The sequence below is a fragment of the Phocoena phocoena genome, chromosome 7 (assembly GCF_963924675.1).
Source record: "Phocoena phocoena chromosome 7, mPhoPho1.1, whole genome shotgun sequence".
NCBI classification, from domain to species: domain Eukaryota; kingdom Metazoa; phylum Chordata; class Mammalia; order Artiodactyla; family Phocoenidae; genus Phocoena; species Phocoena phocoena.
In genome coordinates this window covers 103,443,435-103,587,613 of record NC_089225.1, presented here as the reverse complement: position 1 = coordinate 103,587,613, position 144,179 = coordinate 103,443,435, and the positions used below count along the sequence as shown (strand labels likewise).

Genomic DNA, 144,179 nt, shown 5'->3' with positions numbered 1-144,179 from the left:
TCAATAACGTGAATTATACTTTTAAAACTTAGTATTTAAATATTAAATGTAATAGCAGATGGTCTGGCTTCACACCACTGCACCCTGTTCAATTCACCGGAATGCATCATCTACCTGAGTTGATCAGTAAATGGGGAGCTCTGGGGGTGCAGTATGAAATCTGTGTCAGAGCACCATCATCACTTAGTGACAAGTTGCACATAAATGACAACTTTTTTCTGGCCATTGAAATCTGTTACATGGCTTCATGAGTTACATTAATGATAAAAATCCAAGAGAAGCAGCGTAGGATTCTGTTTTCTTATTTCACATTAAAGGCAGAGAGATACAAAGAAATGAGGTCAATCGAATGAAAACTGACTTCATGAATAAAAAATGAAAACTGGAATCAAATTATATTAAGAAGCTAATGGGAATCTAGTCCTCATGAATATTGTGACACTCAGTAATTACATTCCAGTATCTATTCACGGAAATATCTACAACTTGGACTCTGTTCCAGAAGAAATTGGGAATTGAGAGCACTTCCCCCTTTTGAAGGCTGCTGAGATCTCCATTTATACGATGGTTCTCCAACCTCACAGACGTCATCATCATAACCATATAAGAAATTGTCTTACCCAGCTGGAGACAACCACTAAATTCTCTCTCAAAGACCAATGGGCTAAATCTTTCTGATTTTAAGCCACCAGACCTAGCTTAAACACACAACACCTAGCTTTTAACACACAGGAGCTCCTCCTTCCCTTTTTCCCCTCATATGCCATCTCTCAAAATGAAAACAAATACAAAATTTCCCATACCTTAGTGGAACAATGTCTGACTGTCTTTTACAAGGCTTGTCTTAAGTATCAATGCCATCCACGTGGAAGGCAAAAGACCTGACCTCTAGGGAGTTAGGATTTAACACCACCAAAACAACCTAAGAAGTTAAAGAATGTTCCAGACAAGCAAGCAGCCATCAATAAGGTCACATGTTATGTGGTGACAGAACTAACCAAAGGTCAGACCCTTATCACCTGACACATTTCCCCCAATCTTACTTATATAACACCTGACTTGGTTTGCTTAAAATCCAATCTCATCATGTTATCCCCACCCTCAATCCACCGTGCTTTCTTACCTAGATCAGCCTTCTGTACTTCACCATTGTAAGACTGAATAGTATCACAGTTAACAGAACGGACTTCGAAGCCTAATGGCTTGGGTTCAAATCCTGGCTCAACTGCTTGGAATTGTATGACCTTGGGCAATTTCTTAATCAATGTAAGCTTACCTAAGTTTCCCCACTTATAAAACAGACACTAACAATACTAAGACCCGCCTCATAGAGTTGTTGATGAGTTAGTATATGTAAAACACATAGAAAAATGCCTGAAACATAATAAGGACTTTATAGGTATTAACTGATATAAAATCATCATCTGATCAACTTCAAGCATTTCAGCCTATACTTTAGTCTTGTAATATGTATATACCTTTCCCAATAATAACTAATATTTATACAATTATTTACAGTTTACAAAGTAGTTAAGTATACTTGCTTCATTTCACTTAATTCTCACAATCTGGTGAAGACAAAGTTAGTTCCATGTTACCTACTAGCTGATCTACCCAGCACTTACCAAAAAAATCACTTTACTGTCCTTTTAGCCATTCTGAAGCCTGCTCTGTAGAGCTGTCCAGGTAAGAAGGAGCTCAGTGAAGACTTGAGACTTTCTGGGGATGTTAAATTTCTCTGTCCAAGGTGCTAAATAAGTGTGGCTATCTCCACAGAGGGGCAGTCCCATGGGGCTCTCTCACCACCAGAGGTCACCAAAGTGAATTTCACATGCATCCCATAGCTTTTATTTTAAGCCTGACCATTCCAAACATAAGTGCCCAATTTAATGGAAATCCTTTCAGCAATTTTGGTGTGAAACCGCCAAAGACAGATAGAAATTCCATTTCTTTCTGATATAAAGAACCCAAGGTGACAATATGCTCTTAAACTGGACTATCAGGACTCAAATGCAGCTCTTCCCACCACACGGTGCTGCTTCTCTAGCAAGCCCTTCAGCCTTCTGCCTCTCACAAATGCAAGCCTTGTTGCTACTGTCTATACCTCTTTTTTTTTTTTGCGGTACGTGGGCCTCTCACTATTGTGGCCTCTCCCGTTGCAGAGCACAGGCTCTGGACGCGCAGGCCCAGCGGCCATGGCCCACGGGCTCAGCCGCTCCGCGGCATGTGGGATCTTCCCAGACCGGGGCGCGAACCCGTGTCTCCTGCAACGGCAGGCAGTCTCTCAACCACTGCGCCACCAGGGAAGCCCCTATCTATACCTTTGAGAGGCCTCCATGGCCCTGCCTGTCCATCACTCAAGAAGCAAACGTCCACACTTTCACAGCACATAACAAATTCCTTGATTGTCTATAAGGGGTTAAATAAAAATCTTTTGAAATTCTAGGCTGTGATCTAGAGGCAGACCAGGAAATAGTTCAAACTTCTGCTTCACAGCCAATCCTTTTTAACTCAGTAGAAACCCTTAAACAAGATATCAGCTAGTTTTCTTTCACATAACTGCTTCTTGGTGGGTAAACTCAAGTTTAAGAGAATTTTTTTTAAGTACTAAGAGTAAAACAATGTTTCATTTTTAGTTCAACTTCTACTTATATGGTGTAAAATTTAATTAGAACTATTTTAAGTAATAACATGAGAAAAAAAGTGATTAAAAGGGTGATGATTTCAACACTTTTCATGTAGAAAGGCTTCCTTCTATGAAAAATAAGATCTTACCAAAGAGATAAGGTAGAGCCACACATTTTAAGTTAGGTATTGCTTTGGACAATAATGAGAGCCACTAAAATGCATCAAGTGAGCTATCTCTATGGGAGACAGGCTTAATCTCACTGGGAACTCTAGGAGCTAGCCTAGATATGCCTCAGTATTAACTGCCAAAGGGTTAGGTGTCTGCCTTAACTCCCTGTCACCTGTGACTTGCTACAGCAGGAAAAGTGGGCATCAGGGTATCAGAGAAAACACTCAGGTGAAGAACCGCAGGGGCTGGAGGCTGGGAGTCCACCAGGGCACACTAAGGGCGTGGGGATGCGGGCAGGGTCCTGACAGCACCGCCAGCATCACTCCCTGACCCAAGACACACCCCCTCCTCGTCCTCCCAACCCATTTAGCTTCTCCCCAACCTTCAAAGCCCAGCTCTAGACTTGCATCCTTAATGTCGGGCTCCCTGACCACATTACTGCTCACCGACCTCCACAATGCCTTCCACATGTACTGTCCACCAGTGCCAACAGTCGGTCACCAGAGGCCTTTTATCATCTCTACCAAACTGTGTTCCCCAGGTACCTTGGGGTTTGAGAGCACATACTCTGGAGTCTAAACTGGTCCCAATGACTGGCTTTAGCGTTAAGAGCTGTGTTAACTTGTGCAAGTCACTTAACCTAAGCCTCAGTTTCCTGCTATGAAAATGGAATAGTAATAATAGCTAAATCTGATCCTAGAATTCTTGTAAGGATTAAATGACTGAAAACACCAAGTGAAGGGCTTCCCTGGTGGCACAGTCGTTAGGAATCAACCTGCCAATGTAGGGGACACAGGTTCGAGCCCTGGTCCGGGAAGATCCCACATGCCGTGGAGCAACTAGGCCTGTGCGCCACAACTACTGAGCCTGCGCTCTAGAGCCTGCGAGCCACAGCTACTGAAGCCCGCGTGCCTAGAGCCCGTGCTCCGCAACAAGAGGAGCCACGGCAATGAGAAGTCCATGCACCACAACAAAGAGTAGTCCCTACTCGCTGCAACTAGAGAAAGCCCACACGCAGCAACGAAGACCCAACACAGCCAAAAAATAAATAAATAAATTTAAAACAAACAAACAGAAAACACCAAGTGCTTAGAATAATGCCAAGCTCACAGTAAACATATTAAATCTCAGCTATTGTTTTAATGAAACAGAAATACCCATTTGCTACTGATTTCAAGTTTTCCTCAATACTGGTGAAATAAAAAAGTCAAATAATTGGCTAAAGTTACACACTTATATAGTACTAGATCATCTTTGGTAGTACTGTTCTCAAACTTTACACGTGTGCCATTACCTGACAAAGTGAATTCATATATTGGGACCCACAAAATGAAGGCCGTCCCAGTGGTCCAGCCCATGTCACAAGTCTAACCCTATGTCGGCCTGCCTTTATGGGAACTGCCTCACTGTGCAGGAAACCTAACGCCAATCACCATCCTCCAGCTCAGCTTATCCTGGAAAGGAGGCCCTGCTGGCCTCAAAAGGAAGCCCCCCCACCCCCTAGCCAACCACACCCTGTTTTTTTCGTTGACTTTTCTAACAGTCTATAAAACTCACTCTGGCCCAAAATCCCCTGGGAAGAATGCTCCACTGCTTGTGAAGCGCTCTACTCCCCCAATCTATGGACTGCTTTCCTTTGAATAAAGGATATCAAACTCATTACTAAATCGTTTTAGTTTTGTCATCTGGCATATCCCATTCAACCCTCTGAACTCTATGAGGCAGGTATTATTTCCTCATCTTACAGATGAGTGGGGATTTTAACCAAGATAATCTGGCTCCAGAGTCCTTGTTCTTAAAATGAAGTTGTGAGTCAGGTCTGTCTGCAGAAAAGCTGCGAGTTTTCAACTCTCAAGACAGCCTACACTCACACTCCAGCTGTTTGTCAAAACCACTGTTAAAGGGTTCCAACGAGTTACTGCCGTCAGTGGTTCAGTCCCAGCTAAGCTGTTTGTAGGGTAGCAGAATGTGCAACACCAAATATGCCACTTGGCATAAGGATTACCTTGAGCTGAACGCAATTAAGAAAAAGCAGATACAACTAAAGCTCTCTGCTTCCCCCCATCTGCTTAAAAGCAGGACATGAATTTGTGAAGGTGTTCCCCCCTCCCCCTACCAGGTATGACAAAAGTTAATCACCAGAGAAAACCTTACAACTGGCTCCAAAAAAATCTACACAACAAACTTTACTAACTAGCCCTAATCTTCCATTAGTTCCCCCACCTATTTGCCTTCCTACCATTTGCTGCCCTAGAAACTCAAAGTCCTTTTCCTTTGCCTTGTCACTTCTCTAAAAATGTATTGTTCGGGCTTCCCTGGTGGTGCAGTGGTTAAGAATCTGCCTGCCAATGCAGGGGACACGGGCTCGAGCCCTGGTCCAGGAATATCCCACATGCCGTGGAGCAGCTAAGCCCATGCACCACAGCTACTGAGCCTGCGCGCTAGAGCACGTGCTCTAGAGCCCACAAGCCACAACTACTGAGCCTGTGTGCCACAAATGCTGAAGCCTGTGCGCCTAGGGTCTGTGCTCTGAAACAAGAAGCCACCGCAATGAGAAGCCCGCGCACTGCAATGAAGAGCAGCCCCAGCTCACCACAACTAGAGAAAGCCTGCGTGCAGCAATGAAAACCCAATACAGCCAAAAAAAAAAAAGTATTGTTATTTTGTTAAGATGCTATATAAGCCCAAGTTCTAACCATCTCTTTGAGTTACTCATCACTGGGCACTGCCACTGTGTGCACGGTCTTAGGCTGTGATTCTCAAAATGAGCTTGTATCTCCAGATTTGGGTGTGATAGTTTGCCCTGTGACCTCAATTCTCTGATGGATCTAAGAAAAGTCACTGATTTTCAGTTTGTTCAAGGTTCTTCTTGTTGTGAGGACAGGGATGATGACCTCCAAGCTCTTTACATGTCAGAGGTGAAACAGGAAGTCACTCCTATGGTCTCTTAATAAGAGATATGACACTTCAACCACCAGAAGAATTAGGAAAGACATTATTTGAGCATAAAGAACTGTCTTTCCTAAGAAAGTGCAGTTGGTGATTTCCATTAAACACACCAAAATGTATATGCATTTTGAAATATTTCAAATGTAGAAAATCTCAGAACATAAAACTTTTACTCTACCAAATGTAATTGTTTCTTGATACAACTTAACTTGTAGATCTATATTTAAGAGAGTAGTACAAAGCAATGTTCAAATACCCAGCTTCTTTTGGTAACTGTTATCATGGTCATAGCTTTAAAAACAACAACAAAAATCTGTTTTTAAAATCAAATTAAAAACGAAAAAGTAACAATAATCCAAACGTCACTTTTCTCATTTGGGGATATACTCTATACAAATAGAGAAGCTGAGGAACAGAAGCCCCTGTGCCTTCTCTGACTTTTTCCCCCCAGGACCAGGCATCTGCCTGGCAAGAACTCCGGAAAGAAAGGGATGTGGCGGGAGGATGTGAAGTGTGCCCTGCTTGGCATGCTTTCACCCCCAGGCCCCATCCTGCAAAGTAAGGTTTAATCTGAGAAGGAAGCCACAGAGAGGCAAAAACATCTTTTCTACCTTTTAAGAATTACTGGTATAATGGAACACTTTCCCAACTTTTAGCCCTGTGTTTTGCCAAATCTCCAAATGTTGCATGGTCAGATCACGTCACTTTGCCTTTGAAGAATGACTTTTGCAGAAATGCACCTTCATATTAGGCCTTGACATAGGTCTCACTCACCCAAGGGACTGCCACAGAGTAATCATTTTCACATTGCTGTAAAACACTCTTCCAACTTTACTGTTCCTTGTGCAAAATCCCATCAGTGCTAGAAAAACTTAATTTCACCTAATAAACACGTATGCTTTCTTCTGTTGAGAGCTGCTCAGCCATTTGGTTGCTAATTTTTCCCCCTTTACTACCAACTTCTGTCTTAAGTCATTTCTAGAACCGACATTACCTAGAAATGGGCAAATAATGTACAAATATGTGCCAATATAAAAAATGTTAAGTTAATTCAATTCAGAGAATACCTCAGAGAAGCTTCCTCACCTGCACCAGACTTTGAAAGAAAGTAATTAAGAGGAGGAAACGTATTTTAAAGAGAGGAAATAGCATGCATGTGCTGCTAGCACAGAGACAGGAAATATGTGAAATATGCTTAGGGAAGTTTAAGTTATTAGGCCGGTCAGTTCTGCTATAGTGCTTGTTTTGAAACAAGCAAATTTGTTCAAATGCAATCAATATATATCAAGGAACAACTGGAGCACGATGCAAATTTTGCATCTGATTTTGCACAATTTCATCAGCAACAAGCACCAGGTGAAGGCAGCAAACTGCACCCAGCTAAAGTAAGCTGCATAGAAATTCACCAAATGTACACATTTGCACACCTCAAACACCTACCAGCTACCTCAGTTCGCTGAGTATTTTATGAGTTCCACCCATCCACATCTGCAATTATGACTTGACATCCAATCCAGATAACCCTTCTTCCACCACTTGACAATAATTCACAAGCTGCAGTCCTTCTGACAATCGCTTCTGAAAGCAAAGTTCAGGACTTTTTGAAGGTAAAGTGCCATATTTCTTATGTACTTCTGCATTTCTTAAGCATTTAACAGGTGTAAAACCGTGCTGTCATTTTATTAGGTTCCTATCTTTTTCTTTTGTAATGTGCCACTGACAACCTTTTTGAGTGTTTTGCTCCTAACACCCTTTGCACCATAGCTCTATGGTTTTTATTGCGTGATTTCACATAGTATGGTGGTTTTAGGAATGCCTATGTCACTTCTGGCAGAGCTGACTCTTCCTCTAGTCTAAAGCATGTGGGAGGGAGGACAGTCTGCACCCAGGGACTGCTGCTCATTAGCCATTGTTATCCCACATCCACTTTGTGCTTTATTCCTACCATCCCATTCTTTAACCAAAATCACCCAAGTTAGAAGCTCTCATCACTCAAATATTTAAACACCACATTCTCTGAACTTTCTTGGGTAAATTAGAATAAAAGGGAAAAATTCTCTTTCAACCTAGCAAATATGCCCACTATTTTTCCCTTTATGTCTTCTCTACCAAAAGTTGTTTTACCTTCCTTCACATGGAATTTAAAACCAAGGTTCATTTAATTTTGGCATTTGTTTACTTGACTTTATGTCCTAAATGTGCCAAGGTTTCGTGTCTGATTATAGTTATTCAAGGACACAGACAACATCTGTGTTTGGTCAGATGCTTTTAGTAAGAGATATCAGTACAATATTCAGTTCGAGTGTAACAATTTCAGCAAAGAAGTAAGGGAAGAGTGAAGTAAGAACCCAAGATCAGATGCTCTGACAACACATGAAGCTCAAAAAACCAACTGCATTTACATGCATTGTGCATGTTTCACTTCTAGACAGCATACAAGGTCAAACCGCTGTCAGTTACAATAAGCTTCCAAGCTTCTGGTCAATTACCGGGTTAATAACAAAAGACAAGGCTATGACATCATTACAGTTATAATTAATTTACACAGATCAGCCTCCTGTTAATCAAATACATCTTTAAAAGCATTTAATTATTTTTCACCTAGAAAGCAACACTTAGCTTTGTTAAATGAAAAGCAACCTGGCTGAATTCAACATGAGAGGCTGTCAGACTGCTTTAAGACATAAATGACAAAAGGCTTCACAGGGCACACTGCAATACAGGAGCTATTGCCATACTCACAGCAAACAGAAGCACGAGATGATGGATAACACAACACATTTGAACAGTTTCCAAACATAAAGAAGTTGTCAGGGAACTTGGGGTAAACAGACAGATTCTGGAAAAAGAAACGTCACAGTGCTTTTTGTCAAAATGATACACAGGGCTAGCAATATTAACGTTTGCAGTAGAGGTCAGTAATTAAGGTCATGGACTTTGGTAAGAGCTCCACAATACGCCAGCCATGGGACCTTAGGAAAGTTATTTAACTACTGGTTCCTCACCTGTACAAGGAGATAATGCAGCAATATTCAGTGTTGTGAGGATTAAATGAGATTATATATATAAAATCATAAATTGGGAAATGATACTGTTTTTAATGCATATCAACACATAAAATAAGGCTTAAGATTAAAAATTTTAAATAGCTTTAAAGTGTCTTTATAACTTAGTAACCAATTAGCATTTTTCTGGGCTCTGATCCTACATTTTTAAACTGCATCATGTGATTCAATTACACATACATTTTAAAAAAACAGTATGATGGGGTGTGTGGAAGGCACATGAAAATAGAAACGATTTTTTTTAACTAAGATAAATTTTGTAATAAAATCTCAAATCAGAGTTTTTGTCAACATTATCTTTAAATGACCATTACATTTGAGAATTTAATGAGCCTCCATTCTAGGATTAAAAAAACTCTATATGTCAGATGGCAAAATTTTTTATTTTTCCCTCCTTTTTAAAGGGTTATAGTCTTAACAGAAATGATTAGATTATCTTTATACGTGAAAAATGGAATACTGGATTTTGTATATAATCTTGACTTTTGCTCCACAGTGAGGTGAATTAGTGCCAACTCCAATTCTGATCCATCACCGCTTATGATTTCCAATATCAGTCATAAGCTGGTTCCTTCTCTCACGGGCTACAAGTTTTAGTTTAACGAGGGCTCATTAAAGTTCTCCAACTGACAGCCCTGCAGACGTAGGTCCTTAAACTAGGAGACGTACAGGGAGCAGCAATGCCAGCATCCCACCATCACTCCCTTCAAGAAGATTTAAGTAATTCTATTCTGAGGTTCGCTCCACACCAGATTTCTTTGTTTGTCTACCTAAAGTCAATGAAAAAGTGATAGCCATAACCCCATTTAAACTAACTCATGTAAGAAACGTTAGTGAACTATTTACGTAACTGAAATCCTCCCAACACAAGAACTGGCCAAGAGGGGAGAAGCATGCTAGGCGTCAGAGCTGTGCACGTTCCACAAGCACACAGGATGTCCACTAATTACCAGGTGGTGGGGACGGCTTGGGCTTTGTTTCCTTTCTTTTTCTCTGCCCAGCATTAACACCTCATTCTTTCAGTAACAGGTAAGAGACGCCTCTCACCCCCATTGGATGTGGTCCGGGGCGGGGTGGGGGGGGGACCAGAAATCCAGGATGCCTTTCCTACACTGATTCAAGGGTAACAGTGACCGAGACTGGAATAATAACTCTCTTCCTGGAATCTAACACTTTTGCAGAGACACTAAGACCAACAAATTCTGCATCTGATACTCAGAACATTAACTTAAAGAATTTTCCAGATCTATCAAAGTCTACCCAAGCCTCAAGAGCTCATCTGGCTGCAGTCCTGTGGTTTGGTTTTTCTGTAGATTTTCCGAGCTCATCCATATACTTCCAATAAACCTCTTGTTCTTGAATAAGTTATCTGGATAACTTAGTTAACTTAATTTCTGTTGTTTGTAGTCAAATAATCCCACACAGATACTAGGGAATTTGCCAAGGGCTGGCAGCAGATCCTAGTTTATTTCAAGCATCACCAACTCTCATTTTTCAGAGTACATACAACACTCTAGCTAACAGGAGAACCAAAACATGGAGGGTATACAAACAGCATCTCAAAGGTCTGCCACAGGCTGAACATCTAGAAAGCAAAAAGGTCCCTTATTAATACAAAATTAACATTCCTTGGAAAGAGAAAGAGGAAGCCCTGAATACTTCCATGTGAAGGAACTTCTACTACATGAGCAGCACACACTATTTATTCCTACATCTGTTCAAGCTCAGCATCACAACTGACTCATTAAAATACACATCCTTGAAAATTTCTGGTATCTGTAATATAAAAAACACAGCAAAATTTCTTTAACAGTGTTGCCCAAGGGACTTTCAAGAGAAAAAATTCCAAAATTAGAAGTGGCTGCCAACACACACACACCCTTATATATTATTTATATAAAACTGAAGTCATTGTAATATGTATCTAACTTTCATTCATACTATCCTGATATTGTGACTTTGGATTAAAAATGCATAAGCAAGTGAACACTGTGGAGAAACAGCTGTTGGTGTAATGACAACATTCCTGGATCTGAAGCTAGATATGGGGTCAAGTCTGGATGCCATCACTTACTAGCACGTGGCCTTGGGCAAATCACATAATCAGTCCTGCTGAGCTTCAGTTTCCTTATCCATGGATGATGAAAACTCCACTTACTTCCTGGAGTCATCAGAAGAAGAAATGAAATAGCATATTATGTAAAAGCACACAGCAATCCCCAAAGTTTGTTTTCCATTCTCCCTTCCTCTCCATAAACTAATGAGCCTTTTGTCCCCATGGAACTAGACTTTATTGCTTTATAATTATGATGCTCATGTAACAATGTCCAAGAAACGAGATGGTAAATAATACCAACATGCAAACCTGAATGTACACATTGTTAGTTGGCTACCAGCTAGATTCCAAAGGGCTCTTGCACACTATCTATTGCTTCCCAGAAATTTGATACATTATCTCTTCTGAATACAGCCAGAATTATACACAGGCTTTGAAATATCACCATCATGATATTGCAGAGAGCAGCTGGTTGATTGAAAGTGACTCCCCCTCCCCCATGCTCCAGCTGTCACCAGGAAACCCTCCTCAATGTGTGAAAAAGGACAATGTGATATTACTACTATCGCTATTAAAAACAATTTAGCTAATACTTAGCATTTGAAATTGTTTTTCTTATGAAAGCTCACTATTAACTAAAAATTAACTCTTTAAGAAAAACCCTTTACCATATAAATGCAAACCAGCTGCTTTCATACAACAAAATACTAAAGGACAGTAAACACAAGTAATATTATTTCCATTGACTCCTTGTTTCTTTTTCCTTGAGTCATTTGTAATGCTAAACAACAGCCAGTTAAAATATTAAAGTTTTAACCGTGGTAACAGCTGTCACAGCTTAGAGGGATTTAAAAACAAACAAAAGTGGGCTTCCCTGGTGGTGCAGTGGTTGAGAATCTGCCTGCCAGTGCAGGGGACATGGGTTCGTGCCCTGGTCCAGGAAGATCCCACACGTTGTGGAGCAGCTGGGCCTGTGAGCCATGGCTGCTGAGCCTGCGCGTCCAGAGCCTGTGCTCCACAACAGGAGAGGCCACAACAGTGAGAGGCCGTGTACTGTAAAAACTTAGATGATTTCTCAAAAAATGTGCATAGATTCCTCCCTATTTTTATATAATATGGGTCGGATTGAAGGCTGGATTTTTTTTTCTAAATAATATAATCTCTCACTTCTCTACATGAGAAACTATACATATGTCTGACATTGCTGATAACCCTGGGAGTTGTCTTCAGAACAAGTTTGTGGATCCCACTCAGGAATTCTCAACACCTGACTTTTTAGGTACAGCTCATCTCCTGAGGATTTCTACCCCACAGATGGTTTCACACCCTGTCACACGGACTCCTTGAAGTGTCACTGCAGGAGGCTCCCAGCAGGCAGGTCCTATGCCCTTCAACCCCTCTTCTCTTAAAACCTCTCAGCTCCTGAGCTTTACAGGTAAGATGCTGCTAAAGAGGGTCCCCTGCTAAAAAATCTGAGGCCCCCTGCTTAGATGACTAGAGCTACAGCATAAAAGGCCATCTATCTTTCTAAGGCATTTCTATCTTTGTAATGGTTTTTAAAAAGAATTTTTACATACACATGCATTTACCTAATTTTACTTAAATGTATAGATTATTTGTCCCTACCTCCATATTATAATACATTGCCAAGTAAACGAAATTATGACCTAGTATGACACCTTTCAAGTCGTTTCCATGCTCACATATTCATATGCACTATATACAGAAATATGAGATTTTTTGATCATTTTTTAAAATGGAACATAAAACTCTTCACTTTCCAATCATTAAGCATCCATTTTGAAAAATAATGATTTCAGAGCTATAACAGCATTTTCTCATTCTTTGGTGCATGTCTTCAGTGAAGTCTCATCTCCTGTAACAAAGTGCCCCCTTCTGTGGCTGACTGTCCCCATTAACTAACTGTAGATACTTAAACAGTAATCACCCGCTGACCTTGACCTTCCAGTAAACACTCAAAACAATTTATGAAAGTTGCTCTGTTATGCTGATAGAACTGCAAATGGTGCCTTTCTACCAGGTTTAGAGTTTTAACTTTCTCCGAAGTGCTTGCTTTCTCTCATTCACAATACTGTGAAAGCTCTTCAGCATTTTGCTTAAAAAGAAAAGCAGCACAGTCAAGTAATTAATAAAATTACATTTATAAAAATATTACGAGGAAATGAATGAGATCAAGCTAGGTTTGAGGTAATAACTACCTTTTCTCCCCTGTCCAACATGCACCAGTTACTGAGCCTCTCGGCGTTAACAGACATGCTTTCCACTTGATTTCATTTTATTCACTGTCCTGAGGTGGTCACACACCACGACTCCTACTCTATAGGAAAGGAGATTCAGGCTGGGAGGATGTAACTTGTCTACTGGACACAATCAGTATGTAGTAGAGGTGGGGTTCAAAGCAGGGTGTGTGCCTGACCCAAAACCACCGCTAAAGATCAGCCTCTCTGACACAGTGAACAAGAAAAATGGGGTCTTTGAAAAGTGAATACTTCATGATGGGACAGTGTTAATCTAGCATTAACAAAATTATTTATAGGGTATAAATATCCAAACTGACTCACAGTTATCTGAAAACTCACCCACAATACCCAGGAGCCACGGTGTGGCCTCGGGAGCAGTGGACTCTAATCAAAGTGACCTGCCGTTTCGGCCATGGGGCTACAGACTCTTAACATCACAATGAGTCTAGGCTTTAGGTCAGCTGCTTCAAATCCTGAATATTTCTCTTTATCCCCCCAACACCAACCCCCTGAAAAGGGGAAGGAAAAAGCTGTAACACTGCAGCTGACATTCTGTAAAAACAGCAGATGGAGGGCACATCTAACTTAATTCCTGTGATGCTTCCAGAAAACACAGGTAAGTAGATATGATGAGAACTTCTTTGCTATTGTGGAGCTGTACGACACATGGGGAAAAAAGGACAGAAACATCTTCAGTTTTGTCTCTCGTTTCCAAGTCACTGCTCTATAATACTTCTCAACTCTAAGGCTAAGGCTGATCTCTGATCAGTTATCCACTCTACTTTCTTTACCAAATTCTGGGTCAAAAGAAGGTACAATGAAGCTGAAAAAACCAAAAGGCCAAAGAATTAAAAACTGCTCTTTAACACAATTACTAATGCAGTTCTTAAAAATACTACAGCATTGGTATTAACTGAATATCCTACATTCGACAGCCTCAATCGTATACAATATAATGAGAATCCATAAAAATAAACTGCCCTCTAAGCAGCAAAAGAGGCACAATATCTGTGCACTACAACTCACATCTAAATCAAGGAAGAATCCTTTCAGCACAATCTATGTACTTACTTTAGACAGTTCCAACAAGTTCCTTAATAACATCTCATCTTTGTTTTCCACGTGTGTTAAACTCTTTTCCGGCATTTTTACACTGAATACTTTCAGTCCTATGAAGTAACCTTTAACTAATTTGTCCCAGGTCCTACACCTAAGAAAGGTTTCACCTGGATTCAAATTCCATTCTGTGACTTCACAATGGCTGTTCTTTATCACTATGGCCAGTAATTCTCAAACTTTAGCACACAGGTGCCTTGGGATCAATTCGAAGTCTTGTTAAAATAGATTTCTGATTCACTAAATCTGGGGTAAGACTCCTAAATTTGCATTTCCAACAAGTTCCCCGCTGACGTTGATGCTGGTAGCCCTGGAACAATTTGGGAACCCAATGCACTGCCTTCTTCTAAGATTATTTGCTTTCCTAAGCCCTGCCACACCAGCAGCAAATTAGAAGTTTTTAGATTTAAAGGTTATTAGGACAGCAAAAAGTGGCATATAAATGTGAGACATAAGACAGATTTTTAAGGAGCAATTCCAAAGGGGGAAAAAAAAAAGAGCAAAGTCCAGCTGTCACTGCAAAGAGACTAACCCATCTCGATGACTCAATCATGACTATGCAATAATTTATTTTGACAGTAACACTGAGTTTATGCTCGGTTTGGAAAATCATATAAGCATGTGATCCGTTTTTGTAAAAGTTTTTAAGGCCTGGACAGAAAAGGATTAAATACTTTTAGTGTATTTCCTGTCCCGTATTAGGAGAAATACCACTACTTAGATTAGGATTAGGATTGTTTGCCACACACTTGTTCTGAGAAACAGAGTTACTCTTCCAAGAGAAACTGAAACTACAAACTGTCGCTGATGCAACGTGCCTTTAAACCACACCCCCACACCCCACCCCACCCCCGCCCCGCGCCTGCCAGAGCCAACGCCATCCACCCAGGGCCTGGGCACGTCGTTCCCTGTGCGATCGGCCTCAAGCAAAGACGGGAGTGAAGATGAAGAGACCCCCCGTTACACTCGCTCCGGGAAACTCCCTCCCCGTTCTCGGACCTGTTGAGAGCTCCCACGGAGCGGAGGCTGCGCCTCCAACCCCGCCCCCGCCTGGCCCCAGGGAAGCCCACGGCCTCCCGCAGCGCCGCCGCAGCCGCCGCCGCCGCCGCCAGCGCCCGCGGCCCTGGGAACAGGCGAGAGACGCGGCGCGCAACGGACGACGGCAGCGGCGCCGAACAGACGCGAAAACTCACGCTCTATACGGCCCGCCTGCGTCCCCACGTCTTCGCGACCACGTGCGTCATCACGCACGGGCGCCCGCTCCCGGACGCTCCAGGTCCCAGCGGCCTGAGGGGCGGGGAGAGAGCGTGGTTGATTTCGCGACGCAGCTCCCACGGGCCCCGTGGAGGGTGGGGAGGGCCGTAAAGCGGGGCGGGCGGGCAGCGGCGCATGCTCAGTTGCGCGCGACCGCGCTCTTTTTTTCCCCGCGGGCTGGCACCCAGGACCGCGTGCGGTGGCGGTGGCTTGGAGGAGGCTCGACGGTGAAAGGACCGCGGCCGAGGGCGGCGTGGAGGGCTTGTACTTTCTACTCGTCCTCCAAGCTCCGAGTGACACGTAGATAATAATATTCCTTCTGCCATAAGTAACTATTGGCTGCCCACCGTGGGTAACGCAAGCGAACGGCCTGGCCTACATTCGAGGGACCGGACGCGGGATGGAGATGCGGCGGCTGGGCCGCGTGGCAACTGAGAAACTGCCCTACCGGGCCCCAGCCCTGCCGCAGGCTCAGGACCTGTTGCGTGGAGGAGTCACATACTACCTGTGAAATGGATGGCGGAAGAGACAGAAATCTTAATGAGTTATCAGACGGCTGGAGAGCGGCCCATCACCCATCTCAGGGCGGAACCCGCGGTTACAAAGCAGGCCTGCAAAACAAGGTCGTGGGTGTACATTTCACAACCCAAAGTCTCAGTCTGAGGCTGCATTTCTATGTCTGTCTGTCCGTTTAAGGCTTTAGGTGTTAAGTATTTCTGTGAACGTATCATTTGATGCAATTTTAATTATGGGTCTGTTTCTGCTCTGAAACAGGTTTTATGTTGGGTTGTAGGAGTCAGGTTAAGTCAAATGCTGTATTTCATGCAATATGAGAAAACTATCTTATTTGGTACGGAATTTTCTAACAACTAGGGGGAAGATGCGTCTTTTCCAAGGACGAAACCAAGTGCAGGTGGTTTTATGCTGCTCTGTATTTATTGGAAGTTGTGGCAGCTGTGTTTAGATAGTCTACTTAAACAAAAACTGCCTAAATCAGAAGAGTTTTGACTATCTTTTGTTATTGTGTATTGCAAGAATTTTTCATGGAAATGTTTATTATGGAGTTTGGAATTTAAATGAAGATTTGGCTCACGTGCAGAGTATATAACAGACGTTCAAGTGATAAAGAAGAATCTTAGCAATTTGCAACTATGTTCCTTGAGCCTTACAAGTTATCCGTTTCTTCTGAAAACAATATGCTGATCAGAAAGTTTGGCTGACACTGAGAAACTGCATTTCTGGAAATAGAAATTCAACTGAAGGGTGGAGGTGAATTGCCAATAGAAGTATTTTGTGTATTTCCCTAGAAAAAATAAAAGTAATTTCTCAAAAGGAAAGGATTCCCTTTTATCCTGATCCATGATATTATGCATCAGTTTAATTAATGCTAATCCTTATCTTCCATTCTCTAACACCATTTACACCTTTCTATAATTGCATCATTTTTCTTGTCCTTATATGAATATATCAAATACAGACATGATTTTAAGGGAGCCACAAATCAAGAAGTCTCAATACAGTAATCTCATAAAAATGTCTTTGTATATGGGGATTAAGAGTATACTTAGGCAATTTTATTCAATTTCAGACATCAGTGAAAAATTTCATACCCATTTAAGAGGAAAGAAAAAGTCTAGGTTTTAAAAAATGACCTTTTTTGTCCTATATGATTCATTGATCAGACAAGAATTTTTTAAAGCCTATTGAAATCAACACGTATCATACTCAATCCCCATTTAAACTGACAAACAGATCACTTGGATAATAATTGTATATCTTAAACATTAACATATGTGGCAATCAGCAAGATCCTTTTACTGAGGCAAGGCTTCAAAATACCAAAAAGATCAATGCCTGAAGAAGTCCTTTAACACAAAAGTTATGCAATTATTAAATTACTTTGTAAGATAATGATTCCTAAAGCTCAAAAGTACTCTTGTATCTTTATTGTGAGAAAAAACAGGATTATGCACATGACGTATGATATTTGAGACCTGTGTAATTGTCTGGACAATTTTCTATTTTTATCAAAGTTTTGCAGGAGAGCAAAAATACCTGAGATTAAGCCATCTGATTTAAATGAGTGTTCCTAAAATGTGATTCTTGAGTACAGAGGAGTTGTGGTAAAAAAATCTTTGTACATTTCATAAATCTAGGATTGGAACTGGCAGAAAGGCAGGTGAGTATCATTCGCAGCTTTCAAAACCTGGACTGAAGGTGGGAAAACATGAGTCAACAACACCATGAGCAAATAACACAACTGGATTATTATTTTAAAGAGGAGCTTGTTTGGTATCTAATTCCTTGTAATGGAGCAAGTATTTATTATACCCAACACTATACAGAAAGATATATGAAACTCATCAAAGAATTTATGCTTTATTGTTACGAAAAAGCTTGCAAATTAATAAAAGGACAACTATAAAAGTAAGTACAAAGTTGCGTTATGTATTGTGATGATGAAAAGACTAATAGTACTTAACAGTGATAGACCATGCAAATGGCAAACATAAGAGATTTGTAGTGGCAATAATGATGTCAGACAAAATGGACTTTAAGACATATATTTCTAGAAACAGACATTTTGTAATAAAAAGGTCAGTACATCAAGAAGCTATAATAATTAGAAATGTACACGAACCCAAAACAGTCCTAAATACATGAAGCAAAAATTGTTAGATGTGAATGTAGAAATAGACAATAATTTGATATTTTAATTTCACATTCTCAATAATGGGTAGAACAACTAGACAGAAAACTGCTAAGGCTATAGAAACCTTGAACAACACTATCGACCTAACAGATATGTATAGACCATTGTCCTTAGTGACAGCAGAATTTATATTCTTTTTAAGAAGTACATTCTCCAGGATAGTGTATATGCTAGGCCATAAAACAAGCCTCAGTAAATTTAAGAGTACTGGCACCATGCAAATTATGTCCTCTGTTACAATGGAATTACATTAGGAATAGATAATAGAAAGAAATTTGGGGAATCACCCAAATATTTGCAAATTAAATTACTCATGGTCTGAAGGAGAAGTAACAAAGGAAATCAGAAAATGTTTTGAACTGCATGAAAGTGAAAACACTGGGGCTTCCCTGGTGGCGCAGTGGTGGAGAGTCCGGCTGCCGATGCAGGGGATACGGGTTCGTGCCCCTGTCCGGGAGGATCCCACATGCCATGGAGCGGCTGGGCCCGTGAGCCATGGCCGCTGAGCCTGCGCGTCTGCAGCCTGTGCTCCGCAGCGGGAGAGGCCACAACAGTGAGAGGCCTGCGTACCGCAAAAAGAAAAAAAAAAAAAAAAAAAGAAGAATGTGGAGAAACTGGAATTACTGCTGGAGATGTAAAATGGTGTGGCCACTTTGGAAAATAGGTGGCTTTTTAAAAAAGTTAAACATATGATACAACCCAGCAATTCCACTCTTAGGAATCTACCCAAGAGAAATAAAACACATGTCCATAAAAGACTTGTGTGCCAATTTCAAAGCAGTATTATTTATAATAGCCCCAAACTGCAAACAATCCAAATGCTTATCAAGTGTTGAATAGATAAATCAATAAGAAAGACACAAACTACTGATTAATCCTACGACATGGATGAACCTCAAAAACAGTATGCTAGGGCTTCCCTGGTGGCGCAGTGGTTGAGAGTCCGCCTGCCAGTGCGGGGGACACGGGTTCGTGCCCTGGTCCGGGAGGATCGCACATGCCGCGGAGCGGCTGGGCCCGTGAGCCATGGCCGCTGAGCCTGCGCCTCCGGAGCCTGTGCTCTGCAACGGGAGTGGCCAGAGCAGTGAGAGGCCCGCGTACCGCAAAAAAAAAAAAAAAAAAAACCCAAAGAAAACCAGTATGCTAATTGAGAGAAACCAGACCCAAAAGACTGCATGTTGCATAATTCCAGTCATATGAAGCGTCCAGGAAACGCACATCTATAGAGGCAGAAAACATCAGTGTTTGCTTGGAACTGGGGGTGAAAGCCGAGTTAACTGTAAATGGACATGAGAAAACTTTTGGGGCTGATAGAAATGTTTAAAACTGGTTTGTGAAGATGGTTACCCAGCTCTATAAATTTATAAAGATCACAAAGACACACTATACACAGATATTGGGTGAACTTTATGGTATGTAGATTCTACCTCAAAGTTGTTTATGGATGCCATACTCTAGGAACTTCTAGTCTTGTATTGGAGTGGAGGGATCTACATAAATTTCAGTGAAACCAGATAGAAAGAGCTAACTGCTCTAATGAGTTTTAGTTAAATTAACTTGAGGCTTTAAAGGAAGATAATATTGACTGGAACTGGAGACATGAGTGAATGCTTTGTGGAGTTGAAACTTGAATAGTTTCCTTGAGGTGTAAGTGGGATTGGACCTACTGAAGTGAATGGAAGAGAATTCCAGACCAAAAAAACCAAAAACCAAAAAGATAGTGAAGTGAGAACAGTATTATGAGGAATCAGTCATTAGGGTGATTTATGTTTTGTGTAGCATACGAACAGAGTTATTATTTTGATCAAGAATAAGGAGTGAATGGGCTTCCCTGGTGGCGCAGTGGTTGAGAGTCCGCCTGCCGATGCAGGGGACACGGGTTTGTGCCCCGGTCCAGGAAGATCCCACATGCCGCGGCGCGGCTGGGCCCGTGAGCCATGGCCGCTGAGCCTGCGCGTCCGGAGCCTGTGCTCCGCAACGGGAGAGGCCACAACGGTGAGAGGCCCGCGTACCGCAAAAAAAAAAAAAAAAATGAGTGAAAAGGGTATGCCATTATGTCCAATATTCTTGGTGTATGAGCATTATAATATAGATACTGGACTAAAAGGAATGGGAAAAAGTTTTAGAAGAATAATGGGTAAGCTTAGCTGTAGATTATGGATGTAAAATACAGAGAATACTAAATACCACTTGAAAAAAATTAATAATAAAAATGCAATCAGTGAACATGTTTTAGAAATTCTTACAATGATCTTCTCTTTGAGTCTTTATATGGAAATGGGTGGTTTAAAACTTCAGTGGCTTTTCATTGGTTTAAATGAAGAATATAGAATTAAGAATCTATCATGATTGAGTTCCTTCTACGGCCAATAGAAGTTCTGGAAGTAATAAGGTATTACTAAAACTACAAATAGGAGCAATGCACTTGCAGTAGACCTGTGATGGTTAATTATCCTGACATTATTATGGCCATTACTATAATTGCATATCAATTGTCACTAATCAACTCTCAGTCAATCTAATGGAGCAGAAATATAAGTAGGAAGCTGTCAGTCAAAGGCTCTCTCTTGGGACTTGGATTCTTGGGAGGATCTGGAGAAGGTGAGGCCATAGTCATCTCAGCATCAGAAATGACGGTGCTTCAGTGGGAGAGCTGGAGGCTGAGTACCCCTGAAAGCTCTTATAGAAGGGAAGGGTGTTAGCTTGACCATCTCAGGATTCCCTGAACTTTAACACAACCCTTGACTCTCTACTGCTAAGACCTTCAGATACAGATTTTATTTTCTTACAACTAAGTATCATTTCAGTTTTGGGGGGTTTTGTTTTTTTTGTTTTTTTTTTTTTTGCGGTATGCGGGCCTCTCACTGTTGTGGCCTCTCCCATTGCAGAGCACAGGCTCCGGACACGCAGGCTCAGCGGCCATGGCTCACGGACCCAGCCGCTCCGCAGCATGTGGGATCTTCCTGGACCGGGGCACGAACCCGTGTCCCCTGCATTGGCAGGCGGACTCTCAACCACTGTGCCACCAGGGAAGCCCATTTTAGTAAATTTTAAAATTGTTTTCTCAGTCCTCTAACATCCTGTAAGATCTCACTATTACCACTACTGTGACCTCTACTTGATCAGTAAGGTAATGCATTGAGACCTCTTATCAAAGTGCCTGGCACACAATAAACACTCAATACAAATCAACTGTTTCTATAACTACTGTTAGCCACCATTTGTTGAGTGTCTACTATGTGCCAGGCACTTCACCTCCATTTTGTAAATGAGGAAATGGGGTCAGAGAGTCTAAGTAATTTAGCAAAGCTCACAAAGCTAGTGGACAGAGGGATTAATGGTTCAAACTTTCTAATACACTATTTCTACTTCTTGGTTTTGTTTTGTTTTGTTTTTGGCCTCCCAGCATGTGGGATCCTAGTTCCCCGACCAGGGATCAAACCCTGGCCCCCCTGCATCAGAAGCAGAGTCTCAACAGCTGGACCACCAGGGAAGTCCCCACATTTCTATTCTGAGTATTAAGTGTCTATAGCACTGCTTGGCATTGGATGCATCAGTGTCCACATAAAAGGTAATTTTGTTTTTATTCACGTACATGTTTACATAAAGTTTTCATTGTTTCATTAATTATCTAAACTGTAAAAAGTGAAAATGACAACTTACTATCCATTTCAGAATTATTTTGAATGATTGTGTGTCTTTCAGTTTTCTATTTTAGGAAGTATTTTTTCCCGTTGAGTGTTTTGGATATATCTTCTTATTTTGACTCATCATGATTATTATCTAAAAATTAAATTGGGTTTCCAGATACCCCATTGTTCTTATGTTTACAGGGTAATTGTAGAATATTATGTGAGAGTTCCTTTTTCTTTCAAATGATAAATCCTAAATAAGCAGCTTATTTTAATAATCATCCTTTAACAGCATTTTTCTTTTACACCTGTGACTGCCATTTCTGTTTTCATATCAGCTAAAATTCTGATGCTTCCATGACTACAACAAATAATTTCACTCCAAACTGCCACGTCACATTTTCTATGTGCCGTTTGAGACCTCATAGGAGCCTTCCTAAACCACATCGCCTCAAATCTGGCGGAATACATCATGAAGACTGTATATGTCTTTTATGAAAAAACAATTCAGATCATGAATTCTTAGCAAAGGAATATCTGTGGATGTTCTTGCTAGGAAAAAATATTCAAAAAGGAACTTGCATCAAAATATGGGAAATGAGGCTGTGATGACAGTAGCAGTAGATGATGCAGGCATTCTGGCTATCTCTCCTCTCCGCAAGTGCTCCACGGTGATTTTAAGACTTTCTTTGGGCTCATGGGAGCATATCCACACACACATACACACAGCTGTTTGCTAATAGTTAAAATCTCTTCAAAAATGCCCTTCCATCCACAGTTAGACATAACTTGTTTAAAATGTAGGGCTGTTGAGGGAACACTTAGGAGAGAATGAATTTATTAAAGGTCAATGAATCCACCTGTCTCCCAGCATGTGGCAGTCCTGACTAGAGGGAACCAGAGGCAGAGGGATCTTGAGTGGAGGGAGAGAAACTGAGACAAAAGACACAGCAGAAAAATTTGCAGAATTTTTGCTAAGGTTTTGTCCAGTTTACTACAATAGGACTAGGAAAAATAGAAGCTATGGGCAGAGCAGAAGAGGTGGGAATTTTTGACATCAACTATAATCACAGATAGCTCCACTTGACATAATTTAGATGTTTCTTTTTCTGTTTTAATTTAACACACCTGACTTCTAACACCAGCATCCCTTTCCCAGGGGATTTGTTATTCAAGAGCTAACTATATAAGTAAAGGCTGCCACTTATCCGAGAATGTTAGGTATATGTAAGTGAAAGAGGTTTTTTACAGGTCACTGTTTATTTTTCTTAAGTTATCAGAATGCCAGTCTTAAGTGAATGGCATATCATGTAAGTTTTCATGCTGCCAATTATGTTTTTAATTAATTTTGAAGTAATTGCAGACTTTATAGAAAAGTTGCAAAAATAGTACAGAGAATTTCTGCATATTCACAAAATATCCTAAATGTTAACATTTGTTTCTCTCTCCCTTTCTCTATATATGTATGTTATATTAATATTAATATATTAATTGATATATGTTATATATATACACACACCATTTTTCTGAATCATAATGTTGGCAAACCCAGGTTTGTGTGCCTGACGCACAGTGAGGCCAAACAAACCGAAACATCAGAGTTTGGAGCAGAGAAAAGTTTATTGCAAGGGCCATGCAAAGAGAATAGGTGGCTCATGCTCCAAAGACTCCAACTCCCTGATGATTTTCAGGGAAACGTTTTTATAGGCAAAATTTCAGGGGGAGTGGGGGATGGTCTGTAGGGTGTGTGACCTTCCTCTGATTGGTCAGTGGTGGGGTAAGAGGATGGTGTTAGTACCCAAAAACTGGGGTTGCCTCTTGGTGGGTGTTGAGCTTCAGTATGCATTTCCTAAAAGAACAAAAAAATGTTTTTTAAGAAAAAGGTTATTAACCTTAAATTTTGTCCACCAAAAATTAATCAGTCAATCTAAGAAAGAAATGGAAAATTGTATTCATGCCAAATTGCGGATTATGACCCAGGAATAGCCTCTCAGAAAGCTCCAAGAACTATTCTGCCTGTTAGAGCTCAAAGCGTAGTTACATAGGTTTTTGAGACAGAGAGCTGTACATTAAGTGACATAGACAGTTTGCACAATCCAGATCTGTAAGTACAAAGTGATGGGCCATCGTGACCCCTTACAAAGTCGAGAAGGAATGTTATCTTTTAAAGAGTTGTCTTGGTGCTAGTAGAATGTTGCTCTTTTTGGCTGAGCAGGTATTTCTCCCAATAGGGAAGGTTTGGTTGGCGCATAATGCAGATATATAATACACAGTAGAGGGGAGAGAGGAGGCCAAAGGGCAGAGAAAATTGTTTGTGTTTAAGTTTTTTTGTCTTGCCATAAAATATGAATTTTATTTCACAATTTCCAGGGTAAATCTAGTACACTATTCTACCCATTTTAAGTTGCTGACCTCCAAGTGCCATTGGGCTCAGCTGTGAGAAAATGTTGACATCTATTCAAGACCATACCTCCAAATATTAAGTAGAGCACAAACTTGTTTTAAAAAAATGAAATGCAAATGACCCATTGAGCTGAACGGCTCACTCTTAAATATTTCTCTCTTCATGTGCACCAAAGAACAAGCATCCCAACGAAATTAAGTTCATTTGACTAAATAATAGCCCAGAACCTTAAAATTAATTGATTGAATAAAATAATGTAAGCTATAAAAGAAGAAGATATCAAGGAGGCAAGGTCAGGATGGGAGTATGGGTCTAACAGGCTATGGTAGAAATTATTGTTACACAGAACTTTCAAGCTATTTGCGGAGGCTAAGAGAGGTTTTAGTTTCTAATGATTTTTACTTACAATGAGCAGGAAAGCATAGGAGACTTGGAAAGTGCACAGAATGTGATTTTCAGCTATAGCACTAGCTATGTGGTCTTGAGTAAGTCATTCAAACCCTCCAAAACTTAATTTTCTCAACTGCAAGATGAGAGAATCACATGAAATTATTTCCAAGGTCTCCTTCAGCTTAAGCATTTTAAGATTCCAAGATCTAGAAGAAAAAAATAAATGGCACATTAGAAAAAAAACGAAGACAATAAGATATTAAAATGTGACTAGAAGAGTTGCTGAGCCAAAGGGAAGATAAAGTTTTGAGATGTAAAGAATCACCATAATTTTTAACATTTAAAAATTCACTTAAGTTGAAGTAAAACTTTAATGGTATAGAAAAATGGAGAGAATATACAGTTCTGTTATATTTTGGAATGAAGAAAGTAGAATCAAGAAGTAGTCAATAAACTAAATATAGCTGACAGTTACTTAATAAATATGTCTTGTGCTGTGATGTCCATGAGACGCAATTACAGCTTTTTACAAAGACAATTCCTAAATTATAAAATAATGCATGACTCAAAAAACAACTTAAGTTTAAAACTTTCTATCTACTGAGAGCCAGTAAGTCATAGGAAAAAAACAAAGAAAAAAATATAACTAAACAAAGTCAGCAACTCTGGAACAAACTCAAGCAAAGAATAAGTTGCTTATTTTAAATTTAATAGAAAAAAATATAAATATTAATTCACTACTTTAAAAAAAAAATAGAAAACACTACTAATCATTATTGCATTTATAACTGGCTTGAATTCAGGCAAACCAGGCTTGGGTCCCAGGCCAACCCAGAGACTGTGTGATCTGGCCAACCTCTTAAATGGAGCAATAATTCCTTCCTCTGTGGCTTCTTGTCAGGATTGATTGATATATATACACATAAAATGTATATCTTAGTGAATGACACGTAGTAAGGGTTCAAAAAGATGTTAACTGTCATATCAACCTTTCCATCATTCATATTCGATCTTCTGCTTTGAGGAGGAAAAACAAGAGCTTGAGTAGCAGGGATAAAAGAGAATGGGGGTACCAGAGGTCTAGAGGAAGAGCAGAAAAGGTCTGACTGATGCTCTGGGGGTGCTGCTTGCCCACCTTCCTGGACCAGTTAAGAGGCCCCATTTCTTGAGCGCGATTCTTTGGAAGACCAGCTGACTTTCTGGTAACTCCCTTTTGGATCTGTGTTAATAGCTCTTCTGATCTTATTTTCAAAAATAAAAGTTAATTTTTAAAAGAAACATTTACTTTTCTGTAGACTTTAATTTTTAGAGACTGAGAAAGAGTCTTAGGTAGGAGTGATGACTAGCTATTAGCCTAAACAGTGCTTTGTCATGAGTAACATATTCATTTGCCTTTTCTTTTGTTGGATAAACAAATCTCTTTAAAAGGAAAATTGAAACAAGGGTTTACTACTAACTTTTTCAGGAGTTTTTCTTAGGTCCTATAAAATATTCTTTAGTCAGTTTCAGAAAGAGTCACCCTCACTGATTAAGGCTATCACTTATTGAACCTGTGCCATGTACTTTATTTATCCTCCTAACGAGTCTATGAAGTAGGATTATTATCGCATTTTACAGAAGCAAAATAAGTAGTATTAAGTTCACAGAGACAAAAAATGAGAGACTTGGAACCCAAACCTAAATCACCATGAATTAATCCACAGAGCTTCTGCTGTCCTAGGTAGAAGGGAGACCTGAACTGCAGGAGAGAAATAACATCATGACATGTAGTTTTCAAACTTAAACCCAGGCGATATTTCATTAACAGATTTTTTACCTTGAATTTTCTTGACAGTTATTTTCAGTGAACACAATCAAGGGAGTAAAAATAACGAAGGAAAATGCTTATTTTTCCATTGCCAGGTTATATTTGGTCTTGGGAAAAGGCAACATGTTTGATTTTCAAGGTCCTGCTGAGAAATAATATAAAATATTTTAACTATATTTTTTTATGGAATGAAGGAAACATAGGACATGAATTGCCCATTGAATATTCTTGTGCTATTGATCACATGTGCTTGATTTAAGGTGAGTTTTTAGAGTATTTTTTAAAAACCATTATTTATTTTTATTTTTGGTAAAATACTGTAACCAACTGTGTTTTCTGTAAAACGACAGTCTCTATAGCAGTATCTTTCCTTTTGCTGTAAAAAAAAAAAAAAGGAAAAGAAAACTTACAAAATAAAATATGCACATCAATTAGACATAGCAAATTGTGTAGCCTCTTAGAAAGGCTTGAGTTAGATTGAACCTTCTTTTGATTAATGGGCATTTTTTAAACGAATTAGCCCAGATTCTGCCTAGGAGCATAGTACGGGCATCCCAAGGGGATACAGTCGAACAAGTCTGAACATGGAATATCTGTCTTCATCATCAAATACTGTACAAAAGCAATTGGTTTTGAAGTACCCTTAAAACAGGGTCACAAACTCCAGTGCCTTGAGGAGGTAGGCAGGTGATATAAATGAGTCAAGTGGGCAGGGTCGAAGACAGCATCTGAAATATCGTGGTGACAAATGGCACCTGACACTTGGCCATGGTGTCAGGGAGATGATCTGGAGCCATGGGATTATGGCAGACTGGCCATCAAAAGGGGCAGCTGCTCTTCAGTTTTGGCTGACTGAGGCCATTTAGGAATCGAGGGCCGATGCTCTCAGATCATCTGATTTTTAAAGAGAAATTAGAATTTCCAATTTTGATGTATCATCTTCTAATCTATAATGTTGAAAATTAATTTTAAAAATGCTATTTGGGCCAATTTAAAAAGCTACCTATGGACCACATCTGGCCAGTAGGCTACCAGTTCGCAAATTCGGATTTAAGGAAATAAGACAAATAGTAATAGAAATAATACCTGAAAATGTTATCATGGTTCTGAATTCTTATACCCGTATACTAGACTTGATATACATTAAAAATACACTTAAGTTGTACCTTCCCAAAACAAACGGGAACGATGATATAGACCTAGGGTTCTATGTGAAACCATAAAGTGTATTTCTCAATATGTGAACTATACACCACCTACTTTACAATTAACTAAAGAACTTATTTTAAATGTGCATGCTGGATTTGCATTAATTAGGTCTCAGGTGGCTTCTAGCAGTCCGACTTTGTACAAACACCACGATCCCCAGATGATTCTAATAGTTATTAATGGAGTTCCTCCCTTTGAGAATTTGCAGGCTATGTGGTCATTTTACTGCCAGCCTTAACTTCTGTATCTTCTCTATTCTCCCAGGCAGAGACAGCTGTGATTTAAAGAGGGTTAAGTTTTGGATCCTTTGGATCCCTGCTTGGTTGGGTGATCCAGAGCACATCTGTGCTTTCAGGTCATTCAATCCCATAGTTACAGGTTGATACTTCATAATGACACATGTCTACCCCATTAGCTTGCAGTTTATGGTTGCTCAGTATATGTCTTCATTTAGCTAATGTCTTAGTGGGTTATTTCCTCGTGGCTCCCTACTGAATATCAGTGTAATGTACCTGATCGGTGCCCAGTAAGTAATTTTTGATTGATATTATAATGCATTAATTAGAACATCATCAACTAGGCCTACCAGATCAACTGTCTGTGACTGAACTGAATAATCATTTACTTTAACCCACTAGGCATTTTAGTTAAGCCAATAATTTGACTAATTTTTAGCTCTCAGGAAATTATCTGATGACATTTGACCAAATGAGCCCATTGCCATATGATTAATGTAACTTCTGACCTTGCCTGCTTTTACATTCAGGGGGCAAACATATTATTAGGGGTATATAACTCATTATGCACTCTTACACAGGAGAAAAATAGTATCATAAAAGTGGTATTGTCACACCATTTTAGACACCGAAACATCAGCTGTAGAAAATGCTGATAGACTGACATGTTCAGTGAACTACACCGTGCCTAGGGAAAACCACAATTGAAATGTAAATTGTCATTTTGCTTCAGTGAAAAGTGAACCAAAATGCAAATTTCCTTTTAAAAACATTGAGATCAGGAAAAGGCATTAGACCTGTGTTTTCTATCTTGTGCTCACACCCTGTAAATAACAGCATCTTGGATATGGGGCACAGTTTAAGAGATTATTCATCCCTTAGCCTTGACTATAAGTAGGGATGTTTCTTTATTCCAAGCATTGTTAGACAAAAGAAATGTTTGACCTCTGAGATAACCTTCTCCAGAAGATAAACTGATAATTCCTTGCACAGCTTGTCTCTTTTCATCATTTCCATTCCAGTCTAGTTAATGCAACCAGTTTTGCAGTTCAGAATATTCAAATACGCTACTTGGGTTCTGGACACAGTGATGGGTCTTAAATTCTCCCTCGCAGAGGTGAAGTAACATTAAATTTGTCACTGCCTCGTCTAAGTCAGCAAGGTGGTACTGTATAATATCTTTAGAAATACTAAGTTAAGAAGTCCATGGGGAAGAAGGTGAAAAGAAGGTCAGCTACTGACATAAAATCAAGCTTTAGATGTGATGACCCTGCGTCAGAGGCTTTGTAGCCTGCGAGTCAGCATAATGTTATTGAATCCACGTCCTAGCTGAAGCCAGACACAGTGACAAAGGTGGCCCCACCTGCCCATGGAGAGATGGGCTGTCAGCATCACCTCACAAACCAGGCACACAGAGCAGTTCTTTATATAAAGAAAGAACTTAAAGCTATAAATGGCCTCTTTTATTTTCTACTCCCTTCACCCTAAAGGGTTGACCTTTATTTTAATGTCTGAAGAACCCATGAATGTATTATAACTTAGAGAAAGATAAGAATTAGCCTTTGGTAGCCAGAGTCCTGAAAATTATACTTTGAAGAATTCCTGGAAAACTCAGTCTTCCAATTGGTGAGCAACTGGAATAAAAAAAACAAACAAAGAAACTTTAGTTTTGCTAGAGACAAATATAGTGACAACTCTTCAAATAACCCTTTTCCTCCATAGAACACACCAAAAGTAGCTTAAACTAGAATTAATGAAGTGGAATAGAAATTGCAATTACTAATTTTTACTTTTGCCTCCTGTTATGTAGGTAGAATTCATGGTCTTTTGAATCAATTGACTTTGATATGCTTCAATTAATACAATATAAAAATTCTCCAAAGATTTCTATATTACCTAGAGGATTTAAGCAGTAAAATATTCAATGTATTTTTTTAAATTAATTTTTATTGGCGTATATAGTTGCTTTACACTGTTGTGTTAATTTCTACTGTACAGCAAAGTGAATCAGCTCTATGTATACATATATCCCCTCTTTTTTGGATTTCCTTCCCATTTAGGTCACCACAGAGCACTGAGTAGAGTTCCCTGAGCTATACAGTAGATTCTCATTAGTTATCTATTTTATGCATAGTATCAATAGTGTACATATGTCAATCCCAATCTCCCAATTCATCCCACACCACCCCCCGCTTCCCCCCTTGGTATCCACATGTTTGTTCTCTATGTTTGTGTCTCTATTTCTGCTTTGCAAATAAGATCATCTGTCATTTTTCTAGATCCCACATATACGTGTTAATATACAATATTTGTTTTTCTCTATCTGACTTACTTCACTCTGAATGACAGTCTCTAGGTCCATCCACGTCTCTACAAATGATCTAATTGTGTTCCTTTTTATGGCTGAGTAATATTCCATTGTATATATGTATCACATCTTCTCTATCCTATTCAATGCATTTTTAAAGCTTGGGTGAAATATATAGTAACTGTATTATCTGATGTGCTGATCCTTATTTTATTTTATTTATTTATTTTTTCCTCAAGCAACTGTGGGCGTGGTTTAATTTTTATATTTTTTAACATCTTTATTGGAATATGATTGCTTTACAATGGTGTGTTAGTTTCTGCTTTATAACAAAGTGAATCAACTATACATACACATATATCCCCATATCTCCTCCCTCTTGCATCTCCCTCGCACCCTCCCTATCCCACCCCTGTAGGTGGTCACAAAGCACCAAGCTGATCTCCCTGTGCTATGCAGATGCTTCCCACTAGCTATCTATTTTACATTTGGTAATGTATATATGCCATGCCACTCTCTCACTTCGTCCCAGCTTACCCTTCCCCCTCCCCATGTCCTCAAGTTCATTCTCTACGTCTGTGTCTTTATACCTGTCCTGCCCCTAGGTTCTTCAGAAACATTTTTTTTCAGATTCCGTATATACATCTTAGCATACGGTATTTGTTTTTCTCTTTCTGACTTCACTCTGTATGACAGTTTCTAGGTCCATCCACCTCACTACAAATAATTCATGATCCCTATTTTAGAAACGAATCTCCAAACTAGATGAGAAGAGGGATTCCAAAAGGCAGACTCTAGGGAGTTGTTTATGATGAAATATTATTTTAAAACTTAGAAAAATAATTTCAACTATTCTTATTGCAGAAATTAGCTTATATAATTACTGATGGGAAATTTCATGATGACAATCAATGTCAGTTACCAACAGAGTTAATGAATAAGGATTAAGAGAAGAAAACTTAAAAAGGTTACGTTTGGAGGCTTCCCTGGTGGTGCAGTGGTTGAGAGTCCGCCTGCCGATGCAGGGGACACGGGTTCGTGCCCTGGTCCGGGAAGATCCCACATGCCGCGGAGCGGCTGGGCCCGTGAGCCGTGGCCGCTGAGCCTGCACGTCTGGAGCCTGTGCTCCACAGCGGGGGAGGCCACAACAGTGAGATGCCCACATACCGCAAAAAAAAAAAAAAAAAGGTTACATTTGGGCAAAGAAAAGAAAAAACTTCAAGCCAGTTATACCTAAAATTGACCAGGAAGCAAGAAGAACTACAATCCTGCAACCTGTGGAAGGAAAACCACATTCACAGAAAGACAGAAAAAATGAAAAGGCAGAGGATTATGTACCAGATGAAGGAAAAAATAAAACCCCAGAAAAACAACTAAATGACATGGAGGTAGGCGACCTTCCAGAAAAAGAATTCAGAGTAATGATAGTGAAGATGATCCAGGACCTCAGAAAAAGAATGGAGGCAAAGATTGAGAAGATGCAAGAAGTGTTTAACAAAGACCTAGAAGAATTAAAGAACAAACACCTAGAAGAATTAAAAAACAAACAAGCAGAGATGAACAACACAATAACTGAAATGAAAAATGCACTAGAAGGAATCAAAAGCAGAGTAACTGAGGCAGAAGAACGGATAAGTGACCTGGAAGACAGAATGGTGGAATTCACTGCCATGGAACACAATAAAGAAAAAAGAATGAAAAGAAATGAAGACAGCCTGAAAGACCTCTGGGACAACATTAAGTGCAACAACGTTCACATTATAAGGGTCCCAGAAGGCGAAAACAGAGAGAAAGGACCCAAGAAAATATTTGAAGAGATTATAGTCCAAAACTTGCCTAACATGGGAAAGGAAATAGCCACCCAAGTCCAGGAAGCTGAGAGAGTCCCAGGCAGGATAAACCCAAGGAGAAACACGCTGAGACACATAGTAATCAAATTGACAAAAATTAAAGACAAAGAAAAATTATTAGAAGTAACAAGGGAAAAATGACAAATAACATACAAGGGAACTCTCATAAGGCTAACCACTGATTTCTCAGAAGAAATTCTACATGCCAAAAGGGAGAGGCATTATATATTTAATGCGATGAAAGGGAAGAACCTACAACCAAGATTTTCTACCTAGCAAGGATCTCATTCAGATTTATCGGAGAAATCAAAAGCTTTGCAGACAAGCAAAAGCTAAGAGAATTCAGCACCACCAAACCAGCTCTACAACAAATGCTAAAGGAACTTCTCTAAGTGAGAAACACAAGAGAAGAAAAGGACCTACAGAAACAAACCCATAACAATTAAGAAAGTGGTAATAGGAACATACATATCAATAATTACCTTAAACATGAGTGGATTAAATGCCCCAGCCAAAAGACACAGGCTTGTTGAATGGACACAAAAACAAGACCCACCTATATGCTGTCTACAGGAGACCCACTTGAGACCTAGGGACACATACAGACTGAAAGTGAGGGGATGGAAAAAGATATTCCATGCAAATGGAAATCAAAAGAAAGCTGGAGTAGCAATACTCATATCACATAAAATTGACTTTAAAATAACGTTACAAGAGACAAGAAGGACACTACATAATGATCAAGGGATCAATCCAAGAAGAAGATATAACAATTATAAACATATATGCATCCAACATAGGAGCACCTCAATACATAAGGCAAATGCTAACAGCTATAAAAGAGAAAATCTACAGTAACACAATAATAGTGGGGGACTTTAATATCTCGCTTACACTAATGGACAGATCATCCAGACAGAAAATTAATAAGGAAACACAAGCTTTAAATGACACAATAGATCAGATAGATTTAATTGATATTTATAGGACATTCCATCTGAAAACAGCAGATTACACTTTCTTCTCAAATGCACACGGAACATTCTCCAGGATAGATCACATCTTGGGTCACAAATCAAGCCTCAGTAAATTTAAGAAATTTGAAATCATGTATAATTTCTGACCACAACTCTATGAAATTAGAAATAAATTACAGGGAAAAAAACATAAAAAACACAAACACATGGAGGCTAAACCATATGTTACTAAATAACCAAGAGATCACTGATGAAATCAAAGAGGAAATCAAAAAATACCTAGAGACAAATGACAACCAAAAACCCAACGATCCAAAACCTGTGGGATGCAGCAAAAGCAGTTCTAAGAGGGAAGTTTATAGCAATAAAATCCTACCTCAAGGAACAAGAAAAATCTCAAATAAAAATTCTAACCTTACACCTAAAGGAACCAGAGAAAGAAGAACAAACGAAACCCAAAGTTAGTAGAAGGAAAGAAATCATAAAAATCAGACCATAGATAAATGAAATAGAAACAAAACAATAGCAAAGATCAATAAAACTAAAAGCTGGTTCTTCGAGAAGATAAACAAAATTGATAAACCTTTAGCCAGACTCATCACAAAAAAGAGGGAGAGGACTCAAATCAATAAAACTAGAAATGAAAAAGAAGAAGTTACAACAGACACTGCAGAAATACAAAGCATCATAAGAGACTACTACAAGCAACTCTATGCCAATAAAATGGACAACCTGGAAGAAATGGACAAATTCTTAGAAAGGTATAATCTTCCAAGCCTGAACCAGGAAGAAATAGAAAATATGAACAGACCAATCACAAGTAATGAAATTGAAACTGTGATTAAAAATCTTCCAACAAACAAAATTCCAGGACCAGATGGCTTCACAGGTAAATTCTACCAAACATTTATAGAAAAGCTAACACCCATGCATCTCAAATTCTTCCAAAAAAATTGCAGAGGAAGAAACACTCCAAACTCCTTCTATGAGGCCACCATCACCCTGATACCAAAACCAGACAAAGATACTACAAAAAAAGAAAATTACCAATATTACTGATGAATATAGATGCAAAAATCCTCAACAAAATACTAGCAAATGGAATCCAACAACACATTCAAAGGATCATACACCATGGTCAAGTGGGATTTATGCCAGGGATACAAGGATTCTTCAGTATACACAAATCAATCAATGTGATACACCATATTAACAAACTGAAGAATAAAAACCATGTGATCATCTCAGTAGATGCAGAAAAAGCTTTTGACAAAATTCAACACCCATTTATGATAAAAAACTCTCCAGAAAGTGGCATAGAGGGAACCTACCTCAACATAATAAAGGCCGTGTATGACAAACCCACAGCAAACATCATTCTCAATGGTGAAGAACTGAAAGCATTTCCTCTAAGATCAGGAATAAGACAAGGATGTCCACTCTCACCACTATTATTCAACATTGTTTTGGAAGTTCTAGCCACGGCAATCAGAGAAGGAAAAGAAATAAAAGGAATACAAACTGGAAAAGAAGAAGTAAAACTGTCACTGTTTGCAGCTGACATAATACTATAAACAGAAAATCCTAAAAATGCCACCAGAAAACTACTAGAGCTAATCAATGAATTTGGTAAAGTTGCAGGATACAAAAGTAATGCACAGAAATCTCTTGCATTCCTATACACTAACAAGAAAAGATCAGAAAGAGAAATTAAGGAAACAATCCCATTCACCATTGCAACAAAAAGAATAAAATACCTAGGAATAAACCTACCTAAGGAGGTAAAAGTCCTGTACTCAGAAAACTATAATAAGACACTAATGAAAGAAATCAAAGATGACACAAACAGATGGAGAGATATACCATGTTCTTGGATTAGAAGAATCCATATTGTGAAAATGACTATACTACCCAAAGCAATCTACAGATTGAATGCAATCCCTATCAAATTACCAGTGGCATTTTTTACAGAGCTAGAACAAAAAATCTTCAAATTTCTATGGAGACACAAAAGACCCTGAATAGCCAAAGCAGTACTGAGGGAAGAAAATAGAGCTGGAGGAATCAGACTCCCTGACTTCAGACTATACTACAAAGCTACAGTATTCAAGACAATATGGTACTGGCAGAAAAACAGAAATATAGATCAATGGAACAGGATAGAAAGCCCAGAGATAAACCACACACCTATGGTCAACTAGTCTATGACAGAAGAGGCAAGAATATACAATGGAGAAGAGACAGTCTCTTCAATAAGTGATGCTGGGAAAACTGGACAGCTACATGTAAAAGAATGAAATTACCTACTGGAGAACGGACTTAAGGATATGGGGAGGGGGAAGGGTGAGTTTTGACAGGGCGAGAGAGAGTCATGGACATATACACACTAACAAACGTAGTAAGGTAGATAGCTGGGGGGAAGCAGCCGCAAGGCACAGGGATATTAGCTCGGTGCTTTGTGACAGCCTGGAAGGGTGGGATGGGGAGAGTGGGAGGGAGGGAGACGCAAGAGGGAAGACATATGGGAACATATGTATATGTATAGCTGATTCACTTTGTTGTAAAGCAGAAACTAACACACCATTGTAAAGCAATTATACCCCAATAAAGATGTTTAAAAAAAAAAAAATAATAATGAACAGTATAGTTGCAACATACTATCGTCAGAGAGTCTGAGATGTTTAGCTCATTCTATCTGTTCTTTATGTAAGGATACTTCCCTATGACCTTGATGTAAAGTATCACTTGATAACTTCACTCTAAACTACAGATATAAGGCACACAACAGCTGAAATCTAGTGTACTTAAGTTTCATTTCTGGTTCTACCTGTGATAGATTCAGCTACTTATGTTATTGTCTGATATTTCATTTGATCCATCACTAGATCTGGATTTGGTGCCTTGTTGCAAAAATAAAAAAATCTTGTTTTCAGGAAAAAAAAAAAAAAAAAAAAAAAAGAATGAAATTAAAACACTCCCTAACACTATCCACAAAAATAAGCTGAAAATGGATTAAAGACCTAAATGTAAGACAGGACACTATAAAACTCTTGGAGGAAAACATAGGAAGAACACTCTTTGACATAAATCACAGCAAGATCTTTTTTAGCCTACCTCCTAGAGTAATGGAAATGAAAGCAAAACTAAACAACTGGGACCTAATGAAACCTAAAATCTTTTGCACAGCAAAGGAAACCATAAACAAGACAAAAAGTCTGCCCTCAGAATGGGAGAAAATATTTGCAAATGAATCAATGGACAAAGGATTAATCTCCAAAATACATAAACAGCTCATTAAGCTCAATATTTAAAAAACAAACAATCCAATCCAAAAAATGGGAAGAAGACCTAAAGAGACATTTCTCCAAAGAAGACATACAGATGGCCAAGAGGCACATGAAAAGCTGCTCTACATCACTAATTATTAGAGAAATACAAATCAAAACTACAAGGAAGTATCACTTCACACCAGTTAGAATGGGCATCATCCAAAAATGTACGAACAACAAATGCTGGAGAGGGTGTGGAGAAAAGGAAACCCTCTTGCACTGTTGGTGGGAATGCAAATTGATACAGCCACTATGGAGAACAGTATGGAGGTTCCCTAAAAAACTATAAATAGAACTACCGTATGACCCAGCAATCCCACTACTGGGCATATACCCAGAGAAAACCATAATTCAAAAAGGCACATGCACCCCAGTGTTCACTGCAGCACTGTTTACAATAGTCAGGTCATGGAAGCAACCTAAATGTCCATCGACAGACGAATGGATAAAGAAGATGTGGTACATATCTACAATGGAGTATTACCCAGCCATAAAAAGGAATGCAATTGGGTCATTTATAGAGATGTGGATGGACCTAGAGACTGTCATACAGAGTGAAGTAAGTCAGAAAGAGAATAACAAATATCCTATATTAATGCATATATGTGGAATCTAGAAAAATGGTACAGATGAGCCGATTTGCAAGGCAAAAATAGAGACACAGATGTAGAGAAAAAAACGTATGGACACCAAGGGGGGAAAGCTGGGGGTGAGGGCGGGTGGTGTGATGAATTGGGAGATTGGGATTGACATACATACACTAATACGTATAAAATAACTAGTAAGAACCTGCTGTATAAAAAATAAAATACAATTCAAAAAAATAAAACTAAAATTGATCATATGTGTGCACTTCAAAAAAATGGTGTTGGGAGGGGCAAGGACCTCAGTGGGTCCAAAGCAGTCTAAAATTCTTGCTGAGTGGCCAGCCTGTAGGTGGATCTGTCTTCTGAGGCAGAGCACTCTGTAGCTAGTCATATTGGCAACCAAATAGGTCAAGGTGCACACGGTGTGACTGCCGGTAACTGCCCACGTCCTGGGGGATGGCAAGGATGGAGGGTGGCTTGTTTGCTGCTTTTGAGGCCTGTGGCCCTGAACTCCTCTCCACTCTCTGTGCAAATTCATATCGGCCAACTGTGTCACCCTGGAGGACGTAGGGGGACTGGGAACTGGCACAAACATGCTGACTTCTGACTACTATTTCTGTGCATAATATACTCTTTCATTTCTTGAAAATAAAAAAAAGGTGGTCAGATGTCCCACCATCCTCCCAATTGCTCAGGATTAAAATCCCAGTCATGTTTGACTTCTCTCTTACAATTGTCCCAGTCAATCTGTTTTCAAAGCCCATCATCCCCACCTCTGAATTTTCTCTTACACGTGTTCCTTCCTCCTCATTTCCACCACCACAAACGTAACCCAGACCCTCATTATCTCATTTGGTCTTTTGAAACAGGCTTCTAACTAGCCTGCCCTGCCCAAGATTTCCATTTTATTCTATTTTTCAGATCTGCTCATGTTACTTTTCTTGTTTATCATACCAAGTGCTCCTCATTATTTGCCAAATAATTCCAAGCTCTTTGATCTGCATTCAAAGTCATCTGTGTGGGCCCTCAAGGTTAATGTAATAATATTCAATTCTACAATGGAGTATTGAGTGCCTGCTATGAATGATTCTCAAATGAAGAGGACTCCTCAAAGAATTTGTAGTCTCCACTTCTTATAATGGAACCATGATGGTTACCAGGTGCTTAATGCCTTACATACATGATCTCATTTATAGACAGGCTGTGTGTTCCTTTTCTTCCAGTCCACACAGGATGCCTGCTTTTCTTCAAGACTTTCCCACCATTGTTCAGAGAGTCTCATACCTGGAGTGCTTCTTTCAGCCATCTTTATTTAACACACATTTGTCTGGTGATATATTTAACACATATAACTGGTGATACTTAAGAAAAAATAAAGTAAATTAAGGCGAGAGTCAACCTGGCAAACTCTTGCAACTTCTTTAACAATAAGATTTCTGTGACCTCACCACTACATCGTAGGCCCTATTCTGCATGGGGTGAGGGATTGAAGGTGGGAGGGATGAGGAGTGGTGGGACTAATCCCATTCGAGACACGTGGTTAAAGACAACAACAATAATGATGATGACAATATTTATTGAGCACTGATAACACAAGAACTATCTGTTTAAAATCTCACAATGATCCAGTGAGACTATCATAATTCTCATGTTATTAATACTTGAGACATGAGGTGGGCTAGATAAGTCATCAGCATTTACAGTGACGGTAAAGCAGCAGAGCCCATTGAACCAAGACGATTCAGTTGTAAGGCCTAAATTAGTCACCTTCTATGAATTCATCCACAGGGTATCAGGGTGCTCTGGGGAAAAGATGGAAGGTGAATTCTGGGTAGATGCCCAGTGAATTTCCATGTCGATTACTTCTCTGCCTCCAACCTTCTCTCTTCTAAATCCATCCTGGAAAACTCCAAGACTGATTTATCCAACATAAAAGGCCAACTTTGTCGTTATCCTGATTAAACAATTTAATGGCTCTCACTGCTGGAGAGAGAAACTATTATTATTCATTGCTTGCTGATGAAATTGACAAGGTGATGTGTACCTTAACTGTCAGTTTAAGAAAGCCGCTGCACCAAATCTAAGCACCTGGTACAGAAGGACAAGTTTGTTTTGTTTTGTTAGCCATTATGAAGAGAATCCTTATTGGATGTCGTTGACTGTCTGCAAGGAAATTTAGTTTTTATCCACAGAAATCTGTCCTTGGTGGTATCACAGCGAAGTCAGGAGCAACTCTTGGAGTCAAAAGGGTGGAATGGTTAAAGACAGAAGCTTTGGAGTCAGAGTTGGGAATTAGGACATTGACTCTTTGAGCCTTATTTGCAGCAGCCTTAACTGCAATTTGAGGATAACATCTTTCTCAGGGTTGCTGTGAGGACTGAACGAGAAAATACTGGGTTAGCCAGAAAGTTCGTTCGGTTAGTGAATACATTGTTCAGTAAAGTTCTTCGTGAAAATGAAAAATGTCTTTTATTTTTACTTAAAACCGAACGAACTTTTTGGCCAACCCAGTATATAAAAGGGTTTAAAACAATGGCTACGTAGAAATTCCTAAGCAAGTGATAACTATTACACATCATTAAAGGTTTCATTGTTCTGTACTTGTTATTTATAATTATAGTAGTTTAATTCAAGTAGTAGTACAGGAATGTAGTTGAAAAAACAAACAAGCACTATAACAGAATATGGGAAAAAAGAATCCCTTTCCCAGAGAAAACCATTGCTAAGATTTCTTATTTGCCCTTCTAGATTTTTTTCTATGTATTTAAAAATATACTTGTGCTTTTTTAAAAAAACATAAATGATAGCACTTTTAATACAGTTTTGGACTTTGCCTTTTTTTTCCTGTAAGGATTGTTCCACAGTGACACAAATAAGTTTCCTAAATTATTTTTAATGACCATGCAGGATTTCAACAATATGGAATAACTTATTTAATAAGTTCTCTATTGATGGACATGTATGTTGCTTTCAGTCATTTTCTATTACAAAATAAATTTCAATGAATCTTGTATGATGATTTCCATAAAATTCATTTCTGTAAGTGGAATTACTGGGTCAAATGGCATATGCATTTGAAATTTTTATAGCTCTTGTTCAACTGCCTTCTGAGGAGGCTGAAAGAATTTATATTCCTACTCAGTTGTAGTACAGAGAAGTTATTTAAATCTATTCCTTATAAACCACTCCAATTTTCTTAAGCCAATTTTTTCACTGTCCCAGAAAACCCCAAGTTACACTCCTGCCTCCTTGTCTGTGATCTTGTTTTGCTGCTAGCTTAGGATTACCTTTCTTCGCATTTGTCTATCTAAATCCCACCTATCTGCATTAGTAGGACACACTCAGTTGCAAGTAACAAAACTCAAATGAAACTAGCTTAAGTAAAATTAAAAGTAGAGGGGAGGAAAACTACTGAAAGGATTCTACGTAGTTCACAGAACTGAAAGATGAGCTGCAAGTTCCAGGGCAGTTCTAGAAACCTAGGACTGGAGCCCTCACACACTCCTCTAATTATCCGTTTCCAACTCCGTTTATCTCTGAATGATTTCCATTCTCTTCTATGGTAGACGGGTGGGTCTCATAACTGAAAAAATGTGAAAATTTACATAAAAGGTAGCACATCATAAACTTGAAACTTTAAAAGACGTTTTGCACTGGCAGCTTCTAGCTCTGCCTACTTTTGGTGTCTTCTCATCTGTCATTAGATAGAATTCGATAAAGAAGTTTGGAAAACACTGATGGAACATTTTAATGTTCTGAAAAATAATTCCTCCCAAATATCAGAGAATCAGAATTCCACTGCTATTCCTTAAGTGAAGGTTGTGCAGCAACAATTCCAGGGTCATCTTTTCTCCCACCTGCATGACTAGAATATTTTGGAAGTGCCCCTTTCTCACGCTCTCCGTGGTCCTGAACCACCCGTTGGTGGTCCTGAAGAGTGCTCCCTTTTAGAGTCAGCTGAAATGACATAGGAGGGGAATTAGGGAGTAGAGAAATTGAAGAAGCTGTTAGGGAGAAAGAAAATATTTTTGTTTTGTCAATTGTGTTACTATCAAAGAAACCACAATTAACCTTGGCCAAACTGAAAGACAGTAAGCAAATTTGTGGGAAGTGTTGTCATCTATGCAAATGTCCACATGCATAATAAGCAAGGTCACCTAGGGGAGCAGGCAGATCACCACTGAAAACACTAACACAAATATCTGAGAGGGAATGACTCTTCACACCTGTCAGAAAAATTTGACACTTGTGATTGAAACGAGAGAAACCTCAATGCAGTAATGTCTCAGTTAACTTGACTGACAAACTCCCAATCCTCATCAAAGAATGCAAAAGAAAATGAAAATATAATAATTAAAGAAATCAAGAAAATTTTTAAAAAGTAAAAGCAAGTCTCTTAGATAAGTGTCAGTTATTAGGGACTAATCTAAAAACGTCACCAATCAGTAAAATTTCTGGAATGGAAAAATTAAATAGTGGCATAGAATTTTCACCTTCTCCCTGTCTTTCAACCTTATCCATCTGTTTATTTCATGCTTTATTTAACCAAAACCAACAACTGTTTTGAAATTGTCTTTTGAAAGTATTAGTGTCTTTCTGAAATCCTGTTCCCAAGGTATTTAATTAATTTTCCTGTGTGCCTAAACCAGTGATTCTTAAATTTTAGCGTAAATAACATTCTCTTGTAATACTTCTTAGAATGCATTTGGTGGGGGGTCCAGCGTTCTCTGAGAGATCCTGGTTCAGTAGGATTTGGATATAGCCAGAACTCTGCATTTTTCATCACACTTTGGAAAACACTAACACAAATGTTTGAGAGAGAATAACTCTTCACACTTGTCAAAAAATTTAATACCTGTGATTGAAAAGCGAGAAACCTCAATGCCATAATGTCTCAGTTAAGTAGAGTTTTTATTGCTGTAGTTCTTGGTATGTGTACAATCCTAAAATGTAAGTATCCCCCTTGCCTTTCACAGCACCGAATTACTGTGCCTTTAAACTAATCATTAGTCACCTACAACTGTGCTACTGAAAGGGTGGTGCCCACACCCACCCACCCAGCAGAATCAGCGTCCCCTGGAGCGTGATAAAAATGCAGACCTCAGCCTGCCCTAGACCTTCTAAATCAGAACCTGCATTTTAACAAGATCCTTAGGTTTGAGATGCATTGATCTAGCAGACTCTCCAGCTACATGTGACTTTTCAGCTCACTATTTTAATTTCACTATTTCACATTTTCAATCCAAAAGGATGAAAGAGTTTAATTACAAGAGAAAATAAGGTTATTAAGTAGAGAGACATCTGGAGGGTCCCAAATTGTGTCTGTGATTGATGACTTTTAAATCAGAAGGCAGTTGGTTTTTATGGTATCTGAGATCACAGTGCTCTGAGATCCCAGTACCTTGTAATTGTATTCGTCTCTCATCTTCACAGTAAGCTTCCTGTGGGCAGGATAATGTCTGAGATATTTATATCTTCAGTGGCTAGCCTAATGTCTAACCCAAGGAGGTGCTCCAAAACGCCTGGCTGGGAAAAAATTGCCAGTTGCTTACAAGTTATATCCACTCTTCAAGTTCAAGCTTAAGGCTCCTTTCCTCCAGAAGATTTCTTTGGTTATTTCACCTACCATCCACCTGCTCTAAGTAAATACCACTTATTTGACATTTAACACACACATGACTTTAGTTATCAATTATCTTTATTTTCTCTCTTATTACCCTACAAAAGGTGTAAGAAGCTGCTTCTTTTTATACTTTTCATACTGCCTTGCAGAGTAGCCATTCAAATATTGCTTACTATTGAGAGCTCTCTTAAAATTTTAAAAAGTCACTAAAGTGAGAAAATCTACAAGTTTTGATTTTCCTTCAAGCATCATTCTAAATTGTCAAAATTAATTCTAGAGTTGAAAATATTTAAACAGCTCCTCCAGTTTTGACCTATTTAACTTAAGTAAAACATGTACTTTGATATAAGAAATACTTTCTAATTTTCAAATGGTTGGTTGTCCCTTCAGCCAACTCAATTCTCATTTCTGTTATTTATGCCAGTAACTTATACTTCTCTATGTTGAGCATATATAAAATGTTTAATTTATAACAGATTAATTCATAACTAAAATAAATTTATAGCTAGAGATCACTTTAGGGAAATTATGTAATAATTTATAAAGTTTGTATGATGTCCCTGAGAGTGTCACACACAGACGGATATTTCCATTTTAAAGCTAATTGTAGACATATTGCCCCATAGTGCACCCATGGCATGTAAAGTTTTAACTCCTGGAATCATCACTGCATTTGTCAACATCAACATAGCTGTCCCAGTGTTTTGATGTATTATTATTTCAGCTCTTGTAGTTTTAAAACGCACTTTAGCCTGTTACGTAAATCATCTCTAACTGTCCTATAGATGGCAGCGTTGAGCAATATATTTGGTAAGATTGCTTTTTTGGTTTCTGTGAATTTTCTGTTGGGAGTGAATTTTTCATACAGCATATTTCATTACAGTACACCTCAAGACTAATTTAGCATACGGTGGCAAGGTAATACGTATACCTGCTCCAAGTTACTTCAGTTAGTTTCCACAAAAGCGTCTCTTTCTATTCTGTATATGAACCAGATTTCCAGAGTTATCTCAACCCATTAACAAAAAAGTAGAGAAAATATGAAATTACTGTAGTATAATTATAACTAAATATTCACCACCTTTAACGTTGGTAGTAAAACATCAGCAAGTAGGAAGAAAGGACAAGAACATCCAATGATCAGTGATTATCTACCACGTGAAATCCATCGGTTTGGAACAAAATGTCACAGCAATATGGCTTATTTCATGATTTCTAATGAATATATTAGCCACTGAAGTGTTTTTAAAGCAGAAATCCTTTCCCGCTGAGATTTTTTTTAAAGCTTTTATAATAACAATTTTATATGATCACAATTCTAACCTTTCTGTGAAGGTTATTCTAGAATAGTTGCAAATTAAGTTGATCTTCCAGACGACTCTTTCTTCTAGAAAAGAGTATTTTGTTTTCCATATAGGTGTATTTCTTTTATTTAGCTTATTTTTTTGGGGGGGGATCATTTCAGAAGTAAATGGATTGGGATTGTTTTTCCTACAAAATTTGAAATATTCTCCACCCCGGCCCCGCGCTAAACATCCAACCTTTAAAAAGCCCTTTGGCCTTAGATTACATTGTTACTAGTAAACAACACTTCTACCTTTTTTTTTTACCTCTCCAAGGGTAAAACCCCACAAATACTTTACTACTAACTTCAGACTTCCCTGCTTCACATCTCCCTCCTCTGCTCCCCGTAAAGCACGCTATTCCCCCAGAATCCCGGTCACTGTTATTGCCGCCTTGTTACCAGATTATATCTGCTATTTATAGCTTTGCTGTAGTGGGCACGTGTGCCCACATCACCAAGCTGTCAGAAGGGAGAAGGGCGGGCTTTCAATTCAACAGTGAGTACACAAATAATAGATTAACCAGGTTGAGATGAGGCTGCACGATGGCACGGAATAAGAAGGTGAGGGAAGAAATGAGAAGCTCCCAGGCTTCGGTGGGGAGTAGCCGCCTTGCAGATACCGGCTCCCCCAATTCACGTATCACACGCTGCTGAATGGCGTCTTTGGTTGTTCTTCTTTTTTAACTACGCTTTGCAACCTACCTTGGTACCCTCACCCTCTCTCCCCACCTCCCTCCTGCAATGCAAGGCTTGAAAGACAGGCAGCCCCACCAATCAGCAGGCTTCCCCAAGAAACTCCCCCCACCCCTCAGCCCGGTATTAGGCCCAGGCGCGCTCCTCTGCTTCCCAGCGGGTCCCGTCACTGAGCATGCCCGGCGCCTCCACTGCTGCGTTTCCCGGCGAGCGTCTTGCAGTGCTTGAGAGCTGGCGACCCCAAAACGGGCCAGCAATGGGGTGGGAAAATAAGATAGCGTTAAAAAGAGTGACAAGCGTCATTTTATTAAGGGTACTTAATGCCACCTGGACCAGCAGGGGACAAACTGCTTGTTTACAGGTCAGTTTAACAAACAAACAAAAACTTTGGGGAGCATTTGCTTGTGGTGACACTGAGACAGCAAGCTAACAGTGTAAGAGTCTCTGCAAGTAGACCCAAGTTGCTGACCTGTTCTACTCATGAAGTGGAGCCTTTTTCTGTACAGTTGAGCTGGCACCATCCTGTTTTCTCCCGATTATCCTTGTGGTCAAGGGTAAAAATTGTACGGGGTGGTTCAATGGGTGTGGAAGCTGTGTGTGAAACAAACACTTCAGCCAATATTTACACAGTAGAGTTCTGGCCCTATGAACCCTCTGTAGGTCCCTAACATCTTTTAAAAATCACAAATAGATTTCAGAATATGATAAGGGCCGGGAGTCTCATTTTCTCCCCAAGCCTTCATCCCAAGGTGTGAATCCCCGCCCTCTCTCTAGGATGGGGCGGGGTGGGGGGGGAGAAGCAGTGATATTGACATTTTCTCCCTCAGTTCCTCAGCAGCTAACCCCACCGCGCCAGACATACGACGCTTCCCAGGGATCCCTCTTCTTGTTTTGGAGTGACCATAACCCCCCCCAATCACTGCCCTTGGGCGTCCCTCTGCTTTTTCGTGGTACTTCATTGCAGCAAATGCGGGGGTTCCAAGGTGGAAGGCTGGCCCAGAAGTCCTTTAGAAAACCTCACACGAAATACAGATCTCACCATGGCCTATCACCCTGAAACTGAAATGCAGCCTTTATATTTCCAGGGAGAAAAAGCCTTGACTAGAAACCTCCTTCCGGAGGGGTTGATCTTACCTGTTAGGTAAGATCCAGCCCAGCTCTCGCGCCCCCTCCTCCCCGGGCCCTCCTACGCTGGGCTCTGAAGCCGCAGTGCCCCCCCGTCGCCCCCCACCCTCGCTCCTGCGTCTTCCTGAGTTCGCCCCCCCCCCCCGCGTTTTCCCAGACTCCCCTCGTGCTTTCTGGTAGCCACCCAAACACCCCCGCCCGCGCCCGCGGCGGGGATTCCTGCGGGCCGGGGGCGCCCTGGGTGGCGCGCGAGGAGGAAGGCTCCGCGCCAGGGCGGGCGGCCGCGTAGGGGCGCTGCCCGAGCGCTGCGCAGAGGCCGGGCGCGGGCCCGGCTGCGGCACGGCCGCGGGGCGGAGAGGGGCGGGCGCGGGGCGGGCTCGGCCGGGAATGTAGAGACCCGGGCGGGAGCCTCCCGGCGGCGGCGGCGGCGGCCAGGCTGCGGAGCGCAGAGGCTCCGTCACGTGTTTTTCTCCTCCGAGTGAGACGGCGGCGCGGTCGGAGGGGGCCGGCGCGCAGAGCCAGACGCCGCCGCTTGTTTTGGTTGGGGCTCTCGGCAACTCTCCGAGGAGGAGGGAGGAGGGGAGAAGTAACTGCAGCGGCAGCGCCTCCCGGGGAAGAGACGTCTTCCCCGACTCCTTCCCCAGCCTCCCCCCGTTTCGTCTCCTGCCCTAGTCCTCCCCCCCCTCCTCCCCTGCCGACTGGAGCGAGGGGCAGGGATGAGCCTGTCCCTCTGGCGCGTCCCCAGCTCCCCAGGCTGCCTAGTAGTGTTTCGCGTGGAAAAGCCACTTTCTCCGCCTGCCGAGATGGGCCCGAACGGGGGCTGCAGAGGACGCGTCCGCGGGCAGCGGCAGCAGCAGCAGCAGCAGCAACGGCCGCAGCGCCGCGGTCTCTGCGATTGAGCTGGTATTTGGGCGGCTGGTGGCGGCGGGGACGGTGGGGGGGGGGGGTGGGAGGAGGCGGAGGAAGAGGCGAAGGAGGAGGAGGAGGGAGAACCCCGTGCAACGTTGGGACTTGGCAGCTCGCCTCCCCCTGCCCAAGGATATTTAATTTGCCTCGGGAATCGTTACTTCCAGAGGGGAACTCAGGAGGGAAGGCGCGCGCGTCTGGAGGGGCAACGCCAGGACCCCCGGCCGCCGCCTGCCTGAGCCGGACTCTGGCCCCGGCGGCGAGAGATGCTTCTTCCCGGCCGCGGCGGCTGAGAGGAGACTTGGCTCTCGGGTTATCCGGGCTGCACTCGCGCCGGACGCGCAACCTCCCTGCAGGGCATGAAACGCCAGTAAACTCCGGTCGGGGCTATTGCCTTGGCGCAGCTGCTGCGTCCTCCTCTACTGCCCCTCCCCGGCGCGGAGGGCGGCGTGGATTTCGGAGTCAGGGTTTCTGCCGCCTCCAGCCCTGTTTGCATGTGCGGGGCCGCGGCGAGGAGCCTCCGCCCCCCGCCCGGTTGTTTTTCGGCGCCTCCCTCCGCGCGGTGGCGGCGGCGGCGGCGGCGGCGGCAGCGGCGGCAGCATGGCGAGCCCTCCCGAGACCGACGGCTTCTCCGACGTGCGCAAGGTGGGCTACCTGCGCAAGCCCAAGAGCATGCACAAGCGATTCTTCGTGCTGCGGGCGGCCAGCGAGGCTGGGGGCCCGGCGCGCCTCGAGTACTACGAGAACGAGAAGAAGTGGCGGCACAAGTCGAGCGCCCCCAAACGCTCGATCCCCCTCGAGAGCTGCTTCAACATCAACAAGCGGGCCGACTCCAAGAACAAGCACCTGGTGGCCCTCTATACCCGGGACGAGCACTTTGCCATCGCGGCGGACAGCGAGGCCGAGCAGGACAGCTGGTACCAGGCCCTCCTGCAGCTGCACAACCGTGCCAAGGGCCACCACGACGGGGCCGCGGCCCCCGGGGCGGGAGGCGGCGGGGGCAGCTGCAGTGGCAGCTCCGGCCTTGGCGAGGCTGGGGAGGACTTGAGCTACGGGGACGTGCCCCCAGGACCCGCCTTCAAGGAAGTCTGGCAGGTGATCCTGAAACCCAAGGGCCTGGGTCAGACAAAGAACCTGATTGGCATCTACCGCCTCTGCCTGACCAGCAAGACCATCAGCTTCGTGAAGCTGAACTCGGAGGCTGCCGCGGTGGTGCTGCAGCTGATGAACATCAGGCGCTGTGGCCACTCAGAGAACTTCTTCTTCATCGAAGTGGGCCGTTCCGCAGTGACGGGACCCGGGGAGTTCTGGATGCAGGTGGATGACTCTGTGGTGGCCCAGAACATGCACGAGACGATCCTGGAAGCCATGCGGGCCATGAGCGATGAGTTCCGCCCTCGAAGCAAGAGCCAGTCCTCCTCCAACTGCTCCAACCCCATCAGTGTCCCCCTGCGCAGGCATCACCTCAACAACCCTCCACCCAGCCAGGTGGGGCTGACCCGCCGCTCGCGCACAGAGAGCATCACTGCCACCTCCCCGGCCAGCTTGGTGGGCGGGAAGCAGGGCTCCTTCCGGGTCCGCGCCTCTAGTGATGGCGAAGGCACCATGTCTCGCCCTGCCTCTGTGGACGGCAGTCCTGTGAGTCCCAGCACCAACAGGACCCATGCCCACCGGCATCGGGGCAGTTCCCGGCTGCACCCGCCTCTCAACCACAGCCGCTCCATCCCCATGCCTTCTTCTCGCTGCTCGCCTTCCGCCACCAGCCCGGTCAGTCTATCGTCCAGTAGCACCAGTGGCCACGGCTCCACCTCGGACTGTCTCTTCCCGCGGCGGTCTAGTGCTTCCGTGTCCGGTTCCCCCAGTGATGGCGGTTTCATCTCCTCTGATGAGTATGGCTCCAGTCCCTGCGACTTCCGAAGTTCCTTCCGCAGTGTCACCCCGGATTCCCTGGGCCACACCCCGCCGGCCCGCGGTGAGGAGGAACTGAGCAACTACATCTGCATGGGAGGCAAGGGGGCCTCCACCCTCACGGCCCCCAATGGTCACTACATTTTGCCTCGGAGTGGCAACGGTCCCCGCTACATCCCGGCAGCCGGCTTGGGCACGAGCCCAGCCCTGACAGGGGATGAAGCAGCCAGTGCTGCAGATCTGGACAATCGGTTCCGAAAGCGGACTCACTCTGCTGGCACGTCACCTACCATTTCCCACCAGAAGACCCCATCCCAGTCCTCTGTGGCCTCCATTGAGGAATATACCGAGATGATGCCTGCCTACCCACCAGGAGGTGGCAGTGGAGGCCGAGTGCCCAGCTACCGGCACTCCGCCTTCGTGCCCACCCACTCCTACCCAGAGGAGGGTCTGGAAATGCACCCCTTGGAGCGGCGTGTGGGCCACCACCGCCCAGACACCTCCAACCTCCACACCGATGATGGCTACATGCCCATGTCCCCAGGGGTGGCCCCAGTGCCCGGGAGCCGAAAGGGCAGTGGGGACTACATGCCCATGAGCCCCAAGAGCGTGTCTGCCCCTCAGCAGATCATCAACCCCATCAGACGCCATCCCCAGAGAGTGGACCCCAATGGCTACATGATGATGTCCCCAAGCGGCAGCTGCTCTCCTGACATTGGAGGCGGGCCCAGCAGCGGCGGCAGCAGCGGTGCCGCCCCTTCTGGGAGCAGCTATGGCAAGCTCTGGACGAATGGGGTAGGGGGCCACCACTCTCACGCCCTGCCACACCCCAAACTCCCTGTGGAGAGCAGTAGCAGCAAGCTGTTGTCTTGTACGGGTGACTACATGAACATGTCGCCAGTGGGAGACTCCAACACCAGCAGCCCTTCCGACTGCTACTATGGCCCTGAGGACCCCCAGCACAAGCCAGTCCTCTCCTACTACTCATTGCCAAGGTCCTTTAAGCACACCCAGCGTCCCGGGGAGCTGGAGGAGGGCGCCCGGCACCAGCACCACCGCCTTTCCTCCAGCTCGGGTCGACTCCTCTATGCTGCGGCGGCGGAAGATTCCTCCTCGTCCACCAGCAGCGACAGCCTGGGCGGGGGATACTGCGCGGCTAGGCCCGAGCCCGGCCTCCCGCATCTCCACCATCAGGTCCTGCAGCCCCATCTGCCTCGAAAGGTGGACACAGCTGCCCAGACCAACAGCCGCCTGGCCCGGCCCACGAGGCTGTCCCTGGGGGATCCCAAGGCCAGCACCTTACCCCGGGCCCGAGAGCAGCCGCAGCCCCAGCCGCAGCCGCCACCGCCCCTGCTGCCCCCTCCGGAGCCCAAGAGCCCGGGGGAATATGTGAATATTGAATTTGGGAGCGATCAGCCGGGCTACTTATCAGGCCCGGGGGCTTCCCACAGCTCGCCTTCTGTCCGGTGTCCATCCCAGCTCCAGCCGGCTCCCAGAGAGGAGGAGACGGGCGCGGAAGAGTACATGAACATGGACCTGGGGCCGGGCCGGAGGGCCGCCTGGCGGGAGAGCCCCGGGGTCCAGCCGGGCAGCATGGGCCCGGCACCCCCTGGAGCTGCTAGCGTGTGCAGGCCCACCAGGGCAGTGCCCAGCAGCCGGGGTGACTACATGACCATGCAGATGGGCTGTCCCCGGCAGAGCTACGTGGACACCTCGCCAGTCGCCCCCATCAGCTATGCGGACATGCGGACCGGCAGCGGCGGCGGCCTCGTGGAGGAGGCCAGCCTGCCTGGGGCCGCCGCGGCCACGCCCTCCTCATCCTCGAAGGCCTCTGCTTCCCCCGCCGCGCCTCAAGGAGCAGAGGAGCTGGCGGCCCGCTCTTCCCTGCTGGGGGGCCCGCAGGGACCCGGGGGCTCGAGTGCCTTCACGCGGGTGAACCTCAGTCCCAACCGCAACCAGAGTGCCAAAGTGATCCGTGCCGACCCGCAAGGGTGCAGGAGGCGGCACAGCTCCGAGACCTTCTCCTCGACGCCCAGTGCCACCCGGGCAGGCAACACGGTGCCCTTCGGAGGGGGGGCTGCAGCCGGGGGCGGCGGTGGTGGCAGCAGCAGCACGGAGGACGTGAAACGCCACAGCTCTGCTTCCTTTGAGAACGTGTGGCTGCGGCCTGGGGAGCTCGGGGGAGCCCCCAAGGAGCTGGCCCAAGTGTGCGGGGCCGCCGGGGGTTTGGAGAATGGGCTTAACTACATAGACCTGGATTTGGTCAAGGACTTCAACCAGAGCCCTCAAGAGCGTCCCGCTCCGCCGCAGCCTTCTCCTCCCCCACCTCCTCATCAGCCTCTGGGACGCAGCGAGAGCGGCTCCACCAGCCGCTCCAGCGAGGATTTAAGCGCCTATGCCAGCATCAGTTTCCAGAAGCCGCCAGAGGACCTCCAGTAGCTCAACTGGACATCACAGCAGGTGCGTTTCATGGTGACAAAAGTCAGAAGACAAAATTGCTTTTAACCTTGCTCTCGAATTCTGTTCCCCTGCCCCCGCGCCTTCTTCCCTCTCCTCCCCACGGCTTCTCTAGGGAGTGCACTCCTAGGAGGGAGGGGTCAGGGCACAGGAGATGACACCTGGCTGATGGCCCGATAAATCTGTAGGAGCAGCCACAGGAGGGCTTTTTCCTTTGAGGTTCCCAAGTGAAGTACTTTGGTATTTCCGAGACATATATCCTACCATACCAGTTCTGAGGTTTGTGAAGTTCATGTATAAGAACCTTGATCTCTTTATCGAAGTTTTCTTTTGACTATACAATTAGGTCAGTCTCTGGAAGGGACAGTTCTATAAAAATATTTATTAATACAGGGGCTAAGCCCTTCATGTAAAGGTAATTTCTCAGAGCTCTTAAGGGTGATTTTATCAAGTTGCTCTGTGTACTTTGGTTCTGTGATTTCACAATAACAAGGCAACATAAATAGCAGTGGGAAGCATCAATTTTTATTCCTGTTGCCCTAAAAAGATTCAGAAGTAAGAGCTTGCTTAGGCTTACGTATTTAAAGAAATACCTGTCTGTGACTCTCTTTAGAACATAATTATTGGCGACATTTTTTTTTGTTCCTTCCTGCATGAAGATTTATGAAATATTACTCACACACTGACCCACAACCTCACAGGCACGGCTGCTTTTATACAGTGAAGTCTGCGTGCGTCTGGGACCCATTACTGAGTTAAGAGTTATGAAAATTCATCTCAGCTTGTGTGCCTTACAATTGTCTTTTCTTGCAAAGGCCCGCACAGAGACACCACACAGGTCATATTGGGGCTACTGTACATCTCCTGTAAAATTACTTAACATTTTTACATTGAAAAGAAGGAATATTAAGTCAGGGAAATGGAAGAGTCTGGTTTTCATCTGCGCTGAATGTAAGGGCTAACCCTTGTACTCTTCGTTTGTAGGATATTTATTGTTTGCCTTTTAAGTTCAAGAGTAGATGCCTCAGTAAATGTTGAAAGTTGGCTTCAGGTGGTCTGTGGCTAAGGCTGTATTGAAAACGAGAAACATTTGTAATAGGAAATTAGCCTGCCCTTGGTTCTGTTGAGACTGTTTTCTGGTGGTCATGATTGTGGGAGGAGGAGAGGAGTATAGTTTGCAAATAATGAGATGAGTTGGCAATGTAGAAATTTCCAGCATTTGCAAACACTTTATTCTGACAAACTGATTATCTTGTGATAGTCTTTTTATATATGCTTCACCGAATGAGCTTTTAAAAGCATTTTTTCTTCTTAATGTGTGTCCATTCATAAGAAATTCATGTGTGTATTGGGTTCCTATTGAAAGGTATTTTTTTATTATGTGGTCACAGTCTCCTTGATTCTAACAGTTTCTAATATTTGACCCATATCATTTTCTGTTTTGTAGAACAAGGTACAGGTATACAGACATTCAAACTAAGATTTTAGGTGATGTGATATATTACACAAAGCATTTATTTGATTAGTATTCAAGATTTATTTTCATGATTCGTTCTCTAGAAGAGAGATTTAATTGTTTACCTCAACAGTAAAAATTTTGGTTATTTCAAATGATGTTTTTGGAAATGTGAATCTCTACCACTTTAACTGTTTGTGTTGCAAAGTGTTTCACTTATAAAGGAATGAGAATTTGAAGGGAAAAAAACCCAGCAGAACTAAGATTTTGCTTTTAAAGGAGATGAAAGATGAGGCTAACCAACAATGTTTTCCTCACCTGTTTTCTTAATTTGAACAGGTTTTGTTTTTTAAGAGAGGAGAATAAATAATATTTTGTTCTGAAGGAAATTGATGACCAAATAAAGTTTTTGTTTTTCAAAAGGGCTTTAAAATAAAATCCTCCTCATATGGAGGATACACTAAAAATGAACCAACCAAAACAAAACAATCTTCTATTCTTAGCTTTCTGAGGGAAAATATATTCTGGAACAACCATATAAGCATATCCTTAATAATCCTGGAGTAGCAATAGACCATGCTTTGATAGCACCATGCAATAAAAATTCTAAAATGTGTATTTGTAAGATGTAAATGGAGAGAGATGAGTGTGTGTGTGTGTGTGTGTGTGTGTGTGTGTGTGTTTTAAGTGAGGTACCAAATGCTACTTGGCACATTTACATCCTGAATTCTGCTTGTCTGCCTTTGCCCTGTTGAGTTTAAAGATGTGATGCGATAGGCAACTATCATCTGAAACAAAAAGAAATCAAACCTGTCTGTGGCAAACCGCTTTGCCTGGGAATGAGTGTGTTAGTTTGTGAAAACCTTGTTTTCCTAACTTCCTCAGCAATTGCTATCTTTGCCTATCTTTCCTGTTTCTCAGGTAAAACCTGAAATAGGAAAGGAATGAGGGGCTCAGAGGTGTGTGCTCTTTCTCCTAACCCCTCATTTTAAACAGCTCTTCTTGTTGAATATTTTTCACTGGAACATTTCTGAGGTATTTAGTGCAGGTGGCCAGGACTACTGGTTGCCCTTGATTCACCTTCTGTCTGACCACCTTTTCTGTTTCTCTTCTCTCTCTTGGCCATCCGTGTCTCCTCTGGGTTCTGACCTGCTGGATTGTTTTATCCCCCTCTCCTATGCCCCTTGTTTCCCACCTCTTATTTCATGTTCCTGCCATTGTCTTTTTTTTTCTTTTTGGCTCCATTTCATAATTTCGCAGTACTTGTGGCCTACTCTCCGCAGAGAGTACAGTGAGAGCCCAAAAGGGAGGGCAGAAAGGGCATAGCAGCCCATCTACCTTCAACCAGCATTTACCGCAATTTGTGTGTTAGTTTTGTAACTGCAGCGGGGCAGATAGAGCAGGCTTTGGCAAAGACACAGACTCCAGCCATTGCTTTAAGGTTCCTTTTTTTTTTTTTTTTTTGGTCATTTTGTTACGTGCCCTTGAAAAACAAAATGGGCCATTTTTCTTCCTTTCACTGCATTTCCTAGTTGTGATTTCCAGGATGCCTACCTCCAACGACTACCTCCCATCTCTCCTTCCCTCTCCCTCCCTCCTGTCCCCTCGCTGTGTGGCCTTTTTGTCTGGCGCACACCCTCTGGGCTCTGGCACTTTCCCGTTTCCTCGGTCACCTCTGCTTCCTGCATTCCTCCCTATTTATTTGGGGCTTGGCTCCCCCTGCCTCCTGCAAGCCCCCTTTGGCCTGGGGTCGGGAGATCTGCAGCGAGGCTGAGGCCACCCTAAGAAGACTCCAGCCCGGCCCTCCTCCGGTCGCCTGGGGGCGCGGGGGCGGCCGGGTCCCTTCCCCGGCGCGTGGTGTGAGGTGGCGGTGGCGGGCGAGCCGCGGCCCCTGCAGAGCAGTACAGAGTCTGGCCCTGAGCGGGCGGGGCAGCCGGGCTCTGATTGGCCCCGCCGGAGCCAATCAGCGCGAGCGTAGGCCGAGCCGCAGCAGGGGTGGGGAGGGGCCTCGGGCGAGGGTTGATTGGGGACCTTGGTCCGGAGTCCGGGGGTGGCTGCGGGCCGGGCCTCCGTAGCCCACCCCTCTCCCTCCACCCCCTCCCTCTGGAGCCCACAGAACTGAGGCAAGTACACGCCCCCTCCACCCCCCTCCCAGGGGATGTTATGCACTCGGCCTTATTCTTGTCCATCTAGACCAGAATCCTAAGAATGAGAAAGTCCAACCAGCCCACTGACAGAGGCCGGAAACACACGCTTCCTCTATATTTAATTGAGAAAAATCCAGGCCGTGACCATGTGACGTGCCCCATTTTGTTTCCCTCCTCTCTTTACTACGGTTTACTACTACGCCACGTTCCTGTTCCTTCACCTTCCTGTCTTGAAATCTGCAAGCAGGAGGGAGCTCTGCAGCACGTGGTTGTAGGATTGATTGGGTTGGCTCAAGATTTTTACATTTACTTCTCTTACTATTGGGAGGGAGGAGAGAAAAAAACGGAGTAGGAAATACAAATGCTGTGGCTGGCACCGTGTGGGGATCATTCGGAAAACACATTTGGCTTGAAATTACGTTAGGGTCAACCCTTTATTGAGTGCTTGCAGTTTGCAAAGCACCAAGATACATAAGATCAACAAAAACTGACCATCCTCGGCCCATGGGAGCTCACTGAGAAATGAAAACGTCTGATGTAGCTTGCTTGCAAATCGTGAGAATCTAGAAATTCGTTACAAGGGCTTGGGTAGGGTTTCTTACTGAGCTTGGAGGTAATGCTGCTTGCTTCTCAAAAACAGATTTGTCTTTTGACCAGTGACAGCCCTAGTGACAGCTCATCAGGGCAGGCTGGGCGAACTGATTTTGAAAGCTTGCTAGATTTGTGTTGTGCTCCCTCACATAACCAAAATTGTGTGAAATGTGGTACCAGATGAGATCGGAAATTTGTTCAGATTTGTCGTTTGTACAATAAAGAGGGGAAATAACAAAGAGAAATACCATGGAAGTATTTTCTTCTCCCCATCCCTCTCAAATAAGCATTTCTCACCAGCCAGCAATCCCTGTTGCAATCACTGAATCATAAGCCCCAAAGGCAGCATTTTGAAACACCGCAGGTGAAAATGTAAGGAAGTGATTCTATGCCCTTGAGTAATTCTGTGCCCCAATACTGCTTCTGAGCAGGTGGGAGTGAGCTTCTCTGCTGTTCCAGAAAACTTTGAGCATCTAACAATCCTCTTAATTCCTGCCATTGTTTGGGTAGCTTTTTGTGTTAAAAATAAATCCATAAAAAATTTCATATATTGGAGTCATTTATCTGATTGCCCCCCAGATAAACACAGTATCTCCAAGATTGTCTTAAGAGTAAGAGACTTGGAATCCAAAAGGGTATACTTCCCTCCCTCCTCCTTTTTTTTTTTTTTTTTTGTTTGTTTATCAGAATTCCCGGAAAGTAGTTTAATGCTATCTTGAATGATACAATGGAAAAAACAGCTTCTGGGAGCCAGAGATCTTGGGTTGTAGCACAGCCTGTGCCCTTCACTAAGCTGAGCGACCTTGAGAAAGTCACTTAATTTCTCTGTACATATTTCCTCACCAGTAACTGGAGAATTTTGTTCTAAATTATTCTAACTTCCTTTGCAGCTCTAAACGTAGGGATATTTTGGAGAAAATGGCTGATATTCTTTAATGGGTCAGTTGTAATGAGGATTCTTTCTGAAGAAGCTATTGATGGGGTTGTAATGAAGTGCATTAGAATATACTGTTCTGTCCTGTTCTAACTCCTGGATCACTCTTTATGGTTTGATTCAGGACTGATTTTTAACCTTTCTTGTTTGGAGGGGGCATTTTCAGGTTTTAACAGACCTTAAGACAAACCTTCCTGACTACACCAGTCTAAATTTTTGGAACCTTCTCTAGACTGGATTCGGTTCCTCTCCCTCCTCCCTAAGGTCAGCTGTTGGAAGCATCCCTCCCCACCTGACAGTATAGGTCAGGCTTTAACCAATCCATGTCTATGACATTATTCTGTTTATTATGTTGGAAATCACCCCTTCTTGCGCTGGTGGTATGTTTATGGACAATGTTTCTCATTTGTTCCATCAGAATCCTTCAGTGAGGTATCCACTTGAGTGAATGGAGAGGAAATCTGAGAGGGCAATTGGGAACTATAGGAATTTGTGCACAATTTTTTGTTTAGTTTCATTTTTCTCTGTTAGATGTGTGAAAAAGTTCTTGCTGGCAGAAATCATTGTTGTCCGACTTTGTGCTTCAGGATTTTTGATTGGTCGTCTGAGCTGTACAGTGCTTTGCTGACCCAGTGTAATCCTGACTGTCCAGTTGCCAATGTATTCAGAGGTTCCTACCCTTTGGGCACCTCCATGTGTATTTCATAAATCATTAGAATAGTTTATTGACTTTTTCAATCAAAACTTCATTGACCTAATGCTTTTCCAATCCTCCTGCTATAATCATATATATTTCTTAGCTGTATAGTATATGAATGGTTCCTTTTATTTTGGTGGGTTGGTAGTTTTAGTATAATGGAACATTTCACAATGTTAAGGTTTTGTTTTGCTTTGTTTTAAAGAAATCCATTTCCTCAATTATTTCCTCATGTTACGGAGTTACTGGAAATTGTATTCAAGGAAAATAGCTTCTTGTGGATTAGTTTGAAGTCAGTTTCACACTAAAGATTCTGTAACTTTTTTTCATACTAATACTTTTTTTTTTTTTTTGGCTGCGTTGGGTCTTCCTTGCTGTGCATGGGCTTTCTCTAGTTGTGGCGAGCGGAGGCTACTCTTCCTTGCGGTGCGTGAGCTTCTCATTGCAGTGGCTTCTCTTGTTGCGGAGCACGGGCTCTAGGCACGCGGACTTCAGTAGTTGTGGTTTGTGGGCTCTAGAGCTCAGGCTCAGTAGTTGTGGGGCACAGGCTTAGCCGCTCTGCGGCGTGTGGGATCTTCCCCGACTAGGGATCGAACCTGTTTCCCCTGCATTGGCAGGTGGATTCTTAACCACTGTGACACCAGGAAGTCCCCTAATACTTTTCTTGTGTTTAAAATAATAGATACTCTACCACATTTATAATTATGTAATTGACTTATTATTTCATTACCTTGTGAGTCCATAGCTATATGGCAAACTTTAAAAGTTCTTTTAAAAATGTTATTGAAACAGGCTCAGAAGTTGTAATCCCATTGAATTTTAATTTAACAGAATTCATTTTTGATGTTGGTATGGTATAATTGTATACTCATTTCAAACTATTGTGAAATGTTGCAAAAAGAGTTGTTGTAAAGCTTTTTAAAATGATAGACTAGTAAATATAATCTTTTTGTTTCTATTCTTATCTGCCAGTATAGAAATGGTAGTATTTTCTCCCATTCTTTTTTTTTTTTTTTTTTTCTGCGGTACGCGGGCCTCTCACTGTTGTGGCCTCTCCTGTTGCGGAGCACAGGCTCCGGACACGCAGGCTCAGCGGCCGTGGCTCACGGGCCCAGCCGCTCCGCGGCATGTGGGATCTTCGCGGAACGGGGCACGAACCCGTGTCCCCTGCATCGGCAGGCGGACTCTCAACCACTGCGCCACCAGGGGAGCCCTCCCATTCTTAATTTATGGGAATAGGAGGAAGATAGATCAGATAAATATAAGGTACTGTCATCTATGGGAAGAGGAAAGTTTTCCATTTTAATAATCTTGCTGCAGGCTCTACTATAATCTATTTGTTAAAACAGATTTGGTTGGATAAATGTTATTTGTGCTTCTTCAGTGAGTCAGTGATCTTTGAATAACAGAGCTTTTACAAATGATGTGTTTATGTTGAAAAGGCTGCTTTTCTTTTTCAACCCCCTTTCTGCATTTTCATGAACGATAGCGGTGGAATTAAATACGTGGGTCAGACTATAATTTTAATTGTATTTATCTTCAAGCAGAGAGGAGATTTTTGTGGTTTTATTACCCTACCTTGAATATTTTATTAAGCTGTGTTGCCTTTATTGTCTTCCTTTGCCATTCCCTGTGTTTGTTGTTGCTGTTTTCCAGTCTGTGTCACATTGTCCACCATCACCCCTGGCCCTGTTGGAGCCAAACCCATATACACTGGTTGCTAATTGGTCGGGCTGAAGAAGATGCCAGTATAACCCAAGTTGTAGTAAAGAAAAAAGATGTTGATAAACTTCCCTCCCCTCCTTTTTTTCTGTTGACCAAAAAATACTTTGATGTGAGTTCTCTGATCCTCCCTGACATATTTAGGTCATGGTACTGAACGGTATCAGTTAATCTTGAGAAATTGATAGTTGTGTTATGTTTGTTGAAATGATCAAAGAGGCATTCTTTTGGTGTTGTTTTCCTTCATATATATCTAGTGTGGCAAACAAGTTATATTTTACACAGAAAGTTGTGATTCTTTTAGGAAGGTTATGATCTAAATGAGACAGGCAAAATTTTTTAAAAAAGACATTTGCTAAAAATAGAGCAATTGAAGTTCTCTGAAATATTCAGTAATTACTATGTATTTAACTACTATTCAATATTCTCCAATGATGATCTCCCTGTTCTTTTAAAGATTATTAAAAGGGCTCTATGGGATATGAAACATAATCATACTTAGCCTTGAATTTTAGGGATTGTGGGAATAATCAGAAGAACTTTCCATCTCCGTTATTACAATAATGGAGGCCACCCACCTCCCAACCCCAAAATAACTGATCTGCCTTTGGCCAGACAGGCCCTAAACTATGATTCCCCTCCCCCACTTTGCCTCAATAAACACCATTGAGCACCTGTGGTATTCCAAATAACACGTATTTTGTTAAGAGGATGGGGATGAAGACATGGAAACGGGGACAAAAATGGGAGCGAGGAGGATTCATCCAAGTAATTACCAAGTTTCTTATGGCACAGCTTACTTGGGGGGAAAAATTGAGATTCAGAAGGTGCAGTCCATGAAAATCTGCATTTTTCCTATACTTACAGGGCTAAAGTGCCCATCTGCCTTAAAGTTTTGCAGCTATCTAACCATGGCTTCCTGCCTCACCGTAGCACAAGCATACTTAAATAGTTTATAAGGCTGTTGAAACTCTCCTTTGGGAGAATGGTGCATTTTCGGCCATTCTGCTAGCAAGCATAATATTTACAAGAAGCAAGAAAAAGATATCTTTGGTCTAAGTGAAGCAGCCAGGAGAGGGGTCCAGGTGTTAAATGCGCAGGAGTTTTGTGAGTACTCGTCACGGGTCGGTCAGTGTTAGGAAACATGGGGTGAAGATGAGGGCTGCGAAAGAAATTGTAAAATCTTTTCTTTTGGTCTTAGAAGCTCTATTATTCAAGGACTTTTTCTCCCCCTTTGGGTAGGTGGTTTTTATTTTTAGTAGTGAAAACCTCTAAGCCTCTGACCTCTGGTTCCTGTGCTTCCTTCTGGCGGGAAGTATAATCTTCTTTGAGATTTTGCCACTTCTCTTTTTTAAGCTTTCTCTCTCTCTCTCTCTATTTGTTTTGATGGTGTGCAGTCATACTTGTTTTTAAGCTTATAGTAGTTTCTTCCAGAAATATTAAAAAGCATTTTTTTAAAGACCACCAAGTTTTATGATAGTTTGCTGTATCTATTCACACTATTTTTTTCGTTAATATTTTGGTATAGGCAATGCATGCATGTGCTGTAAGTTTCAAGTGGTTTAAACATTTTTTTAAAGGTATAGAGTGAAAATTAAGCCTTCCTGCCACTCCAGTTCCCCAGCTTCTCTTCTCAGAAGCCACCACCAATGCTCGTTTTTTGTTTATCTTTCCAGAGATGAGCTGCTCATAAAATTTGAAGCTTAGTAATAGAAAGTTGGGTAAATGTCCAACAGCTCAGTCTTCCATGGAAGAACACACACAGACCCCACATTTCTGCACGAAAGGATCACAGCAGACAATATACCTCTTACAATAGACTCACTGCTTTGTTTTTGTTAAAGGGAAAAAGAAAAGTACTCTTTATTTTCCATGCCTCTTTTGAATACTCAGGTTAAAAGAAGTACATAACCCACGAAGGAGGAAAAGCATTAGTTAAGAAATGGTCACCTTTTCTAACATTGAGGTGTTTGTGCTAATTGATGGAGAAGGGGAAGGTGTCTAAATTTTCAGATTTTCATGGTATTACTCAAGTATTCGGCACCCAACCCCCTTAGCCCCCCACCCCAAGACTGAATGAATAACTAGTTCTTAATATAGTGTAGTAGGATTAAGTATAAAGGTTAAGGATCTTTGTGAAGACTTTCTGGACACTAGGGTCTCATAGTTTTGAGAGTTCAAATGAATTAATGCCTCTTGCTGGATGACTGAGAGCTAGAAGTTCACCTCTGAGAAAAACATAAAAAGTGACTGCTTGGAGCTTCTAGTACCAGAGGCTGTTGTCTATATTTTTAATGCCATCGGTGGTTGGTGAAAATATTCATGCTATTTTCCTAGAGTAGAGAATTATACTTTCTAACAGTCCTCAGGCGGCTCACACAGGACTGGAAATGAAATGTTGTCCTAGAAAGGCACCCAGAGCCCGAGGACATGAGGCATCTTGAACGATCCCTCTGCCTCTTCACCAAGACTGCCCTTTTCCCATGGACACAGGAAGCTGGACCGGATGAGAACTTAAACTTGAGTGAGGAGAGATGGGGAGCAATGACTGAAATGGAGTCAAAGACTTTCAAATGGGTTGAAAGAGGTTTTCCCACCTGAGCACAAGCCCAGATCTGGGTAATGCAGAGTTGCTTATTATTGGAAAGCAAACCCAAAGGGTTGGCAACATCCCACTCAAAACCAAAGCTGGAGTTAAAACTCTTTGCCCCAGATCTTCTACCAGGCCGTATTTACCTTTTTCTTTTACCAGAATCCCCAATGTCTTAAATGTTCCTGAGGTTACAGAACAAAACAAAATGGGGCCACTGTATAAAGTATGTCATGGTAGAGGGAGGGGAGGGAGATCCCTAAAGTGTTGTGAGGGGCTGGCTGAGTGAGGGTATTTATAACCCAGTCTTGGCAACTCCTACCTACCCCGCTCAACTCCTCCCTTGCCTGCTGTTTTTGCCCCCTTTCCCAATTCCAGTGCATGCTTTAAACCACAGCTAAACAATAATATTCTTTCAAAGTTGATCCCCATCCCTCTGGTAAGATTAAGGAATATAAATATTACATTTTTTTTTTTTAAAGAATGGGTAATGACTTAATTTCTGAAAATATTTTACCTCCACTAGTAGGGTGCCCTGGACATTGGGATTATAGTTAAAACTTTCCCTTTTGCCTAAACTTTACTGCGTGTGTGTGTGTGTGTGTGTGCGTGTCTGCGTGCGCGCACGTGTGTGTGTGGGGGGGAGTGGGGAGGTGCGGCAGAGGGTTAGGATATGGAAAGTATAGTCCAGTAAAAAGGGTTCTATTCCTAAAACTAGGTCTTTAAAGGTATCTTGCAGCCTGAGCCTTGGTCCCTCGCAAGTCCCTGCAAGGGGTGACCTTCAGAAAGTGTGCGGGCTTGCTGTTTCTCGGGCCTTTGAACCGGGTGAGGAATGTGTCTCAAGACGGAAAAATGAATGGTTGGTGCTTTTAGCCTCCAGCTTGAAACTCGCATGAGGAATGTTATTGTCCCTTCAGAGCCTGCTTCCCAGCCACCAGGGCTCTTGGAAAGCATCTTTGCAGGATGAAATCCTCAACAAAAACCCATGCCACATACTGGACCGAATGTTAATATCATGACCTAGTATGAGTGTGTTTCCTGTTTGGTAATTGCAATCATTGTTGCTTTTGTTGTGGTCACCATTTACAATGCTTGGTGTCAGTTTATTTATCTCTTGTAAAAATAAAATACAGTGTGTGTGTGTGTGTGTGTGTGTGTGTGTGTGTGTGTGAAAACAAAAACAAAAACAAAAACAAACCCATGCCACCCAATTCGATCTAATTCACAAGCTACTTTTTGGTGGATTTTAAATGAATGTCTCTTCTCTAAGAATAGAACCCCATTCTATGGCTTCCTCACCACCCCAACTGAGATGATTTATGGTTACTCATGAGATAAAGAAACTTCAGGCTTTTTTTTGGCTTGGGGAGTATTATTTTAAAAAATAGTGGCAGGAGGTATTTAGGGACATAAATAAAGAGTTCTTAGCTCTGATGAGTTCAGAATGGATTTCACCATCTGTAAAATTGCATTTGCAATGTAAAATCAATACATTTAAATGATCAAAGAAAACATTTAGAGTATTCGATTTGCTGGGTTCCAGTGTACCTAGCACCCAGTCTCTTTCCTTTCTTTTACAAAGCTTACCCCTTCCTGAGAGATGCTGGAAACCCCTGTCCTGGCTCTAATTACTGGATTAATGCTACTCCTTCCTACTAAAAATTGTAAACTGTTTGAGAGTAGTGTCACTAATTGTTTCATGACTCCAGTATCTGTGGAGGTGCACACAAAATGCTTGCCGAGTTAAAAATTTGTATATCAACAAACAGTTCTGGAGAGAGTTGTTGAACCAAGGAGAAGGCGGCTTTAGAAAAATCCCAAACAAAAACAATACTGTTGGATATATTTTGAGTACCTCAAGCCATTTCATTTGCCAAATATTTAAAAAATCATATTCAGATTTAACAATATATTAAAAAAAATAGTCAAACAAAATTACAGGAGTCTTTGCAATCTGATATGACCGGATATGAAAACTTGGGGAAAATTAATTACAGCTGCCTCATTGCTGTGTCTGAAATCCTTGGAAACTTCCTCTGTTCCCCCAAACCATTCTTTTAAAGATTGACAGAAACTTTGCTTTGTTTTGACAAGATTTATTTCTTTGCTTCCAACAGTAGTTCATCAACTTTTATTCTGCTAATAGAGTTCTTCTGATGTTAATTGTAGCCTACTGATCTAGGTCAGAGCATAGCATTTTCACTGAGGTTTAAGATATCAAAAGCAATGAGAAAAGTATTTGAAAAATAATTATTGTATCATAGTTACCTCTATTTTTAAAAAGAGGCCAGTTGTTAAGTATGTGATTCATAGAGTAGCCTTCTGACTTGTCCCTATGCTCATTCTTTTTATTCCACTCCAGTATATTGTTGCTAATTAGCCCTTCTACTAAAATGTAGGTAAGGTCTGGGAAAAGGAATTAAATTTAAACGAGTCCATTTTGCAAGTGTACTTCTTACTACTCTGCTAAAAAGTTACCTTGGTCTCAGCAGTTGACCCTAATTGCCAAGATATGAGACTTTTCCCGTTTCCGCTCTTGATTAAGGCTGGGCTAATTTGATGACCAAAGGAGTAGAATGTATGTTCTAAACTAGCTATTCAGCTATTACAGCAATTCTTTTTAAACATTGCTTGACATTTTAAGTATTACGCTAACAGTTAACATCCAAGCAATTTTACATATAGCAAAACATTTGTCATCCTTTCATATAAAACTCCACAAGTTCCCAGGATCTGTAACATAAATGTGTTCTATTTTATTTTAAATAGGACTTCAGTTTTCTTGGTCCTGCACCGTCACATTGGCATTCAGGCTACTTGCTAAAATTTGAAAGTGTTTCCAGCGGGTATGTGTCGGGTATTGAGCTAGGCTATTTTTCTCTCTGCCAAGGTGGTTGACTGGGTTTACATGCTTAGTGCAATGTGTCTGGCATTTGGTTGACACTATTTGTTGTAGATACTGAATGAATGAATGTGGGACCATATGTTTTTAAACCACAGTGTGGGAAAGGTGCCAACACCTCATTTATCTGGAGAGCAGAATCCTATTCTATTCAGGAGGACAGAGAGTTTTTCTTAGCTACGTTACCACTGTCTGACACTTGGTGGTACTTCTTGTCTTACATGTTTCCATTCATTCCATCATTAAACTGTTGTAATTACTGAACCTGGAAATTTGAAGAAATCATAACTGGTCTTGAAGATAGTTTTGGGGAATCGCCAAGGACTCAAAATGTTTGTAGTCGTGGTTAATGAATGCAACAAGGAGTTAGTGAGATACTGCTGAGTGTCAGGCATATCCCTAAGTTTTTGAGTTACAACTGTAAAGAAAACACCTGAAAATTCAGACCCTCATAGAGCTTTTTTCATGAGGACTGGTTGAGGGAGAGGCTAGAGAGGATCAGCCTTCTCGGGGGACAAATAACATCCACTGAAAGAAGGAATAGGGATACTGGCCCTTTTTCTGGACTTGAGGGGTTGACATTGATTTGTTCATGTACTTTTACTTTAAAACTCATCATGTCCTTTTGCCTGGATCTGAGTACGTCATTTGTACTCCTTGGGGATTTTCAGTCATGATTAAGGTTGCCTTGTGACTCACAAATGAAGCAAAGTCAGATTTTCCTGATGTCAAAGGGCAGGATTTGAAAAGACTTGAAATTCGTGTGTGTCTGCTTGAGAGAAGATTGTCTTAGGTGAAAGGCAAGATCTAGAACAGATGACACCATGGGAAGGGTGTGCGGGGTGTGTGATGTCTCCAGGAGGCGCTGGAAAAGACTGGCCACAGCTGTGGCCACCACTGTGTGTTGGGCCACGTGTGTGTGCTGGTGTCATGAACCACAGCTTATGTCGTAGTTTTGGATGGTAGTATTGATAGTTTTCACTGCGTATTAAGAGGTTTCTTTTGAAGACTATTATGCAAAACTGGTAATTTGTCATACCAATTCTCTTCTGAAGTTTTGGTTGAAAATTCTGTTGGACAATTATTTAATATGTTTGCTTTTCTCTACATTTATTCCTTATACAAAATGTGAGGAAAGACCAGTATCTTGAAACTACTCTTTAAAAAATGCTTCTATTTTGCTGTTACTGTGTGATTTACTATTAAGGATCTTCAGGTATGTTCCTGTTACATCCATACATCACGAGAGTAAATTCCACCATTTTGAGGTAACTTTTCTAGTGGTTACCAGCTTTTATGGTGACGAAATCTGAGATTATTTCCCTCATTCTTTTTTTTTTTTTTTTTTGCGGTATGCGGGCCTCTCACTGTTGTGGCCTCTCCCGTTGCGGAGCACGGGCTCCGGACGCGCAGGCTTAGCTGCCATGGCTCACGGGCCCAGCCGCTCCGCGGCATGTGGGATCTTCCCGGACCGGGGCACGAACCCGTGTCCCCTGCATCGGCAGGCGAACTCTCAACCACTGCGCCACCAGGGAAGCCCTATTTCCCTCATTCTGATTTTAGTAGTGGTGACAAGTGATGACCCTTGTCCTTTTATTTTTTTGTAAATTGAATATATAAGTTATATTTTTATCAGGAGATTTAAATTTATGTAGTAAAAAAAAAATTTTGTAAGATTCTAAAAACAAATTAAAGATAAAACAATGAATACATTTAAACGTGCAGAAGATAAAACAAGAAATCATAACAACATTGGTACTGTTATTAATCAGTTTGCTAAAAGAGGAAATAAGACTGGAAATGAATTTAAACAGAAATTCGTAGAAGAAAATAGGCCATAAACATAAAATATTTCATAAGTGATTGGATAATGCTCATGAAACTGAATATGACTTTCTGGGTTTCAGGTATAATATATATCAATATTTAATTGCTGAAATTTAATTGTAGAGCCAGTTGCCTCTGAAAGAAATTTTGCATCATCCAAGTTTTCTATAAAAAAATCAATAATTAGATCAAATACAGTTTACAATTTGGGGTTCTTTAAAGTGGCCAGGAAACTTACAGTTGTTTGAAAACCATTTGGAGAGCAGAATACGTGAATATTTTTATAATTAACTACTTGTTTTATTGCTCATTATTAACTCAGTAGTATTTTTTTTTTAAGCATCTCCTTACTTTCTGTTACTATAAGATACTCCATGATCATCTTATTTGTTTCCTGCCCCAGTCCTAGAATCATCGGTTTCTCCAAGGAGCCCTGATTCCTTTTATTGGAGAATTGTATTAGAAACCAAGATCTTGGCACTAGATGTGTTTGTTCCTACTGGGATGTTATTTCTTCTTTGCCCTCTCAGCTGTCAGAGTAAGGAAATGTATGTGTGTATACTAACCCCTATATATATACACATATCTATAAAAATTTCTGCATGGAACCATCTGTAACTATACTAAGCTAAGCATGAGTTCATACTAATGTATAAACTCTAATAAATTTCTGTATGGATTATTCTAGCCTCCTTCCCTTGCTTATCTGCACCTCCTACCCCAAAAGTGGCTGTCACCATCCTTCATCCATTTACTTATTTGTTCAGTTCCACTACATATATGTACATAGAAGTGTCAGAATTGTCAACCCATGCCCTATAGGAAATGACTTTATCAACTAGAGTGCAGTTTCTTTTGCCTTTAGTTTTGTAGATGTGCCTGTTTCCAGTTACCTAGGTCAGCGCCTGATAATCTCCACATGCTTCAGTGAGGTTGCTTCATGCATCTGTAATACATCTAGATGCTTCGGTCACATTCTACATTCCACCCGTAATCACTGATCTCTCAAATTAAAAAAAAAAAAAAAATTGCATACACTTAAGGCTTACTCTTTTTGCTATCAAGTTCTAAGTTTTGACAAATGCTTAATGTCTTGTGTTTACCATTACAGTATCATGCAGAACAGTTTCACTATCCTAAAAATTACCTGTGCTTCCCTGTTTAAACCTCCTCCCCTCTCCCCAGCCTCTGGGGATAAACCACTGATCTGTTTATCATCTCTGTAGTTTTGCCTTCTCCAGAATGTTATATAATTGGAATCTCACAGTGCGTAACGTACATTTACCAGACTGGCTTCTTATGCGTAGCAGTATGCTCTTAAGATTCAACCACGTCGGGCTTCCCTGGTGGCGCGGTGGTTGGGAGTCCGCCTGCTGATGCAGGGGGCGCGGGTTCGTGCCCGGTCCGGGAAGATCCCACATGCCGCGGAGTGGCTGGGCCCGTCAGCCATGGCCGCTGAGCCTGCGCGTGCGGAGCCTGCGCTCTGCAGCGGGAGAGACCACAACAGTGAGAGGCCCGCATACCGCAAAAAAATAAATAAATAAATAAAAGAATTCATCCATGTCCTTTTTTATGGCTTGACAATTTCATTTCTTTTTATTGGGGAATAATATTCCATTGTATGGATGCACCACAGTTTGTTTATCCAGACCATTGACCTTTTATGAGATGTTTTCCTACATGTGTTTGAAGACCTTTGTGAAGTCATCTCTCAGTTTTCCCTTCATATTCACCATTATTAAGTTTTAGTTGGCATTCTGACTTCTCAAACCTTCAAGTCAGTTTTGTGGTTCTTTTCAAAACCTGTAAAATATTCTGCATCTTTTTCCTGCCCAGAATTGGCCAGCATTCTGGAGTAACCCAGGGTACAGTTGGAGATTTGCTTTCTGATTTCTCCAGTTCTCCCCCATTCTAATCTGCTTGTGTCAGTGTTTATTTGTTCAGTGACAGCAGAAGGTCTTAGATTTTTGTATCACAGTGGAGCCACTGTGATCACCTTCTTAAGCTCTCTTGCTTCAAGGACCTAGCTGGTTGGATTTTTTTAAACAGTCACATGAATCCTTCTACTAGTAGTCTTTTAAAAAATATTTTATAATATTGCCTCACTATAGATATTTACAATATCCATTTTTCTCTTACAGTGATTGTTTCCCAGGTCTCAGGAGATCAAGTTAATCCACTTCATGTGAGCTTGGTCATCATCGATTCTGGACATCCAGTAGGAATCTGGAACTGGCCAGGCATTCCTGTCTGATCTGAGTTCTGGGTGGTTCACACAAGGCAGCCACAAGGTTCATCGCTGTCTGGACTTGTAGTCTGGGTACAGGGCTTCCCTTCCTGGACTGCAGAATTGTTCCTGGCTCATAAAGGGGCCACTCTGTGAGAATCTGTGCTTATCACCCGGGTGTGAAAAAAGGCAGCTACTTAGCAATTGGCTAAAAGGGGCACGAAGAGTCTATTTATAGAATCTCTCAACACTTAGCAAAAATTTTTGAGCATTTACTATAATTCAAGGTGAAGTCAACCTTAAGGCTACTCTCCTAGGGTGACTTCCATTGACCAGGGTAAAACCCCTTCTTACCCAGCTGGGGTGGATGTGCTCTGGGGCAGGTAACTAGAGGAGGGAGTGATAAGAGGGCCATAAAGGCACAGATGTTTGGTTCAAATACCATAAAATCCCAGGCCGTTTATCGTTTATGTTCTGTGCCATAGTCCCATTCCACAGTCTTTTTTTTTTTTCTTTAAAAACACAGACGTTGGTTTTTTTTCTCTCTTTCTCTGAAATGGTCTCAGCTTGTTGTGTGATTCTGGCAATAGAATTCCTGACATACTAGATCATAAAGATTATAGCTAGGTGTCTTTTATACCTGTGTGCATGTGTGTGTCTCCATGTATTTTATCCTTGGATTACATGAGTAATTTTTCAAACACATTCCCGTATAATCAGTTTTGTTGTCTGTACCTGTTGACTATGAAAGCCCCTGGAAGAGTTGTTTAAAAGACCTAGGGGTTTCTTGAAACACATCCTTTTCACCAAAATGACTCTCTGAACAAGAGCTATTTTTAAGACTGTTTAAAAATTAGCTGACCTGAAATAAATCTTATGTTCTTTGGTGAACTATATATTATAAATAGGGATCTATATCTGCTAATGGCTTTTGTTTCAAATTTTCCAGAAATATCCAAATAGAGTGCTATAGGTCATTGACTAGGGACATTCATGGGATCCTCCATAGAATTCCTGGGGCTGCTGGATTTTGCACGTTCTTGATTGCCACCAAAGCCTAAGAGGAATTGGTGTGACTGGACTATATTTGCATTTAGAGTGTTAGCAAGCCTCCAGAGTACATATGCTGGGCTATTTATGAAACAACTTCAGCTGACAGCTGAAGATCAGAAGATTCTATTTTGGGATGTGTCCTAAATGTGAGGTTCTGTGGTGAAAAAAATTTAGTGTCCTACAGATAAGAATACTTAAAACAGGAAGCAATGGTAATTTACTGCATCCTGTATAAGTATCCTTATCAGTCTGATAAGCTTTTGGTTTCAGTTCTGCTTTCCTGATTTCTTTTCCTGTAATCAGCTTCTATAAGAGGATTAAAAAGGGGGGAGGGACGGGGAGGGGTTTCAGGGGTCCAGAGAGAATTTACCAGCATCATTTTTCCTGTCTTGATAAGACTCTTTCATTTCCTACCACTCAATGGTATTTACTCTAAGAGAAGAACCATGTACTATGGTTGACTCATCCCATTGGCCCATCTACTGTGTTTATGCCTATAGGATTGCTTTTGTATATATTGTAATGCAAGGCTAGGTGGCCTATCATACAGGAAAGGTTGAATGATATGACAGAACCAGCACGGGCAGGAAAAGAGGAGATGTAAATTGTATTCCTGATTCGGCCACTTCCTGGGATCCAGCATTATTTGACCTAATTTTCTGGTCCATAAAATTGGATGCAGTGATAATTTCCCCAATCTGTCTTACAGTTTTGTTTGGATCAAGTTAAAGTGCAGGTGTAAACTATGAATTGCCTTTCGAGCCTAAGGTTTGCAGTGGTTTGAGTTTCAATCCCACCGCTCCCCTTTTGCCCTTAGAACACAAGGGTGCTTTTGGTGTATGTTCTTTCCTTATTAAAAATATTTTTCAAATTCAGTGAGCTTCTTAGACATCTTGGCTGGACCGGGTATATTGTGATTGAGTGCCTGAAAAGATGCATTGACTCTGACTCTCTAGTTCAGATATTTGTTTCATGAAGCTTGAGTGTGTTGTACAGTGAAATTCTAGGAAAGTGGGTTGCATTTATTAGCTGGGCATAGAAAAAATAAAGTTCTACACGTGGGCTAAATTATTTTATAAGCTGAAAGTATAAATCAGGATTAAAGACTGAAATGTATTTATTAAATTTTAAAAGGAAGTATGTACATGCATTTTATAGTTCCTGTGTATTTAATTATGTACTAAATATGGAAAATAAAAGTATTACTGGGTGGTGATGAATGTTTTCGTCCACAAAATTCTTGTTGATAAATATCTCTACTCTGGAGTCTCAGCACCCTTTGCCAGAGAGACCTGGTGTTCCTTGCTGTGCTGGGCAGAAGGGTGACCATCTTGAAGTGATAGGGAAAGGAAAGAATGACTCACCCACTTAGTGAAGGAACTAGATGAGCTCTTTAAGGTTGGTCCTAGAATCTCAATGGTACAGTTTACCAGTGCTAAAGAAAGGAAGCTTTGGAGAGTGAAAGCTCCAATAGCTGAAAGAGTGCTGCTTTACTCTTGATGGGATAAAATGGCTTTGGTGGTGTTGCGATTTTGAAAGTACCCCCTTCCCCCCAACCCCTGCCACAGGGGAGAGTGAGTATTCAGGTGTGAGCTCATTCTTGGTCCTGACTTGCGTTTGTCAAGGTCACGGGTTTTGTGGAAGGATAATGGCGATAGGGTACACATAGCTGTAGAGGAGTTTCCTGCAGGGTGCCCTTTCCAATGCTCAAGTGCAAAGCATTAGTGAGCTCTCCAGAACGATAATTTCAGGGGCTCAGTAGGTGCATTTGTAGCCCAGAATTCAGAGCACGTGGCTCCATTGGCCAAGGAGAAAGGAAATAGAGAACAAATGAGAACAAAGGGGCCAGTTGGAGGAGATGTAAAACTGTGTGACACTTTGGGAGCTAGTCACTGGCCATAGTTAGTTAATGATTGATAACTAGCCAGAGGTCAGGAGTGAGAATTTTAGTTATTTTGCTGTTTTGTTTTCTATGTAGAGTGGATTATGTAAACTGTTGTTTGAGTCTCTAGAATTTATTAAGAAAAATATTAGAGCTGTTAAGTGTCCTTAAAGATGATAAAGCTGAAAATGTTCATTTTATAGATAAACTCGGGCCCAGAGAAGTTGAGTAACTTGCTCAGGATGACACAGCTGTTTTGTGGTAGCATCACCAAGAACTCCAATGTGTCATCTCCAGCTTGATGCTTTTCCCCGTGCTATACTCCATACTGATGTGCATGTGTATAAAGCTTTGTCTATTTTAATTTACATACATATTAAAATATATTACGCATATTCACCTTTATATGTGGGCTCCGTGTGTGGATGTGTTACAGATTTAATTGTTGGTTCATTTGTTCCTCACATATTTTTAATGCCAGGCACTGTTTTGGGTTCTAGGAATATGGCTGGGGAATAAGATTTAGTTTCTGTCCTCATGGAGTTTATATTATAGTGGGACAAACAGACAATCAACAGATAAAGTTATTTCAAATGGTGGTAAGTACTCTTAGGAAAAAACCAAGCAGAGTAGAGGAGTTGGTGGGCAAAGTATATGATCATGAATTTATCAAAGAAGCTAAGTGGACCACACTCAGATTTAGTTTTAATTTATTATTTTTGAGGGTTGTTTTGAAAAAATTCTATTGGGCAGGAAGCATCCAAAGTTTCAAAGATATGTTGGGAAAAAATTGTAATTTATGAGAATAATTAAAGGATTTAAAAGATTGCTCATTAAATGAAGTTTCCTCTTTTATATGTAGAGTGTTTGATTATTAGCCCTGCTTGAAAATAATTTATGAACACTGGTAATTAACTGCCTGTATCTATGATTTAGTCAACCGTTACCATAAAGTTTTAAAAATGCATTTATGGGGCTTCCCTGGTGGCGCAGTGGTTGGGAGTCCGCCTGCCGATGCAGGGGACGCGGATTCGTGCCCTGGTCCGGGAAGATCCCACATGCCGCAGAGCGGCTGGGCCCGTGAGCCATGGCCGCTGGGCCTGCGCGTCCGGAGCCTGTGCTCTGCAACGGGAGAGGCCACAACGGTGAGAGGCCCGCGTACAGCAAAAAAACAAACAAACAACAACAACGACAACAACAAAAAAATGCATTTATGACTACTGGGATTTTATTAGTGCTCTTTTTTCAACCTCCTGTTTCCTTTCTGGGAGAGGAGTATGTTTCCTAGTGCCTATGCTTCTCATATAGAAGAACAATGAAAACTGTGATGCTATATTTTACACAACTTGAAAGGGTATATCTTACGTAATAGTAAGGCAATCAATGGATGATATGTCTTAACTAAGATAAATGTATGCTTGTTATCAGTGTAAACCGGAGTTCATTTAGAAAAGTTGGAAGACTATTTCATTGGCTTATGACTTCTTTTATGCACCTGTTTTCCCAGAGTCATAGATGCACAGTTTTTTAGAGAGAACAACCAGGAATCCCTCCCTATTATCTCCCCCTTTTCTAATAAAAGGATCACTTTATTAAAGTACTTTGATGTTATGATGATGGGTTGATAAGTTGTTGCTTTTCAAATGGAAGGTCTCTAGCCTCCTGTGAGACTCTTAGGAAGCCTGAAATGACACGTCCTGCGTGTCTAGGTCTTCCGTGCATTGACTGGTTGGCTGGATGGCCAGGCCCAGAAGTGGCTCTATGGTTCCTTGGGGAGCTGGAGGCCTGCAGTACTTTGATCTAACGTTTGAACTTCCTGAAGACAGCCTGGACAGTCTTCTTTTCTTTTTTTTTCTTTTTTTTTTTTTTTGCGGTACTCGGGTCTCTCACTGTTGTGGCCTCTCCCGCTGCGGAGCACAGGCTCCGGACGCGCAGGCTCAGCAGCCATGGCTCACGGGCCCAGCCGCTCCGCAGCATGTGGGATCTTCCCGGACCGGGGCACGAACCCGAGTCCCCTGCATCAGCAGGCGGACTCTCAACCACTGCGCCACCAGGGAAGCCCAGCCTGGGCAGTCTTGATTGAGCTTCCTTTTCCTTGTTAGTCACTGATCATACGAACCTGAACTGGCCTGATTTTTTTTTTTTTTTTTTTTTGCGGTACGCGGGCCTCTCACTGCTGTGGCCTCATCCGTTGCGAAGCACAGGCTCCAGACACGCAGGCTCAGCAGCCATGGCTCACGGGCCCAGCCGCTCCGCGGCATGTGGGATCTTCCCTGACCGGGGCACGAACCCCTGTTCCCTTCATTGGAAGGTGGATTCTCAACCACTGCGCCACCAGGGAAGCCCTGAACTAGCAGATGTCAACGTCCATGTTCTGCATTGCCAGTGTCCATCCTTGGCTGGGCAAGGGCTGGTGTCCTTAGTTGTCTTCCGTTTCATTGTTTGTTCATAACTCTTTTCTGACTCTGTACAGTTTACTGCAATCTTCGGCACGTCTTCAATGCTCTAAGAGCATTCTTGCGGTCATAGAGCGATTTGGCAGCCTTGGATTAGGAGAACTCTAGTACCAGTTTTTAGGTTCTGATCATCTCTTCAGTTGCATAAACAGTATTGAAATATATAGAATAGAGTTTCATAAAATATGTAGAATATGAGTGGTCCTGTTATGCAAACAACTATTACAACGCTGTTGGAGAATGGGTCACAGGAGGTACCAGCTATCCTGCCTCCGTCAGCTCTGATGACTTTCAAGAAGAACCAAGATCTTAGTGAACTTCTGAGGGCATCCAGAATGGTAATAGCCAAATAACAAGGCCCTACTGTATAGCACAGGGAACTATATTCAATATCCTGTGATAAACCATAATGGAAAAGAATGGAAAAAAAAGAATTGTCTATATGTGTGTAACTGAGTCACCTTGCTGCACAGCAGAGATTGGTACAAGATTGTAAATCAGCAATACTTGAATTTTTTAAAAATTTAAAAATAAATAAAAAAACAAATTGGTCATAGCCACGGTCTAGTTTCCAATGGACTTTAAGGTCAGCAAATACAGAAGAGTGCTCAAGACAGTTTTGCCAATCAACTCTTGGCATATTATGTAGTACACAAACACTTATGCCTTTGATTAGCCCTTTGGCTGTGGTTCGGTTCGTTTTCATCTTGTCAATGATTATTTGCTTTTTATTCTTCAGTCTTTTTTAAAATTTAATTTAATTTATTTATTTATACAGCAGGTTCTTATTAGTTATCTATTTTATACATATTAGTGTATATATGTCAATCCCAATCTCCCAATTCATCCCACCACCACCACCACTTCCCCTGGCTTTGCCCCCTTGGTGTCCATACGTTTGTTCTCTGCATCTGTGTCTATTTCTGCCTTGCAAATTGGCTCATCTGTACCATTTTTCTAGATCCCACATATATGCGTTAGTATAGAATATTTGTTTTTCTCTTTCTGACTTACTTCACACTGTATGACAGTCTCTAGGTCCATCCACGTCTCTACAAATGACCCAATTTTGTTCTATTTTGTGGCTAATACTCCATTGTATATATGTACCACATCTTCTTTATCCATTTGTCTGTTGATGGGCATTTAGGTTGCTTCCATGACCTGGCTATTGTAAATAGTGCTACAATGATCCTTGGGGTCCATGTGTCTTTTTGAATTATGGTTTTCTCTTGGTGTATGCCCAGTAGTGGGATTGCTGGGACATATGGTAATTCTATTTTTAGTTTTTTAAGGAACCTCCATACTGTTCTCCGTAGTGGCTGTATCAATTTACATTCCCACCAACAGTGCAAGAGGGTTCCCTTTTCTCCACACCCCCTTCAGCATTTGTTGTTTGTAGATTTTCTGATGATGCCCATTCTAATCGATGTGAGGTGATGCCTCATTGTAGTTTTGATTTGCATTTCTCTAATAATTAGTGATGTAGAGAAGCTTTTCATGTGCCTCTTGGCCATCTGTATGTCTTCTTTGGAGAGATGTCTATTTAGGTCTTCTGCCCATTTTTTTGATTGGGTTGTTTGTTTTTTTAATATTGAACTGCATGAGCTGTTTATATATTTTGGAGATTAATCCTTTGTCCCTTGATTCGTTTGCAAATATTTTCTCCCATTCTGAGGGTTGTCTTTTCGTCCTGTTTGTAGTTTCCTTTGCTGTGCAAAAGCTTTGAAGTTTCATTACGTCCCATTTGTTTACAAAAATAAACAATTTTTATTGGAAATTTTTATTTTTATTAATATAATGGAAATTTTTATTTCCATTACTCTACGGGAAGGGTCAAAAAAGATCTTGCTGTGATTTATGTCAAAGAGTGTTCTTCCTGTGTTTTCCTCTAAGAGTTTTATAGTGTCCAGTCTTACATTTAGGTCTTTAATCCATTTTGAGTTTATTTTTGTGTATGGTGTTAGGGAGTGTTCTAATTTCATTCTTTTACATGTAGCTGTCCAGTTTTCCCAGCACCACTTATTGAAGAGACTGTCTTTTCTCCATTGTGTATTCTTGCCTCCTCTGTCATAGATTAGTTGACCATAGGTGTGTGGGTTTATCTCTGGGCTTTCTATCCTGTTCCATTGATCTATATTTCTGTTTTTCTACCAGCACCATACTGTCTTGATTACTGTAGCTTTGTAGTAGAGTCTGAAGTCAGGGAGCCTGATTCCTCCAGCTCCATTTTTCCTTCTCAAGATTGCTTTGGCTGTCCGGGGTCTTTTGTGTTTCCATACAAATTGTGAATTTTTTTGTTCTAGTTCTGTGAAAAATGCCAGTGGCAGTTTGATAGAGATTGCATTGAATCTGTAGGTTGCTTTGGGTAGTATAGTCATTTTCACAGTATGGATTCTTCTAATCCAAAAACATGGAATATCTCTCCATCTGTTTGTGTCATCTTTGATTTCTTTCATCAGTGTCTTATAGTTTTCTGAGTACAGGTCTTTTGCCTCCTTAGGTAGGTTTATTCCTAGGTATTTTATTCTTTTTGCTGCAATGGTGAATGGGATTGTTTCCTTAATTTCTCTTTCTGATCTTTCGTTATTAGTGTATAGGAATGCAAGAGATTTCTGTGCATTAATTTTGTTATCCTGCAACTTTACCAAATTCATTGATTACCTCTAGTAGTTTTCTGGTGGCATCTTTAGGATTTTCTATGTATAATATCATGTCATCTGCAAACCGTGACAGTTTTACTTCTTCTTTTCCAATTTGTATTCCTTTTCTTTCTTTTCCTTCTCTGACTGCTATGACTAGGACTTCCAAAACAATGTTGAATAATAGTGGTGAGAGTGGACATCCTTGTTTTGTTCCTGATCATAGAGGAAATACTTTCAGTTCCTCACCATTGAGAATGATGTTTGCTGTGGGTTTGTCATACACAGCCTTTATTATGTTGAGGTAGGTTCCCTCTATGCCCACTTTCTGGAGAGTTTTTATCATAAATTGGGGGCTGAATTTTGTCAAAAGCTTTTCTGCATCGATTGAGGTGATCATATGGTTTTTATTCTTCAGTTTGTTAATATGGTGTATCATATTGATTGATTTGTGTATACTGAAGAATCCTTGTATCCCTGGGATAAATCCCACTTGATCACAGTGTATGATCCTTTTAATGTGTTGTTGGATTCTGTTTGCTAGTATTTTGTTGAGGATTTTTGCATCTATATTCATCAGTGATATTGGTCTGTAATTTTCTTTTTATGTAGTATCTTTGTCTGGTTTTGGTATCAGGGTGATGGTGGCCTTGTAGAATGAGTTTGGGAATGTTTCTTCCTCTGCAATTTCTCGGAAGAGTTTGAGAAGCATGGGTGTTAGCTCTTCTCTAAATGTTTGATAGAATTCACCTGTGAAGCCATCTGGTCCTGGACTTTTGTTTGTTGGAAGACTTAATCACAGTTTCAGTTTCATTACTTGTGATTACTCTGTTCATATTTTCTATTTCTTCCTGGTTCAGTCTTGAAAGGTTATACCTTTCCAGAAATTTGGCCATTTCTCCCAGGTTGTCCATTTTATTGGTGTAGAGTTGCTTGTAGTAGTCTCTTATGATGCTTTGTATTTCTGCAGTGTCTGTTGTAACTTTTCCTTTTGCATTTCTAATTTTGAAATGACTCCTCTCCCTCTTTTCCTTGATGAGTCTGGCTAAAGGTTTATCAATTTTGTTTATCTTCTCAAAGAACCAGCTTTTAGTTTTATTGATCTTTGCTATTTTGTTTTGTTTTGTTTTGTTTGATCTTTGCTATTTTGTTTTGTTTTTATTTCATTTATTTTATTAATATAATGGAAATTTTTATTTCCATTACTGTAGGGGAAGGGTCGAAAAAGATCTTGCTGTGATTTATGTCAAAGAGTGTTCTTCCTGTGTTTTCCTCTAAGAGTTTTATAGTGTCCAGTCTTATATTTATTCAATTTATTTATATTATGTTTATTAATACAATAAACATTATATTATTATTTCATTTATTTCTGCTCTGATCTCTTTTATTTCTTTCCTTCTACTAACTTCAGGTTTTGTTTGTTCTTCTTTCTCTGGTTCCTTTAGATGTAAGGTTAGAGTTTTTATGTGAGATTTTTCTTGTTCCTTGAGGTAGGATTTTATTGCTATAAACTTCCCTCTTAGAACTGCTTTTGCTGCATCCCGTAGGTTTTGGATCGTCAGGTTTTTTGTTGTCATTAAGTGTTGTCCAATTACTTGTTGAGTCCCTACTCTGTGCGCAGACATGTTTTTGGAAAATGGAGATTCTCTAGTGACTCAGGCAGAGTAATAGGTTTTTGTCCTCATGGAGTATATATTATTGCAGTGGAAGAGACAAATGATAAGCAAGCAAACAAAAATAATATAATTTCAGGGAGTAAGCCTTACAGAGAATATCAAGTAGTGTAAAGTGATAGAGATGAAAGGTAGCGTGGGCTGATTTTGACGGGGTAGTCAGAGAAGTAGGCAGTGTTTGAGCAAACACCTGAATGAGGTGAAGGAGAAAGTTATGGCAAGTGTGTGCTGGTGAAGACTGTTCTCAGGAAAGGCAGCAGCAGATGGAGTCCTACACTGGGAACAATTCCAGCATGTTCCCACCCATCCATAGCAGCAGAGAGAGGGGCTGGGGAGGTGACTGGAATAGTAGGTTAGGGCCAGATCCTGGAGGGCTTGATAGACTGTGATGAGTCATTTGGATTCATTCTAAGTGTGATGGGAAGCCCATGAAGAAGGTTAGCCTATATGCCAGGACCACCCAACATGCCTACCAAGTTTCCTATTGGAGAGACATGGAGTTCTGCTGTTTGGAGTTCTTCTTTTGATTGAGCCAATCAGCTGGGACCTCTTAGATATGAACTAAAGCCACCTGTGACCTAGATTTTCCTAGAAGTGTTCCCAGCATCACCCAGGGGTGCATTCAGGGGATTTCCTCTTTAGTCTTGCCATAGCAGCCTACTGCTCAGGCCTCTGGGATGCCCATTGGCCAAACTGGGCCCTTTGAATATTATGACTACAGTTTGGTCCTAGTTCCAGGCCTGTCTGGATGCTTGGCCACCTACCTGGTGATCGTTGACACATTCCTTGCAAGACACACCTAATCTGGTTTCTTTAAAGCCAGATCCCAGTTCTTCATAAAGAATGGCAAAGGCCCTTCCTGCTGGGGTAGGAGCATTGATTTAAGCTTACTAACTGTAAATAATTTAACCCTGTTTTTATATACCTTGATTCAGTCATTTTTGTTTTGGAATCCATGTCACCTGACGTGACCTGTTCACATTATTGGCCCTATTACTACTTGTACCTATTTCAGCACTCTTTGTATCTTAACTGGTTTTTAGGTTATGAGATCCAAATTTAAACTGGCTGATATCACTTGGCTGCCAGTTGACTGAGTGGAAGTCTGTATGTTTTAGTAAGTACAGTATTACTTCATTTTAATCCTTTACTCTTCTGTATGCTAGATGCTAGTCTGCTCCAACACCTACCTTTCAGAGCATTCTTTCTGTGACATTTAAAACCCATCATGGAAACATATGGCATCAGTCAGGTAGAGTGAGTTAGCTTGGGCTTTTATTGCTTTTTTTAAACTGGATTTTACCTACTTCCTGGAAGATGTTGGCCAAGTTAACTTTTATGATGTTTGGATATGCCATGTGCTTTAAGGTGTTAATTCTGTGACCATTGTTTTGGACAGCCAGCTCTAGTGGTTTCATGGGGCCATGCTAGTGGATTGATGAAACCCTCAATAGGGTGGTGGCTGGGTGGCTGGTGGTGGGAGAGTGATCTTCATGATCCGAGTTCCTGCAATTAGAAGGGTTTAGTTGGGAAGTAGAAGCTGTAAAAATACTCACTAATGAGTGAACCACTTTAAAACTCTCTCCTTGCTTATTATCGTACTATCCTTAATACCAAGGACTGTGCCTCCATCGGTTTAATTCGACATTGAAAATGTGCATTTTGCAAAAGATGCAGGATTTCACGAAGTCAATGAAAGTGATGTCAAAGAAGGTCTGGGATTCACAAATAGTCAATGACAAGTAAAGGTCTAGCAGAATTACAGGAGTCACCTGTTGAAGAAACAAATCAAAGATAATGACTCTTTTAGTACTTCTAATGCACATGGTAAAAATAGGATTAAGAGAGGCCTGTGGGGAAATTGGTAAAGCCTTTGAATATTTCTATAGAAATGATCCTTCATGTGATTGTTCTGTAAAAACCAAACAAGAAGTCAAAGATGAAACATGATGGAAAAATAATCCAAAAAATGAACACTCAAGTTCATTCTGAGACTTTGCCAGTAGATGCAACTGAGACTTTTTTGTTAAAATAAGGTGAAAGAGCTTTTCCCCATATATTTTAGTTTCAATATGTCCAACATTTTAGTTTTCCAGTATAAAATTCCATTCAACACCCCCCACTTTTTTTCACTATGAAAATCAGGTGCCGGTGTTAAATAGACTTTACTTTTTATTTTATTTTATTTTTTTGGCTGCTCTGCGTGGCATGTAGATCTTAGTTCCCCGACTGGGGATTGAACCTGCACCCCCTGCAGTGGAAGCGCGGAGTCCTAACCACTAGACTGCCAGGGAAGTCCCTAGACTTTACTTTTTTTTTTTTTTTTTTTGCGGTACACGGGCATCTCACTGTTGTGGCCTCTCCCGTTGCGGAGCACAGGCTCCGGACGCGCAGGCTCAGCGGCCATGGCTCACGGGCCCAGCCGCTCCGCGGCATGTGGGATCTTCCCGGACTGGGGCACGAACCCGTGTCTCCTGCATCGGCAGGCGGGCTCTCAACCGCTGTGCCACCAGGGAAGCCCTAGACTTTACTTTTTAAAATGACCTTTTTCTGCTACCAGTTATGTTCAGCTGATAAAGGCATCCTGCATATTTCTTTTAGGCATGTGGCAGAAGACAGTCATGGGAAGCCCTTTTCTTTTGCTCCCCAAATTTTGCTAAGTAGACATTGGAGTTTCTCATTGTTCCAGAGCTGTGGTGCCAGTTGTTAAGCAGGCAGGTGGCAAAGCTCCAGGGATATTTCACTCCTGTGAACCCAAGAAAAACCATTAGTGCTCATGGGTTGTTTTCAAGAACTCACTGGAACAGAGGGATGCTAACCAGCTTTGTAGTAAACACAAGTAAGATATCGATTCCTCACAGGACCCCCATAAAAATTCTTCCTGGCCCTTAGAACTGGATATGGACCAGTTCTGAAGACAGCTGCATCAAGAGGACCGACCAAAGAAGTTTGTCTGACAACAAATAGCTATTCATAAAGGGCTTGCTACTTAAGGGGATTATCTAGTGTCTAATTCCCATGTCAGCTCCACTGTGTTTCCTGAAGGAGGTGAGTTTGAGCAGATTTTTTTTTCTAAGAAAGAAATACGAATTGATGAAGTGCTAGTGCGAGATTGGGATAGATAGGGATATAATCCAAGAGGAAGGAAATGGAAATAGAAGCAGATTTTCTTGGCTTTGAAGAGAATTACCAAGAAACAAAGTTTGGGCAATAGAGTTCTGAGTACTATACTGATAGCATTTCTGTAACCACCGTATCAGTGTGATTGTGCACTGTTAGGTCTTTATTTTTTTTAATTAATTATTTTTGTTGAAGTATAGTTGCTATATAATATTATATGTTACAGATGTACAATATAGTGACTCATAACTTTTCTATTAAAAAAAAATTTAATATTTACTTATTTTTTATTTTTGGCTGTGTCAGGGTCTTAGTTGCGGCATATGGGATGTTTCGTTGCGGTGCTCGGGCTTCTCTGTAGTTGTGGTGCGTGGGCTTAGTTGCCCCGTGGCATGTGGGATCTCAGTTCCCAGACCAGGGATCGAATCCCCGTCCTATGCATTGGAAGGCGGATTCTTAACCACTGGACCACCAGGGAAGTCCCGTGACTCATAACTTTTAAAGGTTATACTTCATTTATAGTTATTATAAAATATTGGCTATATTCTCCATGTGGTATAATATATCCTTGTAGCTTATTTTCTACCTAATAGTTTGTACCTCTTACTCCCCTACCCCTGTATTGTCCCTCCCCCCTCCCCACTGGTAACCACTAGTTTGTTCTCTAGATCTGTGAGTCTGCTTCGTTTTTGTTACATTCACTAGTTTGTTGTAATTTTTTAGATTTTTAGGGAGCACTTCATTAGTGGCATGTGGGATGTAATCTTGTAAGAAAACCAGTTAGGCAGTTGACCCGGTTCTGATCTGCTCACATATAGATGAGCATAAGACCTTGACGACTCCAACACCAAAGTTAGACTGTAGATCATTCTTGTACAGAGATGATGCTGTGATGCCACCACTGTGATCTGCCTCAACATCTTTCTGGATTCATAACATTATCCTCATTCATTCTCTCTCTTTTTTCCTGGTCTTCATGTGTCAGGCTTATGGAGTACTTTCCATAGCAATTTAAAAACTCCGTATTTTAAAATCTGATTATTTTGTCACATTCCTTTAGTGATCCCTTGTTATTGCCAAAGGAGCACACACTTTTATTAGTGCAGTAAAAGCAAAAGCAAAACATTATTTAGAAAATCTGGTATGGGGAGAAATCATAAAACTCATTTTCAAATGGAGTAGAAATGATACTGGATTGTGTGCTGTTAAAGGTTACCCATGCTCCCTCTACAGAGTTATATCTAGGGATTTTCATTTTAGTATTAGTATTTGGAGTTCATTTACTGTACAACATTGATACAAATGAGTTCTGAAGTCCTGACTACTAAGTGACTGGCCCAAAGATTATCATATTAAGTAGGATATAAGTAGGATATGTTAATACCCTGAGGTTCATTGTTGGTATTGCTAATGAAGAAAAGAGTAGCTTGGGTATTGCTAAAGAGAAATTCAAATTAGAAGTCAAAGTTTTTTGTGAATGCGGGATTTCTGTAGGGTCTTTTTTTTTGCTGGCATTTAAAGTTGATTTGGACTTACTGTGAGAATAATGAATAATTCCAGATGAGATAAAACTTATAGAAACCAAGAAAGACCACAAAAATGTTGATACCGTGGCCATTGGAAATCCAATGCACTATGATCTAATGTTTTGGATTGCTGGTGCGAGAGACGGAGAGAACTATTTCTACTGCTGTATTGCCTTTGGAAAGCAGATGGCATCTTTTGAAAGCCATGCTCTCTGAATGGCTCATTTCATTGTCCTGTTGGCATTCAAAGGGGGGAAACCACCAGGATCTGAGATGTGGCATCCATGGCACTTTTTGTGGATCTTGTTTGTAATATTTTTGTCATAAATATGCATAGTAGCCTTCCCAGAGAGTCTTAATACAGAACCTTGCATAATTTGAGGACTGAAGAAACCACAATATGGTATAAAAAGAAAAACCCCAAAAATGTAGTAATTTGAATAAAAAGAAGCCGAAAATAGGATGGTATGGGGAATGTTTAGGGAATGGTGAATTTAAAGCTAACAAGACCCTCCAGTGTAAGCCCCTCAGCCATGCAGTCTCTGCAGGTCCTTTATTCCTTATGCTAATTTTCTTCTTCCCTTGCCTTTCAAAGTATTGTCTCTTTTCCCCTTTTATCTTTCCATTCAGAAAATTTCTGTGTCTTCTTTACTACAAAAGCATTTAAAGGAAGATTAAGACACAGAATGTTCTGAAAGTAGTCTTGTCCTCTTCTGGGTGATCAAAATAGTATTACAGTATGTTGTAAGAATAACAAATACCTATTTATACTTGGGCAGGCCTCTTTTTACCTATTTTCCTTACCTGATTCCTTGCATTAGAAAGGTGTTTTCTGTTTGTAAGGTTGTTACTCTGAGCTGATTTGTTTTTCTTTTTTAATTTATTTTATTGAAGAATAGTTGGTTGACAATGCTGTGTTAATTTCTACTGTATAGCAAAGTGATTCAGTGTATATATACATATATGTATACATTCTTTTTTATATTCTTTTCCATTATGATTTATCACAGGATATTGAATATAGTTCCCGTGCTATACAGCAGGACCTTGTTGTTTATCCATTCTGTATATAATAGTTTACATCTACTAATCCCAAACTCCCACTCCATCCCTCCCCCATCACCCCACCCCTGATTTGGTTTCTATGTGCAGTCCCTTTGTATTCTTATTACAAATTCTTTGAAAAGAATTTTTTATAATTTTTTAATTTTTTGGTTACACCCCATGACATGTAGGATCTTCCCTGACCAGGGACCAAATCCATAGCTGCTGCAGTGGAAGAATGGGGTCTTAACCACTGGACCACCAGGGTCCCTGTATTCCTATTCCTGATTTACAGTGGAATATGTGGTTTTGCTGACTTTACACTAGATCAGGAGTCAACAAATTAGCCTTATTGGCCAAAATCTGGCCATCACCTGTTTCTGTAGTTTTGGGGGGGTGGCACAGCTATACCCCTTTCCTTATGTATTATCTGTGGCTGCTTTCCGACTATAACAGCAGAGTTGAGTTCTTGCAACAGAAATTGTAGGTAGATATGGTAGGTAAAACTTATACTGTGATTTTTTGCTCCTTATCTCTTTTTTACGTTTCTGTGGTCTCATGGCATTTTGGATGGTTATATCACAGCAGGCATGAGTTATGTGTCTTTAATTGTTAGTGCAATATGACATATGTAATGGCTTCCCGAAGAACTCATTGATTCTGAGTCAGGATGCCACACTGAGATGGTGAGAGTGCATTTTTATATTTGCAAAGAGCAAGGGTTTTAAAACCTTCACTAAATTAATGAATCAAACCAAAGTCAAATCTGTGTTGTTCTGGAAAATAATGATTGCCAGTTGCTGGAAGAAAGTGAGCCTTAGGGAGCCTTCTGATTTGTGTTGAGAGTGCTTCTATAGTAAGCAAGGATTGTATTGATGTAGGGCTACACATCAGCCCTTTGTATAGATTAGTCATTTTTGCCCTGCCTTACATGCTTTTTGGATAATCAGAATGAAGTGCCTGTACAAGCCAGTAACTAGGGGTCTTTGCTAAAAATAATGAGAAACTTTAATATTTCTTTAGTTTACAAAGGAAAGCAGTGTCACTTGGCAACCTCTGTTATTCGTGACCATGCTTATGGCTGTGTCGTTATTTCCAAATGACGTTAACGAAACAGTCATTTAAGTTTTGAGGCTGACAATTTGGAGCTTCACTAGGTCAAACACCTCTTCCTTGGGCAGATTCCTTGGCTTTGGAGCATTTCAGATTTATTGAAGTACCTATAAAATCTTAGTTCTGTTCAAAGTTTAGAACCTGTACCGTCTGCAATTTGGGATTCTTTGTGGAAAGAAGGAAAAGCTCTTTGAAACCTCAGTCATTCTTTATTCAGTGTAAATATCAATAAGAAGCAAAACTTTGTCACTGTAAATGACAGTTGACCAGCATGGAGCAAGTCTATTATATAAGAAGTATCAGAGATAAAATGGATAATTTCCAACTCTTTCTGGTATAGCTCTTGGTAGGCTTAATAAAACTCACAACCACCTGAGCACAACTCAGGACTGTTTCCTACAGATGATGGTGTAAATAGCACCCCCCGTGGTTACAATGTCAAAACCTCAGTTTCAACAAAAGCCAAATTTAATAACAGAAGCATTCCAAAGCAATTACGCTGTTGTTGTAGTTAAATTATCTGGAGAGTTGGGTTTGATTGTCCTTTGCTCATTAAAACCAATAGTTTAGGATTGGAATTGTCTGTATGTTCACATTCCTGCCCACAGCTAGTGAGGTGATGTAGCTTGATATAGAGCCCAGCTTTATTTCTAAGTTTAGCTTCACATCACGAGCCAGCAGTGAAACCTAGAAGTGTTGGTTTTCATGGAAGTGGCATGGAAAACCTCAGCAATTCCCGAATCTCCACTGCAATGCACATATGTGAGTCTGCCGCTGGGACGGGGGCAGAGGTGCAGGGTTAGATTTCACAATGCTACTTTCACAAGACTGGCCTCAGCCTTGTGCGCATTTGCTTCCAAGGCTTCTAGTGACGGTAGAAGACAGCACCTTGGACTTCAGACAGCTTTGACGGCGAGATTTTATGCTTTGTTCTTGCAATACCTTTTCAACAAGGAATTGTTTGGTGTCTGATAATAGTACAGAATTCAGTGATAAAAACACTCATTTACTCTCTAGCTTCATCCGAAAGTGGGAAGAAGAGGGTGCAGGAGGGATTAACCATTGAGCCATGTGGATGTACGCACTTAAGTGGGTTCCTTCCTACGTGCCCAGATCTCTGCCAGCTGTGTACTTGTTCATCTTCCACGGGGGGGGGGGTGGTGAGGGTTTTCCTCTGACGTAGGGACATTCCAGATGGACAAGAGTGTAAATGCCAGGTTACATTTTTAGGGGCTTACTAATGGAGCCGCAGCAGATTAAGAGGGCAAAGAAAAAGGATGACTGCTTATCTTAGTAGCAAAGTGTGGACCGGACACCATTAGATTTACTGTTCATGAGATCCTCTTCTGTTGACATTTTATAAACTAACTGGGTATTTCAACTCGCTCCAAGGAATAGAGAGGAGATTCTTAATGCTACCTTCTGTTGAATTAATATTTCAGATAACTTTTTAGTAAAGCCACTTAATCAAATCTTGGTTTTAAAGTTAACTTTTAATCTTGTCTTAGGGCAAAACACAACAAAACAAACAATGCAAAAAAAAAAAAACCCACCCAAACAAAACCAACACCGAATTTAATTTATGCACATAAATTAAAAGACTTTTTGTTTGGAGGGTGGGCTTATCCTGCAAGTGACTTTTCTCTCATCTAAGCCTTGTGTGTATGTTCTAACAGAGTTCTAGGAGACAAAACATTTCAATGTGTTTTCGTGATATGTGGCACATTTACATTTTATTGTGACATTTGATTCTCTCGAATTTTCGCTAGCGTAAAGAAAGTGGCATGTTTTAAATTATATTAAGAAAATGATTTTTATTTGCCTTTGCATGAACTTTGAAAATAATGAGTTGCTGTGTTGTTTTTCATTCACTTTTTAAATACATTTGAAAATTTCTATCTGCTTTGATCATAATGAGCTCTTCTCCGCTCACATGATCTTCATTCAGACTTAGTGAAGGAAATAAATTTCCCTGCACATCAACGTTTTGTTACATTATAGGAAATGCTGCTGAGTTTTGGAATGTGACTTTGCTTCAGCTGCTGTTTGGTGGTTAATGGTTCAGGATGTTTGCCAGCTGCCATGGTTTGCTGGCGATGTCAAAACCTTTGTAACTTCAGACTCAAGAACCCAGTACTTATTTTCCCCTTTATTAAATGCAGGTACCATGTTTAGAAGTTCATTTGTCATTTGTCATGACCGATTAATTGCAGCACTTTATAAATAATCAAATTTGTACTTCTTACACCTGCCTTTCATCATTGAAAGCAAGCACACAAGCATCTAGACCTCTCTTTGGCTACTTGGGGCTGCCTTCTCTGAAGGCTATTAAGGAGAGGAACCATTATATCTTTTTTTTTTAGTGATAAATCTTTTATTAGAAGAATTTCATTCCAGGGCATTGCATGGTTCTGCAGATGTTTTTGCTTCCCTCCGTAGCAAACTTACACACGTAAACCAACCCTTTTAATAATGAATCTGGGCAGCAAAGATGAATAAAAAGCCTTCTCGGAACCATCATATCTCAAAGGAGACAATTCAGTGCTTCCCTATAATTCTATCTGAGTTGTCGTTTGGACCATTGAGTCTGAATTCACATTGCTATTGTAATGCATCGATAAGGATATAATTGATCAGTGAGTTATCTGATTTCAAAACTACCTTTCCTGTTAATATTCTAAAGGTAGAATATATTGTTTCATCATTAAACCTTTGCGTGTGAAACACTCTGTGCCACCTTTTTGGATGTCAAGACATTGACCTCTTGTAGGGTTAATGTTTACAAACAGTCCTTGGAAACTTTTGGGCAACAGTGATTCACCACAGGGATGCCAGTGGTGAGTGACAGGGATATCCAGGGCTGTTTCTCCACCTTCCATGGAGCATATGTTTTGATTTCAGCGAGGTCATCTATGCCAGATTTTAACATCAGCACTTTCTCAGAAGGATGAAGCTGGTGATTCACCTTGGCTTGCACCTCAGACACGTGGGTATAGGATAAATGATTTCTTAATGATAGCTCAGGGCGGCCAAATCTTTTATCTCCCTGAGTTTATTGGCCCTCTTACCACTGATGTTAATTGGCTGCTTCTGATGGAAGGGGGCTTATGTTAAGTTAAAACCGGAACGTGAAGTCTCTCTCTTGATACGGACAACTGAAAGTAAATGCCATGAGGTCTGTGAATGGACGTCGTGTTGTAAAGCCGTTTTGCCCACTGCTGATGTCTTGAAATGTAACGAACTAGAATTTTAGAGATTCGAATCCTCCTTTTTCTCTCCTGGGTACATACGTGATGATAAGAGGGGGAGATCCATGCTCTTAAGCTTCCTTTATTGATGCATTAGTGTTGTAATGCTCAAAGGCAAGAATTTAAACAATGGTTATTGGTATGGGGCAATAGTATCAACAGCGATGAGTATCAATAGCAATGCTGACAAGCGTGTATGGGTGGCACTGAGTGATAGGGAGAAGGTGTTAGGGGAAAGGGGAAAAAAAAATGTTGGGAACAGGAGGGAGGGAAGTGTAGAGGATGAAGGGACAGAGTGCCCCCAATTACTGCATCCAGTGTCATCCAGGCCTTGCGCCATCCAAGTCCAACTTGAAAAAGCTTTTTGGGTTATTTTGATTAGTGAAACCAGTAGTATCCTATACCGTACAATGGGGAACATACACTCAAGCTAAATAGCATTTTAAAGGTCACATATATATTTTAGAGTTTTCTGTAGACAGATAATTAACACAATGATAGCTCTCCGTTTGAGCCCTTCAGATCTGTTCTCTCCAACCAGAATCATGCACACAGACTCAGGTCTGTTTATATGTAAACTGTGTAATATCTTAAAGCTAACGTCATTGTTTGCCCCTTCTCAGAGTACAGGCTGTTTTGATCTCACAGGGAATATTTTTTAAAAGTGGATGTCTAAGAATGTAAACAATGGGGAGGGGAGATGCAGCTGTTTATGATTTACTTTTTAATCTTCGTTCTGTTATCTCGTGGCTCCTAATGTCAAAGGACCTCTCTTTACCTATTCTAGTGTATGGCTTATGGCTCTGGAAGTATACTTTTTCTGGTTTTTATTTTGGCTTTCTAAATAAAGGATGGAAGAACTGAAGGAAAAGTTGTCAGATAAAAATAGCCCTGCGTCTACTAGATCTTGAGCTACAAGCACTGGGCCAGTAGAGCTACAGTCCTAGAGTAAAAAGCATTTCTATTTTATGGGGACCATAAATGTCAGGCCTTGCTCTTTACCTTAGGGCTCTGTTTGTGTTGTTTATCAGAATCTATTAGTCATACCCGGTTGCTTGTGTCTACCACTGTCTAGAGTCTTCAAGGAATGAGAGATTTCATATTTAGTGTTTTTACAGGAGGGCGCGAATTAAAGGATAAAAAGGTGCTTTTATGATGGCAGTCTCTTTTGCAAACTATTTTCCCGAAGTGAATGCATTTCTGATATCCAGGTGCCTATTATGTGAAATGTTGTTTTAGCTGATTTCGTTTAGATTTATCAGAATGGCATTTACTGTGTAATTTCTCATTACCCTTTGTAAACACGAAGCTTACCCCCCATTTCCTTTCATAAAAACAACTTTGTATATTCCAGTGGACTCTACTTAGATGAGAGGTTTGACAACACTTCCACCCATGCTTTTTATAGCATTGTCTATACATTTGTGGTCAAGAGCATGGCTTTGAATCCCAACTGCCCCACTTACTAGCTTTGAAATCTGGAGGAATTTGCTCGTCCTTTTTGAACCTCAATTTCTTTGTTTTTAAACAGGGGTAGTAATACAATCTCAGGATAGTCATGAGGACTAAATGAAATAATGCATAATTAAAACCCCTAATACAGTGCCTGACATGGAACAAATGTTGGCTATGTTGTTGAGGGAGACGCTAAGTGACTGTGATGTGTTAGTGGGTTTGGTAAGTTTATATACCACACCGTCACCGCAGGAATGGTTTACTGAAATATTTAGGGAGGGAGGAGGATACAAGAGTTCATATTGCTTGTATTGTTTGAAAACAGTGATAATCAATAGTAAAATTTCTGTATTTTCTTAGTCATACTTGTAGCATTAAAAAATTGGTTGAGTTTTTTTTTTTTTTTTTTTTTTAGCAAAAGGGGATAACACTTTTAAAGGATTGACAAACCCCTGCTTTACTCACTGCCAAATGTGAGGGAAACCTCACAAAAACTTCAGAGCCCAGTTTTTCTGTGGCTGAAATTACCCTTAATTAAGTCTTACGGACCTTAGAATATGTTTGTGAGTACATATGATTTTCCTGTAGATACTTTTTTAGACGATACAGTTATTGAGAGCCAATTATGTACCAAACACTGATAAATCAAGTAGAGAGTTGTAGAGAAGAAACCTCAAGAACTATTGGGGAAAGGATATTAATGCAATGGAACTTTTCACAGTCTCAGAAAATTAAACTTCATGGCATACGTGGAGTATGGTATGATTCCACCATGCCTAGATATAGTTTTTCCTTTCAGCTAGTGAAATATAAACATTCAGGTTATAAGAGTTCGGGGTGCTTTATACTTGCTAAGGACAATCCATTTTAATAATGGATCAACTTTTAAAACTGTAAGCTCAAAGCAGGATAGGAAGCGCCTTCATACCCAGCGTTAAAACAGCTGTAACTCGGGCAATATTCCTTATTTGAGACCAGTGGTATCATACGATGAGTGTAATTGCTGGTGTTTCCTTGACAGCATTTTTTTTTTAACATCTTTATTGGAGTATAATTGCTTTACAAGGGTGTGTTAGTTTCTGCTTTATAACAAAGTGAATCAGTTATACATATACATATGTTCCCATAGCTCTTCCCTCTTGCGTCTCCCTCCCTCCCACCCTCCCTATCCCAGCCCTCTAGGTGGTCCTTGACAACATTTTTTGAGGTACTCCCCTCTGCAAACGTGTCCGCGGCATGACTGAGAGCAGAGAGCTTCAGTATCAAGTACCTTCCTTCCCCTTTCATTCCTCATCTGTCGCCCTCCCATTATGGTTTCTGGTGGCTTCTAGCTGCTGGGTAGAATGAATGAATTGTTCTGCATTGGCTCAGTTGTCAGGATCGGTGCCATGTGTTTTACTGTCACCGTCTCTTTTAATCCCTGATACAGGCCAATGAGTTAGGCACTTTTAATGCCATTTTACCAGGAACTGCAGCTCATTGAGGTTGACCAAGTGCCTGAGTCCCAGTAAGTGGCACTGGGGGAGCTAAGGTCTTACCACTGTGCGGTGCCCACGTGGGTCCAACAGCGAGTATCCTGCAGGCAGTTTCACTTCCTGTTGCATCCCAGAGATCTTGGTGAAATGTGTTCCCACTCTGTCCCACCTGGGTAGGGTAACAAGTCATGTGAATGGCACGGCGTGTGAACGGCACTGCCCAGCCAGTGATTTCGGAATTAGCTCTTGGGAGTATCTCTGGCCACCTCATCATGTTCCTGCTGTTTCCTAAAGCCATTAGAAGTGTTTGCTTGTCTTGCCTGGGCTTGTGTTCCAGACCCAAAAACTTGTACCTCCTGGTCAGAGAGCACAGGGTCCTGCCCAGTGAATGAAATTACCATCTAATAATGAAGGCCTTTGTACTCCTGTGAAACTTTATTGATGGGGAAATGGAATCTTGTAAACTGACTTCCTGATAAATCAGACTGATGGGCACGCTCTGGACTTGGGGCTGTTTGCCTTCCTTTAGAGATTGGGACCAGTCTGCTACCGCCTGTTGACCTGAAGGGAAATTATTAGCACCCACAGACTGTCTTTTTTGTGCTTATTTTTCAGTCTTTTCCAAATTTTGATACCTTTAAGTCATGATGGCTTTGCTGCTTCCCCTGTTAACTACCCAATGTGCTGCTTCCAGATCTTCCTCTGCGCACATTGATGGTCCTGGGGTGAGATATCTGCATGTGGAATCATCCTTGTCCTTAAGAAAGATTTTAGAGGATGAATTAATACTCCTGGGAAGCATATTTTGCATCAGTACTTTTGATATTTCAGAGTGCCGTAGATTGTTATCATCATTGAATTGTTATGTTGAATCTGCTCATTTATTTGAGATAAAATCTGAGTAGGCAATTTGGTGGCTTTTACCACCTGCGGGTCCCCTCAGATAATAAAGATGCAATGTTGGGAATTAACCTCTGATTTATGCCTTGTGGTTTATTTGGTAAAAGACGGCAGAGGGCAGGATGCATACATTTCATTGAGTTGGGGGAATGCCCGTTTATTTTGGTTCTGTCGTCTGTGAGCTAACACACATGGCCCTCCTCAGTTCCCCTTGACCAAAACTGCCAGACATCAAAGTAATCAGCATTCATTTTTGAAAGAGATAGGAATGTATTGGGTCACAGTTTCCATCCCCCTTTTCCCAATCCAGCAGTCTCAGTCTCCGATGGCCTGAACACTAGACAGGGTACGAACCCATCAGTGTGGAGTCCCTTAAGGACATCTACAGTAACTCTTGTTATCGTCCCCAATGTCCTCTCTGCAATCATCCAGATCCTATGTGTTGTTCCAGGGCCCTGGAGGCGGAGCTTTCTTATTCTTCTCCAGTTAACTCTTCTAGAACCTTTTCCACCTGGAAATTTTCCTTCGTGTTTCAATTCAAAGCTGTTTTTGCAATTTGAGCCCATTTACCCTATGGAGATGGAGAACAGATGGCTTACAGGGTAGTCCTCCTTATAACTCCCCAGCTAAGCCCTCTTATTATTCTTTTCTATCAATTAAATGGTATGTTTTCTCTTTTAGGTTCTTTACTCCTTTGCTACTCAAAGTGTGGTCTCAGATCAGTAGCCCTGGCGTCACCTGGGAGCTGGTTAGAAATGCAGAATCTTGGGTCCCACCCCAAACCTAGAGAATCAAAATCTACATTTTAACCAAATCTTCAGGAGACCCTAAGCACATTAAAGTGCGACAAGCACCACTTTATTTTATCTCTTCGTAATTTGGTTATTATTTTCTCTATGCTTTTCTCTAGTGTGCCTTAACAGTGGAGGCCAAAGTCAGACATGGTGTCAATACTACAAGAGTGGAAATATTTTTAGCAAGTGTTTGTCTATCTCAATTCCCGTGAATATTTTGAACTAAATTGATGTGTAATCTTCATTTACAAGAAATGTGTAGTCTTCAGAGACTTTGGGGGAGGTCCTTTTCTGCTGTGTCTTGACATGAGTCACCTAAAGAAACCCCTCACTGTAGTTGAGTGACTTGGCTGCCAGGAATCTTGCTTTGCACTTATACTGAATACCACCCTGTCTTCTTCTTCTACTGGGATCGTTTTGTTTTTCTAAAGAGTTGGGCTCTTGAGATTTTAATGACTCATGGTTAGAAAGAGTGCTACTTTGGGGGTGGGGAAACTCCAAGTCTCACCCCAATGCTGCCACTAACCAGTTTCATGAGCTTGGGCAACTCATTTAATTATGATTTTAACTCTTATCTACCCACACGATCAAGAAAGTCCTGATAATACTAGGCCTGGGACTGCTTTGATTGTTCTGTTCCTATTAATCCATGAACCCTTTATACAGTGACTTGGTCATGGAGTAGAAGTTGCCTATAGAAATAGGAATGGGGCATCTAAAACAAAAATTGGGATAATTGTCATCCAGATATGTATTCTGATTAGTCACTGTCTGAACCTCCTTACCACTTTGATAGAACTCTCAGGTGGGAAAAACTTGCTAAGTTGATTTTTTCTTTTTTTTATTGAAGTATAGTTGATTTACAATATTGTGTTAGTTTCTGGTATGCAGCGAGGTGATTCAGATACATATATATATATCTATATACTCTTTTCCATTATGGTTTATCACAGGATATTGAATATAGTTCCCTGTGCTATACAGTAGGACCTTGTTTATTTTATATATAGTAGTGTGTATCTCCTAATCCCAAACTCCTAATTTATCCCCCCTTTTCCCTTTGGTAACCATAAATTTGTTTTCTATGTCTGTGAGTCTATTTCTGTTTTGTAGATAAGTTCATTTGTATCATTTTTTTAGATTCCACATATAAGTGGTATCATATTAGTTGAATTTTTGTTGAGTTTTCCTTCTGTTTCTTGGCTCTATCCCTGGAAGAAGTGCTACTAAACCACTAAATGGTCAAAGGCAGGGGCAGAAGGCCACCATGGGGAAGGGTCTCAGCTTATTTACTCATGTCCAGTGGTTCTCAAGTCACCTTCCTATTGACTTTCTCTAGCTGTGCATTAGAATGGGAAATTAGCAAGGATCTGGTTGCTCTCAAGGCTTGCACCTCTGTTGAAAGACTCTGGGAGAGCCTTTATTTCTACTGGAAGTTCTCTAGGGAGGCTCCAAGAAGAAATGGTGTGTGGTAAGTCAGTGGCTGTGTTTAGAGGCCCTGTTAGGAGCTGTGATGGTTGGGAGTGAGGAGAGCTGAGAATGGGAAGACAGGAAGAAAGGAGCATCTCTGAAGACTCTGTCTTGGCCTGGACCTTGACCTAGTCACGTTCTTCCTTAACTTGTTAAGGAAAAAAAGCATGGAGAAACCAAGCAAACGGGTAGGCCATTGTCCATTGGTGACACGGTTTTACAGAAAAAATGTAAGGCAGTTTCTGAGCAGAATTAAGCAAAGCTCATCACAGAGCTGTTAATTAAGTGTTAATTATAGCCTGTCTCTGGTGGATAGTAATATTGAAATTGTGTGGTTCGGTTTTATTTTGAAGGCATTTTGTCAGCGGCTCAGGCTACAGTCTAGAAAGAAGAGAAGCTGTTGTTTTCTTTGTGTACCTTAGGACCACAGCAGCTTCTGTGGCTATATTGAAAGAGGCTCTGTTCTTATCACCATTACCTTAGGATTCATTCAGAAAAACTTCATATCTAACTACCTGGAAATCAACTTGTTCTCTCTGTTCATTGTCTAGGTTTTAGGCTTTCAAACACTGTATCCTGTCATCGATGATGGTACAAGTGCAGTGCCCTGCACCACAACCCCCCACCCCGACCCTGCTATTTTTCTTCAAGTTTAAGTTTAGGGAAAACAGACCTATAAGTGTCTTCCTGGGAACACATCTTATATTTAGAAATTCCAGTTGCTGTTTCTATCTCAGTCTTGTACTTTGACTATTTTTTTGGTAATAAATCATCTTCCAAGGTGGGTATTTATTTCATCAAGTGAAAAACAAAACAAAACAAAACATGTGGGTGACTTAGGAGTAGCCTCTTAGAGAACAAAGTCAGTGGATGTATTTTAAAAAGTCAACTAACTCTGGAACCGAGGGGACCGAATCCTTAATTTTTTTGTTTGTTTGTTTTAACTCCCAGACATTTGAAGGGCAATGAGGGGGACTAATAGTAACAAGTAACATAAGGAAGGTGTCTTCTGGTTCACAGTGTCCTTCTCTTGTTATCTCATTGAGTTTTGCAAATGATTGTGAGGACAAGGTATTCTCTTCACTTTATTACACTGTGGAGGCAAAATTAGGTCAAATGCCTGGTCCAGGACCATACAGAAGGTCCTGGCTAAGCTGGGCAGAGATACAGACGTGGGAGTGATCAGATGTATTTCCTTGTGGGGTTGATCTCTTTTCCGTGGTCAGAATAGGGGAGCAGCATCACACCCTGCTGGTCTTCCCCCAGTTCTGTTGCTCTGGCCTCAGTAATCCTGGTATTCTCCCCGCTTCAGTCAGTGTTTTGCATTGCATCCGGAAGGTTCCTGTTTTCCTTTGGAGCAGGGACATATGAAAACATGGGGCAGGACTGGTTAATCAGATTCACCAGCTAGCTTCTAGTAAAAAGGTCGCGAGGGAGGGGGATGCAGTAGAGGTAACTTTCCATCAGTGGTAAATTGGGAGGCATCCACTGGGACTCTGAGGTCGTGGTGTGACAGTCAGCAATAAAGCAAGCCTCGGAACAGGAACACTTCTTCCCTCCAACTCTTCCCTAGAAGAGTACTAGGGAAGTGATGGATGTGAACTCCAGAATCAGCTGGTGAGTGTGTGCATGGCTTCCTCCATTTTCTCAGCTACAGGCAATAGCTCTGGAACATGGTTTCTCAGCCTCAGCACTACTGACATTTTGGGCCAGGTAATTCTTTGTTGTAGGTGGCCACCCTGTGCACTGTAGGACGTTTGGTAGTATCCCTGGCCTCTACCTACTGGATGCCAATGGCATCCCTCTCACCTTACCCCAACCCCAGATGTGACAACCAAAAGTGTCTCCAGGCACTGGTAAGTGTCCATCGAAAGGAGAGATTATTCCTACCCCCTCAAATTGAGAACTGTTGCTCTAGAGACTTTGTGGAATGCTTGGAGGCCAGAGGGTCTCTTTTATGAGAAGTGGGTTTAGCCCCACGAGCACACTTCAGTCCCGATGACTCCTGCCTGGCACTCCAGTGGGCCTGGGGGTCGCCTTCACAGACCCCATTTACCTCGCTTGGGACTGTGATCCCCTCAGTCACTGATCAGTATTCTTCATAAGGGTTCCTTAGTTAAGAGTTGTCACCACCTCTTCATTAGGATTTTGGCCCAGCTGTCCTCAGACTGCTTCTGGCTCATCCAGCCAGCTAGCTCAGTACTGCACTGACACGATGCGCTTAATTCAGCATGCTGGTAGGAAACTTTTTAGCAAATGCCATTTTCCAAGTCAAAAAGGACATGGCCGAGATGTCAGATAATGGAGAAAAGAGGGAGGAACAGGGCACAGTGGAAGCGAGACTTGAAAGGTGAAAGCAAAGGACCAGGAGCTTGGGGTCAGTGGGCGAAACGTCTGCCCCTCTTAGTCAACTGGAAGAATTTGCCTCCTTATCTGAGACAAAAAAGAAGTGTTTGCGGTTAGTTAGAAATCTGCACCATTGTCTGCTTCAAAGACCTTCAAGGCGCGAGCGATGTATACATTATCAATTACTGCAGATTATCTTTCCCATTTCTTCCCCTCCTTTTCCAGCTGCCAACGATTAGATGTGTGCATCTGGTAGCAATTTCAGTGTTTCGTCAAGTTACTCAGGCAGCATCGGCTGGCTGTGCCCCTCTCCTGTTCGGTTCCTTCAGATGAGAGATTGGGGAAAAGAATTCGGAAACAAAAGCCGCCCAATTCCTTCCCCGACAATTAGAAACATGCTTTGGCACCTGGAAATCGTGCATAAGAACCTCCTTGAACATCCATTTAAGCCTATTCATGAGAATTCTTTGTAAATTCTTCCCTGTAGCATTATAAGTCTTTCATTAGCCGACTTTAGAAAGGGTGGGGGTACTTCAAGCTTCTAATTTCTTCCGGGAAAGCAACAGAAGAAGTGGCCTTTCCGTGACATTTCTGTGGATGGCATTCACTGAAGACCTGCTCAAAGATCTGCTAACGCTCTCCGTCCCGGTATTTAACTGGAGCTGTGCCCTTTGTAAGTGAGCAGGTCTTTGTCTAAAATCGTTTCACAGGGCCATATTTTTAGCTTTACTACTACTACTTTTACGTTTTGTTCTGGCCTTGCCCCCGTACCCACCTCCTTTCTGAAATAACTTTGTCTCTCTTCCCAAGATACGTCCTAACCTTGGCTCTACCTTTGGTCCTTGGCTGCCGTCTGGTCTGTGGATTCTTTATTGCTTCCTCTTCCCACCAGGGCGTTTTGGGCTGGTGTGTATTCAGGTATCCGGAGAGGATATGAGATCCAAGGATTTCTAGTTGTTCATGACAGTGGTTCCAGTAAGATTTAATGACTGAGGGCTTATGATGTGTGAAACACAATGACGAGACCTTTTCATGTATTATCTCATTGAACCTCAGTGATAACCCTATGGAATGGGCACCGTTAGCCCCATGTTACAGGTGAAAAGATTGCGATTTAGGAGGGTTGGTAACTTTCCCAAGATGACAGAGAGAAGGGTAAGGAGAGTAGAGATAATGTACATTGTCCGTCTTTTTTAAAATTTTAACTTGGAAATAAGCCCTGAGTTAAAATTGATCAGTCTTTAAAAAGCATTAGCAGCCCTATAATGGCTCTATCTTCATTCTCAAAATAACCTGCCTGGACGGGGTTTCCTAAATTACATTTTAGAATTCAAAATTGCTTACAGGTTACTCACGTATCACTCAGGTAGTGGCAACCCAAGGGAAACACATTTATTCTGTTACTTTATTGTAAGCAACACGACGCTCATCTTTAAAGTAAGCCAGTTATTTTAGAACCTCTGGCCTTCTGTAGTCTAAGGTGGATGGTCCAGTTTTCCATCCTCCCTCACGTTGGCTTTTGTTTAATTATTGCTCTCATAGCCCAGAGATCTTTATGCCTTGCATGTCTTTAACAAGAATTCTTAAGGTAAAATGAATGAGAATTGTATACATTTGAAATACGCTGCCATATACTTATATATTTATGATCTGTTTCAGTTGGTTTCAGAGAGCATTCTTTCATGATTTAGACTGCTTAAGAAAAAAGAAAAAAAAAAGCGGTGGTGGGGGGGGACAGCTCGCTTAACTTCAAAGAATCCCAGATGAAATTCTGCCCAACCTTCCCCCTTGGTATACTCAAAGCAAGAAGACAGACAAAGGCTAAAACCTTTTTGTCTGTGGTTTATGCTGATGCGTTTAAGGAGATGTTAATTAGAGGTGTGTAGTAGGGAAAGTTTCCTTCTGAGCTTGACCTTCTTACGAGCAGCTGGGAATGGCCCTGTCCTGTGTTAGGCCAGTTTAATGACCAAAACACCTACGGGAAGGAGATCAGGGCCACATGGCTGAGGTACCTCGTGGTTCCTTTGAAAGATGCTTGTTCAGTTCAGTACATTTTTCTTGCATTACCAGGCTCTTCCATAAAGTCAACCGCAACCTGTATTATCGGGGACTCCGACTAAAACTTGCAGTAACTAGGAAATAAATTAAACACGGGTTTTCCCTTTTCTCCAGCTGCCAAAAGTGATGTCAGTGGCGTTAATGATCCTTGCCTCTGCCCTCTGCAGACGGTAGGGCTGTCTGTGAGAACACTTGTTCTGTGCTCTGGTTCCTGGGCTGTTACAGAAAAGCTGATGATGGTAGATGAGAAACAATTGAGCAGCTGGACAATTACTAGAAGGTAAAGTCAGGCACTTGCTTTCTTCAATTTATGAGATGACTCCGGGGAGTGGGCAAAGAATGCGACCTCTATGAAGTATTTAACAGAAAAAGTAAAGGCAAGGGGACTAGGTCTGCTTGCTTTTCCTTTTGCCTAATTGCGGAAACGGTATTGCAAACACCATGTTGTAAACGAAGCCGTGATTTTCATTTAAGTCTAGTAGTTTGATATCAGAGCCAGACAAACAAAACCTATGTCCTGTATTTCTGAACATCACCAAAAAAAGAAAAAAAAACCAATGTGAAATTACAATATAAACCTCAGAGCTGGGATGGTACTTCCTGGGAGGCAGGAATAAACTGCAGAATTAGCTCCCACGAAGGCAGGAGAAGGAGTGACTTTTATGACTTGTGTCCTCAGGTAGGGAAGATGATGTCCTGTTATTTTCATGTCTTCAAGCAACAGGTTTATTTTGGTTGAGCTCTGTTAAAACGAAAGCTTCCTGTCTCCCAGCACATGTGGTCTGACGTGAAATGTTAGAGGGATTGTTTTTCTGAGTTCCTCTACCTTGACGATCATGTATGTGGGGACTTGTTAGAATTTTGGCAGAAGAGAGATCTGAGACATTTGGATTTACATTTTGGGGGGAGACCGTTATGGTATTGACCCCCACTTGCTTTATCTTTTAATTACCTTTTGCCTTATCAGCATGCTCTGTCTTTACTGAAAAGAATGGGCAATAACTGAAGTGTATATTCTTTGCCTTAAAAGATTTCTAAATGTTTATTCAGATTTCCTTAATAGATCGTTGACGGAATACTTTTCATTGCTGAGAACCATATGTTGTTGCTGTTTAAATCTATCTTCTCCATAAATCCCTAACTCTCTGGAAAAGTTTCCAGACCCTCCTCCCTCTGCCCTTTGTTGTTGGGGAAGGAGAAATCCACGGCGCTGACAGCCCTTACCCCCCCCCCCCGCCCCCGCCCCCCCCTCCGCTGGACCACATCGGGAGCCCACAGGCGTGACGGTCGCCCTCCCTTTCTTCTTTCCTTTGCGTAATATGTGTGCCTGTCTTCACTGGTGGTCTCCTGAAGTCACCAGCCCTGCCAGAAGGTCTTTCCCTGGGACAAAGGGGGAACTGGAGCGAGATGGCCTCTCACATGTTGGCAACTCTCCCCGAATAGCCTTCCTTGGCAACTCTGCGCTCTGGAAGGGCTGGCCAGCAGCCTTGTTGTTTTCACCCGCCCTCCCCCATGTGACTCGCACCAGGCAAAACTGCTATTTAAGCAGCTCCATTAAAAAGCTCTGGCTTGGCCGATCGGTTACCGTTTGCCATTTAAGACCATGAAACCAAGTCTTTTCCAGCTCAATTCTGGCCTAAGATGTTGGTTTCCTTCCTTTAGCTAAAAACGGCTTTCTCCTTTCAACATAAAGTAGCAAACATCTTGGGTCTTATCTCTAACTTGACTTCTTTAGTTCAGTCCTAACTTGATTTTTTTTCTTTTTGGTGATTATGGTCTGAAGGCTTTAAAACAGAAGCCTTTTTCACTACTTAGATCTGTCCTTTCCCAAAGTCTCAGCTTGCCCCCATACCTCCCAGCCGTACCTTGTGAAGAGCAGAGAAATGTTCCCCTTGGCCCAAACTTCAAGCTCTCTGGATTTAACGTTCTTTTCTTTGGGTGATTACCGTAGCTAACAGAGCTGGGCTGGTAATGCTGCTTCCTCCCTAGATGCTACCATCAAACCCACATGGTAGAACCCAAGCTCTAAGTCAGGAAATTCCTTTCAGAAGGGGTTTCACATTCTGTCAGATGCATCCATGCTTTCGTTTATCTATCGGAGATTGCATGGTGAATGGTAAAATAAGGAACACCTACACACTACCAGGACTATAAATGTATTTGATACTGATGATTTTTTTAAAAAATTACTGGGCCTGTTTTTCAGATTTCAGGTACGCTTAAAAACAGAGTACTTTTGCAGTGTGTTATACGGTGTTATAGGTAAGCACTCTGGAAGACTTGATCAGCTCTAAATTAGCGGTACCGTGAATTAACTACAGTAGCATCAATGAGGTAGCTGAGGAAATGAACTGTGCTCATGGTTAGGGGTACACAGTTGAATATAATTGTGTGAAGTGAGAAATCAACAGACCTGGGAAGACAGGATATAGGAGGATGTCACAGGTGCTGTGTTCCGCATCCTGCAAGGTGCAGAGCTCCCTACCCACCTCTCTGCTCTCACATCCCTTCCACCTTTTTTCTCCCTCTGATCCCAGCCAAAGGTAACCTTTTTCTCCTCCGAGAGTAGTCTCCCCCTACCCTCCTGGCTCTTCTGAATACTTTGCCTGTGCCGCTCCCTTAAGGACTTAGGCTTTTGGAAACCAAACCCAGGAAGCCAGAGGGGTTTCTTTCTGCTTTCAAATTGTCATACTTCTCCCCATACACAATGAATTGGGAGGATGGGAAAGGGTAGAATACCAAGAAGGTTTAAAATGTTGGTTAACATTCTATCTTCTCATCACAGATTTTTCAGAATGGGAAAGACCTAAATGTGATTAAAACATTATTTCCTCGCAACTTAAAATATTTTTGACATTAAATATGGAATACTAAAAGTTCAAATCCTTTAAGTAAATAATGAAATCAGAACCATAGCTGAATAGTGGTGTTCCTTGGGTGACAGGAATTATAATGTTTGTAATGAATTATATGTTTATTCCTTCTTTACATTTACTGTCTCGTAAATTTTCTATATTACGCTCAAGATTTTTTTTTTTAAGTCACAGCTGTTTATGTTAAGGGAAAGAGAAATGTGCAGTTTTGACACATTTCTTCAAGTGGAGGAATTTATTTATATGAATTTTTCTAGTTGAATCTACAATATAAGATCTCAAACAATGATCTCCATTGAAGAAAAGTCATTACTATAGTTACTTTTTTTTTTCAAGCATAGTTGGATAAGGAAGAGTTTCTTTCTGGCTACATCTTCCTACATGACAACAGCCAAGCAACTTACAGTATTATACTCCCATCTCCTTAGTAAAAGCAGAAACCGCTAGTAACTTTCTAACCAGGTATTTTAACCATGTTGGGCTTAGCTCAACAAATCGACAGGAAGTTTCAAGGCATTTAAATACAAGATAAAAACTTTTAGCCAATGGGTTTGACTAAAGGGTGTGGGTCCACATCATAACCTTATGCTGTTTCCAGCTGCTTACTCTGTGGAGACTAATCGGTAGGCTGAGATAGTGTGAAGGGAAGCGGAAGCTTTGTTTTTCAGCTCTAGCCGGCATAGTTTAAGTGGGTCGAGTCCAGAAGATGTAAATTCCTGCTGGATACAATAATGCAATAATCCATAGGTCTCAAGCAGCATTGCCCAAGTGTTGACTTATTTGATAATGCTTTAAAAATTACATTTTTCATTACTGGCAACAGGATTAGGTGGGTTTTATCCTGTGAGAAGACACATGCGGACCGTAGATGCTGATGCGGTGATGAAATTTTGTCAAAATGTAATTTCCTGCTACTAAATCTTGTGACAGGTGCATCGTATTTCTGGGTTCAGAAGTTATTCCCCAGTGATGTAACTAGAGAGCATGTATAACAGGAACATCACCATTTGATATTTGCACAGCTCTTCTCCAAGGATATGTTTTGCTTTTTCCGTTTCCAGTTTATGAGAGCTACAAATGAGTTCTTGTAAAACATCGTAGCAATATTTGCCTCATATGGTCGGTTGTGAGTCGATTGGAGTTGTATATATCAAGTGCACTAAACACACGTTACCATGTCTTCTTTTTCAGCACGTGCGTTACAGCCTTTATCATTGTATATTTTTTTAATTTGTCGCTCAACAGATGTTTATTGCATTTAACGACTGTGGGAGGCTAGTATTGCTTTTTTTTTTTTTTACATATTCCCAAGTTACAGAGATGTATGAATATAGATTATATTGCATGCAGACAGATATACACGGTTGCCCTTCTTCAAGTAAGTTGTTTTATTCAAGCGCAGCCCTTCTTGATTGCAAGTGTGTAGAGGCGGGCATACGATGAACTGAAGTCCCGTGAGGCGTCTGCTAGGGTCTGTGTGGAGTGTTAGGAGAGTCCCTTTCCGACAAAACTCATTACAGCAATGGTAAACAGCTATGGTTTGGGAACTTTAGTGTTTGGAGTTCTTTGGCTTTCGGTAATACCTCGCTGCGAACCATTATCCAGCTTAATCAGCTCTTTTACTCACCGTATTTGGCTCTCAAAGCTTTTTGGCTGTCTCCGAAGATCAAATGTGCCCTCAGACGGCCAAACTGGCTGCTGTAGAGACCATTCAAAAGAATATGCCCAAGGCTGAGAAGGCCGTTGCAAGAAAGAAATGGGACTTGAAGAAGGCATTCCAAAAATGCTTCGAACGATGTCTGCATGATTGGAATAAGTATGCAGACACCGACGTGGCTGCAGGAAGGAAGAGTCCTCGCTGAGGATGTCTGTTAAAAATCTTTGTCGTTTACTCAGTAGCTAAACTTTATGTACAGGCACACACACACACACCCTTGCACAAAGATAACCAGTTGTGAACTTCAGACTCTCTCTTTAAATTTTTCCAGGCCTCTATCGTCTGTTTATAGCTTCTGTTCCCATTTCCTCTGTGTCAGCCTCGCCTACCACTTTCCCACTTTAACTTCTTTCTAGACTCCTAAGTTGATGGTGCTGGTAGGTGGCGTTAGTGGCTGAGACATGTGTTGATCAGGATTTACGATAAAGGCTTTGAAAAGTAGTATGCCGAGATTTTGGAGTGGAAGGTATATGAAGGAATTGTTATATCCTTTTATTTCCTGCTCTTTGAACATACTACTTGTGGAAAATTACAAGGATGGTTTCTGAGTGGCCCAAAGCAATAGATTTCAGCATCTGGCGAAGCCTTTTTTTTTTTTTTCTCTCCTCGAAGGGCCCCCAATTTCTGCCCTTCTGCATCCATGCAGGTTGGCACGTGTGATGACACGACTTGTTCCTGTGCTAAGCTGTTCATTCAGCTGTCCTGGATGAGAGCCAGATGTAAAATGAAAAGCACATTGTGCATCCTTAACTTTTCCCCCATTTTACATCAATTGGTGGTTGGTTTGTTTGTCTCAAGCCTTTGTAATAAACTATGGCCTTCCTACTTAATTTTAGGCCGGGATGTATGAAGCTGTGTTAAGCTGTATGTAGATATCCTGGTAGGAACATTTTGGTAGATTGCAGTGTGAATTCAGGAGAAACTTGAAAGTACAGTTTTGCAAGGCCAGGTTTTCTTTCACTTGTAGCTTTCACAGTAAATCCTGTTTCTCTGGCAATTAAAGAGATAAGCCTGGAGTGCTTTTTTTGTTTGTTTTTTTTACCTTGGTGTCTCCATGTCAAGGCTTTATTTGTAAGTAGAAAAATAGACTTTCTCTGTCATTTAGGGGCGGAGTTAAGACTGTGAAACGAACAGAAATCTCCTGGTAAAACTGAGTCCTCATCTGGCAAATTTCAACCTCTCTGAAAGCCATTCTGTACTTGGTGAATGCTGGCTGGTCCCAGCCATACTCTCCTTCAAAGAGGAGAGGCAGAGAAAAGAAAAAGTTACGTTGGTCAACATTTACCTCGTGTGGATTTTCTAGTCTCTCGCTGTCCTTGTGGCTGACCTGGATCATTACTGCTTGCGTGTTGATCATATCACAAAGCATGTCCTTGCGGTCCCTTCCCTTATTTAAAGACGTCTTGGCCTGTCCTTCAAGGTTCCTCACCACCCACCCCAACCTGCGTCTGTAGACGTCACTCCTCCTACGCCTTTGCAGATATCTTGTGCTCCGACAAAACCACATTCCTCACTTGGCCTGTCCAGGGCTGGGCTGTCGTCCCACTGGGCCTCGTTTTGTCCTGCGCCCCCAGTGGAAAGTGTGCCTTGTCCCTTTCATTCGTTCTGCTCATATTTAGTGAGTTCCTGCTATGTACCAGCCCTTGTGCTGGGCTCTGGAGATGCAACACTGAAACACCATCCCTGTTTCCACATCCCCAAACTATTCCATTTCTGCCAAACCAAGCCAAGTGTGTCAACGAGGTGCTTCCATTACTCTCCTAGCTAGAAGTGTCCTTCCCACCTCCATACCTCCAGAGCTTTTTGCTTATGTGCCTCTATCATGGTATTCACCCCGTTTCTACTTTGCATTCCGTCTGTCTGTAAGTGAAGCTTACCTTCCTTGCTAGAATTTCTAGAAAGCAGAGCCTATAGCAGAATTCACCTTTGTATCCTCCACAGTACTTAATGCAACCATTTACTCATTCAACAGGTATGTTGATTAGCTATTCTGTGCCATCTACTGCTCAGGACATTCTATAAATATTGATGTTTATAGATACCTTTTGGATGCATGAAAAATGGGGACCTCAGAAGGATTATCTAATGTTAAGACTTGAGAGCAAAAGAGGCTTTATGAGGTTGAAAAGGTGTCTCCTCTCTGGAGGGGAATGGGTAGCACCCCTTGAGGTTTGACTTTTTAAATCGCATAGAAGAAATTTTGTATTTCTGCCAGAATAACTTATTTCTGTTAGACCTAAATCGGAACCCCTTGCTTTAGTTAATGATTAACTAGGTCTCTTTTGCTTGGATCTCCTTTTGCATCTAAAATTCTCCTGTCAACCAATGTCAGGTCAAAAACCGATTTCAGATTTTGTAATGTTAAGCCCTGCAACTTCAAATTCTAAAGTCTGTAGTTGACTTTTAACCAAAAGAAGATTAAGCCTAGCCTGACTGTGACCTGCTTACCATATTTTGTAGTTGTTTTACACAAAAGCTGCCGTGGACATTTTTGTTTTGATCATAAGAACATCAAAGTGTTTTGTATTGCTAAACTTCTGAAACCTCCAAATCACATCGATTGGTTTACTGACTTAATATTGACTATCTTGAGTTTGTGATTGCTTTAGACGCTTGCATTTTGAAAGAAAGTTAAGTACAGTTTGTTGATTGTACTGAAGTACTCAGTACTGCTTGTGCCTGTAGCTTCAGTGTATCTGAAGCTGCCCCTTTTAAAAGGTGCTGCCCCTTTTAAAAGAAGAACCCTAAAAAGCTATCAGACGTGCGTTTTGAGATGCCCGTGGTGACGAATTCTTTCGTTTTCCTTTTCAGAATGAAGACCTAAATGACCTCAGCAAATCCTCCTTTAACTCATGGGTACCCAGACTCTAAATATTTCATGATTCACAACCAGGACCTCACATCTTCCTCCTCAGTAGATGGTACGATGCACCCATTTCAGTTTGTTTACTTTACACAATCCTCAGGAGTTTGTTGACTGAACTGCAGGTTCTATATCGTGCCAAGAAAAAAGCACTGTGACACCAGAACAATGAGTCTGCATAAACTTCATCTTCGACCTTAAGGACTTAGCTGGCCACCTGAGCTGATGTGCCCCCCGCCGTGCCACAAGAGAATGGGTTTACGCTCATTGCATTTACAAGACACATTTCATCTGCTGCTGAAACCGTGTACGACAGAGCATCATTGTAAATTATTTCATACGGAACTGTTTGCTTTGGGTGGAGAGAGTATTAAATATTTAACATAGGTTTTTGATTTATAAGTGTAATTTTTTTAATTAAAATGTAACTTTTCTTACAGCACATCTTTTTTTGGGATGTGGAACTGAGGTATACAATGTTCTGTTGTAAAGAGTGGAGCCAATGCTTAAAACAAGGCTAACAAGAGTAGAGTAGGGTACGATCCTTGTTTTAAGATTGTAATTCAGAAAAGTAATATAATAAGAATCATAGTGCCATAGATGGTTCTCAATTGTATAGTTCTATTTGCTGATACTATCTCTTGTAATATAGCCCTGATGTTGAGCTGAGATCCTTTCAAGAGCTGATCTTAATTTCGTAATTTTTTTTTCCTGTGAGGCAATAGGCCATGTTAATTAAACTGAAGAAGGGTATATTCTACTGGGTATTTTCAAGTGTCAGCTTAAAATTGGCAATTGAATGGAAGCAAAATTACAAGAAAAGGCATTCAGTGTCTTCCATTGTATATACTGTAAAGAGGAGGCGACATGGGTGATCCCTTGGAATCAAAAGCTCTCTTTGGAATGAACAATGTGGGTGTTTGTAAATTCTGGAAATTTCTTTCTATTCATAATAAACTAGAGACTGTTGATCTTTTCTTCTCCCCTCCCCCACTCCTGTAAGCTTCCTGTTCCATTGCCACCATTTTTTTTTTCTGTTGCACACGTTAGGATCTTTCATTTCCTGCACTGTCTCTAGAAAGATGTAAGACAAGTGAATACTTTTCTTTCATTTCTAACCAGAAATTAAAATTCCAGAACGTGTTTTTTTATCATGACCAGGGCTACATGTCACTTTCCTTAAGACTCTTATCTCATGTTTTCTGAGAATGTCCAGTGTTACATTATTTAACTGAATGTAATTTGGTCCATTTGCCCCGGTGGCTACTGGCCTATGCGTGATTAGTTAATAAAACCCAGGGCACAGAGAGCACATCAAAGCATAATGACCTGCTATGGAAACATCTAGCCAGCAGTGAAAATGTTAATCCTTTTCTTGTTTGGAAAGTACACACATCTTGGAATTTTTCCTTGTGAAAAAGAAATGGCAATGGACGTACTTCAAGAAATTGCCTACAGAGTTTTGAATCTTCGACCAGGAAACTTCCTAAAGGTTCAGTGAATTAAGGCTAGTGTCAGACTCCCCCGGAGTCCATGTAAACTCTCCATCAGGAGGTCCCGGCCCTGCTATTGAGAGGAGCCAACATTTTCTTTCACTGAAGGGTTGATCTCCCTGGGCGGGAGAGGGGCTGCCAGGAAGGGGCCAGGGTTGGGGGCCATTGCAGTGGCTGCTCATCAATGGGTCAGGTACCCCCTGCTCTACTCAAAAGGGAGTGGAGATCAGTGGAACCCCTCACCCTGCTGAGGCCTGTGTTACCGTTAACTCAGACGGATGGCATGGACCTCACAGACTCTTGTACGATGTTCATCGTTGCAGATTCCAATCGTTTGCATGCTCATCAGTTTCTAAGATAAATAGGTCTGTAGTCATAAGAATCCATTGTTTCCAAGGAACTCACTGAGTGACATCACTTCCTATTAGGAGAGAACACTGCCGATTTAAAAAATTTGATATGAAAGTTTTTTGTTGTTTTTTTTACTCTTTATAAAAAAGACTTTCTTAGTCTAACTTTCATTTTTTCAAGTATGTTGACTCATACTCTTGCTTGTGTAGGAAGGAGACAAGCTGTCCACTCTCTTCCGTTGAAGACATAAGTAATTAAAGAGAAATCAATGAACAAAGTCAGCCCCACCCATTTTCCTGTAAAGGTAGTTATTATTTCTCAAGGAACCTAAACTTTGAATATGTATTACCAAGATACCTCTGCATGTGGGGTTATCAACATATTCTGGGTGAGAACAAGAAATGAACCAGACTGGAAAAAGCCATCTCTTGGTTTCTGTTTCACTGACGTTTTGTTGAGTCAAACAGTATCAAGGTAGGCATTCTTATTTAAGCTGCTTCTAGTGGTCCCTGAGCTGGGTTTTCTGGTGGTATCAAACTTCGCCCATTTAAAAAACTGGAAGTTGCTGGTATTTGAGGCAAAAACTCTTGCTCTGTCTACATGAGGGGTTGACCTTTAGCTGCTAAGTCCTTGTGTTCAGTTCCTATTCAGGAGACTTGGCTTTTATCCATTTCAAAGTATTTGTAGGCCAGCCAAAGGCTTACGTGAATGGGACTTCTAGTGGCCTCTGGTTAACCTGTAAGTTAGTGGCTTTTCTTCATGAGACCAACCTTTTACAGTGTTCTTCCTTAGAGACTTAGGCAGAGTTTTAAAATTCTCCTTTGTGGAAAGAACAAATATGTTCCATGACTTTGATGATATCTTTATTCTGAGCAAAAGAAAATAAAAGTCCTAGAACCAGCTAAAAGTGAAGAGAATCCATTAATGATCAACCACCTGAGTCAATAATGACAATTCAGTACTGATGTTACATTTGTGGCTGTTTCTTGCTAACTTTCAAAGGTCAGGGACTCTCTTGACTAATCTACGTTGACTGCAAAAATGGATTTTCTAAAAATCATCTAGCCAGAAGTAGAGATTTTTAACTTTTCTTTCGCTGACGCTTGCCTCCTAGCTGTCTTTTAAATCTGAGACATTCGAAGTATTAAACAGCTTTTCTAAACTATAAGAAACAGTATTTGACAATACTGAGGCCCTGTTTTGTTCAGTCTTGCATCCTGAATGCAATACGCCGTGTAGTTGAAAACTTTCATTTTTACTCACCGCAGATGGTTTCAAAATGGGGGAGGGGAGCTCATCATCCACTGATAACAGAACCGCGAAAAATGAGATTAATGTGCAGCGTTCCGACTGCTTTGTCAGGGCTCGGTAGGTCAGTCCGTCACACAAGGAGGCATGGAAACCAGAAACACTGCAGGAATTAAGACCTTGGCTGGGGGGAGACAGGACCCCCTGGAAGGCCTGGGAAGGAGAATGGATAGAGACCAGATAGAAACTTGCTCCTTTGCAAGGACTTGACAGGGGAGTAAGTGTTCCTAGGACCTCATGTATGTTAGTTGCAGTATGAATGCTGCATTTATATAGGCTGCTGAGAAACTGGAAAGGAAGAAGCATACACTTCTAGGGACGTGAGGAAATATGACCTTGCCAGATGTAAGAGAACGACCTCCACTCTGTGAGCTTAGTCATGGAGGGCAAATAGAGCCTTGTGGTCAGTAGACCATCAAGGGGTTAAACACTTGGTGCCGTTGGTCATTTCCAAAGCCAAGTCAGAGAAGATCATGGGGGTCCTTCTATAGCTCTGTAAATCAGTCTCCTAAGGATGGATAGAGAAGGTGTGGGTCAGATGGCATACTGGATTCCTTCCCTACTTGTAACCAGAGCATCAAATTAGGTGCTGGGAAGTGGTGGAATGATGTTGGAGGTGTTTAACCCTACTCTTAATGAAATTTATCAGTAATCAAGAGCTTAGAATTAGCTGATACGATTAGAAAAACATAGGGCATAGCTGGAGAGTTGTCTTCCTTTCCTAGTTCATTGATGATGGCATCTGTGATGTATACACCAAGAGATCTGGTATTATAGACTTTGGCTATTCACCTGGCATTTAAATCTCTCCCTTTGTTTTTGTTGTTAATTTCCCCAGTGTTAACCAATATGCCACGTGATAGGACAAATTCAGTACACAGGAAAACTTGTCTGTATCTGTCTAGACATCTTTAGTGCTTTTTTTTCTTTCTTTCTTTTTAGAACTTTGCTATTGGCTTAAGAATGTAGTTCCCGGAACCATTTTTCTTCCAAGGTTCTTTCCTTACGTGTCTTGGCTACAGGGCAGGCCAAATTAAATACGTATATATTTTTTCGTTTAATCTATGTGCGGTTTGCTTTATCATCTTAAGAGGGTGGTGCTGCTCACGGTGCTACTTCATCTGTGTTCAAAAGGACCAATGCATGGTCTGTATTGCTACCAAAACATTTATTGTATATATGTGTATAACATATGTATTATGTATATATGTAATGGATACCAGGCCAGGTATATATTTTTATTTAGATTCACTTTTTCCAAGTTTTCTTTATAGTGTTATGCTTATTTTCAGTCCCCCCCCCCCGCCCCGATTCTGTCTGGTACTTAGAACTGTAGTGTCTTCATCGTTAATTAAAGAAAACTGTCTAAATGAATTCACGGACGCGAATGCTAGTGATCCTTCATGGTTTTGATTATGGGACATGAAACAGAAACTGCCAGTTCAAGTTTTCCGGGGCATTTGATTGGGTAAGAGCAGTGTGACACTATTTAACATACTTTAATGAATGATTTTGGAATGGATAGGTTTACCTCACCCTGTCCCTCTTCACTTGGCTTCCAATGGCCAAGAATATAAAGAAAAAGACCTCTGACAAGATTGTGAGTTGCTTTTGTTGGTGGTGGTGTGACGGGAAGAGAGAGAGGGGAGCAAACATCTCTCCTCCCTGGGGTGGAAAGGTATGTGTTCTGTTGAGAGGCACTAGAAGAGCCTTGTCAACCTTCGACGGAGCTCTTGTTGTGATGCAGGTTGCCTTGGAGGGGACCTCTGGACGGGGTCTGAGATGGTTAGCGTCATCAGGGTAGCTTTTGAAAAATTTTCATCAGTGGCCAGGCCAACTCCAGAGAGGCTGATTTACTTTGTCTGGGAAGGGGGCTGGGCATCTGTTGTTCCTGCGGCTGCTTTTTCTCTTCCCCAGGAGACTCCGGTACAGGTCAGGGCTGAGAACCGCTGCAGGGAAGTGTTGCCCAAACTTGTCTGATGACTAGAGCCACTTACTCGACATGCTGATTTCCTCGAGCTGTCTGGGAAAGTATGTCTAAACAGGTGACTCTTGTGGTTGGCACGTTTGGAAAATCCGGATTTCTGTGCAAGGGGAGCCTTTTGGATCGTTTCACCGCTAGAATGGATAGAACACCAATGATTTTTGAAAATAATAAACCATGTTGCCAATAAACAAACAGCCAACTCCCCCATGCCTCCCAAATTGAGCTTTCCTGCTTAAACAGTTTAAATAGATGATTGACGTGTCCTATGTTTGTTAGGGTAGACTCAAATTATTGAACATTTTGGAAACAGATTCGAGATTAATTTTTTAAATTTATTTACTTTTAACGAGCATGGCGCTCCACGAGAGTGACAAGACTGAGTTTTCTGTCTTTCCTTATCCTTATTTGGTGCACCAGGCCAGTCTTCCTTCTACCTGGCACGCATAGTAAATGAAATTTTTATTGCTAAGAAGTAGCATGCAACATGATTGAATAAATGCTGGAAGTCATTATTTCATCTTCACTTTATATGAGCTTTCTCCATTTATTCTTTACAAAAACAAAAACTGATGTTTTTCCCTGCCAGTGGTATTGCAAAGCAAACATCACTCTAACTTCCATTGAAATTACAAGTAAACATCACTAATTAGTATAAATTTGAGGGAAGTCTAGTTGGAGTGAATTAATGGTGCAATTTATAGCATAATTGTCTTATTGTCTTTACACATGTACAGAAACAAACTATGGCAAGTAAAATGTCAATAAAATGCCTGCAAGAACGAACAGGCAAGGAGAATTTGTAATTACCTCACTGGTTCTATTAGAAACAAGAGCAGCATTTATTCTGCATTTATTCTAGATGAGTCACCAGCATGTACAGCGGTTATCTCATTTTATCCTTTCAGCAACCCAGAGGTAGATACTATCATCTAGCATTTCTGTATTCCCCAGACAGGCAAGCAGAAGAGAGAAGGGGCATGACTGTGGTCAAGGGATACTGTGGGATGCAGCAGCCTCCCACCCGTGGACTGCTTGATGGCTAAGCTTGTATTCCCATCAATGCCACTGCAAGTCTCTGGTTTCCAAATTCTTTAAAAAATTAAATTCTCTACATTAAAAACACTATCACTACAGCTTCCCTGTATGACTAACTAGCTGAGCAAATATGATCTCACATGAGCCAGAGAGGAAACCTCTCTGCAACTTATCATTTTTACCCTACACAGTAACAGACCCTTATTACACTTATTTCCGTTCTTTATCTTTGTGTCTAGCTTAGTTCATTCCTGTCCAAAGTCTTTTTGTGATTCCCCATTTGTTCCCTCAAGAAGTTCACCCCTCTTCAGCAACACAATAGAGAGAACTTTATTTTAGGAACATAGCAGGACAGTAGGTGAGATGTGAAAGCCACAAAAATATCCAAGCACCTGTATTTTTAGGCATCAGCTTCTACATATTGCCTCCTGTAAACTCATTAAATCAGAACTCCTTACCTTCCCTGGTGTGGAAACTGATGATTAGATAAATGACCAAGATGGGCAATAGGAAAAAAGTGGGGTCATCTGAGCTAGAGAGAGTCCTGACCTGAAGTGACAGACTGGTCAAAGCTTCCTCAATATAGGAATCCCCTCTCTCATATACCCTGCAGGGGAGGGAAAGGTTTTCCTTGACTCTCTTAAGGTCCCTGGCTGGGTCTGAAAATGAAACTGACAAAGACAAATTAACAAGAGAAAAGCATGTAAATTTATACATACGCATTTTTACATGACATGGAGCCTTCCTAAGGACCTGAAGAAACAGCTAGCCGAGTATTTTTGTGCTGGGTTTGATGGAGTGCGGACCCTCGTGGAGGAATATGATAGGTTAAGGAGTGTGAGGTTAGCATAGTGAACTGGGGGAAAATTAGCAAGGCCTGTCTGTTCGCATTCTTCTTGGCGTCTCTTTGTCTTTGGAGATAAGGATGCTCCTTTCCTGAGTGTAGGGAGGGCACTTCTCACAGGAGGGTTTTATGACCGGTCTCAGGGGCGGACAGCGAGAGAAGGTCAGAGTGACCTTCCTGTTGCTGCTGTCTTCTCAGACTCCTTCAGCTTAAAATATTCAGTGTGCCAAAGGGCTGTATTTGGGGGTGGCATGTCCTGAACCCCGTGAACCCACAGTGCTTCTCAAACCTTGGACTGTACACTACCTCTACAGAATTTCCTGACAGGCTTATTATAACATAGAGATTTTAACAGGGGCCTCAGGAAACTATATTAGTAACAAGTTGTTTCCCCAACACACGCACGCGCCTGCGTGCGCGCGCGCGCACACACACACACACACACACACACACACACTCCTCTCCGGGGCTGTTCTACACCCTGACCTTACTGGAATGTGTTATTGGCAGTCACTGGGCAGTATCCTTTCCACTCCCTTCTCTGTGTAAGCTGCTCCAAATCTCAAGAACCACAACCTCTAACTGTAAATGTGAGAGAAGTGACATCACTAGAGTTTCTCATGGCTCCTGAAAAAATAATCTATAAAGTAGAAATTAGTAAAATTAGTCTAAACTTACATAGGAATTAGCATAAAAATGCGAGAATTCGGTAAATTTGCACTTACTGTAAATACAGCATTATCCTGATTCTACCAAACAAAATCCCAAACAAAACAAGATATCTCAAAATATTAAAAAGTGGTGTGGGGCTTCCCTGGTGGCGCAGTGGTTGAGAGTCCGCCTGCCGATGCAGGGGACACGGGTTCGTGCCCCGGTCTGGGAAGATCCCACATGCCGCGGAGTGGCTGGGCCCGTGAGCCATGGCCGCTGAGCCTGCGCGTCCGGAGCCTGTCCTCCGCAACGGGAGAGGCCACAGCAGTGAGAGGCCCACGTAACGCATAAAAAAAAAAAAAAAAAAAAAAAAGTGGTGTGTTTGATGGATGATTTTTTTAAAACATCTTTATTGGAGTATAACTGCTTTACAATGGTGTGTTAGTTTCTGCTGTATAACAAAGTGAATCAGCTGTACGTATACAGACATCTCCATATCTCCTCCCTCTTGCATCATTTTTATCTTTTCTATTTTTCTGTACGTTTTTACAATGATCATGTCTCATTTTCATAATGAGAAAGAAAACAAAATATTGTTTTAAAAAAAGGGGGTCTTGGACTTCCCTGGCAGTCCAGTGGTTAGGAACCAGCACTCCCAATGCAGGGGGCACAGTTTCGATCCCTGGTGGGGGAACTAAGATCCCACATGCCGCATGGTGCGGCCAAAGAAAAAAAGGGTGGGGAGAGGTTGGGTGAGAATCTTAGTGAATCCCCACATGCTGGTATTACCATACATCTCAACACTCCGTGACCAATCAGTCGGGGGTCAGCCAGCTATGGCCTGTGAGCCAAATCCAGTCCGGCTGCCTGTTTTTGTAAATAAAGTTTTATTGGAACATAGCTCTGCTCATTCATTTATGTATTGCCTATGGCACTGCAACAGCAGTGCTGAGTAATTGTGACAAAAACCAAATGGCCCCCAAAGTAATACACTTCCTATCTGATCCTTTATAAAAACGTTTGCCCAGCCCTATAATAGATTTCTTTTGTTTTTTTGTTTGTTTGTTTTTGCGATACGCGGGCCTCTCACTGTTGTGGCCCCTCCCTTTGCGGAGCATAGGCTCTGCACGCGCAGGCTCAGCGGCCATGGCCCACGGGAGAGAAGCCCACCAGAGAAGCCCAATAGATGTGTTTTTAAGAGAGAGAATGAGGATGAGGCAAAGACCCTTGCCCTGGGCTTCTGAAATTCTCCTGCATCTGCTCAAGGGGCTTTCTGGAGTGCTCTTGCCACAATTACAGCGCAGTCGGACAGAGTTTATTACTCTCTCTTAATCCCTATGGAGCTGATCCTTGAAGTGCTAAAAGGACTTCTTTAACACTAAACTACTTTTACCGTTAGGCACGCAGAGCTGAAGCAGAGTAAATCTCGGATGATACTTTTTCCTTTTGTTGCCTCAGTTTTTCTAGATTAACAGCCAAAAAAAAAGGAGGAGAAATCATTAAAGTTATCGTTTTCAGGGCTTCCCTGGTGGCGCAGTGGTTGGGAGTCTGCCTGCCGATGCAGGGGACGCGGGTTCATGCCCCGGTCCGGGAGGATCCCACATGCCGCGGAGCGGCTGGGCCCGTGGGCCATGGCTGCTGAGCCTGCGCGTCCGGAGCCTGTGCTCTGCAACCGGATTGGCCACGGCAGTGAGAAGCCCGCGTACCGCAAAAAAAAAAAAAAAAAGTAAAAGTTATCGTTTTCAAAGAAGTTGGGTTTCCCTAAGAGATTCCAAAAGAAGTTCAAAGTAGACTGTGGCCAGTCTTCAGAACAGCAGGCAGGACCTCGACCAATAGGAGAGACAGTAAACAGGCGTCCTCTTCCAGTCTCTTTCTCCAACTCGTCATTAGCTGCAGTGCTAAGAACGAAAACAGTGCCAAGAGCATGAATTCAGGTCAGGAAGATAATACCTGATAACCTATGAGACGAAGATAACATATTTGAGGATTATTGGATTAAAAAAAAAGCATTGTTATAACTTGTCATTGGATAGGAACACAATTCCTTGGTATTTTTAAATTATAAAATCCCACTACTTATTCATTCACCACACCCGTGATATTATTTGAGAACTATTATATGCTATGATGCGGCACAAGGACCCAGTTCTTGGCACCCCCGTATTAGTTCTGGAAGTGATCTCAGATCTCAGTGTGTCTGGACCACTTGTTTTATGTTCCACCCGCATTTAATGTGACTTTATTTTAAAACTGTATCTATACCAGATTGATCAAAACAGATTCTAAAAGGGCTTTAACGCCCCCTCTCCTGGCCAGGTTTGAGGTGCTCTCATGGCCCAGCGTGCAGTGTGAGAAGTGTGTGCGCAGATTGGGAAGTCCTGTCCTGGAGGGTTGCTCAGGTCGACCTGGAGAGTCAGCAAGGTGGCGAGTAGGAGACAGGGACAATGTTGAAATGGGACAGCTGTAAGGACCAGAAAGCTGGAATGAGGGAATCAGAGCGGCCAGGTGGAAAGGCTCCCATACCCAGCTTTCAAAGAGACCAGAAAGCATCAGAGAGTCTCAAACGGTTACTGCTGGCCGGAATCTTTTACCTATCAATGGTACAACTTGTTCTCACGTAAAGTCAAGAATCGTGGGTCCCCAGTCTCCTGCCCATGAATTGAGAACGCCTCCTGGATCAGGTGGAGCGAAAACCCGAATCACACGCACGTCTCACATTTATCAAGCATTTCACCACACGCCTGTCGCTGGTCACGGATCAGCTCATGTGCCTTCGTCCCAAAGGTTTGTAGCTATTACATCTAACCCCATTTTAGAGAGTAAAATAACCTAAGGTCTAGAAGGGAACCTAAGTCACTCAGTGGGTAGGTGTAGTGTTGGGGTTCCAACTCAGTTCCCTCCAACTTCAAACCTTCACTTCCAGAGTTTAACAGTTCAAAGACATGGAAACTGGAAAAATAAAAAATCCATGTTGATTGAAATCCTGATATACTTTTGTGACACTGGGTTGTCAGAAATGCCATGTGGAAAATTCTCTCTTTTTTCGTTTTGTATTTTTTTTGTTTGTTTTGTTTATTTTAAATTGCTGACTTCCCTTTATTCAGCCTTCAGGTGCTAATAGATGAACGATAAATCTATTTAAAAATAAGTTTTTGGCTTCCACATATTCCCATTGCTATTATTAGATGTTTAATTATGCAGCTACGGGGAAAGTTCTCAAGGCGCGGTTCCATTGCTGGACACAACCTGTACCCCTCTCCCACTCCCACCTCCCCAGTCTAACTTTCTCCTCTACGCTTTTGCTTTTGGGAGCTTCTGGTTAAGTTGGGATGCAAGTGCTCCTTAGCTGTCTCTCATTAACCTCTTGAAGCTCGACTAAATAGAGCTTCCCATTTGCTTTTCACAGAAGATGGCAGCCAAATACACACACACACACACACACACACACACACCGTATCATACCACTCATACACACACACACACACACCACAGCCCCCCTCCTTCCCCATCCCATCATAAAATTCAAGGAGAAAAGTTAATCATGCATCTAAAATAGCTAACTTGTTTTTTTACGTCAGCAGCATGTTTCTGGTTTAAATGCAAATTGTTCCTTTAATTTTACATCCCCCTTTCATCACTACCACACACCAACTATTCCAGTTATCAGGGTCCCATGCCCCATATGTAAAAAAAAAAAAAAGTAGAGCTCTGAATCTGGTTTACTTCATCTGTTGAAAAAGAAAATAAGTTTGGCTGAGCTAAACAAACTTCTTCCTGAATAGAGTAACCTTACTATTTGTGTTTGCTGAAATGTTTGACAGATGGGAATCTGATGGGGATGTTTCTTCTAGTGACTGTGGAATAATTCAGCTCTCATCTTTGCTTTGCCACTAACTGAGTGACTTTGAGCAAAGCACTTCTCTCTGGCTCGCTCCTTCTTTGTTTATAAAATAGGAGTATTATCTGATCTTACCCTGGGGTTCAGAAATTTGTCAACACTCTAAAATTGAACGTACTGTTTTTCCCGTGTATAGCTGTGTGTATATTTTATTCCTGGAGGGGGGGGACTGTGACTTCCAGTGGATTCTTTAAAGATTCAAAACAGAGAGATGGTTTCTTAGAATCCCAGAATTTCATAATGTTTATGACACCCTAGCAAATTTTATAGAATCAGGGACTGGCCTAGGGCAAAATAGTAGGTCAGTAAAGTTTGTCCCTACTTCTTTCTCCCCTCAGTTCTAAACGTGCGTTGAGGTTGGGTATCCCCCCTTTGCCAAATGTTTTCTTGGGATCCAGGGTCTCTCTGGAGTGGAGACAACACTAATTGCTAATAGTGGGGTTTTAGGTATCCATATGGAGAGAAGTTTAGTAGGAGATGTTTAGTTTACTTGGAGCAGATTTAGTGCTTTATAGGCACTGAGTCTTGAAAAGGAAAATGGTGAACTTGTCCCTTGTCCCTTTATGTATTTAAAATAAAACTTTACTTTGACAATGACACGAAACTTGCATGTTTGCAATGAAGAAAGCTTATTTCTAGATTTTCTGAAAAATTTTAATTCTGGATACATTCATCAAAGCTAAACTTTTTCTCCTTTGTTTTTGGGAGATGGGGTTCCTGGTTGGCTGTCGCTCTCAAGACTTGCCTGGGATTAAGACCCCCGTCCTCACCTCTCTGAAGGCATCTCTTGTAGGTAACCACCTACTCTACCCGTACGTGAAGTTGGCTCTGACCCACCCTCTGATGAGCATTGCTTAGTTGTCGGGAGAAAAAGAACGAAAGCAGGAAAAGAATGAAAGAATTTCCTTCGGGCTGACAAACAGCTCCTACTTTTTGTTTCTAATGGGAAATCTATTTTTACTCTTCTCTGCCCCAGCAGTGGAGTTGATCTTCATGACACAAAGAAACCCTCAGCCAAAAATTTAAAAAGAGCATTTCTCTTTGGAAATTACAAACTCAAAATATCTTCTCTAGGAAACTACACTATAGTATTTCAGGTAAGAAGACTATGCCCACTGAGTGTGTTCCATTAAAATGTTGAGCCTCCAATGAAAACATAATGGATTATCAAAGGTTTTCACCAAAGATGACCATGCAGTTGAAATCTGCCATTTAATTTTTTCTCTGTGGTTGTGGAGTGATGAATTTTTGTTCTAGAAAAGGGCTGTAGTGTTGGAACCAGACAGTCCTAGGCCAACCTGGAAATCCCATTGACTAGCTGGGAGACCGTGGGAAAATTGTCAACTTCTAGGAGCCATAGTTTTACCATCTGTAACGTAGGGATGATGACATTTACTTTGCAGAGGTTTGGAGAGCATTCAAGGCATTCTCACCATATGCAGGGCACTTGAAATAGTGCTTCACCCATAACTGGTACCCTGTACATTGTAAACCTTGTAGAATAATTTCAATTCTAAACATTTTTACAACTTTTGGACAAAATCTCTTCCTTCATGCCAAAACAGTGGGGTCTACCTTTTATAACTGTGAAGTTTAAAAGGCCTTAGACACAAGGAGTCTTCCTTGCTTGAAGTCTGCAGCCTACCTTTCTGGTGAAAAAGTCCTGTGGTGCAAGGAGGTTTATGATGAAACCATAGATGGAATATTGCAATCATGGCGCCTCTTGTCGGAAATGAACTCACACAGCGTTCTGAGCACAAAACTGGCACCAATGAGGAAACTGGACATTATGAATGATGAACATATTAGCTAGCTCGGCCTTTCATTCCAACTATTACATTACTTTCTTTAAGATCTGAGCTGAGGTTAGAAACGGTCATCCCATCCAGGTGTGCTCACCTTTAAGTTGGATTCAAATATGGTCCCTGAGTCTCCCACTCTCACACTTCTTGTTCATTCAAACACTGCTATTTTGTTCTGATCCATAAACCTTTTGGAGATGCTTGTCTCGTAGCAAATACCCCTGCACCACTTGGCCCCTGGGGTTGAGCTCACTTCTTTTTATATTTCAGACCAAAATTAATGAAGAAAAATACTTAAGATAAGACTGTTGTTTCTGCTTCATTTATAGTCTAGATTCTCCTCACCACAGTGTTCTTCCAGAGGAGGGTGTCCAGGGGGACCTGTCACTGAGGCTGCGAAAGGAGCACCCTCTGGAAGACGAAAGGGCCGGGCTCTGGCTCCCTCCCCTTGTCTCGTTTCTAGCCTTCACCTACTGCCTATCATTTCTCTTTCCCTTCACTGCTGGGCTGGGCCAACCTCTCATGGCATTATTTTTAGTTCTCCTACCAAAACACTGCCTTGTTTCTCCCATGGTTTCTTTTTCCCTTGACCAGGGATGTGAGATGAGTTTTCTCCTTGTACGTTCAAGGGCGTCGGGAACATTGTGTGCTGACGTTTAACCCCTTGCATTTCCCCGAGGTCCTTTGTTCAGTTCCTCATGAACTTCTAATTTTTTCCTGGCTTGTGTGTTTTGTCCAGACTGCAGTTTTCTGGAGCTTGGCCGGCCACTTTGTTTCGGGGAAGCTTATTGCTTCACAGGGAGACCATCTGACAGTTGTTATCTGTCACCTGAGAGACAGAACTGCCAGCATTGGGAGCCAGATGAGCTGTGCTTCTCACCGACCTCCCACCTCCCCAGCCCCCGCCATCATCTGGGACGACCCGAGGAAGGGGACCAGTGTGACACCAAATGTTCACAGGAGGATGAAGATTTCTCCACCCACCAAGGCCAGCCTCGGTCTCTCCTTGAGCCCCCGACAAAGGGGAGAACCATCAGAGTCGTCTGTATGGAAGTCTGTACTCTGATCTCCTTCCCTCCTTCCAGCTCTCTCCTCTTTCTCCCCTTCCATCAACCTTCCCTCCCTTTATCTCTGCCACAAGAGTCTGCGGGATGACGGTGGGGTAACGTCTCTCCAGGAGGCAAACACAATGGCAGATATAACACTGAGTACAAGCCAGTGGTCCATGCCTTCAAGGAGGCACCCAACCACAACGAGAATAAAATCCATGCTTTTTCCCGTCAACAGCATAGGAGGGTTTCCTTTTCTCCACACCCTCTCCAGCACTTTTTTTTTTTTTTGCGGTACGCGGGCCTCTCACTCTTGCGGCCTCTCCCGTTGCGGAGCACAGGCTCCGGACGCGCAGGCTCAGCGGCCATGGCTCACGGGCCCAGCAGCTCCGCGGCATGGGGGATCTTCCCGGACCGGGGCACGAACCCGTGTCCCCTGCATCGGCAGGCGGACACTCAACCACTGCGCCACCAGGGAAGCCCTCCAGCATTTATTGTTTGTAGCTTTTTTGATGACGGCCGTTCTGATGGGTGTGAGGTGATACCTCATTGTAGTTTTGATTTGCGTTGCTCTAACAATCAGTGATGTTGAGCATCTTTTCATGTACTTTGTAATATGGGAAAAGAGGCTAAAAAAGAGTGAATAAATATAGATGTATAACAGATTCACTTTGCTGTACACCTGAAACGGACACAACATTATAATAAATCAACTATACCCCCAAAATTTTTTTTAAAACTTCACAAAGTGTATCAATAGTGCAAAAATAAAAATGGATATAATGAAGAAAAATAAAAACTCCTTGCTCTTCATCAGAGCCAGCAATGACCCTAGGGGACCGGCCCCTGCCATCTCTTCCCATTTACCCCCTACCATGTCTTCCTTGGGTCACCCTGCTGTCAGCTCATTCTCACCCAGAGCCTCCAGACCGATCTGTCCCCTCCTCCTGAAATGCTCTGGCTTTAGCACTTCTCATAGGTGCTTCCCTCTTACCCTGGTTTTAGCCCAAACGCTCCCTTCCCAGAGAACCCTTTGTCTCCCAAAACCTCTATCGCTCTCATGCATATTTTTTTTTAGTTTTTTCACAGAACTAATCTTCATCTGAAACTATCTCTGTGTTTATTTGTTTGTTTGTTTACTTTCTGCCTTTACCCACTCCCAAACTCTCTTTTTCTCCATGTGGCCCCCAGTGCCTGACATGCTAGTCTGTTTTCAATAAGTATCTGTTGAATGAATGGATAAATAGATACTCTAGCAGGGGACATAAGAAATACAAAAGTAACATCATAAATAATGAAATAATCATTGACCTTTTTGGTATTTTACCAAGCACTGTGTTTTATGTATACTATCTCCAATCTTCAAAACAATTATGAGAGAGAGAGTATTACTTTTATATTTTGCCAAAAAAAAAGGAGGCTCCAGAGCGTTGGTATTTTCCCAAGGCCACCCACCTTGTGAGCAAAGGACCTGGTATCCATCCTCAGACAGGTCTGACTCTCAAGCCAGCAGTGGTCCTTTCCTCTTGACCATGATGTCTCATACACGTAAACAACTATAATACAAGCCAGAAAGAGATAAGCTCCATGAGAGGTACAGATAAACTATCACGGGAATTCAGAGAAGGAAGACGTGGCCTCTGGGTGAGGGCAACAAGAAAGGATTGTAACAAGGTGGTTTTGCTTTTCGGGACCTCGGCCCCTGAAGACTCAAGGGAGGGAGGTAGGAGGATTTGGACAGTTGGAGGTGGAATGTGAGATCCTGGAGTGTGCTGAAGGAAAATACCAGAAGGCTACTCTGTGTGTGTGTGTGTGTGTGTGTGTGTGTGTGTGTGTGTCTGTGTGTGTATTACAGCAGAGAGTAAAAAGGTGAGAATGACAATGTGAGTTTAAATTCTATTCTGAGAAAGCTTGCAAGTAGCTGTAGGAGGGCATATTTCCTTCTTTTATCCAGTTCTACCTTCGATTCTTCTTTCAAGGCAAATGTACACATCTGTATCTATTAGAGTAAGAGCTTCATATAAACATCTATGATCCCCCATTTCTGTTTAAGCAGACCTTGCTATTTATCTACCAAAAAAATGTATTTTCCTACTGAGTCACATTTCAATGTCAGGTGTGGGCTAAATGTTCCCAGGCCTATCTAGCCTCGGGGGGTTACATGTGACCGCTCTACCACTTAAATCCAAATTTTCGTGATCCAGTGTCTCCGTCTATTCTAGTAGGATTTATGTCCCCTGCAAAGTCTCTGCCCAGATTTTCCTTGAGTCCTCAGGAAGGCACATCAGCTGTGTTCACACAGGTCCTCCTTGCTGGCACTGCTTTGCCTTCTCTCTGCTGCTGGATGCTGAAGTCTCCGCAGGCTCTTCGACTCTGTGTTTTGGACCAAGTTTCCTGCTTAGGACTCCAAACCCAGAGTTCCTAGTTTCCAGATTGGCTGCATTCCTTTCAGTCCTCCTGGCAGTGGAGCCTCACAGGACAGGGACAAAGGCCTCCTCTCTTCGGAGGGCTAAGACCTGTGGGGGCGGGCTGGGAATCAGAACCGAAAGCACAGTGAAAGGACCGGCATCATAATAGATTCCATTTAGATTGATACCAATATGTTGTTATGGAACTGAATGTGAAAGTTATCAACCCTGATGATGTCAAGGTGATAGTGATAGTATAATGAAATGGAGGTCATGTACATCACTGATTTCCTGATCTTTCAGGTGAAGATACAAAATTTATAATTTATAGCTGATAAAGCAAATAGTAGAAGTAATAGTATATTTAAAGTAAAAGTATAAACATAAAATTGAATAATGGGGAGGAAGCAACTATAATAATTGTGATCTACTGGTTGCCTTTATAACTACAACCATATCACAGTTTAACATGACAAAGAGGGCAATTAGGAATGAGGATCTAATAGTTTTGAGTCTACATAAGCCTAAGAAGAGAGTATCAACATGCACAAAGAAAAATAGGCAGATATACTTTATAGGAAGAGACTTTTCTGCATTCTTTTAGTCCATGGCACATCAAGTGAATATAAAGTAATAAAGGCAGCAGAAGATATAAATAACAAAATTAACAAGAGAAAGTCAATTGATATATATTATACACTGTCCCATGAATACAAAGCATACATTTTCCCCCAAGTGGCCATGGAATGTTCACCGAAAAATAACTATATATTAGGACACAGAGAAAACTAAGTGAAGTCTGAAAAGTAACATCTGTACAAAACTCATGTCCTGATTATAATGGAAAAAAAAAAATTCGAAGAAAAAACCCAAACAATAAAAGGACTACTCACCTGGAAAATTTTTTTTTAAAGTTTCTTAGGTAACACTTGAGTCAAAGAGGAATGCAAAACCAAAATTACAGAATATTTTACCCTGCCTTGACCTCTCTATGTGGCCCTGTGAGGTCTGCTGTGTACTTCCTCCAGGACCTATGAGTAATAAACATCTCTATTTCAGTTCCTCCTGGCCTTTTGTTGAATTGTGGCTCACCATCCAGCACCCTGCGGCTCTAGTTAACAAACATTAATTTAACAGTCATAACACATGATTACAGAGGATGGCATATCCAAACTCTGCAGGGCGAGCTGGTAAACTGGAGATCACAGAAGAGCTTCCTGTGCTGTAGTTTAAGCCTGAGGACTATTTGCTGCAGAATTCCCTCTCGCTCAGCAGAGGTCCATCTTTAGTTCTACTTGAGCCTTCACCTGATTGGATGAGGCCCACCCACAAGATGGAGGGTAGTCTGCTTTCCTCAAATCCACCAATTTAAATGTTAATCTCGTGCCAAAACACCCTCACAAAAATATCCAGAACACATCTGAGCATCATGGTCAGCCAAACTGAAACATAAAGTTAACCCTCACCACTACACATCCAGTTAAGGTGTTTTTAGAAAATCCTGGAGAAAAATTCATGTAGATCCATCCCAAGCATCTCAAATAAAGGTGAATATTAAATGGATTTAATTAGATAATTAAATTTCAAAGAAAAATTTAATAGAAAAAAATACAGAAGAATATTTTTGTTACCTAGAACAGAGATTTTTAAAATTATATAACAAAAGTGAGAGCATAAACGAAAAATCTGAGATATTTAATTACATCAGAATTAAGGATTTCTGTTTAACAAACATCATCAGGACTAAAGTGATGATGTTTGACTAAACATGATGTTTGTCATGACTAAATCAATGACAGAATGAGAGAAGGTATTTGCAATGGCTAAGCCAAGGACTAATATCTAGATTAATCAAGAAACTTTTGAAAACCAAAAAGAAAGATACAGCAAGTCCAATTAGAAAGTGAGCAAAGGATATGAACAGGCAGGATGCTGATAAGGACACCTCAAAAGCTAACCAGTATTTGAAGAGAAAGAAAAATCAAAGTTCAAATAACAATGGTATATGGTATACACCTATTGGACTGACAACAGTTAGAAAACTAATCAGTGGGGTTCACGGCATAGAAATCCTTATACACGTAGAGTGTAGGCTGTTCAGCCATTTTGGTTAGATTACATAGACATTTACCCTATGGTTAGGAAGTCCACCAGATGAATTCTCACATAGGTTCCTAAGGGGCTAGGTACAAGGATATTAACTGCTGAGCCTCTTGTGGCGGCAGGGGTCCTGGGTGTCCATCACTGGAAGAGTAGTGATGTACGATTAAGTGGGTGAACACCTTGGAGTTTATTGCACCAGTTAGAAGCAGTGGGTTCCATGTTTGCACGGTGACATGGATGGGTCTTAAACACAGTGCTTGAGAAAAAAGGTAGCAAATGGAATGAAACATAGAAGCCAGTCCTCTGTATCCATGGGTTCTGAATCCATGGATGTGCAAGGCTGACTGTACTGTACCATTTTATGCAAAGGACTTGAGTGTCATCGGATCTTGGTATCCATGGGGGTCCTGAAACCAATACCCTGTGGATCCGGTGGGATGACTGTAGCACAATAGCTTTTATGTAAATCAGAGAATCCACGCACACAGAAAAACAATGCACAGTTTGCAAGGATATATTTTTTTATAAAGAAATACGTAAGAGATTGTCATACTAAGTGAAGTAAGTCAGACAGAGAAAAACAAATATCATATGATATCGCTTATATGTGGAATCTAAAAAAGAAGAATTTATTTACAAAACAGAAACAGACTCACAGACTTAGACAATGAACTTATGGTTGTGGTGGGGGGAGGGTTAGGGGTGAGGGATAGATTGGGAGTTTGGGATTGACATGTACACACTACTGTATTTAAAATAGATAACCAACAAGGACCTAATGTAAAAAAAAAAGTTAAATAAATAGATAAAAATAAGAGTACTAAAAAAATGGTAAAAGAAAAATGTGTGTCTTAAGATAAAAGATCGACAATTCTGAGTGTATGATATAATAATATATATGAAGTGATTAAAAGGTGTAAATGTATAAAATCTAATACTTTGATAAACAGTATTATAGTTAAAAAAAAAAAAGAAATACATAAAACATGTTAGAATGGTCTCCTATGAGGGGGAATGGAAGGGGAGGGAATGTGGGGATGAAAAGGAAGAGATACTTTGAAAGAATAAATAAGAGGGGCCTTGTGAAACCAGTGATAATAAGGTGCCATGAACTGAAGAGTCTGATAAATCTAACTTTATGTTCCTGAGGCTTAAAAAGCAAAACAAAACTGAAATATAAGCTAGACATATAATACAAACAAAATAGAGAAGTTTGTGAAAGCGAAACCTTGGAAAGCCCCGGGCCCAGATGGTTTCTCAGAGAGGTTCTACCAAATCGTTCAAGAACAGATAAGTCCAATGGCTGTTTCAGAGCAGAAAAGGGGAACGCTTCAAAATGAGTTTTACGAAGCCAGGATAGTATTGTCCTCACAACGCAACAAAGAGAGCGTGAAAAGAAAGCCATGCATAGTATGACACAGCTATCAAGACAAAAAGCCTGAATAAATATTGGCAGACAGACTCCAACAGCACATTAAAAACTAACTCATCCCAATGAAGGGTTTACTTTAGGGACAAAAGGATGATTTTCAGATAGGAAGTTGAACATAATTTAGCAAATCAGTAGCTGAAACTATGAAGGTCATTTGTCCCAATATATGTGGAAAAGGCATTTGATAACATTTAATACTCATTTTTTTTGATTGAAAAAAGGTTCCTTAACAAAATAGAAAGGACTGGAAAACTGTATAGTCATCAGTGGGACTAGTTACATAAATTATGATGCATACACACAATGAAATGTTCGGTGCCTGTAAAAGAAAGTATTATGTATTATTGGTATGTAGAAGAGGAGAAAAAAACATATGTTTGTGTTGCCTTACATATATAAATTTATAAACAATATCCAGAAGCATAACAAGAAAGTGAAATCACTGTTACTGGTGTGTGTGCACATGCGTGTGTGTTGGAGGGGAAGGATTGGAACCAAATGGGTAAGGAAGGCTTTTTTTTTTTTCTTTTCTTTTGCGGTACGCGGGCCTCTCACTGTTGTGGCCTCTCCCGTTGTGGAGCACAGGCTCTGGCCATGGCTCACGGGCCCAGCCGCTCCGCGGCATGTGGGATCTTCCCGGAATGGGGCACGAACCCGTGTCCCCTGCATCGGCAGGCGGACTCTCAACCACTGCGCCACCAGGGAAGCCCAAGGAAGGCTTTTTATAGTATACCTTTTTGCGATTTTGTTGTCTGAGTTAAATGAATCTATTACCTATTCAAAATATTAGATAGATAACTTGAAAAAGAAATGAAAAATTTGTGTTACTATGATTACATGTGCTCTCACTATAAGAGTGAATCTCTCCAATGTTGCTTTCTGACATAGTCTTGGATTAAACTGAGAATAAATGAATGGTCACAACTATTTTGGAAGTGTAACCACTGGATTGTTTAATCTGGAGTGGACTTTAACAATCATCAGATAAAATCCCAAACCTCATTTGCCGAGTGAGAAAAGTGAAACCCAGAGAAGTTTAGTGGTCTGTTTTACCCACTGTCAGAGTTAAGCTAGAACTAAGGCACCTTGCGTTTTCCTATTGATTCTCTGGCAACTTTAGTTATCATTTATAGGATTCATTTTAGACTATTTTGTCTCCCCTTTTCTTACTTAGGTGGCCTTTCCTCATGTTTATTGTGTAATAACTACTTCATGTTCCTTCCAAGCTTGTTTTCTCCCAGTAGGGAATTAGTTCCCTCAAATTCATGACCAAAGACTAAAGGAAAACTAAACTCACCTGTATACAGAAATGTTTTGCTTGGGGTCCTATTCTGAAGTTATGTATCGTATGGCAACTCCAAGGAAAAGGAATTTAATTCTGGAAGCCAAGAATTTTCAGAAATTTGGGGAGCTGTACAAAATTTTTAAAAACAATAATAAATAATAAAACTAACATTTATTGGGTTCTCTCTATAAACAAGGAACTGAGTTAAGTGCCTTACCTGCATTCACTAATTCAATCTTCATAGCAATCCTACGAGACGGATACTGTCATGAAACCCATTTTACAGAGGAAGAAACTGAGGCTTTACAAAGGTTAACTCACTAAAGTTCACACAACTGGTCAGTAGTGGAACTGAGTTGCAGAATAGGAAGTCTAACGCCAAAATTACATCCTTTATTGTTTTTCGGGTGCCTCTGTCATAAGGTTTTTCTTAAAAAAATATGTCTCTGTCTCTAGTTTCCTTCCCCATTTCTCCTCTCACATCCACTGAATTAGACATGTATTCTCCTTATGTTTTCATAAATTTCTGAATGCTGTGAGTTCCAATGGCAGTCTACCAACAGTTCTGTTTGTTAACATTTCATCTTATCCAAGACTTCATTTAAGAAGAAATCAGAAATGTTACAAGGTTATTTCTCTTTGTCAGGCACCTACACTTTGGCAAGAATAATTTTGAGTGATAATATTTTGTTAACGTGTGCCTAAGGTATTGATAGGTTCTAGCCATAAGAGTAATATGTTAATTTGTAATGATTTTTTCCTTAAAGAAGTTAGTTATTGAGTGTTAGAATAACTCAAATGTATGCATTATGACTTTTAAAGAAATGCTGCTTGCATTGCTTTTAAGTAAAAATAGCAAGTCAAATAAAGTCAATAATCTGTTGCCTAATAAGGACCTTAGGGGATCTCTTTTAATACATAAGGGTGATTTATAATGTACACACCAATAACTACTTTAATTTTTATAGCACATAAATATTTTAAAGCGCTTAAAATACTTTTCTTTAATGGCTTAGATGTTTTTAGCCACCTCTATTTATAAAAATATAATTGATTTACTTATGTAACAGGATGCTGAGTTGGAGGTTTTAATTTAGTGTCAAGATACAACAAATGCTCACACCATATAAAAAAATTAATACAAAATGGACCAAATTAATGTAACAGATAAAATAACAAGACTCTTAAGAGAAAACAAAGGTGTAAATCTTCCTTGGATTAGGCAATGATTTCTTAGCTATGACACCTAAAGCACAAGTCAACAACAGAAAAAAATAGATAAGTTGGACCACGTCAAAATTAAAAACCTTTATGCCTCAAAGAACACTAATAAGAAAGTGAAAGGCTTCCCTGGTGGTGCAGTCGTTGAGAGTCCGCCTGCCGATGCAGGGGACATGGGTTCGTACCCCAGTCCGGGAAGATCCCACATGCTGGCTAGGCCCGTGAGCCATGGCCGCTGAACCTGCACGTATGGAGCCTGCGCGTCTGAAGCCTGTGCTCCGCAACGGGAGAGGCCACAATAGTGAGAGGTCCACATACCGCAATAAAAAAAAAAAAAAGGAAGTGAAAAGACAGCCCACCGAATGGGAGAAAATATTTGCAAATCGTATATCTGATAAGAGTCTGATATTGAGAGTAAAGAACTCTTACAAGTCAACAATAAAAAGACAAATTACCCAATTAAAAAATAGGTAAAGGATTTGAATAGACATTTCACCAAAGAAGATATACAAATGGTCAATAAGCATATGAAAAGATGGTCAACGTCATTAGTCATTGGAGATATGCAAATCAAAATCACAATGAGATAACCATTTCACAGCCGCTAGCGTGGCTATAATAAAAAAGATGGACAACCACAAATATTGACAAGAATGAAGAGAAATCAGGCCCTCATACATTTAGGATTGCAAAATGGTGTAGCAATTTGAAAAATAGGCTGGCATTTTCTCAAAAGGGTCAACATGGGGTCACCATGTCACCCAGCAATTCCACTGTTAAGTATAAACCCAAGAGAACTGAAGAAATGTCCACACAAAAACTTGTACGTATCAGTCGTAACAGCCAACAGATGAAAACAACCTAAATGTCCATCAGTTGATGAATGGATAGACAAAATGTGGTATATCTAAGCAATGCTATTTTTTAGCCATAAGAAGCCATGAAATAGTGATGTGTGCTACGATATGGATGAAGCTTAAAGACATTACGCTAAGTGAGAGAAGCCACATATTGTTTAGTTCTGTGTATATGAAATATCCAGAATAGGCAAATTTATGGAGATAGAAAGTAGACTAGTAGTTGCCAGGGCTGTGGGAAGTGGAGAATGGGGCGTAACTGCTCCTGGGTATGGGGTTTCTCTTGGCGAGTGATGGTAATGTTCTGGAATTAGATAGTGGTGATGTTTGCACAACCTCATGAATATGCTAAAATCCACTGAATTATAGTCTTTAAATGAGTGAATTTTATGGTTTATGAATTAATCTTAATTTTTTAAAAAGATGCAATAAATGTCAGATACCAAATTTACCTATCATCCATCCATATGCATGTTTCAAAAGAGATCTTCTAGAACCAGTTATCTCTCTTATCCAAGTGACTCTCACCTAGATGAAGGAATATAAAAGGGTCAAGAACATGCGAATTAGGAGATGGTTTGTTGGAGGCGTTTTATGGCGAGAGCTATGCTGGAATCCCTAACCCTCCAGGGGATGGGGAGTGGGGTACCTTCCCCTTTGAGCCAAATCTAACCTCACTCAGAGACACACGTCACAGCCTGACTGGGCATAGGGGTTTCCTACAAACCAGAAATGGGATTTCCCTGGTGGCACAACGGTTAATAATCCGCCTGCCGATGCAGGGGACACAGTTTCAAGCCGTGATCCAGGAGGGTCCCACATGTCCTGGAGCAACTAAGCCTATGCACCACATCGACTGATCCTGCACTCTAGAGCCTGAGAGCCACAACTACTGAAGCCCGTGTGCCTAGAGCCCGTGCTCCACAACAAGAGAAGCCACTGCAATGAGAAGCACGCGAACCACAATGAAGAGTAGCCCCCTCTCGCTGCACCTAGAGAAAACCCTCGCAACGAGGAACGACAACGGCAACGAAGACCCAATGCAGCCAATAAATAAATAAATAAATTTATTTAAAAAAAAGAAAGAAACAGGGGACATGAAAAGGATTTATACCCAGGAGATCCCCATAGGGTCCTACTTGGTTTCAGTCCCAGCCAAGACTCATGGAGGTTGAGGACACACCACTGGTTGCTGGTAGAGCTGGGATCCTTTTTCAAAACCCATAGCCATGCTGCTGTGCTAGGAGAGAAGATGAATATCTCTCTACAGTGGTCATCGATACTTTGATTCCTAGCAGTTAATTTAGAGCAGTCAAGGCAGGGCAGTGATGTAATACAAAAGAAAGCAATCGTGTGAATGGAGCAGGCAGGAACTGCCGCCTTGGGCAGATCCACAGAATCCCTTTAATCTCCATGTCTTCCAGGAAATGCTCATCTGTGCGGAGGGTCTTTCCAACCCTCCAGCTCTGCCTACCAGCAAGATAAACACTTTCCTGAGCAAAAGTGAAAGAAAAAGAGGAAGCCCTTGCACAGTAAATAACACAGAGCTAACAGCCTGATGAACTGCAAATGCATTTTCTTAAGTTTGTGACTGTGGAAAATATTCACCGATAAGTACTTTCTCACCTATGGCACCTATAGTACCGCATATGTTAATTTCTTTCACAAGGGATGATCAGCACTTTCTACCGGGTGTCTTGATGTTAGAGACTTCATAGTTTTAAAGTGTATGTTGTGATAGCTTCTACAAGTTTATATCATGCATTAAAGTTTGGCAAAGCATCTAGCAATTCAGACACATGTTTATATCTAGGGTTGAATTAGGGGCTTTGAAATGTGATATTCAGTTAAATACTTGGTTGGTTAGCATAGGACTTCACTATCACAAATAAGATAGTTATAGTTCCAGCTGGCATTATTTTGATTGCACTCTTGAAGTACTCCCTTCAAAAAATAGTCATCTCTACTGAGAATTTAAAAAGAATGCTGCTCATTCTACGTAGTTTTATCTGTAAAAGGAAAAATAATTTTTATTGCATATAGACTATGCAAAAAAGACTATCTCTCAGTTACATACTGAGCAATGATATTTAAACTATTTTGACAACGCAGACCAATGAAACCAGTAGATAAGAGATTCTGGGGCTTCCCTGGTGGCGCAGTGGTTGAGAGTCTGCCTGCTGATGCAGGGACACAGGTTTGTGCCCTGGTCCGGGAAGATCCCACATGCCGCGGAGCGGCTGGGCCCGTGAGCCATGGATGCTGAGCCTGCGTGTCCGGAGCCTGTGCTCCGCAATGGGAGAGGCCACAACACTGAGAGGCCCACCTACTGCAAAAAATAAATAAATAAAATAAAATAAAATAAAAAATAAAGGGGTTCTGGCACGCAAACCCCGATCTAATCCAATCCTCGCATTTTACAAATGAGGATACTGAGGCCCGGATGTGAAGTGTCAAAGGTGAGTTCGTCTAATTCTAAGAGCAATCTACTGTCTACCACCCAATGCTACAGAAGACTGGATGTGCCTGGAATGTGGCCAAAACTGTCTATCAAATGTCTTGAACAATTTCCTCAAAGCTCTTATTCAAAATGTCAACTTGGCCCAAACAATAGGAATTGAGTTACAGTGGCTAAGTCCATTTTGTCCCCTAGCTTTGTTCCTTCCTATTGAGGAAAAGAGAGAACTTTATACCTTGCCCTTGATCTGCAGACACCACGATCACACTGTGATTTCAGCCTCTCTCCACCTATGTGGGATGGAGTTTCAGGGAAGCAATTGTCTGGGGCTGTGGCATCATGCTGATAGCTGGGAATTTGCAGTGTGTTACCTCGGTACTTGTTGAGAAACAGCAGATGATCTTAATGGACTTTGGGACACATGGATCCTATTGAAGCCTGCCCCGTACTTACCCTTCCTCCAAATCAGAAGAAATGGGAAGCCAGTCTGCTAGCAGTTAGCAGCGGCATTTGCTAGACCAGCTGTTGCCATTCTTTGTTCACAAAGCATCTGATGATTATGTTTGCTACTTCTTTAGTAACAAGGAAAATGGAGAGACTAAATGAATGCAAAATAAACGGATTATTCACTCGTAGGCGTGAGTCTGTGTACTAGTTTCCTGTGGCTGCTTTAACAAACGACCACAAATTTGGTGGCCTAACACAACACACATTTACTCTGCTACAGTTCTGGGGGAAAGAAGCCTGGAATGAGTTTCACTGGACCAAACTCAAGATGTCAGCAGGGCTGTGTTCCATTGGAGTTTTTACTGAGCGATCGCATTCAGAGCTCACCTGGGTAATTCAGGGTAATCTCCTCATCTTGAGACCCTTAATTTAATCACACCAGCAAAGTCTCTTTTGCCATATAAGGTAACATCCACAGGTTCCAAGGATTACATCCTCGGTATCTTTGGTGGGGCCGTTATTCAGCTGACCACAGACTGCAAGGTCACTGAGCTTCCTCATGGGTTTACGTGAACTCCCATTTTTTTTAAGCATAATTTTAAGCATAAGTAATTCTAGAGGGCCGCTGGGTACAACCACTGCTTCAATATGCTGTGGGATCCTAGAGGCCGAAAGAAGTTTATCTACTTCCCAAAAGACTTAATCTCTACCCAAGTTGCGGTGTGGGAACCAGAGTAGATTTTTACCCACAGCGGCTATCGCCAAGATTTATATTCAACCTGCGCTACTCTCTGGAGGAGGCCATGTTCGCCTGAGTTTGTGCAGAGAAGAAGGATTATTCCTTTCTCCTCCTGTGCTCTTCAGCCTTCCAAAAGCAAGTCTCATCACTGCAAAGGAGCACCGACTGGAAGCCCTATTGGCTGAGATCCCTCAGGACCTCAGTGGGGCCTGGAAGGATCCTGTGTGAGGCTCTGGGCTTGGCTGCTTTCCACTCCACAGTTGGGAGCCCCATCTATGACACTGGCCAGTGAATTCCCTCTCTGTCTTCTTGGCATAGCCTTTAGATTTAACTTGTGAGTGCCTGTGATGTCTGGTGCTGGGGAGGCTATCAATGGAGAAGGGGTGAATGAGTCTTATGGCCAGATCGAATGACCCATGTAATGTCAGAGGAAGAACCTGGCTTAAGATTGAAGGGCCCAGGGACTTCCCTGGCAGTCCAGTGGTTAAGAACCTGCCTTCCAGTGCAGGGGGTGCGGGTTCGATCCCCTGGTTGGGGAGCTAAGATCCCACATGCCTTGTGACCAAAAAAACCAAAACATAAAACGGAAGCAATATTGTAACAAATTCAATAAACCTGTTAAAAATGGTCCACATCAAAAAAACTAAAAAAAAAAAAAAAGATTGAAGGGCCCAGGATATGAAGTTAAATTGCCTAAGCCCAAATCTAGTCTGTGTGATCCTGGATGAATTGAGAAACCTTTGGGAGCCTTGGTTTCTTTGCCTGTAAAATGGGGGACAATGGCAGTTCTTAGCTTCCAGGGTTCTGCAAAGATTGAGTCAAACTCTTAGCAGAGTGCCTGGCATCTGGAAGCACTCAATCCATGGGTGCACTTGTGAATGATGTGTCCAGCCATTGGGACTCAGAACATGGGTTTGCTGGTTGACGCAGCAAGGTTAGGCTGAATATGCGTGTGTGTGGGGCGGAGGGGGGGGGGCGGAATGCATGACAACGTGAGTCCCATCTTTAGTCATATTTATGGAGACCCTTGACTGGAGTCAGTGCTGTGGGGAAGACAGGGATGTATGAAATATGGAACTCAGCGTCTGAAAGAGGAAAATAGATATAAAAGCCCTCGTAAATGCCACAGGACTAGGTGGTCATACTGTAGGAATCCAGGGCAAGATAGAGGGATCTGGGGCTGTGGGAAGGAGGGCCAGTTTCCTAGAGAATGTGACGCTCCACTAACTTGCAAATCTCTGCATGCCAGGCTCTTAATTCTCTGAATTTTCTTCCGTTTATGATGATTTGGTTTCCATTTATAGTTAAGAGGGTGGCACGGAAATATGACTGGAAGCTGTTTCTGCACGGGCAGAGCTGGTTGACTTGTGGGCCTCACAGAGGAGGGTTCCAGTGGGACACTAGCCAGGGCAGTTGGCTTCTCCAGAGAAATCTCTTCCCGTCTCCTGCCTGTGCTGGGAACAGCTGGATGCATAAACCTGGAAACTGAGCTCTGAAGCTGAGTGGGGGAAGGGGGGTGGGATGATGGCAGGTTGGGATTGACGTATCTACGCTACCGTATGTAAAACAGAGAGGTAGTGGGAACCTGCTGTAGAGCACAGGGAGCTCAGCTTGGTGCTCTGTGGTGACCTAGAAGGGTGGGATGGGGGGGCCGGAGGGAGGTTCAAGAGGGAGGGGATATATGTACACACATAGCTGATTCACTTCTTTGTACAGCAGAAACTAACAAAACATTGTAAAGGGATTATACTCCAATTAAAAAAAAAAAAAAAAAAATGAAGGCTCATGGAAGTGCCCGACCTCTCAACATGCACTTTTCACTTTACCTTCCTATAGACAGGAGGTTGCATTTCTATCTCGACCGCCCGATGGCCTCTCCAAATCAGGGTGACAATATTACTTGCCTAGGGCTGTTTGTCGCAAAGTACCACAAACCAGGTGGCTTAAAACAACAGAAATTTACCTTCTCACGGTTCTGGAGGCCAGAAGTCCTAAATCAAGACGTTGGCAGGGTGGCGTCCTTTTGGAGGCGCTGAGGGAGTAGCCATCCACTCCTCTCTCCTCACTTCTGGTGGCTCTTGGCAGTCCTTGACGTTCCTAGGCTTGTGGCAGCGTGATCTCCATTTCGTGCCTCAGTTGTCACATGACTTTCTCCCCTGTGTCTCCGTCTTCCCCTTTCTGTCTCATACAGGGCTCTCCTCATTGTATTAAAGGCCACCCTCACTCGGGATGGTCTCACTTTGAGATCCTTACCTTCACTACATCTGCAAAGATCATTCCAAATAAGGTCACATTCTGAGATTGCAAGTGGATATCTTTTGGGTGACACAATTCAGTCCAATACAGTGGCCACATATTTTTTGTTCAGACCGAGACACTTTGGGATTGACAATGCTAAGCTGGACAGAACCCAGTTAAGCATCTTTGCCTGGGTACTTGCTCGGACACAAGGACTGGTTCTATGTCCACCTCTAGGTAACCACCCACCTTCTTCCCTAGGAGAAGCAGCTCTCAGGCCTGGGCTTAGAAGAGGGAATGTGAAGACTGAACTCTTCTTAATACCAACTTCTGAGGGTTTCCGATAATCTCTGGCAAATATTCACTGGCTCCTTGATGACAGGGACACTGAAGTCGAAACATAAGCCACTTCCCTCTTCCAAACTTTTCGACACCTCTTTTGCTATTCTCCCCTCTCTTCCTTTTATTAACCATTTTACTGACACTTAGGTGGGAAAAACGACAGTGAGGAAAATAGTACCGCAGGCGCTGGGAATGAGTGGAGGTAAGTGTCTCCATCTGCTTTTGTGTAAAAGAATGTGTGCAAGAGACAAGTGCATTTTCATTTTACTTTTATGTTAAACCACAAGATGTGAATAAGTACAAGGGAAATCTCACCAATAATTTAAAAAACTGCAATTGCAATTACAATATAGCACTTACATTTAAATATAAACCCAACAGATTCTCTTCACTACAATATTGTGATATTTAACGTGACTGAGGGTGCAGGGAGAACAGGCATACTCATATACTGCTGATGGAATATAGAGCAGCAGCCTTTTTCTAGAGGACAATTCGACATCAAATACCTGAAAAGATGCATAGCCATTCACCCCATTTCACCTCAAGAAAGGTATCTAGAAGAAAAACAAAAACGAGGTTTGTTACAGCCCTGTGTATGATGATGTGCATCACACGCTATGTGTGGGTCAGAATCAGTTGAAAGTGTGGTCAGGTCGGCTAAATGAGAGGGTATCCACATGACAGCATTGCATGCAGCCATTAAAAACCACGTTTTAGAAGACTATTTAATGATATTGCCAAATGATCAAGATATTATTTAAAATTTAAGAGGCAGGTTACAAAGCAGTATATTCACAATGATTCCCAATTTTAAAAAAACAGACAACTTTATATACATTGAAAACAAAATGACAGCTGGATGGATTTATGTCAGAATGTTCAAGACGAGTTTCTCTGAGGGATGAGATTACAGGTGGTATTTACTTCTATTTTTGTGTTAGTCTGCCTCTGTGTATTTTCCACAATAAACATATATTAATCTGTATTGCCATTATATTAAGAAATAAGCCCAATAAAATAAATAGGAAAGATGAACATAACAGGAAAAAATAATCTGAGTCCCTGTCCCCTGTCCTTCCTCTTCTCACTGTGTTCCTTGCGTGGTACAAGGTCAAGCTATTTAGGGACTGGAATCTATATATATACTCCCCAGGGACTGCTGCTTCCCCTCCTACCACCTGTGTCCTCGGAATCAAGCCCTCGGTGGCACTGCTTTACAGACTCTCTGACCCTTACAATTTTTCTCTAAGCCTGCCTTGTTCACATGTCATAGTTGGGAAACTCTTTGGACTTCCAGGGTGAAAGGGATTGCTTTCCTTTTAGCTACCAATTTGGAACAAAATTGGAACAGTTTTTTGTGTTACTTTCCTATCCTCCCATAGTGACCCCTTTCTGCAAGCCACCTTGTTTAGAGGGCAGCATACATTATTCCTACTCATCGAACAACAACTATCATACTTGGACCGACTGCAGTAAGTCGAACCTGCCATTCTTTCACGTCATCACGAGCTTTACCCTGGAAGCGAATCTTTTGGTTAGACAGATAATCTTGAACTTATTCTGCTTGGGGCATTAATCAAGTATTTGAGGCTTTTTTTTTCCTTTCAAAGGTGTTAACTGACCAGTTCCATATACTTCAGAAAGATCCAACACCCACTCTCCCTGTGTCCTGTACCTACTTCCTTACCCACTCACCAGGGCTGAGATGCTACAATTTCTGATCCTGTATATTTTTGTCCCTATTCCTCACTTTCACCTAACTTCTTTTTTTTTTTTTTTGCGTTACGCGGGCCTCTCACTGTTGTGGCCTCTCCCGTTGAGGAGCACAGGCTCCGGACGCGCAGGCTCAGTGGCCATGGCTCACGGGCTCATCCACTCCGCGGCATGTGGGATCCTCCCGGACCGGGGCACGAACCCACGTCCCCTGCATCGGCAGGCTGACTCCCAACCACTGTGCCACCAGGGAAGCCCCTCACCTAACTTCTTATGCCTTCAAGTCACCTTTCTCCTGCTTAACTTAGTTTCTCAACTTCATTTGTGTGTGTGTGTGTGTGTGTGTTTAAGCTGAGCAGATATACAGGAAAATGACAGTAGAGCAATTGGCTGTGTGTGCACACATTTGACAATCTATTTGGGCTAATAAATGTAAGACACCTAATTTATGTTACTCCCTGAATATTTATATGTTGCTCCTTTGTTTAGGTAACCTTAGATTCTAAAACAAAAATTACAACACGTGGTTTGATAAAGTATTTTTTATTTATTTATTTTTGCGGTGTTGGGTCTTCGTTTCTGTGCGAGGGTTTTCTCTAGTTGTGGCAAGCAGGGGCCACTCTTCATCACGGTGCGTGGGCCTCTCACTATCGCGGCCTCTCCCGTTCTGGAGCACAGGATCCAGACGCGCAGGCTCAGTAGTTGTGGCGCACGGGCTTAGTTGTTCCACGGCACGTGGGATTCTCCCAGACCAGGGCTACGAACCCGTGTTCTCTGCATTAACAGGCAGATTCCTAACCACTGCACCACCAGGGAAGCCCAAGTATTTTTTTTCCTAGTGTTTAAATATCTATTTGGTCAAAGTCTCACAAAAGAGTGAAAATGAAACAATGTTTAGTTTAAATGTTAACTGTATTGATAATAAGAACATTCAATGACATTAGGACTGTTTTAGAAAATCTTCAGCACCTGTCTATCATAGTTTTGTAACCCTTTAGGGGGTGTGTGTGTGTGTGTGTGTGTGTGTGTGTGTGTGTGTGTGTATCATGCTCACAGATGCTCGATCTACTTTGTATAAAAGTAGCATTATATAAATAATTCCATGGGTATTAGAATATGTAATATCTCAAAATGCAGCTTACATTGACCCATCAACTAGTTAACTTATCAGCCCCAAACACATTTAACACTGAACATGGCTGGTTATTGCTTGCTCTTCTCAGCTGCCAGATAAAGGAATGATGAAAAGGGCTTTGTAGATTGGGAAACTTATACTTTAAAGAAGTGATATTACTTATAAGGAACACAGAGTAGGAGTTTTTAGAACAAGAGTTCCAGATTCCTTTGGCTCAGATGGCTGTGTTACTCACTGTTCTACCTGATCCATTGTTTACCTGACTATAAAAGTAGCTTATTGAAAATAACATTTAAAATATCAAAATATAGAAAAGCATAAAGAAAAATAATAGTAACTTACAATTTCAACACTCAGAGACAACTTCTACTAAGATTTTGACTTTTAAAATAGTTACCTGTGGATATAGGGAATATATAAAGATCTCGTTGAATATATAATTTTGTATCTTGTTTTTCTTTTTTAACTTAGTGTCGTGTTAAGCATGTCTCTGTGCAACTAAAAGCTCTTAAGAACATAATTTTTTAATGATTCAAACTCCATTATGGCAGAGATCTTTGTCTGTTTTGCTAATCAATGTCAATCAGGCATCAAGGATAGTGCCTGGACATGGTAGGTACTTAATAGATAGTCATTGAATGGTTCTATTTATTATGAATGTACTCTAATTTACTTCACTCTTTAGTCAGGGACAACTTTTTTCTTTTATAAATTATACTGCTTTGAACACTTTGGGGTACATTTATACATCACTTACCTTGGGAGTTATTTCCTAAAATTTGATTTCTTAAAGTATAACTATCAAGTCAAACAGCACAGTTTTACAGCCCTTGATGTAAATTGTTTTTCGGTTATGGTGCCCAACTTCAAGAAGACTAGTAGAGATTATAGGTGATAATAATCTCTATGGAAAGAACATAGATAACCAGCTAATAGGATAACCAAACCATGACTTTCTTGAAATAATTTAACCCAGGTAGCTTACTAATTAGAGGTGACAGGGCACAGTTAACTCAATATGTCTAAGTGTTGACCACCTTACAGGTAATGCTAGGAGGATGTATTATCTATTCAATAACTTCATATTGAGTACTAATAATGAATCATGTTCTAAATCATAGGAAAACCATTACTTATCAGGACCATCTCTGCCTTTACGGGGCTTACAGTTGATTGGGGGAGACGGAGGCCAATGTAGGTACAGCACCACCTGGGAATGTTGAGTCAGAGGGAGACCTCAGGGTTCATTTCTTTGAGTAAATTGGGGAAAATTATATGCAATGTACTTATTTCTTAACTCACGGTGTTTCTTCTCTTATGGAAGGGATATTCAACATCATTAGGTAGAGTTTAGAGAGAGATGAGACTTAAACCATGTATAAACTCAAAGCATTAGGGACAGAGTTCTGAACAGACTCCGTAAAAAGCTCCAGCAGGGGGTATTAGGCTCACTATTTAACTTCTCAAGGCCTTGGTTTTTCACCTGTAAGATAAAGAACGATAATTTCAAAGCCAGTTCCAGCCTTCTTTGAAATCTAAGCTTCAGGGATCTCTTCTTACTAGTTTAGAGGGGACCTCTAGGCTACCCCATAATATTCACTGCACCCTAAAGGCAGATCTTTTTGTTCACAGACACACAGAAGACTTAGGAAGCTTCCTGAGGTAGTTCATGATTAGCTTTTTCCAAAAAAAAATCTTTATAATAAAAATTGGCGAAATCAAGTCTCCATTCACCTTTTGCCCACTCATCTAGACACCACATCTTTTTCTTGCTGATGTGTTGGCCATATGCAGAGCCCAGAGCATCTAGGAGCACCATGTTGATTCCCTTTACACTATTTCTAGGGTAGAAGCGTGTCTTAAGATCATAGACTATCAGATTTATGTTGTTGCATAGGTATTGAATACATTCCTTTTATTTTATTTGTTTTATATTAACTTTTCGATGTGTGGTCATGTATGATAGCCCATCCACATCCTCTCCTAGGTGAGCAGTGGCTTGGGATAATTGTGGTGTGGTACTGAAAGGGCTAGCAATGGCCTTGGGGGCTAATGCTCAGTCACTGAAAAAACAGCCCCAGAGGCAGCAACTGGGGCAGAAACTAAAAAAAAATCAGATAAACCCATCCAGGTAGTATGTCGATCTGAAGGATGCATGCAGAGAAAGAGAGTCTGATTAATGGGAGAGAAATCAGATGAGTCAAGAGGGTTAGAAGTGGAAGGGAGACAGAGCCTGAGCTCTGAGAGTGGCTATAGCAGCTTTTTATAGGCACACTGTTGCCTCTGGGGATGGCAGAGAGTTACCATTAAGAGCAACAGCTGGAGCTGGCCAAAAATTCAGACTAGAACAGTAGCAGTAAATAGGCTCTTGGCTGGCCAGAAGCCAGCAGCAGATTTCAATGCAACTGCCACACCAGCTCAGGGCCAAGGAGCATATGGCAGGACCCCTGAGTCATCTGTGTTCTCTCTAAGCGCTTTGAGAGATGCAGTGGAATGCTCACATTTGTGTATTGAGTGATACCAAATGACTTTGTTTGGCCTGTTGTATCAACTAGAATTATAATAGATTTTATTTGATTGGAGTAAACTTCCTCATGACGCTTTGTTGCTAGGGAGCTCATCCACAGGAGAGTGGTATCAGCCTTCGGGGCTACTCAATAGACAGCCTTTCTCAGGTAAAGAGCCCTTTTGGACAGGTGGCTAGATGACAGAGTGCTGGATTTCTCTGCCTTGAGGGCTCTAACACTCAATAAGAGGGGGAACAGAAAGTGAGTTAAAAGGGAAAGAAAACTTCTCTTCCATGAGGTGTAGATCATGGTGAAGAAGAAACTGGCATTCCTCATGTTCCCTCCCCCAACTTAAAAGCCGGCAAGAATGTTACATCTCTATACAACCATGATGACGCCAAGGAAACTGTATAGTCATCTCCTTTACCCTTGAGTGTTTGGAAGACTTGAACTTTACTCTTTCCTCATGTTAATAACTCTAGGGCCAAATTAGTACTGTGTGTGCTAGTTTAAAATTTTACTTTGGGAACCTGCACCAGCTCTTCTTGTACTGGCTGTTCCTCCTTTAGTGAACAGTAGCAAACGTGCTAACCTCTTTTAAATCCATATTTGGCAAGTTCTCCACAGTCCAGACAGAAGTGCCAAAAGAGGTGATGGGGTCAGCTTTATTTGACTTTTTGTAAGAGATTTAATTCTTCGTTTCAAAAGAAGTTTGTCAAGTGTTTACAGTAAAAACAAATATATCCACAAAAACACCATTTAACTCAAGTTAGGATAGGCTAGGCTTTGCATTTAGACGAGATGAATTCCTTAGCTGAATGAAGATTTATTCAGTATTCAACAGACATTTATTGATTTCTCACAGTTGGCGAGGAATTGTGTTAAATGCTATGAGGTTTGTATTGATAAATGAGATAATCCTTGTCTTCAAATCACTCATAGTCTCTTGAGGGAGACATTTAGTGAAAGATTAATGGCACATTGCGATTAGTATTTAGGTGTAAGTAAGCACAGAAGGCTATGAAACTATTTGGGGGGGGTCCAGACAGGGAATGTCAGGCTCAGCTCACCCACTGAAACGCCAAGACTTCTACAGCTACCTATATGGATCCTTATTTCTTTGAATATCCCAAGTGCTCTCTACATGTTACAACGTTTGGTATCCCATATTCTTCGGGTCTTCCCTCAAATATCACCTTCCTGCTGAAGTCTTCCCTGATCATCGTATTTTAGATTGTACCTTCTGCCGGCATACCCCCAGTATTCCCTACTCTTTTTCTATGCTTTATTTCTTTTTCTCCAGCAACTGTCGCCATCTGATATAATCTATATTAGCTTTTATTTGTTACTATTATTATTAATCAACTATCTCCCTCTTCCCTCACTGGAAATGTGAGCTCTATTCTTACACAGTTGTAGTATCAACACTTAGGATGGTGGCTTTCATATAGGAGGTGCTTAGTACATACGTGTTGACAAAAAGCAAGGGTGAGGAGTTTTAGCATTTGCACAAAGTTAAGGATATATCTAATGGCCTATGCATTTTACTTTTATGCTTTACATAGTCAAAAAAATTTAAGGAGAAAATATTAGGTAAAGGTGGGATGGAAAAAGAGTCATCTTGCAATTACCTAATTAATATTTATTGAGTGCCTATGACATACTAGGCATAGTATTGGGTGATATGGCAAATACAGTGAAGCTCAAGAGAGATCTTTGCCTTCAGACAGCTTATAATTTAATTGGTGAGGTAGATACGAAACCATGTACGAAAAGATAACAACATATAGGAAAATGAGGTATCTCAAGCAGAAAAAGAGAAAAATAACGAAAGGGATGTCTAAGAAATCTTGGCTGAGTTGACTGAGGGTAAGCTGCTTGGTCAGGAAAAGTTTCCTGGAAAACATAGGACTTGACCTTAGGTATGGTTTTTAAGAAGAAAGAAGTGAAACTTATGGGGCAGGGGTGATGGTGGTAGAGAAATGTACTCTGCAGGGCACATCACTTATGGGGAAGACTCTTCAAAGCCGTGACGCTGGGAGGTAACTATAACATGAAACAGCCTTTAGATGTTTACACGATAACTTTAGATAAGTTATCTTGGGAAACAGTAAACGTATTCCAATAACAACACTTTTCGTCCAACCATTGCGGAATCCCCTTTGGAAATGAGCTTCAGAGACTGTGACTTGTGCTTTTGAACTTTCTCACCGGGGGCATCCTTTCCATTATTGGAAAACATATATAATATTTCGAGACAAGCCAACAGTAGTTCGTGGTCAAGCTGGGTGCTATAGACTGAACGTTTGTCCTCTCCCTCCCCCTGCATTTATATGTGAAATCCTAATGCCCAAGGTGACAGTATTAGGAGGTGGGGCCTTCGGGAGGTGATTAGGTCATGAGGGCTTTCATGGGGTTAATAATGGGATTAGTGTCCTTATAAAAGAGACTTCACAGCTCCGTCACTCCTTCCGCCACGTGAAGACCGTGAGAAAATGGCGGACTAAGAATTAGGAAGTAGATTCCTACTACATATGCAGTCTGCTGGTGCCTTGGACTCCCCAGCCTCCAGAACTGTAAGAAATAAATGTTTGTTGTTTATAAACCACCCAGTCTCTGGTATTTTGTTATAATAAACAGCCTGAATGAACTGAGACACTGGGTTCACAAAGTGAATGATCAAATCAGGTAATATCGTTTGAGCCTCAACTGAAGTGTGATTTTAAAGTAATGGGCTGGATTTTCAGAGGTGTCTCATACATTGGAGCTGAAGGTAGCTCCAAAGTCAGGGTTCAGAAGTATGTAGAAGAGAATTGTGTCTTTGGCGTAAATCACCTTCTAAGCTGATTGTACCGAAAGCCATTGTCCATTTGGACAAACAACTTCCTGAAAAAGCAGTGTTACACCTTAATAAGTCACTCTTCACAGTTGTGAATATGGATTTCTTTCTAATTTCTGAATTCTTTCCTCTGGCCCTTTGCATATGGAAACTTGTTCTCTGCTTCTATATTTTTTGGAATTGAACCAATTAGCTGTGATGGCGACAGTTTGACTCAAGAACAACACAGGGAAAAG

At 41.5% G+C, this 144,179-nt stretch overlaps 1 protein-coding gene across 1 annotated transcript; it reads left to right on the top strand.

The window, feature by feature from the left end:
• Window positions 1-47,232: 47,232 nt before the first annotated feature.
• IRS1 (insulin receptor substrate 1) lies at window positions 47,233-106,788 on the top strand. The gene is made up of 2 exons (XM_065880872.1): window positions 47,233-51,000; window positions 105,747-106,788. Exon 1 carries the CDS (start codon window positions 47,233-47,235, stop codon window positions 50,977-50,979), a length of 3,747 nt encoding a protein of 1,248 aa, XP_065736944.1. The 3' UTR covers window positions 50,980-51,000; window positions 105,747-106,788.
• The last annotated feature ends 37,391 nt before the right edge of the window (window positions 106,789-144,179 follow it).

Coding starts and splice junctions, on each gene's coding strand:
- IRS1 (XM_065880872.1), top strand. CDS start 47,233: ATGGCGAGCCCTCCCGAGACCGACGGCTTCTCCGACGTGCGCAAGGTG.